This window comes from Setaria viridis, chromosome 2 (genome assembly GCF_005286985.2).
Source record: "Setaria viridis chromosome 2, Setaria_viridis_v4.0, whole genome shotgun sequence".
NCBI classification, from domain to species: Eukaryota; Viridiplantae; Streptophyta; class Magnoliopsida; order Poales; family Poaceae; genus Setaria; species Setaria viridis.
The window spans coordinates 15,231,608-15,373,528 of NC_048264.2; the positions used below are offsets into that span (position 1 = coordinate 15,231,608).

Below are 141,921 nucleotides of genomic sequence, written 5' to 3' on the forward strand. Positions count from 1 at the left end.
TTCACATATTTTTCAATGTTGCAACCATAGATTTTCGATGTTCCAGATGCTTTATTTTAATATTGCAACGCAGCGTCCAGGCGCTAGCAGTGCCGTAAATGTTTTTCTTGTCACCACTACAGTTTGATCCACTCCAGTGTCATACATGCAACTTGCTAAATATTTACTATTACACTTTCCAAATTCGATGGGTCCCTTCTGATTAAGAAAAGATGAGGATCAGTTCTTTTCCTCAATTTTTGTAGTTCAAGCACATCACGCACATTTTTTTTGTTTTGTTATGCCTTCATTGGATGATTTTAGCATGTATTTTAGAAATTTATTAGAATGTGTGCAAGTTTTTGTGAGTGATCTCAATTTCCAGAGCTCGATAAATTCAGAACCTAATAGGTGAAAAATTACATCAGTGATTGGCTAGGCATGCTTGATTGTATAACAAATGATTTGTTCCCCTGTGCTGGACCTGTGTAAATTCTCGTGCAGTCATGATGAATTATTGATATATAGTGACTAGGCTCTCAAGTTATGGTTTAGTTGAGTGGATGACTCTGGTGTTACTTTTATGTGCAGGTGCCATGCTAGCACAATAATGCAGTGAAGTTGTGCCATGAGTAAAATGTGCCATGCATGTGTATCAAAAGAGACAACCATGGATGAGGTCAATACTGACCTAACCTGCAGTACATCTTGCTGCAAGATGTGTGACCATGGTGAGGGATCATCAATTGTTACTGGTGAGGTCAACTGGTTGCACATGGACTCAAGCCCTTGCAACACTCCTTATGGCACCCCTATGTTTAGCCGAGAAAATTCTTTCTCAAGCTTTGCTAGTTGCTTTTCAAGTCTTGGTGAGTGTTGGAGCACTGTTCTCTTAAATACATGATATGATTGTTTGTATCATTTGACATTATTTTCTTACATAACCACAATTTTTCTATGGCTTGTATTTTCCTCAGATGACTCCCTAGCAGACTCTGATGAGGAGATTGAGCTCCAAGATACTGGTCAACTTTATCCTGATACCCTATTAAGTGATGGTCTTATGGAGCAAGGAGAAGGGAGTTTAATACAAGTGGAAGAATGTCAACTCAGTGATATTTCTGTTGTTGATGACGGGGCTACTTTTCCCATTCTAGCATATCAAAATATTTCATCTGGTCATCCACAGTCGGAGACCCTTGAAGACTCCACCAAGGAAAATTTTGGTGCCACCAATATTACTTCATATTCGAATCTATCTTCTGAGCAGCATCAAGATGTCCTATCCAATAATCAATCTATAGAAACAAAATTTGGTGTATCAGTGGAAGATATCAATCCTAAACAATCCGGTGTGATAGATGTTGAAGAGGTCACCAGCCTTCCTATGCCAGGTGGTGATATTATTCCATTGAATGAACAAGTTATGGATCAACTTGATAATACCATGGAAAATACAATAGTTTATAACAATATATCAAATACCGAACCTGACATGAAACATGGTGCTGACTTTGATAACGAAAATGAATGCCTATACCCAATGGCATTGCCCAGTTTTGATGCAGATCCTCTCATATGGTCACCACCAGAACCAGAAAATAAGGAAGATGACTTTGATACTGTTTTTAATAACTCTGATGAGAGTGAAAATAACAGCAGTGGGTGGGCTAGGTCAAGTTTCAACTTTAACTTAGCAGAGCGAAGCAAGGAAAGCCATGAAGACCAATTGCAGAAAGTAATGTCAGAAGTTATGAATGGGCAATTCAAGATCCTTGTAAGTCGTTTCTTGGCTGCTGAAGGGTTCTCTCTGTCTTATGGAGGCACCGAGAAGAACTGGTTTGATATTGTTGCTTCATTGTCATGGGATGCTGCACTACTTGTCAAGCCTGATGCCAATTCTGGAAATGCAATGGATCCTGGTTTGTACGTGAAGGTTAAATGCATAGCTTCAGGATCTTACCAGCAGAGGTAACAAACTGATGCTGTACTGTTCTTTCCTTATCCTTACGCTGTCTCAATTAGGTGCCCTTTCTTTGTTCCTTTGATAGTGAAGTGATCAATGGTCTTGTTTTTAAGAAGAGTGCTGCACATAAGCAGATGCGTGCCAATGTAAAGCATCCAAAATTGTTACTTCTTCAGGGTGGTCTTGGCCATTCTTCAACAGGGCTGTCATCAATAAATTCTATGAAACAGGTGAGCGTGGATGCTCTTAACCAAAGCTTATTTACATTGCATAGATAAAATACCAGATAATAGGGGAGATTTACAAAATGTCTCTTCTTCCATGTTGACCAGGAAAATGAACAGCTGGAGAAAACGCTTAGTGAAGTGATAGGCAAATGCCAGCCTGATGTCATATTGGTGGAGAAAGTAGTTTCCTGTAACGTAAATGAATATATTCAGAAACAAAGAGTTACAGTAGTTAGTGACATGAATATGCGTCGGCTGGAAAGAATTGCTCGTTGCACTGGCTCTCCAATAATATCATTGCAGGATGCTCTTACAAAACCCAGCCTTATTAAGCAGTGTGAGACTCTCCATTTTGAAAAGTTTATTGAAGAGCATAATATTACTGGGGAAGATGGAAGGAAGTCATGCAAAACGTTTTTATTTCTGAAGGGTTTTCCGAGACCTCTGGGATGCACAGTATGTTCTCTTTTTCTTCTGTTACATGTAATTATTTCTACTTATGTAGTCTGCGGTTTTCTCAAGCGCATGGATGAAGTTCTTAACTGCTATTTGGAGCTTTATGTACTATTGTGCATTTTATGCATTCTTTTACCATTTTGCTCATCACTTATCATATCTTATATGCTCTTTATGCTTTCGTAGTTCTGATTAGTTTGACATTATTTTGTAGATACTGCTGAAAGGCGCATCAAGAGAAGAACTTAAGAAGATTAAACGTGTCCTTCATTTCACTGTCTTTGCAGCTTACCATTTGATCCTTGAAACTTCATTCTTTGCTGATCAAAAATTATTTACAGCAGACAAACCTACCTCAGGGAAAGAGAAATGCTTTAAAACTAATCCATGCCTGCGTGGTCCCTGTTATGATAGTTTGAAAAACAGTGACACCATGAAACATCCAATTTGTGATGATCAGTATGCTAATCAGGAAAAGTTCATTCATACTGAAAAATCTATAGTGCTGCATCTTCATGATTCCAAAACTATGACATCTGAAGATCCTGCCGGTGAAAAGCATATTGATAGCAAAGGCATTCAGTCATATTCATCATTGCCTGTTTCAGACCACTTGACAAATTTTATGCAGGAAACATCATCATCAGATTATGCTGAGTCAAATACATGTGATGGTTTTGATGGCTCAAAATTCACGGATACTTCCAAAGAGGTGCAGAAGGAACAATCATCTGGTAAAAAAATTGAAGAAACTGCTGATGGCATTTGTGCTGAGAGTGGAGCTGCTTTGAATACTCAAGACATCTTAATTTCAATGTCTAGCCAACATATCAGGAACCAATCTGTTTGCGAGCAGAGTCACCTTTCCCGGATAACATATTATGGGTATTTCGATACATCCCTTGGACGATATTTGCAAGACACTTTACTTAATGAGGTCACACATCTTAACTATTTTTATTTTAAGGATCCACCATTTTCCTTGCTCTTATTTCCAATAAGAAAGTAAACTGTTTGCAGAAACACAGCTGCTTATCATGTGGCGAGTCTCCAGAAGCTCACATGTACTCTTATACCCACCGTAATGGTACCCTCACTGTTCTTGTGAAAAGACTTCCCTTGGAGTCATCACTTTCTGGTGAGGCTCAAGGAAGAATTTGGATGTGGACCAGATGCTTGAGATGCAATGCTAAGCCAACCAATAGGGTTATAATATCTTCCTCTGCATGTAATTTGTCGTTTGGGAAGTTCTTGGAACTCAGCTTCTCAACTCATTCTGCTGCGAAGAAGCTATCAACATGTGGCCATTTGCTGCATAGAGACTGCCTGCGTTTCTTTGGGTAAATATCTGGAAGACTCCTACATAAATATGGATTGTTTTCTTTACGATTGTACATATATTTTTCATCATTTTATGCCTTGCAGATTTGGATCCAGAGTTGCTATGTTCATATACTCATCTGTTGAAATATATTCTGCTTGTAAGCCTCCACTGACTTTGGAGTTCAATAACCCGAACAAAAAGGATTGGCTTGAGGTTGAAGTGAATAATGTATGCTTCTGCAACATATTTTCTGCTGCTGCTGCTTGTTTTCCTTCAGCCAATCACATACTTACATGCTAACATTATTCTATTCTTTAAGGTCCTTGTTAAATGGAAAGAACTCTTCTCAGAAGTTGAAAATGTAATACAAGACTTAAGATCAAGACACTCTACTCAAGCCATGGGGGAAGACACCAACATTTCAGGATGCAAGGATTTACTTTTGGATGTGACTAGGATGCTTACGCGAGAAAAAAATGAAGTTGAGGTAATCATCATGCAACAGTTCTATTATCTTTAATATTTCCTGATTTTCTTATGCAAATGATTTCAAACTTTTTTCTGTGTATTTTAACATATCCAACGTATGCAAGGTTTCTCTGAAGGCGTTTAACCAAATTGTAATACCCAAAAGTTTTCCACATGAGATCCTTGGTTTGAACTGGCTGTACCAGCAACTTCTTCTTGGATTCTATATTTGGGATCTTCGGTTGCTTCATATTCTCGAGTACACTAAAGTTAATACCGTTTCTTTAGACAATTCTATTCACGAAAGCACAGTAAAGAATGAGCAGAAGAATTCTGGAAGTATTGCTATCCAAGACGCATCGTCAGTGAAGGACATTGAAATGGAAAGAAATGAAGCAACTATAAGTTCTTCTGGCAGCTTTGATGATTCATGTACCGATAAACATTTTTTGGATAAGGCTCAGCTTACTGATAAACTAATAATCAAAGAGCAGGAGTTGCCCGTTTATCAATATCATGGTGTAAGATCATCTCTTTCTTCTCCAGGCAAAGCCGCTGAAAATGGTTCACATCAGTTTGAGGCCTCTGTGGAGATAGCTAATGATTTTTGTTCAGATAAATTACCATTTACATATAATGAACAACCTGAAGCATCCAAAGTAAATGAAATATGTCGTGTTGTCATACCAAGTGATGATGCAGGAAAATGGGTCTGGAATCAATTTAGTCACTTGGAATTGGAATACAAGAAAGAACTTCAAGGTTGTTCTTTGGATAAATTTCATCTCATCAACAAATACACCCCAAGTTCTTCATCATTAACACAATTAAAACATCAAATGGACCTGGGGCAATTTATAGTTGGCCGTGGTGGTAATATCTTGTCAGTTGCTGAGGAAGAGGTTTCCAGCATTATTGCTGTCGCATTAACTATATCTGAACAACAAGGGTTCTCTTCTGAAGCTGCATCCAGCAACTTGGATAGAAATGTTTCTATGCTGTCATCCATGCTTGCATCACCAATATCACCTATGGAATCAACATCTGGATTTTATGATTCATTTCTGTCAGCTTTAAAAGATATGCATCCTGCAATTGATCTGAACAATCAAAACATAGCTCTTAGAAGCAAATATACTGTTGTTTGTATATATGCAAAGCAATTCCATGATCTTCGGAAGATATGTTGCCCATCAGAACTTGCATATATTTCATCGATAAGCCGCTGCAAACATTGGAATGCACAGGGCGGAAAGAGTAAGGTTTTCTTTGCGAAATCAATGGATGACAGATTTATCATAAAACAAATTAAGATGACTGAGTTCCACTCATTCTTAAAGTTTGGTCTTGGGTACTTCAAGCATTTGGGTGTATATCAGGTCTCAAGTAACCCTACATGTCTTGCAAAAATTCTGGGAATATATCAGGTGTGTTGAACCTTCCAGGAAACTCTGTGGCTCAACTGCTCCTAGTAATGATATATTTCTTTCTGACACTATTTTAGGTTAAAGAAACTAGGAACGGCAAGGAGGCAAGGACTAATTTCATGGTTATGGAAAATCTTTTGTTTGGACATAATATACTACGTAGATATGATCTGAAGGGTGCTCTTTTCTCACGATATGTTCCTGATTCGGAAAATCCTGAAAAGGTGCTGTTGGATCAAAATTTCATTGAAGATATGCGTACCATGCCGATATACATTCAAGGAAAAACCAAAAACCTCATGGAACGTGCTATTTGGAATGACACGGCTTTTCTAAGTGTATGTGTGCCTGTTCTCAGTAAATAATTTTATCTGAATATATATACTTTCTTCATTTTATAGGACTATCTCTGATTTTGTCTCTGAATTATATTTTGCATTTCTTTATGCTTGCAGAACATGAATGTCATGGATTACTCCTTGTTTGTTGGAGTTGACAAACAGAAGAAAGAGCTTGTGTTTGGAATTATAGATTATTTGAGACAATATACCTGGGACAAACAGCTGGAATCTTGGGTGAAGACATCTCTTGTTGTTCCGAAGAATCTATCCCCAACTGTAATTTCACCTAGGGAGTACAAAATCAGATTCAGAATGTTTATGTCACAATACTTTCCATCAGTTCCCGATGCTTGAGTCTTGAGGCCTGATCATTTCCTGGTATTGGTAGTTGCCTGAACTTGTCATGAGTTAGGATCAGTTCATTACTTCATTTTTGTAGTGTGTGTATGTCTATCTTTGTCCATTTTGCTTCCCCGCAGCTGTACATCATAGCATTTAGGACACCAGGAAAGTGCATTATTTTAAGCAAATGAATGGTGATTGACACGTAAATAACCTAGCTAGTGTTCTTTGTTGGTGATAGTTAGGGTGGAGATTGATAAAGGGGTAGAGAAGCATTTAATGTGCCCGCAGTTGTGTTTATTGGAATATATATTGCTGGAATTCTAAGTCATTCCCATCCTTTGAGGATTCATATTTCTGTATTACTTTAATCAAATGAGTTGTAAGGTTTGTGGGTTGAGCACTTCCCATGCCAAAGGCATAAATACGTTGACACTATTCAGTCAAGATGTGTCTATCATAATATGATCTATCCTGGAATATTTTGAATTATAAATGTATTTGTTTGTGTGTGGGTGGGGTTGGTCTTCCGTCTCAGGCAAGAAAGGTGAAGGAATCATGTTTTTTTTTTTCTTTTTTAGGAAATTAATTGTGATTACAGACCGGTATGCATGTAGTCTGCTATTCATTCATTTTGAATAGAAACATGAGAGAAGATGAACTATGCATAAATTGATTGTGGCTACATGAAAGATTTGAACTAATTGAGTTCTTATAGTTCTGTTTTGCGGTCCTGTTCTGTCTGGTTTATACAAACATGCTATGGTAGATTGGACAAACTTTCTCTTCAGGAACTACTGAAGAGACAAATTTGGTCAAGTTGTTCTTTTCCTGTATGTACCATATGAAGCAGTTGGCATGTATGGCAAAATTTGAAGCCATCAAATTTCTTAGTGGATGTCTTCATTAACATCCAGGTTTTTCCTTGTTTCAATGAACATATGTGTAAGGGCATATAGTGGAGTCTTCCTATGCAATTTTACTGACAGTTTATTATGTACACTCTTGTTTTACTGCAGAAGTACAGGTAACTTCGAACTTCCAAGCATCCTGAATTATGCTTCTTGGTGTGTTGCTCCAGCGAGCTCAATCATTTCTATATCGTGTATGCTTCTGGTATCCCAGGTTATTTGGTCAGCGTGCACAATTGTACTAAAAGATACTTCACTTGTGTGATTGCTTGGAGGTAGGAGGTAGGGCTAGATAATAATATTGCTAAAGAACTAAGATTGCAAGCTACCTTGCAACTTTCCTTTGGATTATGGTATCCAAAGGTTTCTTAATTTTGTGGTTAATTCGACTGTTTCTTGCTTATCAATTTGGGCAAATGGTTGTCATAGTGTACCTGTTATCCTAGTACTAAAGACCCGCTAGAAGATCATGTATGAAAAACTAGATTGTCTTGTGTTGATTGTTTAGATGTAAATCCTAGTGCTAAAGACTGCAGAGCATGGCGTTCCTTTTCTTTACGTTCATAGAACTGTCTATTATGCTACCTTGTAAGATTTGAAAAAAAAATCCTCTGTTTAATGCAGATTACCTTCTTGGTCTTCCACCCTGGCAAAAATTAAATTGCAGGGATGGAATTTATTGCTGTTTTAGGATTCGCATTGCTTCCCTCTGCCCATGTCTCTTGCTAGCTTTTACGTCAGGAATTATTTTAAAATGTTAAAACCACTTAATGCATGATGTCTGATCCACTGGTCAGGTAGGTAGACTTATGTTTGAATAAGAAAATAAATAAGAAAATAACATTTCTGGTTGTACGTGGTGCTGAGTTTGCTCCTGGTATGGCAGCTGCCATGTGAATTCGGGCAAATGTGTTTGGCCAATCATCTACTACTTGAACGATGAAGATGCTTTGAGGCCTGATTTTTTTAAGTTTCTCAATGTGAAAAGTTAGAAATTTAAACAAACAACGGATTTTTTATGCAGCTTCCGGAGCTTTTAGAAAGCTAGAAACTCAGAAAAGCTGAGATTATATGGAAAGTTGAGCTTTTCGTACCTTTTTGAGCTTAGGAAGCTAAACACATCTTCTAAATGTTATTGTTGGCTTTTCAGAACCAAAAAGTCATCAGTAGCTTTTCAGCAGTAGCTTTTCAGAAAGTTCCAAAACCTGCGGCTCAAACAAACAGGTCCTAGATGTTTGAACCACCACACAATATTTTATTAACTTAATAATTTGATTGGGGTTCCAGTATCACACCATGAGGGGAGACTGTGGGGAAAAGACACTCTTGGAAGGAAATCAAATTTGAGCACTGATAGCCATTTATTCCGTAAAGCATACTTCATGCTACTGCAACAATCATCCTTGATGGCTTTGTATATCGAGGAATACAAGAAGATTCTATTTTCCCAACACCTAAGAAAATCTGATGTCTGGATTATACGTCATAGCATGAATACTTTTGCCTTTGTTGCGTCAACACCTTATGGGTAACGACATGATTCACGAACAATTTGCATGGTTAGCTAGGGGACTGTCTAGCATAATAGTGACATTCCAAGGGTATGTGATAAATAGTTATATATTTTACGCGAGAATTCAAAAAGCACGAACCAAAATAGTGGTTTCCATATAAATACCACAAACAACAATGGGAGAAAGGACTCGTATTATGGTTTCATAGAGGAGATTTGGGAATTTAATTACGGATCGCTGAAGATCCCTCTATTGCGGTCCCAATGGGTGAAGCTGACTGGAGGTGGGGTAACGAAAGATCGGTATGGAATGACAATAGTGATCCTCATCAAGATTGGCATGAGGGATGAATCATTCGTCCTAGCCAATGATGTGCATGAGGTTTTCTATACGAAGGACATGTCTAGCAAACACAAGAATTCAAAAGACGAGCCAAAACGTCACATAGTTCTTCCAGGGAAAAGAAAAATCATGGGAGTCGAGTACAAAGCAGACTAATCACAAGATTATGATCAGTTTGACATGCCTCCATTCATTGTCAAGGTTGATCCAAGCATCATGTTAGTCAAAAAAGAGACTCCGTACTTACGCCGCGATCATAACAAGGGAACTTTATCAATAAGGTAGTCAAGAAGATTTTTAATTTTACATTGCAATGCACTATGTTCATCCTTTATGTAATGCACTATGGTCATGCTTTCTGCAATGCACTATGGTCATGTGAACCTTTCTATTATATTTTGTAGTGATGTGAAAAACTCATTTAATGCATTATGATAATCCTTTATGTGAGTTTTGGATCATCATATGATTATTCAATCAATATAAATAATGTTCAAGAAATTCAAAATTATTATATGGTCAAAATGTTAACATAACCACATACATTAATTAATATATTTTTTCATGGTCAAAATATTTAATATTAATTTTTTTGTATTAATAAAGTATTTAAAATAATTATTTTAGAACATAATAAACTAGTATAACTTTAATGCTAGGTTGAAATGTTATTTTAAATATATTTGATAATTTAATATATTTTGCATGTTTAAAATATTAATTTTTTCTTGATTAGTAGAAGTACAAAATAAAATTAAAACATAAAGTAAAAATTTATAACAAGATTAAAATTTTAATTTAAGTATAGTTTAGTACTACATCTTAATAAAATTAAGCTAACAATTTTTTAATATTTTTACTACTTGTACTTAGATTTATTACGCATTTATAAATTGTATAGCATTTTAATTTAACTAATTGATGGAATAAATGGTGGGTATGTTGGGTTGCGCGAAAGGGAAGGAAACCTTTAATCCCGGGTGATAACACCACGGGGGCCATTTTCGTCTCCCGCGTGATTGCCCCTCTTCAGTCCCGAGTGGTGTTACCATCCATAACTAAAGGGGCACCTATAAATATCCAGCCTTTACCTTTCCTACCTCCCCCTCTGGACTTAGCCAATTTCGTGATCTCTCTGTTGTCTCCGCCGCGCCTAGCTAGCTTGGCTTCCGATCGTGATTGCTTGCTCAGCCCGTCTCCTCCGCATCCTCCTTGACGTCGCCGTCACCCGAGCCCGCCTCTCCTCCACGATGTTTCGCAGCACCTCGGCACCCTGGCCCTCGCCGCCATAGCCGGTCTCCTCTAGTACCATAGCATCGCGCGGGCCTTGGTGCCCACCTTCTTCTCCGGCCCCTGCGCCTCCATCTGTTCCTCCCCCGACTCCGCGCTACCACGTGCTGCACAGCTACCCTGTCACCCGCGGCCGTGCCCCCCCACCTTGCACGCCGCCGCCACCAACACTGGACCTCAGTCTCCATCGCCGCCGCACTCTAGGCTCTACCACCTCTGCTGCGCCCGCGCATTGTTGTCACCGCACACTGTCTGCTGCCACACGCCCCTCTACCCCGGCCGGCCCACGAGGTGTGCAACCGCGGCTTGCTGATGCGATCCGGGTATTTTTATCAATTATTTTATTATTAAACTTAAAAATTAGTATAGATGTTTTGGAAATTAGTATAAATAATTAGAAAAATGTGGAACTTACTACGAAATTGGTATAAATGCTTAGAAAATTAGTATAAATCATTAGAATAGAACTTTCTACAAAATTCGTATAAATGCTTAGAAAATTGGAAAAAAATGCTTAGAAAAATATGGAACTTACTACATAGTTGGTATAAATGCTTAGAAAATTAGTATAAATCATTATAATAGAAATTTCTTCAAAATTAGTATAAATGCTTAGAAAAATGTAGAACATACTATAATATTGGTATGGATGCTTAGAAATTTAGTATAAATTATTATAATAGAACTTTCTACAAAATTAGTATATATAAATGCTTAGAAAATTAGTATATGGTTATTGCTTAGGGAATTAGTATAAATACTTAATTTATAATTTCATGTCAATTTTTGTTGATAATATACATATGTGTATATGTATAATTGTGTATAATTAGCATGGATGCTGGAGTTGTTGTATAATTGTGTATATGTTTATCGTACTGTTAGGACAAATTTTGTAGATGATGGTTCAATATTTTAATGTACAATTTCATGTAATAAATTATACAAGTGTTGTTGTATGATTCTATGTATATATAGCTATTGTATTATTTGAGACAAATTTTCTAGGTGGATGGTGGTTGCATAATTTTAATCGATAGTTTCATGTATAATTAATTGTATTATTAGTTAAGATGGGAGCTAAAGAGGATGAAAGGTTCCTAATTGAGCATATTGCTAGTGGTGGCTCAAATGTTGCAAGAACCTACATCGAGGATGAGGGTAACCAGGCGGACATGTACCTAAACATATTCGGTGATGGCAATGATGAGGAGCACGAGCATGACATTGATGACAATGCGGAGTAAGACATTGTCGAAATGGAAGGTTCCGGCGAGGTATATCATTTTCAATTTTTTTACCCCATAATGTAAAACTTCGTATTCATTTGTATGTACTAACGAATCTTGAAGTTTTAGTCTTCTGGATCGATGAAGCCAAGACTGTCGAGGTCCTAAAGAAATGGAGGGAAGGCTTCGGATCACCGATGCGGCCAGAAAATTCATAAATCAATGTGAGGTTCTTGTAAAGGACAACGTGCCCATCAACATTTCGAAAATGGAAGTCCAATAAGAAAGATGAGCCATACGTGCTCCCAAAGACAGAAAATGATATGTTGTGGCAAAATGTTAAAGAATACTTTACACTTCCTAAAAGCATCGATGAAAAAATTGTGAAAGAGTGGACTCTAAAGAAGATGGCAACCCAATTTCAGAACTTCAAGGAGAACATGGACACCAATTATATCAAGAAGGGCCGAACTACATATTTTGATGAGTGGCCAAAGTTAAAAGATCACCGGGACACATTTATGGAATACAAGATGTTTGAAGAGAGTGCGGTGAGGGTTTGTACCAACACAACAAATGCCTCTAAGAAGGAGTACCATCATCGTCTAGGGCAAGGTGGTTACCAGAAGGAAATTCCCAGATGTATTAAGATGGAAGAAGACCTAATCGCTCGAAGTATCATACTGGCCACTATAGAATGGCTTGAATGATCGAAGCATCGATATTATGCTCACGGCAACACCCTTAGCCTTGAGGATGGCACACTAATTTTTGATGAAAAAAATACATGACAAAGTCCTCAAGCTTATCGAAGCCATAGAAGCTTCTGCTGAAGGAAAGTTCAAGCCTAATAGAGAGAACGATGAGCTGACTTTGGCGCTCGGGAATCCCGAACACCCAGGATGTTGCCGACACGTAACTGTTGTGATAGCTAGTGAGGGCAGCACCCATTTGTGTAGTAGATACATATTCATGTGAACCTAGATCCTAGCGAGGTAACACCTATCGATCTCTATTTCCTATCTCACGAATACTATATGAAGAAATCATGAATACTCACTTACTTTACTTCGAAGGAAGCCAGCATCCGTAGAGGTAAAAGCTGGGAGGAGAGTGCCAAAACCTTAGCACTCCTCCCAAACACCCCTCACTCTCTTTCTATTCTAAGCACTAGCTAGGCAGAGCTTCACCTTTGGAATAGAGCACTAATTCTTCTCTTGTGTGGTGTGTTGAGAGTGAGGGTAGGGGGTCCTATTTATAGTGTGGAGGTGCCTTGGGAGAGTGGCATCGTGTGACCGTGCCGGCTGATGGCGAGGGGTGCCAAGAGTGGTTAGGCCGTACTGGTGAACCAAACCCCCAGCTCCTCCCCTCACACCACCTTCCATTCGGGACACTGCCAGGTGGGTCCCCAAGTGGGTACAGGGTGATTGGCGGTAAGTTTAGGCAGTTTTCCCCCTGATGTGGGCCCATGAATCCATGTGTTCTTCCCTAATTGGCTGGAGTTGTGTTTCTTTGCCTCTTCGGTGAGTTTTCTCCTCATTTCTAAGGATAAGTCACCTTCATACAAAATTCACCAACACTTGTGGAAATGATTAATAATAAACCCCTAGCACTAGGTTTGGTTATTGATCTTGATTGCTTTTATGCACGATTTGAGGGTCAAAAGTAGTACTTAAGGATCGTCAACAACACCCCACACTTAGACTTTGCTCGTCCTCGAGTGAAGGGCAAAGTCTAAGGTGGAACATAACGGTAAAGATCAAACATGTAAGATGTTCAAAGCTATACCTGTACTTGTGAACTTTTGAAGTGTCTATCATGTTACCTTGTGCGGTTGATGGCTGGAACGGTCTTGATTCAAATCCCCTCCACTCGTGCTGTCTTAGCAACTTGGGTTTTTTACAATGTTTTTCAAAAGACAACTTTACCTAGCTCCTCAAATGATTCTTTCAAATCACTCAATGTGTATGTTCCTCACCAAGGCATTAACTTGCCTTTTTTCACCATACTTCTAATGAGGCTTATGTGGAGCTCAAGGTAGGGATAAAGATGAGGCATACCTGCATCACATATGTTGCAAAGCCAAAGACCGGATCCGAGTAGAATATAAGTCATACAATCTGATCAAGATGTACAAGTGTGTGGATGGAATATGATGGAAAGGTGTATGGACTCCTTTTGTATGATTCCATCTCTCTCCTTTTTTTCTTTCTTTTGGACATGGGCTATCCTTTTGTCTTTCTCTCTTTGTTATTTTTCTTTTTCTTCTTTTTTCATCATGCTTTGAGCATGGCTTTATTTCTTTTTGCATAGCCCATGACTCTTTTGCAAGGATACATTTGGAGAGAGAGGTCACACCACATGTGGAGCTTTATTTGGTGGATGGATGGATGTGATGTTACTAGCTTCCAGTGTAGAAGTCTAGTATGTGGAAGTGGGGTGTACGTGATCTTGATCATGAAAGTATGAAGAATATTCCATAAGGGTTATAACAATTTGGCAAAGCTCAACATGATAACAAGCAGCATATGTGTATAGGTTTTTCAAAAAGATCAACATGGCCTTAGTAGGATGGAGGCATATGATTGAGTAGCTAGCTAGGCTATTGATTTTCAAGATAAATACCCCAAGTACTTTAGATAGAATAGAGCATCATTTCATCATGCCATATCTCAAACATCAATAACCTAGGTAGCATGCTTTCCTAAGGATATAGGTTCACAAGCAAACAGGTGCAAGCAAGGAATATAGAACATGTATGCCAACCATAAGGAGCATGTTTTCAGCCAAGGTTCATTTTAATTCTGAGTTTAATTTTTAATGATCAGAGATAAGATTCATTTAAACTCATGAACCAGGGAATAAATCGGTAGAGTGCACATACCATCGCTCTTGAAGAAGATGTGGATCGAGGCGGACCGGTGGTGATTCGGCCAAACCACGGGGGCGTCCGAGTCATTATGGTGCCCTCGCCTTATCCTTTGTCATGCTCGCATAGTCAATGTTGTGCGACACCTTTGTGGGAGATCTCGAGTGTGTGTGTGTGTGTGTGTGTGTTTGTTGATGAGCTTGAGAGATCTCCCCCACACTTGTGCTTGGTGCTTTATTCAAACAAAAAGGTGGAAACAAAAAGGGATTCTACTGGTTCAAGAACCAGGGAGCCTAACTATATTTGAACTCAAATAGTTTTGGGATTTTTTATTTTATTTTATTTTCACCCTAAAACCTAACTTTAAGAAGGCTGAATTAAAATTGCATCAACATAAGCAAAGTGGGTATACTTACGGTAGACCCTTGAAGGGTGATATGTACCTCCTTTGGATGTTGTGCAACATGAATCTGATGCCTTGGTTTACCTTCCCATTTGAATCAAGCTCACCAACTTACCCGTTTGGATTTGAAGATTTTCCTGCAGGGATTAGTCCACATATACAACCAAGACCGTTCGGATTTGAAGATTTTCCTGCAGGGATTAGTCCACATATACAACCAAGATCTATGAAAGTATTAACTCTAAGATTCATTAATCAAACTCGACACCATGTCTAGTTTGATTGAAGAAGATATTTTAACCTAAGCACCATGCTTAATTTAAAATACCTATGAATGTACGTAGCTAAACATACATTCAAACCGAAGCATTACGATCATAGATAAAGGAAGCATGAAAGCATGATCAAGTTATATTCAAAGGGAGAGATAAAATGAGTATAAGACTGGTGAACTTCGGGCGACATCCCGGAAGGGCTTTGTTTAAAGTCAAAAGAAGGACATACCTAAAGATACTTACCATGGCGTTTGGGTGATGAAGAATTCTGAATTGCCACCATGGTAACTCCTCCCTTTTTTATTTTATTTTATTTTATTATTTTAGTAGAGCAAGATGCAAGAACTAACATAATCTCTAAACCAAGATAAGGTTTGGCACAAAAGGAACTTACTCTAGATACTCACATACCTCCCCCACACTTGGAGTTTGGATTGCTGGGCAACACAACTCAAGTCTGTTGTGTTGAAAACCTCCTTTGACAATTGTTCCATCACCAAGACTTACCAAGGTGTTGTAGTTGATGTAGCTCCCATGTTCTTAGGCATCATCTGTCCATCTTTTTTTTAATCTCCACCTGGAATGGTTAGCAACCAAAAATACTCGAAGGAAAGTTTATCCTAAAGACATGCTCTTGCTTTTATTCAAAAGGAAAATAAATGATAATCCAGGCTATCTCCCGGCAGTGCTTTGTTTATGGTCAAAAGCTCGACCATGGGAACTTCCTCTTGTAGCTGTCATTGGTGATGTCGTTCCCCTCTCACCACCAATTGTTGATGTGTCATTGAAGCTTTAGCTGCAAGGTTAGTGCCACAGTGCATCCACGAAATTTGCAATGTTTATGATAAATATATGCATCTACAACCAACCTTCTAACTTTTTGCAAGAGAGGACCTTAAAGTGGTTGTAGTCCTCGTACGTGCTCGGGGCACATAGCGTGGCTGACTCTGGAGAGTCATTATGCAAGCATGGTTCTTGCGGTGTTTCAAGAATGAAGCTTCCATGCTCGTCTTTGGAATCCTCACAAAAATTCCATGGCCCATCTCCATCTCAAGAGATTCTTCGTGGACGATCAATGTTGATTCTCAATCATGGTCAAGAACACCATAATCCGGGCTAGCGGGAAGAGGCTCAAACTCGATCGAGGGTGATGGTGATCGTTCGTCTTCACAATTCCGAGTTGTACTCTTTGGGGGCAGAAAATTCTACATCCTCAAATAGAACGAGCTCGGATGATACGAATGGAGATACATGCATCACCTGCTCGAGTGGGTTTTGCTCAGGATGAGGCTTCGCCATTGGGTTTTCGAAGCAAGAGGTAGCACTACAAGAAATATGTTGATCTATAATGAAAATTTTATGACACATCTGTTCTCATCATAGATCTATGACATTTCTGGTTGAAAACGTCATAAAGTTTCACATCCGAGCAAATTCAGTGACAAAGTGACAGAACATCATAAAAGTTGCCACTATAGCTAAAAAGAAATCATCACTCACTGTTACATGGTAGTTTTGTGACAATATAAGGTCCGCAAAAATGTCATAAACCAACCAAGGTGCCACATGTAAGCATTTGTTGAAAAATAAGATGTGCAAAAATGTCATAAACTGAGGGGGATCCCCCATGCAAGCATGAGTTGAGAAATAAAGTGTTCCAATTCATCATAAAATCTAGCAGGACCCCACAAGTTAGTCTATGATAAAAAAGGGAGGAAAATAAAAAGGTAAGAGTGTCCAGAGCAGGGGTCAAACCTGTGACCTCTTGATTCTGACGAGCCAGCACTACCACTGAAACATAATGCAGTTTATGGTTTTTGAACAAGATAGCTTCTTTATATTATAGTTCTAATAAGTGTGGTCCACCTCCTAGTTGCAGGCTAGAGCAATGGGTATGTCTGCAATGGCGTACACTGCAAGGGACTCACTGGCACACTCCTATTAGATGTGGCAAAGACTTGAGCCTGGAGGTGTTGGTGTGCAGATCTGCAACGGGCGGCGGGAATAGCGCATCCTAGCAGCGAAGGGAGGAGTAGGAGTTACGGTCAGGTCAGTCTCCTATTTTGTGCTACTACTTTCCCCTTTTAACAGAAGGAAGGGGATTTTCTGGAATTGGGGATTTGGGTTGAAGGTAGTAGATTCCGATTTCATCCTACACTTAGGTTTGCATCCGATTGGTGTTAGAAGTGGATAGGCTATAGTTTATGAAGTGCAAAACTAAACTTTGGTTTCAAGTTACAATGACTTTTTTGAAGATTCTGAGTATCCCATCATCTTCTTCCGTTGGTAGCTACTGCTCGCAGACATGTTCCTGCGACACTACCAGTTGGCATTCTGAAAGAAAGTGCAATCACAGGTTCAGAGTAGTGGTGAAGTATTCTTGGACCTTTCTCAACCCTGGCCATCAGTTTGCTTGCTGCCCAAAGGTAATGGCTACCTGCTTCATAGAGATATTGGTTCTGTGGTTTCATGTTACTGTTGTCAATGGCAATTTGTAAAGGGCGTTTAATTTGTAGGATGAAAAGAAGCAATGAGGTTACATGACCTGGGTTGATCTAGAATGGGATGATAAGGCCTTTAGTGTTCTGGTGAAGCTCATGAAGAAGAAGGTGCAAGCTGACGAGGATGCAAAGAAGTGGGAGGAAGAATTTGCAAAAGCAAATAGTGAGGTTAGAGAGATTAGGAATGAGCTCAAGACGGGGCGGCAACAACTTTAGAAGGCTACTGCTGAGCTGAAGTTCATTGGAATTATAGGTACAATGTCAAACTCGCACACGTGCTGCTTGCTGTTGGGTATCGCCGAACCTAAACGCCCTCGAGCGCTGTATGCGGGAAAAAACCCCTTTAACCTCACAAGTTTCCAATCAAGAGATAGAACTTAGCTTAACCTGGCAAGTTCCATGGGAACTCCTCTAGTAGTAAGACTCGTACGCTCGCATCTTCCTAGCTACTGGAGGGACTCGGAGCTGGCGACTGATGATTGATGGCTAAACTCCAACTGAGCTAACCCTCGAGCGTTCGGAGTTGGTCCCGAACACCGAGCTTTTACCTTTTCACTCTTTACTCAGGAACAATATTCAGAGGAAGACTTCACGAAGTTATGAGTTCTCGATGAAGCTTAAAGAACCAGGTGCCATGAGGCTAAATGACCATCTCGGATCGAGGATGGAGACATGAGGCTAGAGGAACAACCTGACGTGAAGGTGAAGTCTCGAGGTAAGAAGGATGTAGGCATGAGAAACATGACCACATGGAGGAATCCAATTCGTACATATTACTGCCAATGACCTTTATGTACGACATATCCTAGGGATGTAGTGGTTGAGGAAGGACATTTTCGGGATGTAAAGTGGCTCATGGGTCACTATAAACCTACCCTGTTGTAAAAGGAGACTTATTATTTTTCTATTTTTGAAGTGTTATCCTCTTCAATTCACAAATCTGTTCGGTGTCAAATTCCTTTGAGACTGATAGGGGTGCCCACCATGTTCTCAGCCGCAATACAACCCATGATGCCACAACCAAAGAAGAGGAAGGTCACACTGCAGGAAAGCACCGAGGGCGAAAGAGAGCGAGAGAGAGGACTTATCCCTATTGATCAAGATGACATAGACACCTTAGAGAGGTTAAAGAGAGTTGAGGCTAACTTATGAACAAGAAGTGAAAAAAAAGGCCGAGGCGGAGACAACAAACCAAACACAACCAGAGACAAGCATAAGAAATGATTTACTTGGAGCGACAGAAAAATAATTAGCCTTGGTGCTTAAACAACTTGAAATCCTAAAACAGGAAAAAGAAAGATTTGCTCAAGAATTGGAAGCACAACGACTAGTGGCCAGGAAAATAGCAAAACTAAATCAAGAAAAAAAAACAATTAGCAGAATTGCAAGAAGAATTGGATGAACTACAATACTTGCAAAACACACCACCACAACCACCACCTTCGAGACAGTAGTATGTCATGAACGACACATCTATCCTGCAGGCAAATCATAACCTTGCTGAGCACAACGTCCCAATGATGACAAGTGATTATGTAATAGTTGACCAAAATTCTCCATTATCCTTGGGCTTGCAAACGGCTCCATGGCCTATAACCTACAAGGCGGTTTCACTGCCAAAGTTCAATGGGCAAAATGACCCTTGCTAGTTCCTCATGAGCTACGAAGCTGCAGTAGCATCGGTTGGAGGAGGTGATGTTGTCTTAGCCAAGTTGCTAATCATAGCCTGCGAGGGAGCAGCACTAAACTGATACTCGCTACTCCCACCATAGTCAGTATACAGTTGGATAGATCTCAAGACAAAGCAAATACAAAACTTCCAAGACTTCCATCGTGCAACAACAGACCCGAGTGACTTGTTCCATTGCATCCAAAAAGACAAAGAACCCCTAGCCAATTATGTTAGAAGATTTGTGCAATTGAAGTCACAAACTCCGTATGTGGACGAAAGCGTTACCATAGCAGCCTGCATCAGAGGGCTAACACTAGGCCCAACAGCTTCGCACCTAACAAGAGAAAAGCTAAAAACCATGGAAGCTTTGTTCGCCGACCTAGAAAAGTACTGTAGGTCAAATGAGAACCACAAAAAAAGAGTAATGGAAAGAAACCGCCAAGGGCAAGCTCAAAAAGACCAAAATTGGCAAGCCTCGAAATACAATTTTGCACAACACCAGCAGCCATACCCAGCTCAACATGCGCTACCAATCGAGGGTGCTCAATCCTCACAGCAGCAAAGTTAAGATCATAATAGACAACCCCAACTACAACAGCAAACAAGCTATGGCAATAGGCACAGAGGCAGTAATTCTGGAAGAGGGAGAGGCCGAGGTAGAGAAACTTCGAGGCTGCACAATCAAAACAATCAACCTCAAATGTTTTATTGCACATTTCATGGCAAAGAACTAGATCACGCGACTGACTTCTGCCCAGAAACAAAAAAGACCTTCAAAAGAATAGCTGAAGAAAAAGGAGCACCTGCAGCACCAAAAACCATCCACCATACCTCTTTTTGGCCGCAACAGCCATACTTCCAAGCTTATCCACAAACAAACCCAAATACTTCCTATACACCTAACCTCGCAAACTCATTTGCCAATCTTTGCTCCAACTACCAACCCACCATGATGTGGCAATCTTCGTTACAGTCTCAACTTCAAAGTCAGCAAGCCTCGCAAACTGCAAGCTTTGCACCTTCCCAGCCTCTACACGAGATACCACTACCTCCACCAAATCTACCTAATCAAATACCTAAAGCTAAGCCTAACAATGCCCAAAACAACAACCCCAAAGCCCTACCCACCTACGGCATGATAATGCCAATATCAGGAGGATCCTCGCAAGAACTCGAAAATCCAAAAACCAATTCAAACGCCTTGCCCACCTATTGCATGATCATGCCAATAGCAAGTGGATCCTCTCTAGAGTTTGAGAACAAAAGACAAAGGCAAAATTACTTTAGACAAGTCCATTCCATCATCCCTAACGGGCCACCAGCCAAGCCAGAATGGGAGCCCATCTCCTTCATGGAAGAAGAATTTAAACTCAAAACAGCCTCGCATAATGATGCGATGGTGATCGAGACTATCGTTGCAAGATGGAAAATCAGAAAAGTGCTAATCGATAACGAAAGCTTAGCGGATATCATTTTCGCAAGCACATTTAGAGAAATGAAAATTGATCCTCACCTGCTACAGCCGGCAGAAGTGCCACTGCTTGGCTTTAGTGGAAAGCTAGTACGAGCCTTGGGAAATAACACTACCGGTATCAAGAAGAAAAATGACAAATGGAGAATGTGTATAAATTTTACTGATTTAAACAAGGCCTGCCCAAAAGATGACTTTTCACTAGAAAGGGTTGACAAAGTGGTAGATAATGTTGCAAATAGTGAAATGTTGTCACTACTAGATATGTTCTCAGGTTATCACCAAATGCGAATGGAAAAAGAAGACGAGAAAAAGACAAGTTTCATAACTCCATTCGGGACATACTACTTTGTAAGAATGCCAAAGGGGCTCAAGAATGCGGGGTCAACTTTCTCAAGGATGATAGCAATAGTTTTGAGTAAGCACCTTCAAAGAAACATCCTAGCCTATGTGGATGATATTGTTGTAAAAAGTGATGAACGAAAATATCATATTCATGACCTCATGGAAACCTTTACCAATCTGAGGGCAGCAAACTTAAAGCTGAATCCGAAAAAATGTGTATTTGGAATTCAACGAGGTAAGGTCCTGGGATGCCTGGTCTCAACCAAGGGCATCGAGGCTAATCCAGATAAAATCCAAGCCCTTATCGACATGAAGGAACCAGTTTCGGTGAAAGATGTGCAAAAGTTGACGGGAAGAATAGCAGCTCTTAACAGATTCATCCCAAGAGCTGCTGAAAGAAGCCTCCCTTTTTTCTAAGTGTTGCAAAGCTCCAAGAAATTTGAGGGGGGGAGGGGGACAGCAAGGCAAAGCCTTCACAGAACTCAAAGGCTACCTAACAAACATGACGAAGCTGTGCCCGCTTGAGCAAAGTCCCCCTTGCTACTATACTTGTCAGCCTCGAACTCTGCAGTAAGTGCCACCATGGTACAAGAAAAGGAGATCGAGGGCAAGCCAAGACAAATGCTAGTATATTTCGCATCAGAAGCACTATCAGGGTCAAAGCTATTCTACTTAGAGTTAGAAAAAATTGTATATGCCGTAATCATGGCAGTACGCAAGCTAAGGCATTACTTCGAGGGTCACAGAATAGTAGTGGTCATCGACCAGCCACTTCACGACCTATTCACAAACAGGGAAGCCTCGGGAAGAATAACAAAATGGGCATCAGAACTGTCCGAATATGTGGTGGATTTTGAAAAAAGAAGCACAATCAAATCTCAGGTTTTAGCTGATTTCATAGTAGATTGGACATCTCCATGCATTAGGCAAATTGAGATCGAGGTCCCATGGATCATACACTACGATGGGGCTTGGTGTGACAAGGGGGCTGGAGTGTCCGCCATCATCACTTCACCATCGGGCGTGAAAATCAGATACGCCGCAAGGCTTGATTTCGAAGACAAAGCAAGGTCCACCAATAACACTACTGGATATGAAGCATTGCTTTTGGAGCTAAGGAAAATGAGGGCCCTGGGCCAACAGGTATTCATTGTGAAATCATATTCAAAAGTAATATAGGAGCATATCGAGAAAGACAGCAAGGCTAGAGAGCCAGAGCTCGTGGAGTACTTAGCCATAGTAAGATCAATGGAGAAATATTTCAAGGAATTCACCGTAAAGCACATCCCAAGGGCAGAAAATGATGAAGCAGACAGACTAGCAAATGCAGCAGCACAAAACCAAGCAATGCCTCTTGCGTGTTCTACGAAGTCATTCACTCACTCAACCAAGGAGAAAGCCTTGAAGGTTGTAAACGTCATCACCAGATTTGACTGGAGGGCTCCAATCATGGCCTATCTCATGGGAAATTACGAGCCTCATGACGAGGCTGAACTAAGCATAATGAAACAAAGGGCTAGGGGCTATGCCATAGTCGATGGAGAATTATACAAGTCTGGAATATCGGCTCCCTGGGTAAGATGCATAACCTCGGAAAGTGGAAAAGAATTACTAGCTGAAATCCACTGTGGTTTTTGCAGATCTCACATCAGAACCAAAGCTTTAGTGGGCAAAGCCGTAAGGTAAGGTTTCTTCTAGCAAACCGCAACCCTCGACGCTCGAAGCTTAGTAAGAACTTGGAGGCTTGCCAAATGGGTAGACGAGCTTCCAAGAATCATATGGTCTCACAACACCACAGCCTCAAGAGCAACAGGCTTCACACCTTTCCGGCTTTTGTATGGCTCTAAGGCAATGACACCTAAAGAAATCAAGAATGAAAGCTTAAGAGTGCTAAATGTTGAGGCTTCGTCAGACAATGAAAAGATCGATAAGACATGATAGAGCTCGACATAATCCAAGCAGCAGAAAACCTTGACAAGTACCAGCAAGAAATAAGAAAGTGGAGGGATAAGAAAGTGGTGAGAAAAGAAATCAAGGTGGGAGATCTGGTTATCAAAAAGAGAAAAAACTGGGAGAACCTCGGGAAGTAACAAGAAACTTGGGAAGGATCATATGTTGTCACTCAAAGCAATAGGCCAGGATCCTTTTACCTTGCAGATCAGCTTGGAGCAGAGTTACCACACTCTTGGAATGTGGACAACTTAAGCAAATTTTACCCATAGTAGCTACACCTACAAAAGCTTTCGACTTGTGAATCTATAAACAATGTCAAGGGCACAAAATTTACTTTATCATATTTACTTTTTCGCAAACGGACCATACTCTTTTCCTTGCTAGGGGGCCTCCACTTTGGAGGCAAGGTTTTTAACGTGGTGGATCCATGTAAATCTTTCACATTCTAATGAAGTACAATTCCACCTTATCTTATGTATGTCAAGCCTCGAAGAGGCTATCAACTTGCATTTCTGCGCAAATAGGACTTGCATTTCCGCGCAAGCTCCAGCTGAAAGCAACAACAAGTTGGTGAAACCTCGCATTTTTGTGCGATGAAAAACTTGTGTTTCTGCGCAAGCATTGGGCAAAAGCAACAGGAAGTTGCAGCACCAATTCTAATTTTTAAACACCTCAGAAACTTGCGTTTCTATGCAAATGAGCCTCGCATTCCTTTGTGAGAAAAAAAATTTTATACAACCTCGCAGGTTTACAAGCTTTACATAATCAGTATTTATACAAAACAAAATCCAACCTCGTAGGTTTACAAGATTTACGATCCAAGCAACCAAGAGTTGCGATTTCAACCCAACTTTATGTTAAATTTTTAAGTCCACAAAACTCGAAAACAACTTTTTGTCGACTTATCATTAGAATACTCGAATACAAAAACTTTAGCAAAAATAAAGGTCCTAAGGACAACAAAATTTTTAATCAAAAAAGGCACCAACCAACGCTTTTCACACAAAAGAATGAAGGGGGAGGGTGTCTTTTTTGCAAAAAAGCCTCTTCATCTCTTTGTGTGAATAATACGATAACACAATGGATCAATAACCCACTAAAGGCTAACAAATGCTAAAGAGGCACCATCGATTTTCAATAACCAAAACAAAATCTTTAAAAAAAGGAATTGGGGGGGAGGTGACATTTTTCCTAGGGAAAAAACAATATTTATTCCTATTTTCCACGAGTTTTGTTATAAGCCCGAATGGCATTTCTATCGCATAACTAGGACTCAAACGTCGAAACCTCATGGCTTTAAGGACCAAGGGGCTTAAACCCTCGCCCTCGAAGCCTCAGGCAGCGCACCTGACATAGCAACCAAACATAAAACACCCTCGAAGCAAAAAGGAATCGTGAGAGCTAGTGCATGAACAAAAACACGAGAGAGGCCAAACACGACCTTTAACAACTACGTTTTAACAGATAAGGTCGAAAAGACACCCTGTACATCAAATGTTTACAATCAACAAATATTACAACCACCAAATGTTTCACTTCTTGGCCCTAAGCTCTACAACAAACTAAATCCGGAAGCTGCCTAGAATTGTTTCAAGAAATTCTTCTTCACAATTTTAACATTCTTTGACATCTCTTGTCCTTCAAGCTCCGAGGCTAAGAGAAACTGATAGCTGCGCGCACCAAGTTTTAGAAAATCCGAACAGTTTCACCCTTCAACAACTTTAGCATACCCTTGCAGCAAATAGAGGCCACATAATCACTAGCTCCAGCAATGACTAAGGGCAAGGATTCAAACTCTTGATCCATCCAATCAAACATCTCCTTGGCACCCTTGTCAATAAGAAAAGGAAGGGGCTCTGCACCAAATTCTGCCAAAGCAAGCTTATATCCATCATGAATCTGTGCAAATCTAGTCTTCAGCACCTGCTCCGCTCCATCAATAAAACCTTTCTAGTCCTCGAGGCTCTTGCCAAGCGTATGGATCATTGTATCCTTCTCAGCGTAGGCTTTTTTCAAAGATGAAATAGTTGTTGAATCTTTTTCGATAGTGCTCCGCAACTTCTCCAAAACACCAAGATTGTCTTGTGAATTTTTCTCTAAATTTTCAACCTTCTGAACAAGGTCACTGCACGTCTTCATAAGAAGTTCCTTATTCTTCTTTAAATCTGTGTTTTCCTCAGAAAGTGAGGTCTTGAGATCATTTAAAGCCATGTTGTCCTTCTTCAACCTCGCAATCTCAGCCTCGAGCTCAAGAATCTTAGTGCTGCGGCTAAGTGCGGCTTTCTCTTTTTCCTAAAGCCTATCAACGGCAACCTTGCTAGCAATTATAGCCTAAAAAGAGAAACAACAAAAAGCAAGTAAAATACCGAGAAAAGACCACATTATTAAACCACCAAAACCTCGGTAGTCGCAAAAAGCAATACCTTATACCCGAGGGTAGTTGTTATCCTTGCTAAATGATCAGGGTAGTAGCACCGCAAAGACTTCTCGTACTCTGTCAAAATAGTGAACATCATATAAGCAAGCAAGTAAACAAGAATGGAACAAAACAAGAGACATCACCAAAATACTAACCCTCAGGATCAAAGGAACTGCCTCAAGTATCGTCCTGAGCAAAAGACTTAACCCTCGTAGGAACCTCCGGATTTTTCTTTTTTTCCTTGGTAAATTCGCTCTCCTCAGGAACCTCATAAGAAATATCAGTTTTAGCTAGCCCCAAAGCTGCCTCCGCTGTCTCACCTACAATCCGAAGTGAATCCCTCGATCTCCATAGAAGCGGCAGATTGAAAGGGTTATCATCCTCACCTGACCCGGGCACATGAACAGACAATAATCTTTCCTTAATATATGTGCCAATAGCCTTGTTGTAGTCGAGCATAGATTGAGGCGGAGTGAAACCCTTGGGCATAGGATCCACTCTTAGAAGCATCGAGGGTGTGTTGTATGGCTCTCTAGCTGCGCCAACAGTATTTTGTAATTCTATCAAAAATTTAATAGAGGCACCGCTGAAATCTATGAAGCTTAATTTAGGTGAAAATTTTATGACATTTTTACCTGGCTCAGCAGGCACCGGGTCAGGTTTATCACTCTTGGCAGCTATTGCTGCCTCGGGGATCAACTCTTTTTGAGGAGATTTCTGTCGTACATACATCTATGAGCCCACCAGAAGGTTTGGATAGATCCATATATAGGGCTATACACCAAGACGTGTCAGACATGGGGACTACGGTGTCGGGCGGCGTAGTCTATGTGGAGGACAGAAACTAGTCAAGGACTTGGAGACTACTCGTAGCAGTTAGAGTAGGACTCTTTAGTTGAATCCAACTAGTACTCTTGTAAAATAACCGACCTATAACCCTGCTCCTCCGATATATAAGGACGGGCAGGGACCCCCTCCAACCAAGTTCAATTGAATACAAGCAAAGAACACCAATGATGTAGGGTATTACGCGATCTAGCAGCCCGAACCTATCTAAATCACGTGCCTACGTACACCATCGAGTTCCTAATTTCAGCGGCACCCATCAACCAAAACTCTACCTTGGGTACTCCCCTAGGTAGGTTGCCGAGTTTAAACACTAACAGCTGGCGCGCCAGGTAGGGGAAGTTGCCAAGATTTCCCTTGCGGGCTCAATGGCACAAGTTATCATCAAACTCGCAATCGCGTTCGAAGCAAGCGCAACGTTCATCTTCGGCTCCTGAGTCTACGTCGCAGACGGTGCTGGAGGCTTCCACCACCACATCGCGGAGGTTCCAGAGGAGAAGCTTTACGACATCAACTGAGACATGTCAAACAGTTCTTCTCAACTTTAAGGCGCCGAGATAAAGCCAAGGACAAATCCTCATCCAAAAATCCTTCATCATCATCATCATCATCTAGCACACTCACAATTCTTACTCCGGTCTTCTTACCAGCTTTTTTCAATTTTAGCCCAGCTAAAGCTCCCATGGCTTCAAGCTCTAACTTAGTGGTATCCAGCTTGACCTCAGGCTCACGTGATGTAGACACAGAGCTTTTGACAATCTCGAGCTTTTTGCTAGAAAAGCTCAACTACTGATCAACAGAGGAGCCTTGACCAAGTAAGCTTTTCTTCTTAAGAGCCTTGAGGCTAGAGGTCTTGGATTTCTTGCTAACCTCGATCATGGGAAAAGAAGCTAAGTCCTCAGATTTCTTCTTCTTCTTCTTTCCTTTGCCTCCATTTCCATCAATCTGAACAGAACTAGTCACAGCAGCCTCGCGCATCCGCTTAGAGGGTTTGCAAGGTTTGGCGCGAGGTTCAACCTCTATGCCCATCTTGGGCAGCACATGGTTCACTCGGAGATCGTGAGTAACAATCTTACAAGCAGAGAAAAACTCACTCTCATGATAGGGCCCCAAGATCTGCACAGCCCGCCTCTCAATCTCATCAACAAAAACACCGACATTAGCTCCCTCCGGCAACCTCAATCCAAAAAGAGGAAAAGGAACTGGTCTAGGGTACCACGGCACAGTCTTCATCACAACTTCTTTTGGTGTCCACCCACGTAAAAGAGGCCAAATGTTCGAAGCCAAAAATTCTTCAACCAAGTCCCACCTAGCAACAGATGAACAAGCAAGAACAAAGGCATCCTCACAAACCTGGAAACCCTTTATTCTCAAGAAAGGTGGAGTAGTTGTAATATTCAAAGGAGATATCGAGCTGAAGAACGGGTAGAAACCATAACCAGAAGCCTCGGACATGTCAACCTTGATGTAAAACCAATAGCTAAGCCACTTGTCATCCCATTTGTTCTTCTGTGCCATAGAGAGCTCGACCTAGAATTTTCTTACTTTCATTCTTTCTCTGGGTCGTGAATGTGCAACAGCCAAACTGTGTCTCAAAAGCTTCCTCCTCATCATCAAACTGAACCCTTTTCTTCTGAATATGAAGCTCGAAGAGCCTCGCAAAACTATTAACATCAATAACGCCCCCGAACGTGCGCTCAACCCAGTAAAACTTAGAAAGTGCCACAAAGGCATTAGGCATAAGCTGATGAAGCTTAGCACCATATCTATCCAAAATCTGAGGCAACATCTTATCATAGGGAAAGCGCAGGCCGGCAGTAAAGAAATCCCTAAAGACCACAGCCTCGCTAGGATTGATCGGCACAAGCTCCTCGCCGGGAGGCCTCGCAACACCCTCAGGAAAATAGCCCTTGCTGACATAAAAGTCAATTGTATTCTATGAAACCATAGAGCAGCCAAAGCGGAGAGTTGGAGGGAAAGTATCCTTGCCAGCTATAAGCTCTAAAGGATCTGCCTCGACTTCTTATGTCAAGTAGCTTGAGATTTTTTAGTAGGTTTTCAAAACAAAAATTGCTTAGCTCCTCATTTGATTATCTCAGATCACTCAAAATGTATATGTCCTCACAAAGGCGTTTGGCTTGCCTTTCTTCATCCTACTGCTAATGATGGTTATATGTGGAGCTCAAGGTAGGGTATGAAGGCTAAGGCATACTTGTTTCACATATATTGCAAAGTCAAAAACCAGGTCCAAGGAGAAAAACAAGTCATACAATCAGATCAAGATGTGCACGTGTATGGATATAGTGGATGGTATATTGAAATAAATTGAAAACTCCTTTTTGTATGATCTCTCTCCCTTTGTAAATTCTTTTGAGAACATGGCTATCTTTCTTTTTCTTTTTCATGGAACTTCACGTGTCCAACTCTTTTGTTTTTTGAATACTTGGACCTTCATGTGTCCATATTTTTTTCGATAGCCCATGTCTCTTTTGTAATAATAGCTGGAGAGAGAGACCAACACATATTGTGGAGCATTTATTTTGTGGGGGTGTTGTTGATGGCTCTTAAGTACCAAATCTAGGCCATCAACTCCTGTATAAATAAATAAAGAATTATCATCAACAGTAGTAGTAGGAGTTATAACTTATGAATTCCACAGGTGTTGGTGAATATTTGTATACAGGTCCATTAAAGGAGAAAACACAGCTCAAGAGCAAGGAAACACACTCTCAACCAATCAGGAGCAAGCACATGGATCCATGGGCCCACAACCAGGAGGAAATCGACTACATTCACCACCAAGCACCCTGTACCCACATGAGGACCCACAGGGCAGCATTTAGCAAAGGCGGTGCGAGAGGCGATTGGCCAAATCCCTGGCTTGGCTGAACCATTCTTGGCTCCTTTTGTCCCTAGCTGATGCGTGGTGGTAGTTGACAGTGTCCCAAAGGCAATTGTGGAAGATTCCCCCAATGTTCCTGCCTGGAACCGACCCCAAGTGCCTATAAATATGAGGGGAGGGGTCTCATTTCAAGAGAACAACCACACCACAACACACCTCTACTTGGAGAAGTCCCTCACTCCTATCAAGAGAAGAGCTCCACTCCATGGCGAAGCCTTGCTTAAGCTAGTGCTTAGTAAAGGGAGAGAGAGACAGAGAGTAGCCAGGAGGAGTGCTGAGTCCCTCAGCACTCTACTCCGGCCATGTACCTCTACGGATGCTAGCTTCCTTCTGAGTAAAGTAAGTGAGTATTCTTGATTCCTTATCCAGTTTAGTACTTATATCTAAGTGAGATCAGATCTCTTTGCTTGCGGTTTTGTTGCTTTGTATCTATAAAGAGTGTCATAGTTTGCTACGGGTCGACGAACGTAGTTAGACTGCGGTAGTAATCAATAGCGTAGATGTGGTGTCTAGGCTAGGGGTTATCCTTCGTTTGCCTTATATCCCACGGATTGCTAGAGGTAGGCCGTAGGTGGTGACAGCCCTATTGATCCTTTGTAATCCTCCATGTTCGGATATAGCATAGAGCTGCTAGCCGGAGTCGCCTAGCAGACTAGGGGTAAGCTTGTGCCTAAAGCAAGTATATTTTGACCGAGAGATCGACCTTTAACTTTCCTCAAGTACTAATCTTAGGAATCCTCTCTACCCTTCGCCTACCATGTCATGGTTGTCCTTGGATACTAGAGTCGTAGGTATACACACACGCTCCCTTGGATTCGATACCCTTGGAATACTCTAAGGTGAAAGCTACAATAGTATCCGTGCGCTTGCGAATTCATTCGCGCATCGCTAAAATACCCAACACCCTTGTAGAACAAGGGATGGTTGTGGAAGGTGAGCTAATATGAATTGCTTCGAAAGAGCGCTTTACCTCTTTGACCAATCCATCATGGTTACGTGGAAGGAAACTTCCTCAGGAGCTTCATAAAGACATAACGGTGCTATAGGCTTCTAGTGGCTAAGATGATTTGAGGTGTTTCTAATGTTTTCAGAAGGATCATCCTCGAATCAAAAATAGAACTTCGAAGGTTGAATTTCTTCTTCCTTCAGTGTTCGTGGTTTGGGAGAGGGATCAACAGACAAATCTTGGGGTGTGGAAGGTAAAGGCTTGAATTTGGCTATTAAGGGACTCTCATGGCTCGACTCGAATTCCTCTTGACGGGGTTCGTTACGATCAGTAGGGGGGGAAGAGTTTTCTAGGAGGCAATCTAGGATTTCTCTTCCTTCCGTTGGAGTTTTGTGTGCAAATGAACCTCCAGCGGTGATGTCAAGATCTAGGGCAGATTTCATGTCTAAACCCAAGCAGAAAATGTACAATGATACATTATCAGGTATAGACAAGCCTCGGCTAGATGCCAAAAGGTGTAAGAACCTAGCCCATGTTGCATCTATGGACTCCTCTAATTGCTTGAAGTCGAGGAAGTCACTCGGAAGGAAGGCCATGGATTTTAAAAGGGAGAACGAGTAACAAAAGTCATCTTGATGTTCTTCCCAATCACCATTCACACTCCTTATGGTGCGAGTGTACCATTGCTCCACCCTCTCTGTGAGAGAGAAAAGAAACAACTTCCACCTCAAGGTTTCTTGTGTCATGCCTGGGATAACCAAGCATGAACACAGTTCCTCAAACTCTAGCAAATGATCATGGGGATGTTCATTGATTGATCCAAAGAAGGGTCAATTCCGAACCATGGCTATAAAGTCGGGGCGGAGTTCATAGCTAGATGAAGAATACGATGGTGGCTCATAGAACTCGCCCTTTGGAGAAGAGAGGCTTTGAAAGGAAGGCTTCTCCATGGGTAGTGGGGTTAAAGGTAGAAGGAAAGAAAAGCAAAAGATACGAGGATGACTAGGTATGAAGAAAGATACAACAACCATTCCCTAGCAACGGTGCCAGAATGCTTGTTGGTATATTTAGCGATGTGCGAATAAATCCGCAAGCACACGGATACCGTTGTAGTTTTCACCTCGGAGTATTCCAAGGGTATCAAATCCAAGGGAACGTGTGTGCACTAACTTCTATTCTAGTCGGTCCAAGGACACACCAAGATGTGTTGCAAGGGTAGAGAGGATTCCTAAAGGTAGTACTTGAGATAAGTTAAAGGTCGATCTCTTGATTATGGATACATGCTTCAGGCACCAGCTTACTCCTGGTCTGCCAGGCGAATCCGGCTAGCGGCTCTATGCTATATCCGAACGTGGAGGATTACAAAGGACCAGTAGGGCTGTCATCACCTATGGCCTATCTCTACCAATCCGTGGGATATAAGGAGAACGAAGGATAACCCTTAGCCTAGACACCACGTCTACGCTATTGATTACTACCATAATCTAACTACGTCTGTCGACCCATAGCAAACTACAACACTCTATATAAATATAGAGCGACGAACCCGCAAGCAAAGAGAACTAATCTCACTTAGATATAAGTACTACTAGTGTATACTCTAGCAAGGTCTAAAGACATACATGAGAGCATATAAGCCTAGCATATCAACATAGTAAGGATATAAGACTAACTCATGCATATAAGAACCAAGTATAACACTATATGAAGGAATCACGAATACTCACTTACTTCACTCCGAAGGAAGCTGGCATCCATAGAGGTAAAAGCTGGGAGGAGAGGGCCGACACCTCGGCACTCCTCCCAAACACCCCTCACTCTCCTCCTATTCTAAGCACTAGCTAGGAAGGGCTTTGCTTTTGGAATGGAGCACTAATTCTTCTCTTGTGTGGTGTGTTGAGAGTGAGGGTAGGGGGTCCTATTTATAGTGTGGAGGTGCCTTGGGAGAGTGGAGATGCTCCTAGCATCCCAAGGGAATATTCTCCTTCTCTTCCTTTCCTTGTGCCACCTAGCACTGTCCTGAGGTAGGAACTCGCGGAAAAGCGGTCATAACCACCTTTGGAAGAGCGACATCATGTGACACGTGTCGGCTGATGGCGAGGGGTTCCAGGAGTGGTTCGGATGAATAGATGTGGGCCCATGAATCCATGCGCTCTCCCCAGATTGGCTGGAGTTGTGTTTCTTTGCCCCTTGGGTGTGTTTTCTCCTCCTTTCTAATGATAAGTTACCTGCATACAAATATTCACCAACACTTGTGGAAATGATTAGTAATAAACCCCTACCACTAGGTTTGGTTATTGATCTTGATAGCTTTTATGCAGGATATGACGGTCAAAAGTTGTACTTAAGGACCGTCAAATATCTATTTGTCCAACAAATGGATAACGAAGAAATGTCACTAGGGGAGTTAGGAATGCCATCATCAGAGGACTTTGAGATGCAAAAATCAGATTTGGCACTTGCTACAACCCACTATGAATTGAAGCGTGGAATCATTGAGTTAGTGGCGACAAACCCTTTCAGAGGATTGGAGGATGACAACTCATACAAACATCTTGAGCACTTCTTGATGATATGCAACACGGTGCAAAAAGGAGTTCCGGCCACTTGGTTCAAGTGGAATATTTTCCCATTCTCTCTTTGTAGGTGAAGCACGAAGATGGTACACACTTGCTTCTATTGAAGTGAAAGGAAATTCGGATGAGCTCGTGAAGAAATTCTGCTCAAAATATTTTCCCATGAAGGAGATTCAAGATTTAAGGAAGCAAATGATTTGTTTCAAGCAAGGAGAAGATGAAGGGATTGATGAAGCTTGGAACCGGTTTAATGGACTACTCAAACAAGGCCCACATGGGGTTGTAGCCTTCCAGCCAATCCATGAGGAGGATATTATATTATGGCAGCTCCAACACCCTAGAAAATGTTGTGAATGTGTTTCCTTCTACCCACCAAGTCAGATCACAAACTTGTTGTGTACTTGCAAGTTTTCCTCCACTAGCTACTGTGACTTGCATTGTAAGTGCTTCCTCTATGTGTAACTTTGGTAGGTTTAACTATTCTAGAGCTGACAAATGTGGATAAACTGCCAGAATCAATCAATATGAGCACCTCTTTATTCTGAATTTTTCCATGCATTCTAATGGTCTTGTTGCCCTGAATTCCATTAGTAGCACATAGTGAAAAAGCTAGCAAGTCTTCATCACTACCAGATTCCCCATCAGATTCTACATCATTTACTTCCATATGCATGACTTCCAACAATTCCTCCATAACATGAAGCAGAACATGTGCTAGACACTTGTGATCCTGACGCCATTTGTCAGCACATTTCATGCATTGACCCATCTTCCTTCTCTGAGACATGAGGGCTTGTAGTTTGTCTTTATATTTAAGTTTGCCATTGTTCTTGACTTCCACTATTGGTGATGAACCCAACACACCTGGTGAGGGAGATGATATGGAGGTGGATGATTTATCATTGAATTTGTTGTGGTTTCTTGCATTTCTGGCAAAATATCTCCATTGAGAAACTTCCAACAACTCGGCCTGCATAAAAGCAAGAGGTGCAGCAGCATCAATAGTTCGAGGTTTATGTAAAAGGATTATTGTAGCTCTAATGTCTAGCTTGAGGCCATCAATGAATATGTTTACAAACAAAACATCATATCTATCATTGTGCATCAAAACTTTGTGCATAAGTTGCTCAAATTTTTCCACATATTCCTCAAATGAACATGTTTGTCTTAGGTTGAGTAACTCCCTCATGAACTGATTATGTAGATCTCTCCCAAATCTATGTCTCTATGGCTACACACAACTCTACCTAACTATTGATATTGTCTTGTGCATCATAGGTTTCCAGCTAGTAGGAAGGATTTCTAGTAAAATGGATGGCGGCAAAAGGAAACCATAAGTGTAAAAGGCAACTTATACATAGGAAAATATTTTTCTCTTTGATCTTTCCAAATTCTAGGATGTTAACTATCGAATCTAGGAAAATCAGCTTTAGGCAGCCTTTACTCCTTCTGGCTAGAGTAAGCAGGGACCAACTCATTTTGAAAGCTACTAGCATGCGGATCATCATAAGTTGGAGATCATCATAAGTTGACCAGGGTGTATGGGTGGTCAGAGACCTCTTGCCGACACCCTAGTGATTTGTAGCATTGCAGTGGCCGTCGGCCCGCCCCTCTCCACCACGCTTCGGGGCCTGTGGTGGAGTAGTGGATGTTGCTACTTCTAATGTTGAGATGTGCAATGTAAGATCCTTGAATTCTTTACTCAATTCCAATGATAACTTCTCAGCTCCGATGCTCCAGGTGTTGAGTCCATCAACAGCCGATGCAATCTTCAATTGGCCAGCTTGAAGGGCCTTCACTTCGGTGTCCAGAAGTTCAAGCTTCTCTTCCGCTGTTGCCATACGATTTGTGAGGGTTGATGCCACCATCTTCTTCCCTCATTGTCGAGGTTTGGGAGGTGGTGGTGGTGGGTTGGAGTTTGAATTTAGGGATCTAGGTGGTGGGTTTTGGGGTAGTGGTGGCTCTGTGGGGGTCAAGACCAATTCTTCATGCAAACAAGGTCTCCACGTCTGGGATTTACAGGATTTTCAAGCGATTTGAAAGAAAATTTCCTTTGATTTTCTCTCAAGTCTCACATCACTCCTGTAAGACTTGAGCTAGAAAATGAGAGAATCAAGGCTCTAGTACCAATTGTGACAAACCTGCCTTGAATTGTGGTGCGCCGAACTAGCTAGAGAACAACAACGCGAGATTTAGAGATCAGGATAGTTGGGGGAGAGTGAGGCAAGATGCAAGAGGATTAGGGAACTAGAGTAGTTCTTTGATGCCTCTCTCCGGCGGTGGCTCAGGGTACATATGCCATCACATGCCGATGGCTTAGCACTTGGGATCAGCCCGATACGTCAACAATCAACCTATTAGTTACATGGCCTTTAGGCCCAAAGACGACTCATATGACTCAACATACTTAATACTAATAGCTATAATAACTAGATTAGCAATGTAATGATGATAGGTCTTGACGGAGACACAAGCGGCTAACAAGGAATTGAAGCCATTGCTCCTATGATGCCTGCTTGTTGATCGTCACTATGGCCATCCAAGGTCGCCATTCGGCTAGGGCTGTGCTGTACATAGGCCTCCCTCATGGGGCCATGCTGGATTTTTTTTATTTTTATATTTTTTTACGATTTTGCAGAAATAAATAGTCGAACAAAAAATTTGCAAAAATGGACGTATGGCGCCACACCAAATGGCGGAAGGATCTTATCACCGAATGAAACGGCGGTAACGGTCCTTATCGCCGGGTGAAACGGCGGTAAGACCCTTACTGCCCCCCATCCGGCCGGCCGCCCATGGGTTCGAATTGCATCGGTTTCGAGGAACTATCACCGTTTTATCCGGCGGTAAGGGAGCTCCGCCAATTGAAAGGTGGAAAGCACTCCTTACCGCCGGCTCATTCGGCAGGGCCTCCCCTAATATAAACAGCGTGCAACCGCTCCCACCCACGTGCCAGCAAAAGGAGCGGAGCTAGCAAGGGAGGGAGGGAGACCGAAGGAAGGCAGGGAGAGGAGAGGAGAGGGGAGGGGAGGGGAGGGAGGGAGGGAGGAGGAGGAGGAGGGGAGGGAGGGAGGGGAAGGGATTGAAGTTTCGGTCGTTGTTTTATTTCAGGTATTTTTTTAAATCTCATAGTTTAGTTAGTGTAGATACTGTAGTGGATGAATGTAGTAGTACATAGATCTAGTAGTTAGTTTAGTGGCTCTGAGACTTAGAAAAATCTATCGGATTTTAGACATAGGAAAATGTAGCTTAGTTAGTATAGTGGATTTAGCTTAGGTATTTAATTCACAGTAAATTTATTTGATTACTTATGTACATTAAATCTATATGAATATTATTTGCATTGCTAGGGTCACATGTTGTTTAGGTATTGACAATGTAGTTATTATAGGGGTAGTTGGAATTATTAGATTTAGTGAGAACCTTTGTGCTTGTCGCGTATATTGTCCCAGGTAGATGCCTATGATAAATTTATTTCGTAAGGTTGGTTTAGTCTTAAATAGTTGTTAGTGTGGTTGAAATGAAGGTGCCATTCTAGTTAACTAATTTAAGTTATTGAGAGTAATTTGAACTGCTCGTTCCATGTATGATGACAGGCATGTCGGATAGTTTATATTTCCATGTGTTCTATGGTCCGGGGAAGGTTAGATATGGTCCAGAAGGGGTAGATTTGAGTGGATTTCTATATTTCTGCAAGTACTTACCAAGAGCAAGAGAGAGGACTTGGAGGGGCATATCCAGGTGGCATTGTAAGGATTTCGGTGTTGATAGAGATCAAGTGGATGTTTCTATGAAGGTTGTAATGAAGAGATGGCCCGACATAAACTTTTGGGAGCTGCTCCCGCTTGAAGGAACCCTAAGCTACCGGACTTATGTAAAGGGTTGCACGAGGCAGGGTTTGTCGATCATATGGTATGTTCAACTGTTAACGAAGGCTGGGTCTAGCAGTCAGGTGGAAGAAGAAGTGGGAGGTGCTAAAGTTGAAGCGGAGGAAGATGTGGAGAGTATTAAGGGGGCAAATGAAGAACTTGATAATGATGGGGAAGAAGGGGGAGATGCAGAGGATGATGTTGCAGCCCGTGAGCCAAATGGGGAGGCTGATGAGGGGGAAGAAATTGCTGAGTTAGTTGAGCAAGTGGAGAGAGAAGGAGAGGAGGTCAATGGTTCCGTGGATGATGACTCGTCCGATGAGGAAGATGCTTACCATGTCCCGTAGAAGTGGTCAAATTATTACCATTCCGCCCTACAGGTTAATGTAAGGGAAAATGTACCTTGGGAGTACAGGGAGAATGAGGTATGCGTGGGTGCTTTGTACCCAAGTGGGGATGAGGTGAAGGCAGCTGTGAAGAGATGGTCCACTTTATCTTTGTAGCGTCAGTTCAGGATGGAGAAGAGCAACCCGATAGTGTATGATGTCCATTGTGTGAGAAATGATTGCCTATTCAGGGTGCACACATACAAGGGAAAATGGAAGGATTACTGGGAGGTGACTGGAGTGGTTGAGCATTAATGCTTGCTGGATGAATTAGAAGGAACACACCGCAACCTCACTGTTGATTTTGTTGCTCAATACATGTATCCTCAGATAGTGTAGAATCCTAGCTTCAAGCTCAAGTCCATCATTTGTGCCATAGAGGAGAGGTTCAAGTACAAGATTAGCTACAACAAAGCTTACCCAGCGAAGCAGAAGGCACTGGAGATGAAGTGGGGTACGTTCGAAGCATCTTATGGCAACCTCCTTGTCATGTTGCACACCATATGGTAGAGGAACCCAGGAAGTTTCTACGACATGAAAACCTATCCTTGTGCTCCATTTTCAGGCAAACTGGTCATGCAGCGGTCATTCCTGGCATTGGGTCCTTGCATTGAGGCTTTCCAGCGATGTCGACCAGTCATTTGCATTGATGGCACATTTCTGACTGGAAGGTATAAAGGAACAACATTCACAGCTATTGGGTCCGACAACAACAATCAGGTGTTGCCACTTGCGATCACATTTGTGGAGAAGGAGTCTGGAGATAGCTTGTATTGGTTCCTGGAGAGGGTGAAGAACATGATTGTGAAGGATGTGGAGGGGGTTTGTCTCATTCATGATCAGCACAAAGGCATTCTACAAGCACTCGAAGATCTACAGAATGGAAATCAGGAGAGTTTCAGGGTGGCGATATGGCCAAACTTGAAGAGTAGGTGGTCCATAAGGCATATGGGTGCAGATTTTCATAAGCAATTCAAGAACAAGACACTTATGACATTGTTCAAGCGTCCATGCAGCCAGAATTCAGGAGAGGAAATTCAACCTCCTATGGAAGAAACTTGACGACCTTACAAAGAAACAATGCGAAGACCTAGCCAAGAGGCTAGTCAACAGCGAGGCCAACCACCCTGTGTCTCTAGAGAACGTCAGGCTCGATGCTCCAAGTGTCAGGTGAAGATGGGGAAGATCCATAAAGAGCTTCTCACAGTGGATTGAGCATGAGCCGGAGGAAAAGTAGGCATTACTCTTTGATGAGGGAGGTGCTCGGTGGGGTATAATGACTACAAACCTGGCTGAGGTTTACAAGTGGGTTCTGGGCGGTGTTCGGGACCGCTGCTTGTTGGTATCATGAAATTCTTCCTGTACCGTACCATGAAGTACTTCAAGGAAAGGTATATGGGTACAAGATGATAGAGTACATGGAGGAGGCAATTGAGAAGGCTCATTTGCATCGTGTGAATGAAGTGGGAGCCATGGAACGCCAGTTCAAGGTTGTTTGCAGGGACAAATCTCGAATGGGTAGGAGGTGCGAGAAGCACACATAGGAGTGTATAATCAGCAATGAAGGGTGTGTTTGCTCTTGCCACAAGCCAAGGTTGCTGCACAAGCCTTACACCCATGTCATTGTTGCATGCATCGAGGCGGGGGGACTTCAACCTCGTCGGTTTGTGTCGTACCCAGACTTCGTCGGTCAGTTCGACGCTCTTGTCGACACCGACATGGGGTGGAGACCCTACACCATCGATGAGGTGTGGGCTCGTGCCCTGCATGGCCTTTCTTCGCTATGCCATCGGGACATAGAGTACTGGAGGATGACGAGGCCACTAGTATACAACATCCACATCGAGGACTACGCGGTTCATCATGTGATGAGGCAGTTCGGCGTGTACTAGCAGTCCCCACTTCCTGTTACATTTGCAGTCCCAGCCGCCGTTCACAGGTACAACCCACCCTTTGATTCTCCTTCCAATAAGGATTTTTAGTTTACCTAACTCGCTGCACAATGGTTATGTTAGGGCTAGCCGTCAGGGTGGTGGTAGTGGTGGTGGGCCTGGGGTCCTGTGGGCTTCGAGGATGGTTCAGTGGGTCGATATGTGGACGATCGCTTTAGACGAGGTGGTGCAGGAGGACCGTGCACACGACAATGACGCTTTCGCAACGTACCTTCGGTGGTTCTTGCTGAGGACCAGGACGCGGGTCGCGTATGTTCTGAGTCAGCCACCAACGGAGACCGTGCCTATCACGCAGACATACCCACGCTCGAGGGACATCAACTTCGATGTCGCGGTAAGATTCTACATCATTTCTTACTCAAACTGCATCATGTGGTGTGGCTAAATTCAATCCTATCCTCTTGCCAAAAGTATGACGTTATTGCAGAGGTCGCCACTGAGCTCTGGTACGGCATTGACCACTTCCAGCAGCTATCTATGGAGTAGCACAAGACGCTATACAAGAGGGCCTTGGGTGCCTGCAGTAGGTTCTTGAGGGCCGTCAGCTGCCGTGGCGGTCACGGGGATGTCGTGCTTCCACCATGAGCTGCTTACCCCTATTCATCCTCTCCAGGTCCTACCCACCAGGCCAATACATCCTGTCAACCACCCATTCGTCCGCCGTATCCAGGCCATGTACTGCACCACAGGCACATGCGCTAGTGGCTAGGACGTCCTGGGCCACACCGCCACCACCACCATATTGGCATGCCACCGCCAGCCCGTCCACTCTTCCGCATTACGTGACCTCGATAGGTACATGAACGTTATTTAGTCGTACACCATTGACGAAATGTTATCCAATTCACCTTACTAACTAATAATTTATTAACATAGCCCCACAGATGTACGGAGCTTGTAGTGGAGCGGGGCCATCTTCTGCTGCACCAGGCATAGAGCACTCTGTGCGTGATGAATATATGTTTTCTATTCCATTTTAATTATGCAACGAAACTAAGAATACCATTGCCGTTGCATAACAAGGTTTGCAGACCACGGAGGGGCTTCGGAGGACTCTATTGAGGAGGAGGGATAGAGGTCCAGCGTCCTTGCATGGGTGGATGATCTTTTCAGACCCGAGCCTGACGTGATCGGTGCCTCGCAGTTGCGTGACAGCCCGGAGGCTCCTACATAGGACGCGACCCAGGAGCTCGCAACACCACCTGAGGCCACAGCAAGACGTCCGCCTCGTGATGTTGCCCCACGGGAGCCCTTGACATACGACCAACAGCAGACCAAAGCAGCACAGCGGGCATCAAGGCGTGGTCGTGGTCAGGGTGACCAGCCTCGTTTCAAGCGAGGACACATTTAGTGCATAGGATCTCTTTTATCTTTTGTATGTTGGTGCAGGCTATCATGGTACGATTGTATAACATACACTGTGTGGTCATCCGCAGACTACTCTATCTAGGCTGGGAGTTTAATGATTTTTAATGATTTCGTGCAATCACTCTACCTCTCTCAAAAATGTTAGAAAAAACTAAAGGAACAATATTCAAAATAGAGGTACAGCCTCATATTACGAAGTTACGTATTGCAATGGAACTACATAATTGAAATAATCGATAAATATGAAGGAAAAATAATTGATAAAAGTCAAAAAAAATGAAGGGAATATAATTGAAAGGGTGCTTATAGTCATTTCAACCGGCTATAGTGTCGCCAACCCAATGGGGGCCTTACCGCCGGCTCAAACGGTGGAAGCCTGAAATGGCGGTAAGGCCCCTTCCACCGTTTCAGCTGGCGAGGCCCGCACGTGGCGGCCGGCACCCTTTCGCCGTTTCATACGACGAAACGAGCCTTACTGCCGTTTGGTGTGACGGTATACGTCCATTTTTGCAAATTTTTAGTTCAACTATTTATTTCTGCAAAATTGTAAAAAAAAAATTCGGCCATGCCGACTGAGACCAAGGTCGCCCAACAAGGGCTGCCCATGCTGAGCGAGGGTGTTCCGTCAAGGCTGCTATCTGCTCAGTGCCATGTCACCCATCTCATCGTCTATGGCCTGCCTGTCGCTGCTGCTTCTAGCAGCCATTGCACCAAGCTACGAGTATAGATATACATGCAGCTCGCAGCCTGAGAGCTCGGCATGAAGCCCGTATTTTTAGCTCGGATCTAGCCCGGCCTAGCCCGTAACTCTTTGGACTCGGGCTGGCCCAGCCCGCATACTCGTTCCGGACGTGGGCCAGTGCCTCAGCCCGACGGGCGGCACGGCCTGGTACGAAAACGAACCGCCGGCCCGTTGCCGACCCATCAAGCGAATAGTCGGCCGGCCCAGTAGCCCACCAGTGTCCACCAACGGTCGGGAGGGGGGCATATATAAGCCTCCCGCAACCGGTCACGCCCCTCTTTGCAAACCCTACCCCATTCTCCCCTCCGCCCGCCGCCTCCTCGCCTCCCTCGACCGACTTCGACTCCTCATCTCCTCCGCTCTAGGCTCCTCACCTCCTCCCATCCCGTCCCGCACCCGCAGGCCACAGTCCCACATCCCGGCGACGGCCGACGGCGACCGGCGCGCCGCCTCCTCGCCTTGACTCCTCCACTCCCAGCTCACCTCCTCCGCATCCGCGCCTCCGCCTGACCGCCTCCCTAGCTCCCTGCCTCCCTGGTGCCTTGCCGTCTTGCCACCGGCACCGCCTCCTCGCCTTGACTCCTCCGCTCCCCGCTCCTTGACTCCTCCCGTCCCACCTCCCTGGATCTGGATCTAGATCTAGATCCTCCTGATCCTCTTCTTGTTCTCCTGATCTTGTTCCCGTCGTCCTCTCCGACTCCGGGCTGTGGCGTCCCAGGTATGTAGATCCTCCTGATCCTTTTCTTGTTCTTCTGATGTAGATCCTCCTGATCGTGTTCTTGTTTTTCTGATCCTCTTCTTGCAGGTAACTATCTTCTTCTCCTGCTCCGGGCTCCGGCGTGTAGCGTCGCAGGTAACTGTCTTCTTCCTTGTTGTCCTCCTGATTCCCTTATTGTCTAGCTGGTCCTCTAGTTGTTCCTAATCTTGTTCTCCTATTTTTCTTGCAGGTATCCATCACCCGTTGGGTGCCGCGCGCCGTTGAGTGACGGAGCGATTGAGGCCTGAGGGACGCCCCGGCTGCCGCCTGCCACAGGAGGTTGTCATGATGGACGAGAACTACACCATCAACGACGACCTAAGGGCCTGTGGCCTGCCAGGTAACTTCTTTCTGATCCTCTTCTTGTTTTTCTTCTCCTGATCATCTTCTTCTTCCTGTCTTCTTGATCCTCTTCTTGTTCTATTCTACCAGGCGACGATGAGGACGACGTGGCTGCCGGAGTCGTGGCACTCTTCGGTAGCTCTGCTGCTCCCGTCAATGTGGATGCTACTGGTGCCGGAGGTACTGCACCATCTTCTACCCCAACTACATCAACGGGCACTAGTGTTCGCAAGGGGAAGCAGCGATCTGCTGCCTGGAATGACTTTGAGTTGTTCCAGGAAGGCGCTAATAGGAAGAAGGTAAGGTACGCTGCCAAGTGACGTCATTGTTCTCACATTCTTACTGGCCAGTCTTGTGCTGGTACTGGGCATTTGCTCCGGCACCAGAAGATGTGCTTGGCTAAACAAAACCATTCTTCTCTTGTTCAGTCGCAACTGCAATTCCATTCTGATGGCTCAATTATTAATTGGGAATACAAGCCTGATCTTGCTTGCAAAGAATTGTGCCGGTTGATTGCTAGACTTGATCTACTCCTAGGCTTTGGTGAGACAGAGGCATTTGTGGAGTACATCCAGCGTGCTCATAACCCTTGTTTTGCTAAATTTTCTAGACAGACCACTTCTAAAGATCTTACCAAGTACTTTGCTGAGCGTCGTGTTCTCTTCTTGATACTTTGAAGTCTCATGTTTCTTCTGTCTGTCTTACTTCTGATATTTGGTCAGGGAATGCTAAGGAGGACTACCTTAGTATTGTTGCACATTTTATTTCTGCTGATTGGGAATTAGAGAAGAGAGTCATTGCTCTTAGGTTGATTGATTGCTCCCATTCTGGTGTTAACATTGCTGAGCGTATTGAACAAGTAGTTTCTAAGTTTGGTTTACAGGATAAAATTTTCTCTATCACACTTGACAATGCTTCTGATAATACTTCTACCATGTCCACACTTATTCCCAAATTTGTTGGTTATCTAGGTCCAGATCCTGAACCTCTTGATTCTGGTTCTGATAAAGCACTTGTTGGTCTTTTGCATCAACGCTGTGCATGTCATATTATCAATCTCATAGTCAAGTCTGGTTTGAAGAGGATCAAGTCTTATCTTGAGGCTTTTAGGACCGCAATCTCTTTTTTGAACTCTTCTAATCAACGCATTACAACTTTCCATAACTTATGCATTGTCAAGGGGGTACGCCCTCGTAAGTTTGGTTTAGATATGGATGTGAGATGGAATTCTACATATCTCATGCTCAAACATCTACTACCATATAAGACTATCTTTTCTATCTTTATTTCTACTCATTATGGTTTGCACAATGGCCAGGCACTTCTGACTGAAAGCCATTGGGTAATTGCTGAGAAAATTTTGCTGTTCCTTAAAATGTTTTATGATTCCACTGTTGCTTTTTGATTCCATCCATAAATCGACTTTCCCTCCTATGCTCTGAGTTCCAGTATCGATAAGAATTCGAGTTCTTATTGTTCTTATGTTATGGTATGCCAACTTTATGTATTCCTCTATCCGTAGAGTACATTGAATGCTCGAGAAATAGCTCTCCATACACTGATAAGGGATGTATGGATTCTCGAGAAGAGAGGAGCCGCGGTGCCCCCCCCCAACCGCCCGGATCCCACGAGTGAATAGAAAGTTAGATCTACATGGGATCTCACCTGAATCGCGTCGTATTGATTGGTTGAAAGGCCTGAAAGAAAACGTAGTTCTAGGGGGGATTATACCTGTTGGTACCGGATTCCAAAAATTTGTGCATCGTTCCCCACAAGACAAGAACCTTTATTTCGAAATTCAAAAAAAAATCTATTCGTCAGCATAAGCGGCAGCTAACCACACTCAACCACGATTGGAACTGGGCAAGGTAGGGCTTCAACCAACTTTACTTTCAAGCCCTGAACTTTATGCATTATCTGGTGTTTACTATCCAACAAGTCCTTTGATGTTGCATCATATTATTGAGATTGCTGGCCATTTGCATGGCCATGATTCTGATCCATTGCTCAGAAATATTGTTGTTCCCATGAAGCTTAAGTTTCTCAAGTATTGGCAGAACATACCTCTGTTGTATTCCTTTGCATTCATTTTGGATCCTAGAGGCAAGGTGAGAGGTTTTCATAATGTTCTCCAACTTCTTTCTCAGAAAGTTGGTCTTGATTACTCTTCTTATTTCACTGAGGTAAGAACTGAATTACATAAGTTGTTTAACAAGTATGAAAATAAGTTTGGTGCAGTTAGAACGCAAAGGCCCCCTCAACCTACAGTTGCTACTGGTAAGAAAAGAACAGCATGGGGTAAGATCTCTGGTGGTCCTGGTCCATCTGGTTCATGTGGTTCTCCTATTCTTTCATCTACACCTCCTATATCTCCTGCTTCTGAGCTGTCATCCTACTTGGACAGTGATACTATTACTTGCTATGACGATGACTTCAACATACTTAGTTGGTGGCATGAGCACAAGCTATCCTATCCTATTTTGTCCACTTGCTAAAGATGTTATGTCTGTTCCAGTTTCCACTATTTTTTAGGAATCTTGTTTTAGTCTAACCGGTAGGGTGATTGAGGAGCGGCGCCGATGGTTGTTGCTAGAGATGGTGGAGATGCTGATCTGCCTCAAGGATTGGGAGTTGGGAGATGCAAGGGCACAACATGATGTTGAGAAGGAGGTTAATGAACTGGAGGAAACTTACAAAAGCCCCTACCCAGACCAAGATGAAGGCCAAGCTAGTCAGTAAGTCCATTACTAACTCATCTTTTGTTCAATTGTTAAACAATTTCAATTGCTAACACTAATGCTGTTGTGCACCTCTAGGCCTACCCCAGGAGCAAGCTGAACTGCTGGAGGGCTGGAGGATGAAGCTGAAGCTTGTTGGACTTGGACTGTTGCCTGTTGGTGTTGGCTTGGCCAGTTGGGTGTACTAGTTCTATATTTTTATGTCTGTGTGTGTCTCAATCTCTGTAAACTGTAATGTTGAATTGAACTTGAGTCTTGAGCTGGCTGTACTCTTTTTCCCTTCCTAGGGTTTTCTCACAAGGGTGAGTTTTTACCTAGGAAGGTTTTTAATGAGGCAGCCAACACTTGATCACATAGATCAAGTGTTAACAGCTCTAATAATTCCTTTATTATGAATTTCTGTGTGATTGTGTGCATGTGATGAATGTGTGATTGTTGATTAACCTTATATTTTGATTTTTGAATGTTTGATGAACTTGAAAATCTTAAATTGTGAATCAGTGTTTCACCCTTATGCGGTGAAGTCTTTTTCCTCTTGACTGGCTGTGGGTTGACCCGGCACGTAAAAATGGCCGGGCTCTTCGGGCCGGCCCGGCACAAAAAAAAAGCCTCATGGGACCGTGCATGGGCCACCAGTGAGGCCCGTGGGCTGGCCCGGCACGGCACGACGGGGTTGTCGTGATGGGCTAGGCCCAGCACAAAAATGAACGGGCCATGCTGGGCCCAGGCCGGATCGGGCTGGGCGGTCTGAATGGACATCTATTAGCTACGAGAGAGAAAGCACAAGGAAGAAAGTGAGAGAAGGAAGAAAATGAAAGGAAACAAGCCGTGGAGGATAAGGATACCGATGTGGCATCGGCCCACGTGAATGTGCGTGAATCACTCATTAACTTTTGCAATAGTAGGAGGGCGTGACTGAAATTTTGATGACCGAAATTTCTAACACAAATGTAGGGGGGTCCATCCAACCTGCTACTCTCATGAATCAATTTTTAGGGTTGGCTCATGAGGTGAGCCGCCTCTAGAAACCAACCTGATTTCTAGGAGTGGCTCATGAGGTGTGATTTATAGGGATGGCTCACACCATATATAGTCTATCAGCGTGGATCGGCGTCGGCTGCGACAGTGCGTTGTATAGTTATGTAGGGTAGGGAACTATTCACCTGTTAAAAAAAGCGCGCCTACAAACATTTTTTTTTAGTAGTGGAGGCCTAAGAAAATAATGAAAGAAAATCAGAGGTGAAAATGGGGAAACCGCAGGCACAAGAGAATAAAACTAAAGGCGGTGAGAGAATGAATCCGCCCACTGTCATGGCTAGCAGATATATCTAAAATCTTGTACATATGAACATTGCACGGGATGGAGCGATATTGGAGAACATATATCTTCAGCAAGAATTTATACATATATACCGCCGTGTGTGCGCGTGTTAGCTGTCCCCCATGCAATATAGTTTATATACTACGGCTGCAATGGGCGATAATACGGGGGGACGCCAGCGTGCACGTGTACACTATTAGCCATACGCGCACCGCACGTCCGCACCCAGTCTTTCTACGGTTGCATACACACATGATGCACGCGCAGCCAAAAAGCATCGCAAAGCAAAGCAATAGGCGGCGACAGTACAGATGCAGGCAGCTGGCCGGCATGCCAGATGTATTCTACTGTACTTGCCAAATTAATTAATCGTATATTCATACGTATACCCTCTGTCTAGTGTGTATATATACACAGACAGGCAAGGACACTCTCCACTCCAGTACAAGCAGTATACGTACGTGCACATCACCCTTCAAACTAAACCCTGGTCGGCGACCAGGTACATTCCATGAGGAGTGATTGAGGAAGACATCCCCGGGCGATCCATGCCTCTGCATGCCACAGGCATGGGGAGCCTCGGGTTGGGTGGTGTAGCGGCGACGGCTGGGTCTCCTCCGGCGGCGGCGTCCATCATGCGCGCGGCCTGGCAGGCGGTGCGGTGGCGCGTGGTGGTGCCGGCGCTGCAGCTGGCCGTGTACGTCTGCGCCGCCATGTCGCTGATGCTCTTCCTCGAGCGCCTCTACATGGCGGCCGTGGTCGCCGGGCTCTGGCTGCACCGGCGCCGCTGCAAGCGGCAGGCCTGGCGCCGCCTCGCCGACGCCGACGATCCCCGGCAGCGCGTGCAGGACGACGACGACGACCTGGAGGCCGGCGACGGCCACCGCTGCCCCATGGTCCTGGTCCAGATCCCCATGTTCAATGAGAGACAGGTGAGCGAGATTGCTCTGATTATTGCTCCGGATTCGCGTTCTGGTTCTTCTTTAATTCCAGCTGCTAATCGCCACGCTGAGTTAATGCCTGGCTCACTGGTATGGTATGAGCATGACATTGCTTGTTTGTTTGTACTAACGCAAGCAAGCAAAGCGCGCATGCGAAACAACTGAAAGGTAGCGTCGATCTGTCCAAGCATGGCATGATCGATCACCCCAGCATGCATGATCTGTGCGGCGTTTCTTTCGTACAGTTGGTTGTTGCCGCATATATGCACTTTAATTTGTTTCTCCTCCATGCATGTAAAAGCGAGAAACCAAAGCTACTTTGTTTTCGTTTGCAACAGTTTCTTGTTTTCTTCTCCTTTTCTTTACCTTTCCCCCACGTCAAAGTCAAAACCCACAGACATGAAGTATTCTTCATGGGATGGATAGATTTTTTTTCCTTATGTGTATTTGTTCTTGGAGAAATTGTTTGCATATACATGTATCTGTAGAGGAGTGAATGTTAGAGATGTGGTAACAGAAAGGAAGGCAATGCCATGCAACAATGAGGTCAACTCTAGGTCTCTAGCTTGTCGCTAGCTAGCAATATTCTGAGATGAGCTGGACTCATTTCCGTCTCTCTAATTTGATTTATCTCTGATACAATTTATTGCCATATATCGGAGTGCATGCTTGCTGTCCATCCGTATCTTAAGCTTTGTACTATGTATTTGTTACACAAATTATATATGTATATATGAGAGCACTCGGTCGCCTCTAATAATTAACATGTGTATCTAGAGTAGTATATCTTGTCAGAAACGACAATCAGTCCAGCTTATTAATTTCTGTACGTAGTAGGTTTTTATCTAGATCTTGCTACGTATACTCTCTCTATATATCGTATCGACCAAAGATTATGTTATTAACTAACTGCTACTAATAAACCACGTCCGCACGCGGTCAGGTGTACCGTCTGTCGATCGGGGCGGCGTGCGGGCTGTCGTGGCCATCGGAGCGGCTGGTGATCCAGGTGCTGGACGACTCGACGGACCCGGCGATCCGCGAGCTGGTGGAGGTGGAGTGCGCGCGGTGGGTGCGCAAGGGCGTGCGCATCCGCTACGAGAACCGCAGCAACCGCAACGGGTACAAGGCCGGCGCCATGCGGGAGGGCCTCCGCAAGCCCTACGCCCGCGACTGCGAGTTCGTGGCCATCTTCGACGCCGACTTCCAGCCCGACGCCGACTTCCTCCGCCGCGCCGTGCCGCCGCTGCTCCGGGACCCCGGCGTGGCGCTGGTGCAGGCCCGGTGGTGCTTCATCAACGCCGGCGACTGCATCCTCACCCGCATCCAGGAGATGTCCCTCAACTACCACTTCGCCGTGGAGCAGGAGGTGGGCTCCGCCTGCCACGCCTTCTTCGGCTTCAACGGCACCGCCGGCGTGTGGCGCGTCGCCGCGCTGGCCGACGCGGGGGGCTGGAAGGAGCGCACCACCGTGGAGGACATGGACCTCGCCGTGCGCGCCAGCCTCCGCGGGTGGCGCTTCGTCTACGCCGGCGATCTCGCCGTGCGCAACGAGCTGCCCAGCACTTTCCGGGCGTACCGGTACCAGCAGCACCGGTGGTCGTGCGGGCCGGCCAACCTGTTCCGCAAGGTGCTCCCGGAGGTCCTGCGCTGCGACCGGGTGTCGCCGTGGAAGAAGCTGCACCTCCTCTACGCCTTCTTCTTCGTGCGCAAGGTGGTGGCGCACCTCGTCACCTTCCTCTTCTATTGCGTCGTCATCCCGGCCTGCGTCCTGGTGCAGGGGGACGTGCACCTGCCCAGGTACGTGGCCATGTACGTGCCGGCGGCCATCACGCTGCTCAACGCCGCCTGCACACCCAGGTCGTGCCACCTGCTCGTCTTCTGGATCCTCTTCGAGAACGTCATGTCCATGCACCGCTCCAAGGCCGCCGTCATCGGCCTGCTCGAGGCCAGCCGCGCCAACGAGTGGGTCGTCACCGACAAGCTCGGCAGCAGCAAGGCTGCGGCAGCGCCACCGGCGATCGCGAGGAGGAAGAAGCAACCGGTGCGGAGACGGGAGGTGCATGTGCTGGAGCTCGTGATGGGGGTGTGCCTGCTCTACTGCGCCATCTACGACATCGTCTTCTTTGGCCAGGATCATTTCTACCTGTACCTGCTCCTGCAGTCGGCGGCGGCCTTCATCGTTGGCTTCGGCTACGTCGGCGCCTCAGTGCCGGCAGCACCGTCCTGACCGACCCACCGACGGCCGATCGACGACGACTCAGTGCCTGCGTGTGATCCCCACTCCCAAACATTCATTAATTGTTTGGAGCCTCGTGTCATGGGGAATAATCATGAAAAATCAAGCTCAATTTCGTTACAATTTTTTTTTCAAAACCAAGAGACAGGTTCAACCGCCAAAAAAAGAAAAGAATTTTCCGAACCAGCTGGACTTCCGTGACTGCATGGTACCGTGTGCTGTAATAGCTATTACTCCCTCCGTCCTAAATTAGGATTCGTTTGTCCATTTCTTTTGATATGCACCTGGATATATATGATATGCACCTGGATATATATTATGTCTAGATATGTAGTAAAAGCTATGTATTAAAAGCTATGTATCTATAAAAGTCAAAACTAATAGTAATTTAGGATGGAAGGAGTACGGGCCTCTCATTGTCTGAACGAATATGACAGATTTGCTGTTACAGCACCAACAAGCTACTCATGGCACATATATATCTGATTATGAAAACCCCACTGTTACAGCAGGTTAAACTCCAAGCTACCTAGCTCCTAACTCACCAGCATTATCCGAGCTAGCCTGACCTACAATTTTGCAACCTCTGCCGATGATTGATTCTTTACACTAAAACCAAACAAACGAAGACACAACTCTGACAGCAAAGGTTTATATCACGAGTTTGTATCTATCCCATGTATATATGTATCTACACAACTTCAAGAAAAAATGGCAAAAAAAATGATGCTCAGAAATTAGGCCTTCTAATAAGCAAAAGCTCAGTCTAGTTCATCTGCCTTAACCTCGTATTCTTCCCTGGTTGATAGTATCTTTACACGAACCATACCTCGCTCCCACTCGGAGTTTCCAACCAATATCAGCCTGCTAGCATTGATCCTCTCCGCATGCTTAAATACCCTGGTAGTAGCGTAAAGGGATATTTCAGGCACAGCAATATACAAATGAGGACAAAAATGTATGTATACCATTTGAGACGCTTGTCTTCTACAAGGTCAACAGCTCGGCCTTTCTTCCTCAGAGAAGAAGCAATACTGGATGCTGGTCCTTCGAGCACTTCGTCCAAAGGGAAGACAATGTCATCTATCTGACGTGACATATCAGGCAACAGACCCTTTTCTTTCAGCAGCTGCCATAATGTAAATTACAATAATATTAATGGCACTCTCTTGAAGCAGTAACTCAAAATGATGTAAAACTGCAAATCATTCTTTTTGAGAAAATCATGTCATAGTAGACATCTTATTTACATCCTCCACTTTGCATGAATTAGCACACAGCTAGCACTTGAGATGCTTAGGCCCTATTTGGATGCAAAGTATTTTAGTTGTTTTAGAAAAATACTATGGTTTTGTGGAATACTTTGGTTTTGGAAAGTGGTGGGGTGTTTGGATGCTACAAACTTCGCAGTTTTGAAAACCATGGTTTTGATAAAAACTGCAGTCTTTTTGGAGTTTATAAAACTCCACTCCCTACCTCTTTTTTCTAAATTGTGGCTTTGTACATCTCTGCTTTTAAAAACTACAGTTTCTTGATACTATGGTTTCTCAAAACTACAATACCCAAACAGGCGTCTTGAATTGGTTCTGTTTTTAAGTTCATATTAACAGAGGTAGTCTCTATCTTCAATTCTTCATTAAACATCAATCTGGCTTATTTCTTATACCAAACGGATTGTTTAATTCTATGAAGAAAGGAACCAAAGATGGGATAGAAAATGGCATACTTCCACTATAACAGCATCTCCAAATCCAAAGCCACAAGCTGGAATATCTTCACTTCCAAATGTTGAAAGCAATTTATCATACCTTCCACCGCCACAAATTGCTCTCAGTTTTCCTTCTCTATCAAATGCCTACAAAAATGGACCACGAGTTTCAAATGAAACAGGAGTTGGTGGCATGGAAATGATAATGCAGAATTTATTTAGTCAGGAAAGAAAAAAAAAGTAATGCCAGGTCAACACAACCTTAAAGAAGCAAAATATACTCTATGATATGAAACATGTTGTCTAATCAGGCATCGATATTAAATTGTTGATCAAATTTTAACCAACCATTCTGCATGGACAATAGTGTAATCTAGCTTGTGCGCTAAAATGATGCTACAAATCATGAAAAATAACTTGAGAAAAGGCTAACAGAAATGTTTTTGTAAATAGAATACATTATCTGAGCAGTTTGATGATAGCAGTCCTGCAGTTGAACCAGGAACTTTCATGAGTTTAGACATGAGAAAGAGATGAGCTGAAAACAACCTCAAATACAATTCCCGTGTAGTATGCAAGGCCACGGACCACTGACGCATCAAAACAAATCCAATCAGCATAACCATATTGCTCCGCAAATGAGAAGAGTTTCTTCAAGTCAGCAACAGCTTCAACACCAGAGCCTAGCACCTCTGCATGAATATAACAAGATTAAACAATAACCTTTGCCAAAAGGTCCATCAACAAAGATTGTTCATTAAAATCAAACATTTATATGGATAAACAAAGACAAAATTGCCAGATTAACAACAAATTCAGCACAAAGACCCCAGCGCATAACTCTAACTAATATTCTTTTAGATAATATAACTAACAATTTAGCCACATACCTTAGGGTAATATTCAAGTAAAGGTATATCATATATATAGCATGCATGATAACAAATCAACCACCAAAGGTTAGGAGAAAACCTTCAAGCTTGGACAATGACTTGAGCGAAAGCACTTCAATGATACCCTGGACAGCTTCAGATGACAGCCCAGTTGACATAAGTTCCTTCTCAATTTCTTCCCTAGTCAATTTTCCAAACTGCAAAATGTTTATCTTAGAATGAAGACACAGACATAATACCAACAAAAGTATAGCAATGAACGTATTCATCAAATTGTCACAAATAGTTTATATATAGAAAAACGCAGCAACAATAATCTGTTACTCAGTCCAATAATTGTATAAAAGGAACAGGGCTCTGTGATAAGTGATTACTTGTTACTTCCAAAGTTCCAATTTCACGAAATAGGCAGACATGAGCTTATAAGGACTAACTTTATCAGCTTGTCCAGCTGTTCACTCGCATGAGACAAGCATGGGTAGAATAAAATGGTCCATGTCACCATCTGATGAACCAACAGGTGCTCTTGGTAGTAGCAAGTGCCAAACTCCTAAACGGCAAATGGTTTTGGAGTTGAAAGGTGTTTTCTGGACTCTAGCAAGAGGTTAGTGGGTTTAAAATGACTTGTTCCGTTACAATAAAGAAATGTTTGTCCTGTAATCCATTATTAAAAATGTAAGAAGCTGAAGAAGATATACAAATCATCCTACTTTGATTTGCAGTCTGATGTTACAAGTTACCACAATGTGTCAGCCCCCAAACCTACACACAGAGTACAATAGGCAAGAAGATAACATAGTGCAACAATTAGCAATGAACAGGTGATACCTTATCAACAATAACACAAACTTGAGTGAATAAATGTTCTGGTATGGAGTACATGTTCAACACAGCCAGAAGAACCTGGAGAAAGCAAATAATAGTCAGCTAGAAAGCAGAGAAAACACATGAACTGACATGTACCAAGATGTTATCAAGTGTCAGCAGCTGCATCATTCAGGTAGTCCAATTCCTAGTGGAGTTCCATTTCCTTGTGAAATAGGCAAGGAATAAAATGGACAACCGCTACCACAAAGCAACATAGTCATGTACCACACCAATTTGGCAATATGAGAATGACTATATAAGTTTACGAGTTTTTCTTTTCTTTTTTACCAAACGAGTTTAAGAGTTAACTGTGATGCCAATTTACTTTTGGAGGACATACAGTCAAGACAAGCGAATCAAAAACATGAAACAGAAATATTGAGGAAAAGGTGAATTTAGATGGATAATTGAGTGAGTGAAACGTAACCTTCCTGCTGGACACCCTGATCCCCACATCCGAAGATGTAATTCCAAGACGTTGAAATAAGAGAACAATAGCCTGAAGAAGCTCAGCCTCAGCCTGATTTGAACAATGGTATGGCAATGCCCAATCAATTCAAAGTATACAAGCACAGCATCATCCAGAATCAACAAGGGAGGAGAAGGATGGTACCCGAACTTTAGGGACACCAAAGATATCCATATTCCATTGGTAATGCTCCCGCCTTCTCCCTCTGGTCATGCGCTCATATCGCCAGCATTGTCCTATAGTAAACCATTTCAGTGGAAGGGAGACTGATTTTCTAGACAGAAGAAGAGTAGGCGAAAATCACATTCTGATGGAAAGAAGAACCATAAGTAAATATTGTAGGCATGACAATTGGTGAGAATAGAATAGCAAAGCTGCTACAGCATACGTACCCTTGCTTTATGACTAGGCGCGCTAGGGAAGGGGTGATTTCGGGCCTGAGAACAACACGTCGACCCCCTTTATCCTCGAAGTTGTAGAGCTGCGTTGCAGAATCAAGAGCAGAATTAAATTACTTCAGTTCAGAAATCAGAGTGGACTTCAATTAATGAAGAGCTCAGAGAGACACCTGCTGCGTGATCTCCTCCCCTGCCTTTCGGATGAAGAGCGCCTCCGACTCGAGGACGGGGAAGTCCACCTCCTCGAAGGCCATCAGGCGGGAGACCTCCCTGAATTGATCGAACAGCCAGGTGCGGAGGCGCATGTCCTCTGGCGGGAAGTCCCTGGTGCCGCGCGGCGGGTTGACGTCGACGACGCCATTGGCATCAACATGGGTCGAGGCCTCGTCGCCGTGGGTCAGCATCGAGGAGGATGCGGAGGAGAGGAACCGGCGGCGGCTGTGACTGTGGATGTGGCGGCGGGAGAAGGAGCCCGCGAGGCAGGTGGGGCTGAGGGGTAAGCGCGGGCGGAGGAGGAGGAGGTGGCGAAGCGACGGCGAGGACGACCACGCCGCCATCGATTCGGCTCCACTGCTAGATTGGAGAAGCAACAACAGCAACAGGTGGGGGATGAAGCTGCTGATGGTGGGAGATAATGCGATGCGGTTAGCGTTTGGGCTGGGCCGATACCGAACAGGTTGAGGCCCATTAACGATGCAATTTGCTGGGCTTCGTTCTTTTTCCGTGCCTCCTTCCTTCCTGTCTCCTCCTCTCGGCGGTGGAGAAGTCAAATGTCGTGGGCGGCGGCGGCGGCGAGAAAGCTCGCCGGAATCTCTCAGTCGAGCGATCCACCAGCCTTGACTGGTGGTCTTCTCTACCGGTAGGCACTCATCTTCAACTATTCCCTTCCAAATCCCAAGCCCAAACTAACCCGAGATCTCCCCTTCTTCTCTTCTGTGCCATGCCAACCTTTGTTTCAGCTCCTATCGAAGCGGCTCCAGCGGAAGCCGAAAGAGATCGCTGCCTTGGAGGGTCGTGTCGATCGGTGCCATCAGCCTTGCTGGGGGGCTCGTGCTCAGCGCCGTTAACGACCTCGCCATCTTCCATGGATGTACAACGTCAGATTCCTGTCTCCTTTTTTCTTTTTTTTTTCCTTTTTTCTTTTTGGCTTCCTCTGTTCAAAATCAATTCAGTTCAATATACTCGTGCTCTCCCAATATTTTACTCAAGAGCAAAAGATTGATTTTCTTTCCACATCAATGGGATGGGATGGGCATGGCAAAGTTCGGGCAATTTCCCCAAATGTCAACATTTCTCCTTTGTGTGCATTTATACATCAGTAACATATCTATTGTAGAAAATCCATTTGGAGGATTGCATTGAAGACTGAACTCTTGTAGGGTTTAAAATCAGATGCTCGCCATTGAATGCTAATGTGTTTACAATTGATTCACAAGACTCAATGTGAGTTGTAACTTCATCTGGGATAACCACAATGGCGCTCCTATTATCGTTGCATGAAATTTGTTGGTTTAGTGAATGGTACTTCATTTCATCAATGCAAACTGGAATAGTTGGGTTATTTCCTCGGACACATATGATGTTCTTGGTTTATTTGGTGTATATGGTTGTACAAATAGATAACATAACTGTGAGACTCGTTTCATATTCAAATGAGTTCCAGTCATCTCTATTTTTTCTCTTCTACTCCCTCCGTCCCAAATTGTAGTTCGTTTTGGCTTTTCTAGGTGCATAGTTTTTGCTATGCATTTAGATGTAGTATATGTCTAGATGCATAATAATATCTATGAATCTAGAAAAGCCAAAACAACCTACAATTTGTGAAACGGAGGGAGTATATTGTTTTTACAGATGTCTTGTTTTGTTCATCAGCCATCATATTTTGAGTTACTGTAACAAGGTTCTAGGTGCTTATGAACAACATTTTCCATATTCTATCTGGCCTCATGCAGTTGTACAAATATACATCGATGTGACATTGCATTTTTGCTTGCTTTCCTCAATGATAACCCTAATAAAGGAGAACTTACAAGTTTGAATGCTTTCAGTAAGGCAATTGAGAAGGCGGCTGACAACCCAAAGGTTGTCGAAGCAATTGGAGTGCCTATAGTCAGAGGACCGTGGTATGAAGCTTCGCTTGAAGTGGGCCATCGACGGAGATCTGTTTCATGCACATTCCCTGTATCTGGGCCACACGGGTCAGGATCTTTCCAAATTGAGGCGACCCGAAATGGAGGTCAGTGTTCAGTCTTTTCCTTTGCTGTGCCTGATTAGTTGCGTACATGATACAAGACAATGAATCAATGATAAAATCTGTTGTGTCGTGTAGAGGATGGAATGCTTTCCTTTCTGCGGCATCATGACTGGGAGATTCTTACCATGGAGGCTCATCTGCATGTACCTTCAGATGATGAGCAGCAGAAAACGTTGGTGAAGGTTGCAAGCAATGGCAGTGCTCAATCTGGGGAGCCTGAGTGAGAGTTAAGCTGCCATATTCTCATATCATCAGATCCTTTGTACGAAGGTGAATCTTGCAATCAATGGCAGTGCGCAATCTGGGGAGCCTGATAGTTAACTGCCATATTCTCATATCATTAGACCCTTGATATGCTAGTGTAGCTTTTCAAAGGTCTGGTCATTGGTCAATCTATGTGCTTGGTATGTAGTAGTACTGAATCTGATAGATGGCTGATAATGTTTTTGCTGAAGGTGGATTCATCCAAGCTAGTATATATGTTACTGACATGACCTAAAGAGAAGAGAAGCCGTTGCCTTTGTTCCAAAATTAGCAGCAGCAGAACAACCTGCAAGCACACAGCCATGCAGGCGGCCATATGCTATTTGTGGCCAGCCATTAGTTATATTGGCCCAGTTTTGGCGGCCAGGGTGCTGGCAACAAGACAACTGGATGATTCACTTTCTAGGTAGCCTGTTATTGATTCGTCCGTTGCTGCTGCTGCTTCTCGGGCCAAGCCTCGATCCAATTACACTGCCTGACGGTCGCCTCCACTCGCCGGCCGGCGGAGCGCACGGCTTGCCACCGCATCGCCATTGCGTCCGGCATCGGGTGTCGTTCTAGACAATTCCCCATAGGATTGGATCGGGCTGAATGCTTGGGCAAATTCGATTCGAATTTGCTCAAGCATTCGTGTCGATTCCCGGTAGCTGATCGATTACTCAATCAAGGAGGCCAAGTAGAAAATCGTGCAAGGCGACGAAGATGGGCATCTTGTGTTGCTTCCAGTCCCACCACGCCGGCGGCGAGAGCAGTGATCACGCTGTTCCTTCCTCGTCCACGGCGGCTTCATCCTCTGTTACCTCAAACAAGGATCGTCCCCTTCCCGAGCGGCGGCCCGGCGACTACAAGAACATCAGGAGCAATAACAGCGTCGACTACAGCAACCTCGTCACCCTCGTCAACGAGATCGTCGCCGACTCAGGTACCCAACTTTATCGATTGATCACCCTCTGAGAGATCGTCTCGTTACCTATGATGGCCATCCATACGAATGCTAACGATGTTATGCGATGCAGTGAGCTACCGTCACAAGCGCGTGGCCGAGGAGATCCTCAAGATGGGCAAGGCCGGCAAGGTGACGGCGCGCGCCTTCACGTACGCCGAGCTCTCCGAGGCCACCGGCGGCTTCCAGCCGGAGTCGGTGCTGGGCGAAGGCGGCTTCGGCCCCGTCTACCGCGGCCGCCTGCCCCCCAGGTCGTCGGGCCCGGAGGTGGCCGTCAAGCAGCTGGACCGCAACGGCGTGCAGGGCACGCGCGAGTTCCTGGTGGAGGCGCTGATGCTGAGCCTGCTCAAGCACCCTCACCTGGTGACGCTGCTTGGCTTCTGCACCGACTCCGACCACCGCATGCTCGTCTACGAGTACATGCCGCTGGGCTCCCTGGAGGACCACCTGCTGGACCTGCCCCCGGGGCGCCCGCCGCTGGACTGGGCCACCCGCATGCGCGTCGCCCAGGGCGCCGCCCGGGGCCTGGAGTACCTGCACGACACCGCGCGGCCGCCCGTTATCTACCGCGACTTCAAGGCCTCCAACATCCTCCTCGACACGGGATTCCGCGCGCGCCTCTCCGACTTCGGGCTCGCCAAGGTCGGCCCCTCCGGCGACAAGACCCACGTGTCCACACGCGTCATGGGCACCTACGGCTACTGCGCGCCCGAGTACGCGCTCACGGGCAAGCTCACCACCATGTCCGACGTCTACAGCTTCGGTGTCGTCTTCCTCGAGATTGTCACGGGGCGCCGCGCCATCGACACCGCCAGGGAGCCGGACCAGCACAACCTCGTGCTCTGGGCGGGGCCGCGGTTCAAGGACAAGCGACGGTTCGCCGAGATGGCCGATCCGCTGCTCCAGGGGGAGTACCCGACCAAGGGCCTCCACCAGGCGCTCGCCATCGCGGCCATGTGCCTCCAGGAGGATGCCACCATGCGCCCCGCCATCAGCGACGTCGTCAGCGCGCTCGAGTATCTCGTGGTCGCGGGTGGAGGCGCGGGCGATGACGAGGAGGCTCCGGATCCCAATGAGCAGCAGCAAACCGACGACGACGACGCGCAAGCGTAACATGTCTGATCAAGGGAAATTTGAATTGACCATACGTGTTCATTAATTATATGCATGCATAGGTATGTAAATTCGTATATATATATACACACTATGTTGGTGCATGTATATATCTCTCGTCGATCGAAGAATAGAGGACTTTCATGACAAATTGTAACGCATATTGTTACATGATGAGAATTGAAATGTATATTCTTTTCGGACAAATACATGATAAGTTGGCGACGACGGAGGCCATATGGTGGTGGCAGGAGGCAGCGGCAAGAGAGGCTACGATGACGCTACCGCAAGCGGGGTAGGGTCTTGCATTGCCGGCGGCTGCCGGCGCAGCTCTTCGGCGAGATCTTACCCTGTTGTGGCAGGGAAAGGGCACGAAAGGCGGGTGCAGGGGCGATGCAGCAAGAGTAGAGAAGAGAAATCAATCTAGTATGAGCTTGAAGGAGCAGAATGGACGGAGGAAGAAGAAACACCATGGCCTTTGGTTGCAAGACCAACTACTAAGAAAAATCGAGTCATCTACCAAACAAAACACCATGGCCCGCATAGACAGCCTCGAAGAAAAAGGTTACTGAGTGCTATTGGTAACGTGGCTATTCATGGTGTAATATCCATTTCGGTCCATCTTCTTTTGCCTTCCATCTCCCACACTATGAAAAAGCTCCCCCACCCACGACTACCGCCGCCTCTAATCTCAGTATCAATCTCCGGTTCTCCACACTCCGAGCAGAACTCCCCTGCCTCCACCGTCGCCTGCTCAGCTCTAGCATCGTTCTGCCGCCTCCGTCGCTATCCTCCAACGCCATCGCCACTAATCTCGTCGGAGCTTAACGCCTCACTACGATTCCTACCCAAACATCATCCTCCGCCTCCCTGCCCGTCCGGCGAACTATCGACGACCTTATTTGGAGCGGGCAGCTATGGAAACCAACCTTCAACCACTAACCCCTAAATGGCGGCACGACGACGAGCAGCAATAGCTGGTGCGGCGCGGAGGAAGCCAAGGAAAAACAAGCGTTGTGGGGTCCACCTAAAAGTGGTGGCTGAGATCGGTGTGGCTGTGGCATGAGTCATCCAAACGGGCCAACGCGCTGTAGTGATGATTTGATATGGCTTAGATTAAGGTGGTGTTTGGTTCACAAGTTCTAACGCAAACGTAAACGTAATTAAAAAGCACCGGTATAACGCAAATAGAAAACAGCCATAGCAGCAGCTGCTGCTGCCACGACACAGCAGCAAGCTCTGGAGCGCAGCAGTTCCTGCACAGGAGCAGCCAGCAGGCATTGCAGCACAGCAGCAGGCTATGCAGGATCAGCTCGGCCGCTCGGGGATTTGATTCATCCCACCATCGGGTGTAATCAAAGTTGTATAATGATGGGATCTGATTACATGGTAATCGATTACAGAGACCCGTAACCAAACAAAAACAAACGAAATCGCTTTGCACTGGGAGCTGATTACGTTACAAAACAACCAACCAAACAGCACCTAATCTTTTGTGATGATTTGATTTTTTTTTTATAAAACAACAGTTTACACACATGATACCGTGCCTTCTGTTTAATTTTTTCTCCTTCCCCTCACGGCCTCACCTCAGCAGTAGGTCAGAGATTATTTCTTTTTTTTTCTGAGATCAGTCAGAGATTATTTCTTGAGGCCTTCGCCTGACTCACGAGGTGCTCCTTTGGCGGTTGGGTGAGCAGCGACGTTACCACGCAGCGTCGAGAATGCAGTCAGGTGAAGAAAAATCACTCAAAAAATAAAAAAGGAAGAAACGAGAGGAGAACGGGAAAAAAAAGTGAAACCGCGCGCGTTTCTGGAAGACGTTGACCGCATGAAATGTTTGCTGCATTCAGACGTACATAGCTCCGTGCAAACAGTTACATGTGAGCATTTGTCAAAGTTCTCAGGCTTCAATATTGGGAAAAAAAATACAGCACATCACAGACTTTTCGTCCATCGAGCTTGCCTACACGGTGACGACAAAAAGAATGGTCGACGGCCTCAAAAGTCCCTGGTCCTCGATAGTGATACACACTCACGGGCGTGCCACCAGGTCACCAGGTCGGTATACCGATTACCGAACACGCGAATTATTAAGCTGCAGATATGTGCACTCTTCGTGCATGAGAAAAAAGTTGATGATTACATACAAAATCAAAAGAGATAACGAACCTACAATTATATTATTATTATTGTTATTGTTATTACGATAGCTAGATCCGATACACACTGATTGATCTACCTTTATGACGCATTCAACAGGATTAATTAGTTAGCACTTAACTGAGCCGCATGCTTGGAATGCTTATTCAGGTTCGCTTGCACAACGCAACAACCCTGGTGGCCCTGTTGACTTGTGCTGTGTGGTACGGTGGTCAGGCCATGCATGGAAAGGTCAGCACGCAGCTGACTGGGTGCAGGTACGCGTACGCGTACGCCGTTGAACAGGTCATAGCTTTTACTAGTAGTATTTCGTAGCCCATCCATCTTATGTTTAGTTCCTCCAAACTCCCAACTTTGACACTATGCAAAAAGAAGATTCCCCGTCACATCAAACTTGCGGTAGATGCATGAAGTACTAAATGTAGACGAAATAAAAAACTAATTGCATAGTTTTGTTGTACTTTGTGAGATGAATGTTTTGAGCCTAATTAGTCAATATTTGGACAATAATTCACAAGTACAAACGAAACGCTACAGTTGCGCATTTATGGCAAAATGCCAATTTTGCCACTCCCAAATTGGGAACTAAACAAGACCTAAGCTGCTCTGACGACGTCTGACGGCGCACATCTATTTGCCACCTACCGCGGGCGCGCACCTATCACATATATGCTATATATACGCACCCAATTTCTCGGACCAATCCATCCATTCATCACAAGCTCTAGCTCCTTCGATTGACCGCCTGCAAGAAGCTCGCCGGCGATCTCCTCTGCTTCTTATCACCCCTTACATCAGCTAGCTACCTGACTACCTGTCCCATGGTAGCCAAGCTTATTGCCTTTGCGGCCGTGTTGGCGGCGGCCGTGATCAGCACGGCGTTGGCGGCGACCTACAACATCGGCGAGCCGGGCTGGTCCTGGGACCTTCAGACCAACTACAGCGACTGGGCCGCCTCCAAGCGGTTCCACCCAGGCGACCAGATCGTATTCAAGTACTCCCCGCAGGCGCACGACGTGGTGGAGGTGAGCAAGGCAGACTACGACTCCTGCTCCTGTTGGGATACGAGGTAGGCTACACTAGCGCAAAAACAAAATTTTCTACCGCGCCAGGAAAACTGCCGTATAAGGATCACGGGATTACCACTCGACGTACTACTGGTGCGGAAGATGTAGATTCGCGTCGATGCAGCGAAGTGGATCAGCGTAGTCATACGTAGTCGATCACGTCGACGTCCAGCAGCTCCTCAGCAGCTCGTCCACGTGCAGCAAGATCTCCCTCGTGCCGCGGCTCCTCGGCGGCTCGTCGTGGCTCGTCGGCGGCTCGTCCAAGTGCTGCAGGCGCAACACCTCCAAGGTATCCACACGTACAGGGAGGAAGTGTCGCAAGCCGGACTGCTAGATCCGCGAGTTGCAACAGGCGAGGGCGTAGGAGGCGCGGCAGATGTGTTTCGCCAAAAAGGTGTAAACCCTAGGGCGCCCCCACCCCTCTATTCATAGAGGTTCCTAACGGGCCTCTAGGTCCGAGGCCCATTAGTACTTCTAAACCTAATCCAACTCGGATCACATCCGAATTGGGCTTCCAGCCCCTTAAGTGTGTGACCCTATGGGTTCGGATACGTATAGACATGGCCCGAGTACTCCTACTCGGCCCAATAGTCGGTAGCGGCCTCTAGCAAGACGTGCCAACTCCTATACGCACGCGAAGATCATATCAGACGAACCATCACAACATTATATACATGCTATTCCCTTTGCCTCACGATATTTGGTCTAGCTCCAAGCCGACCGCTCTTTCTTGATCCTGTGATTTGAAATCCCTTTGTAGGTTAACTCTTAACCGTATGTAGCATGGCCATGCATTTTCGGATCCGATCACTCGAGGGGCCTAGAGATATCACTCTCAATCAGAGAGGGGCAAATCCCATCTTGATTGACCATGTTTCACAGCATGCTTCTTGACAAACCCGAAAGCTACCTTTATAACTACCCTGTTACGGCGTAGCGTTTGATAGCCCCTAAGTAGGTCGATCCACATCTTGAATACATGCGACAATCTCAGGTCTAAGGACAAAGCGTATATGTTGTTTAAAGAGAGAACTACTTCTCGTGTTGGGTCAGTCCTAGCACATGTCTCCACATGTGCCCACATTATTAGTTCAACATCTCCATATCCATGACTTGTGAAACATAGTCATCGACTAATACATGTGCTAGTCTAATATTCATGTGTGTCCTCACATGAACTCCAACTAGGGACAACTTTAGAATAACCATACAAGTAAAGAGTTTCACACACAATGCGCATAATTGCAAATCAATTCAAGTAGCCTTTAATGGATATTCAATGAACACAATATAAATTATGGATACAAATGGAATATCATCGTCTCTATGATTGCCTCTAGGGCATACCTCCAACAGCTCCAACGCCAGGCCCATCGTCACCCACACCTCCGGCAACGACGCCATCGCCCTGACCTCCGCGGGGATGCGCTACTTCATCTGTGGTATCCCCGGCCACTGCGCCGGGGGCATGAAGCTCCAGGTCGACGTCGTGCCCAGCGCCACCTCCCTCGCCCCGGCCAGCGCTCCCGGCACCAATGCCCCGACCTCTCCGTCCACGTCCGGTTCCGCCGCTACCAAGGCCACCGCCACCGGCTTCGCTCTCGCCGGCGTCTTGATCGCCGCCGGTCTCATGGCTTAATTCGCTACTATCGCTTTGCTGCAAGCCTGACCAGACGTGTTTATATATTTAGTTATCATTGATTGCTGTATTCTTTTGGTGAGATGTCGCACGAGATACATGTATGTACGTATACAGAGATGAGAACGAGAATTTTGTCAACATACATATATACATAACACATACCTATAGTATATACTGAGACGGACCTTCTTCTTCTTGTATATCTGTGTATATCTGTTGACTTTTGAGAATGAGGTGATGATGCATACATGTACTCTCTCTATTCCAAAATATATCGTTTTAATTTTTATAGATGCATAGATATATGGTTATATCTAGATACATAGTACAATATATGTATCTAGAAAAATTAAAACGACCTACATTTTGAAACGGAGGAAGTACGTATATAATAATGAAATGGATGATAGGATGGTCACTATATTGATCTAAATAATAACATGTAACGAGGGACGGACGACCTCTGTTTTAGGGAGGTGCATGGCTACAATTGCCCTCTATCAATCCTCTCTTTCTAAGGGAAATGATATTGTACGGATATTTCTATTTGGATATTTCTATTTGATATTCGAATTTGAATCCGTTTGGAGGGATTAATCCATCCATATCTGAAATCGGATATTCATTATGTATCCTTATCCGAATGCTCAAAGTAAGATATATATGATGACGATATTCATTCATATCTTATCCGACGCAGCTGGCATTATCCGTATCCGAATCCGAGTCCAAGAAAAAGAATAACTTCATTTATTCGTATCCGTAGGTATATCCGTCCGTATTTGAGCTAGAGACTAGTAACGAACTTACCATTAATGATGGCGCGGTGGTCATCGGCGGTGTTGTTCGCGGGGTGGTGGTGTGACTCCGGTGCGGCAGGATGACTTCTTCGTAGAGGGCTTGGTGCAGTGTAGCGGCACGTGCCGTGCCGGGTTCAAGATGAACGCGACGGGCATCTGTTTTTGATGTTGGGTAAAGACAGTTGAAAATATTAAATTTCAAATTAAATAAATATGACACGAACAAATCTAACATTTAGTAATCATGATCTTAAAAATATAATTAAAAATTGGATCAGGACACGACGTATGTACTAAGCGTTTGCAGACAAGAAAGTTGTGACGGATGCTGGTGTAGATGCACTATAAAAAAAGCTAGTAGGGTCGGTTGAAAATCGTATTCCCGCTGGTTCAACTACTCATGTTTTTCGCAACTTAAAATTGTGATTTTTAAGAATGGTTCATGACCCGCCCATACAAATTAAAAAGGAAAAAAATGGGGCGCCATCCCTGACCATGCCCATGCACCACCGTCGCGCCCCCGCAGGGCTGCCGACAACACCGAGCAAGCACCGCCCCCCCGTCTATTAGCGCTTGTTAATGACAACTTTTTTTTACCATTTAATTAGTATTATTGGACTAATTCTTATACTAATACGCTAGTTGGCATCTAAAATAAACCCATATTTGCATATTTGAATTATATTGCAATATAGGAAATATGACATAAGTAACTGATTTTTGTACAAGTTGGATTTAGACTCAGACTTCGGATATTGGAAGGAAAACATGAACATTGAACTGCAGGCCCGCATGTAGGGATGAAAGCGATACTAATGTTATCCGTCCGTTCGTGTGACCGAAGGGGTTCAAACACTCAAATGGATAGTTTGTATCCGAATATGGACGCTCAATATTCGTACCGTATCCGAATCCGGATACTCAAATTTGGATATTTAATATTTGAATAGGACAAATATCATTATTCGACACATCTTGAAACTATTCATATCTATATTTGATTCGAGAAAAAAAATAACTATCTATATTTATTTCTGTATATATCAGTTTTCACCCCTACTTGCACGAACTATATCTTCCTCATCCGAACTTTGATTGGGGCAAATTTGGTTTCAAACTCGCATAGTTTTAAAAGATCTACATCTTTGTATGAAGCGCCGGACATTTGAGGCCTGTAGGGGTTAAGCCGATCGGCTTAAGGGAGTTCAAGCATATCAACCTGAGCCTGCTTCAACCTCAAATGTCGCCCCCTTGACAAGATGGAAGTTCTCGATAATCCTAGGGTTTGTCTGCACATACTTTGTCAAGAAGGCACCTCAACTGATGCAGATTGGTAGTATATATAGCCCCTTGCATGGGTACATCAAGGGGTCATCCATTCATTGCCTTTTCACCTAGCCAAGGCCTCCACAAGATGAGAAATAGATATTAGATCATATCATCACGATGGCGAATGCCAGCGGACGTTCAGAAGGTGGAAGAAGTCTGTTAACAGCTGTTAGCATGCCAAGTTGTGAACCGCAAGCGTACTGATCAGTTGTAGCTCTTCCCTCAGAGTATTCCCCCAAGGTTTATCAATCCGTGGCACTTATAGCACAAGATATATTTCAACTAGCATTGTTAGTATTAACTTGGTGTTTATGAGAGATTCAGATCCAATCTGCTAAGCATGTACAGATAGGTAACAAATAGAGCAGAGATAACCAATCTAGAGCAATCTAGACTATGCATATGTTGTACTTTCGAGCATAGATAGCAAAGTAACACATATATGATCCTAGTAAAAAGATCTTTAAATCTACACCTCCAGTTCGGATCCTAAAACCCCCCACCTTACACAAGAAAGATCCTATCACGATCACCTCTATCAACACAAGCAGGTTAAGGGCACGATCAAGAGAACGTGTCATACTCATCAGTAGATTAGGCATGCAAATCTAGTCACCATGATCAAAAGAACACCCTAAGCAATTTCTCATTGATTCATAGATTGAAAAGCAAGCAAACCTGATAAAACATAAAACCATCAAAGGAGATACTTATATCGTCAAGAACATGAACATATCTTTTACTTCACCATGAATGATTGTACATCACAATATCACCACCGGGATCCTTCCTTGATCTTGATAACTTCTAGCTCCAAAACTCCAGCGTGATCTTCCTCGTAGGGTGATCACGCTGGCAAAGGTTCGCCTGCGCGAACCCCTAACAACTACACGGCCCTCGGCTCTCCGGAGAGGTGTCCCTCAAGCTCCTTCTGCTTCTCTGCTACATCACATCGAGTACATCATCTTCAATGTTGGGGCTCGGTAGATTTTTAGGGTATTTATAGTCCAGAGGGCACGTGGCAAAAATTGGAAGGTGAGGGGGCGAAGGAAACCCCCAGGCCAATTGGCCGGCCTGGGAGGGTCCAGGCCGATCGGCCTGGGCTTTCCATTTAGCCCCTCGCATTCGACTTCATCTCTAAGTCTTCTTAGATGCTCATGAGTCTTATTTTCACTTGCATGTGGGCCTGGCACGTCGGTAGCTTTGGGATGAGATTGATCTTCAATAACTCTCCAAATCTCCGCTTGATCTTCTTTGATTCCTTTTTGCTCCCGAAGTCATCCTTGCCATATCTTCAAAAACATAGCCCTTAAGTCATTTAGGAGGATTGTTTGCCAAAGATGGGCGTCAGGGGGCGCTAGAAGACCCTAGGCGGATCGACCTGGGCTCCTCTAGGTCGATCGGCCTAAGTCCTTTCTAGGCTTGTTGGCCTTCGTCTTCGTCTGATTTGATGCTCATTCAATGCTTTATTCAAAAATATGCTTTCAGGTCCAATCCTCTGCAAAAGCAGAACATCCTCCAAAATATGTTGCAATGTGAAAATGACCAGTTTATTAGATGTGATCATTAGTTTAGGTATTAAATTCATGTCATTATTGAAGAAAAACAGGGATAAAAGTGTGTCAATAACGAGCGTCAACAATCCCCCCATGCTTAAACCTTGCTCATCCTCGAGCAAGTCCATGATATTTGCTTAATCAAGAAATCAGCATTGCCCTTCGATGTCATCCCTGCACTCAGTTATACATAACAAGACACATTGCTCTGTTAAGTATTTCGCATTTAAAGTTCAAGTTGTGATCGGCTACTTTTTCATCATGGAAGATAGACTAGAAATAAAGAACATGCCACAATAAAAATAAATACAATGCTCTTGAACTTAAGTGAACTTCATATCTTTGCATTTTTCCGTCATGAAGAGCTTTTCAAAAAGATGCAAATCCAACATAAGTGAAATTCTCTTGCAAAAGTTCATGGAAACACTCATCTCATCAAGTCACTCAAACCTATACTAGATTATTTTCAATCTATTCTACTCATATATGAAAGTGGAAGGCTTATGTGGAGCTTGGTAGGTAGAAACAATCCTAACAAAATATTATATATGAAATATTTTCAAACTAAGAGAGAGATCTATTGTGATTACTAAGACTTGTCAAAAAGGCTATGGAAAATAAATGTTGGAGAGGAGAGGGATGAAACACACACATTTAGATAGTGGACGTGTGTAAGGGCAAAGGGTGATCACGAGACACAAGTGAAGTCCACGTAATCAGACTGCACATGGTTGGAAATTGAGTATGGATCAATCCTTAATCTTGAGAGCACTGGCAACTTTAATGAGGCTCAAAGAACTGAGGAACATTTTATTCTTTTTCTCCTTTATATATTTTTTCTTTTTCATTCCTTTTTCTCTCCTTTCTTCTTTCTTTCTTTTTCCTCATTTTTTTCTTTTTTTCTCCTCGGAACTTCTTGTAACATAGTACTTTACTCAGCAGTAGTCAATGCGATGACTCCTCCCCTCATACTTAGACGATACTCGCCCTCGAGCATGAAAAGGAAGAAAGATAAACTGCTGATGTAAGTACCAAAATCTTCGATCTTCTACAAAAAATTATTTTATTCCTCTGGGGGGACTTCCACGCCAATTTCAGAGGGAACAGAGGGGGAAACACCTCAGGGTTGTCCAGGCCGATCAAGCTAGCCCCTTTTGGCCTCTGTTTTCTTCGCTTTTTATTCTCCGTACTGATGGATGCCTCCAGGTCTTGATTTTCTTGAAAAGACGCTAATTAATCTTCTAAATCTTTGTCGAAATATTTTTCCATACTCAAGAATAGATTGTGGTCAAGGAGGTAGTAAAAAAAATGATAATTTGGGTTTAGGTTGGATGCGCAGCGAGGTTTGTGAAATTTCCAGTGTAGAAACTCACAATTAATGGACAGAAAGGCTAGCAAGGAAAAGGTTTATACAAAGGAAATAGCCAGCTTCTTAATCCAACTCATCAAAATATAAGTTTGCAATCTAAGGATTTCATCATGAAAGATCATGCATGTATATAGGCTCTGGAAGGTAGAACTTTGCAAGACATTCGCAAATGTAGATAGCATATAAATTAATTTTAAATAAAAACAAATCAAGTTATCAGGTCATCAGAAAACTTAAATCAAAGAGCAATATAGATTTTGTGGGTGTAGAATTTAGTCATTTAATCTCCACAATTAAAAGAGCTGGTATTTAGTCAATTTAAGTTCTTTAAACAGAGAGCAATTAGTCAAGTCATATACAATATTGTGTAGGTAAAACAAAGCAGCAACCTTCATCATTTTTCCATAAGCATAAGTATACCAAAATTATTAACATAGTGGTAAGCACAAAGTGATGGTGATCATGATTTATTGAAAACAAAAACTAGGTTGTACTCCTAGAAGCCATGTTATTATAGGGAGAGATATACAAAGGTTGCATCGAGTTGATGGTTGAAGGCTTATACACACAGGAATTTAGAAAGAGATGGATAAAGAGAAGGTTGAGGAAGAATTTACCATCCTTTCAGTGCTTGTAATGAAGTGTAGCGCAGCCTCCCCATGCTTAAGCATTGTGGTTATGGAAGAAGAAAAATGAGCATATTCTGACGACCGTGATCCTTGTGTTCCATATAGCATTTTTATCTTCATCTTCCAAGTCCTCCCCCATGCTTAGCATTGTGCTAGGCATGGAAGAAGAAGATGAAGCAGTTTATGATCATTGAAATCCTTGTGCTCCGCGTTCGGAGCTTGTCTTTATGTTTCTTCAGTTTTTTTGCTTTTATTGTCCTTCAATTTCTTCTCTTTTCCTTTCATGAAAGCGCTTCGCATGCCTGTAAAGTAATCCAAGTGCACATGCTACCCCTAGAGTGATGGCCGCGAGTAGAAGCAATCGTCAACAAACCAATAACTTCCCTAAGACTTTAACTTGTGGCATAGCTAATCCATTAAAATAAAAACAAAAATCTAATTAGTATACACGAGTGCAAGTGTGAATGCAAATGATAGGTAGGAACATCAACAAAGGTCATGTTTGCACCAAGTTCTAAGCACCATGTTTACAACTAGGTTGCTGAAATTCTCCATAGCTATAAAAAAATTGTTAACCAAGGTCAAACACCATGCTTATCCCAAGATCAATAACTTTTTACAGCATAAGAAAAATAAAGCGCATTGCAAAGCTTATAAACCAACCAATGCAATATGAATAGCTAGCAAGTTTTTGTAAACTGAATGATGATGTCTACAATCAAGTCTAAACACCACGTTTACACAAGATTGCAAAAGGAAAATACCGTCTAAGCATTAACATAGATATGAAAGCATTCATCAAAAAGTTTTAGGAGAAAGCCAAGCTAACACATGAATGATGGAACAAATGCAAATGCATATGCAAAAGGGTTAGTAAAAACAAGGGTTAGCAAAGTCGAAAAGACTATCGATGTTGTTCTACTATTAGTTGAGTCAAAAAGAATTGCTTAGAATGACAAAGTAAGGCTGGTCACTTCATAACAAGTCAAGCAATGTTAACAAGAAAATCATTCATCGAAAAACCCTAACAACCAAACTAATGAGGCTTAGGGTGGTTCATAGGTATCCTATATTTTTTCGGATGAAAACAAGAATTTTGAAGAGATAAATCAGGTACAAAAATTCCATCTAAGGTGATTTCAAAAAAAGAGAAAAGCAAGGGCTATTTATTTATGAAAAACAAAACCTAAGGTTTTAAGATGGCTAAGGGTATTAGGTAGGCTTGTCAAAATTTTTAGTTAGAACGAAGGATAGAAATAGACTTGGCCGATCTGAATGGTGCAGCAAGCTGATCAACACAAGTTAACCCTACCTCTGTTGGCTCTGGTTTTTGGCGGGGTTGATAGGAAGGCTTAGGTGAAAAAGGATTTTAACAAATGGTTATAAAACAAAATAAATCATGAAATGCAATGCAAGGTGGAAAACAATATGATATGAGGATCGTCTAAAAGATAAAAATTAGCCTAAATTAACTAGCCACAAGTTTAGAATCAAAGGGGTGGTGCCATGCTTCATATTTCTCTCTAAAAAGGCACAACGAAAAAGACTCTAAACACTAATAGCATACAAAAAGGGGTCTATAAGTTTTCCAAAATCAAATAACAAAGTACTCCCTTAATATTATTTAAGCATACAACATGTGGTTGCAGAATTTGTTAGAGTAATGGTACAATGTTACTGGAGGGTTTCAATTAAAAAGCATAATATAGACCGTCATCTTAGTAAAGAAAATAAATAAAAAGACAGGTTGCCTCCCGAAAGCGCTTTAGTTAAAGTCATATAGCTAGACTTCTCACCTCGATAATGTTCATGGGAAGCCATGGTCCTTTGCGCAAGAATCCAAAGTATCCATGCAGCTTGATGTTATCTTTTCTAATCCTTCGTGGTTCCCTTCTAGCATCTCTTTGTATTGGATGTAGCCTGCTTGTGTCTTCATGTGCCAATGCTCTAGAGGTTTTTATTTTATTCTAAGTTTATGAATTTGATCATGTACACTTGATGAAATCATTGCCCAAGCTTCTCTTCATTATTATCATCCTCATCTCCTCTGTCTTGTTCTCATCGCCTTGCTGCGGCCTATTGTTCATAGATTTTCCCCTGCTTTCAGAACAAAACATATACCAAAATATAGATCTATTGAAAAGTTTATAAAATTACCTTTCCAAAGAGTGATCATTCATCTAAAATGGAGTTCAAATGAGAGAGTTATGCCTGTTTTATTTTAGCTCTGCATGCTGTCTAGAACTAATTTCAGGATGCGTGATGTTCGATAATTTGGCCATAACCGCTTGTAGAAACCTCCGATTGCCTTGATTCTTGATTTGTTGGAATGTAGACTTCATGAGACTTTTGAATATCCAAAAATATTCTATTGTTTCCTTCTGAGGTCGTGCAAAATCTTGATGATAGCAATATCTTCTCATGAATTGATCCGGAGATGTTGATGGTCTTGATCTTGTGGTCTTAAAGGCATTATGTCACACATCCTTTAGCTTCAAAGTCATCACCATTGCTGCACCAGCAAGTAGCATGGTGGCAATGATGCTTCTTCTCCATAATTCTTTAACCAAGGTGCCGTGATCAGAGGAGGCTCCTGTGCTTTGTGTCGACGATCTGAGCAGTTTTCTTCCTTGATTACACCACTCAATTAGAAGCTCCTTAGCATCCCACTGGAGAATATTAGTAATGTCATGGTGCTTCTAATCTTGTTGCCTACAGTCTTGATCAATCTCCAAATTGTCACCTTCTGTGCAGAGAGGTCCTCCAATTTTCCCTTTGCTTGACATGGTTGCTACCAACACCTGTTACTTGAACAAACAAATCTCTAAGAAACATTAGTCTTGAAAATTAGGCCCTGTTTGGCATGGCTCCAGCTCTGGATGGAGCTGCTCCACTCCAGAACTCCAGGTGGAGTCAACTCCACTCCAGAATTCCAGAATAAAATGGGGTGTTTGGCTAGATGGGTGCTCTCAGCTCCAAAAAAATCAATTTTCAGTGTGGATTGCCATTGTTACCCCCCAATTTAGGTCCCACTTGTCCTTCTCTCCATCCCCATCTCCTTCTTCCTCAGAAAGGCTGCCCGGCAACCGCGACACACCATTCCCTCCTCTTTTTTTCCTTGCCCCGGCGCTCCCGTCGCCTCGCAGGAGCAATCAAGCAGCTCACCGGCGGAGGGGCTTCGGCGGACGGGCGAACTGGCGGCCGGCGGAGGGGCTTCGGCGGACGGGCGCGAAGGCCAGCGGGGGATCTTCGGCGGCGGGGCGAACTGGCGGCCGCCGGAGGGGCTTCGGCGGACGGGCGCGAATGCCGGCGGTGGGCCTTCGGCGGAGCGGCGCGAAGGCCGGCGGCCAGGCCTTCGGCGGAGCGGCGCGAAGGGCGGCGGCGGGGCTTGGCAGGGGGGCCCGAAGGGCGGCGGCGGAGCTCGGCAGGGGGGCGCGAAGGGCGGCGGTAGGGCTCGGCAGGGGGGCACGAAGGCCGGCGACGGGGCTCGGCAGGGGGGCGCGAAGGCTGGCGGCGGGGCGCTCCGGCCGCCGACGGGCCTAGGGGCGTCTGGCGGCGGGGCTAGGCGGGCAAGCGGACCGGCATCGGGCCAAGGGCGCCTGGCGGCGGGCTCGACCGACCTGCGGCGGCGGTGGGGCGCTGGCTCCGGCCGCCGGCAGGGGCTACGGCAGCGGCAAGGCTAGCTGCCGGCGCAACCCTATGCGCCGACGCAGGTACACGCGGGGGCGGGTGAAGTCATGGGAGAATGGAAAGAAACAGAGGAGCACGGGAGAATGGAAAGGAGGCAAACAGATGAAACGTTTTTTTTGTGTAATCAGTGGCAGTGGTGGGTAATTACCCACAACTCCACGAGGAGGTTCAAAAGAGGGGGTTTTGGAGCAGCAAAAGAGGTGCTCCAAAACTCCACCCCTATTTGTACTACAGCTCCATGGAGTTGGCAGTTCCATGGAGTTTTGGAGTTGGGGTGTTTGGCTATTTTTTTTCCTGGAGTCGCTGGAGTTGTGGAGTGGAGCTGTGCCAAACAGGGCCTTAATTGAAACAATGGCATACCTTGCTTATTAGCATTTCTATTGTCTTAGTTGGTGTAGACTCAATAGCAGATGCTGGGCCACTAACAAAGTTAGCACCTACTGCTAAAGAGTTGAGCTTGATGTTGTTATTATCTTATCAGAGTGAGTCGAGATTTGATGAAGTCCATGTTCGATCATTTGGCGTCTAGTATTTACCTACTTTCAAGGGCGCAAACAAGAAAAATAGAGTATATGCAATAAAAAGAATTAGGGTTAGTCCGAAGAATTAGATAGATCGCCCTAGGGTTTGAGTTGCTGATCCCCAGCAACGGCGCTAGAAAAGCTTGTTGACAGTAGTTAGCGCGCCAGTTTGTGAACCACAAGCTCACGGATCATCGTAGTTTTTCCCTTAGAGTATTCCATCCAAGGTTTATAAATCCATGATCGGCAACAAACTAACTAAGGTTTTCTATCTAGCTCAACAGATCTAATCCTAACATGAAGCATAGATTGCATATGAAGGGTAACGTTGATGTAAAGATGAATCATGAGAACAAAAGTTGATCGCATCCACAGGCAAGCACAACATGCATCTCATCCAAAGAAATTTTTAAACTACTACCTCCAATCAACCTCCCGAACCCCTCCCACCTTACATGGAAGTAGACCCTATCACGGTCTCTCTTATCAGTGTAGGCAGATTAAGGGCACGAACAAAGGTGAACATGTCTACCTATCAAGAAGGATCAACATACTAGATCTAATCATACTAGATCTAATCACCATGATTATATAAAGCATGCTATATAGTCTAAACATGTATTATACTAAGGAATAAGCATATTCATGATAGATAGAAGAGCATAAAAGGAGGTGTCAAGTCGCTAATAGATCGGATGACATGAAGAACATTGCTCATATAATAAATGTATTTAGATCATCACCTTCGAGTACATACCATTGATGATCACAACTAGCTCCTGAACTCCACCATAGCACAACCGCGCAGGGAGGCCATGGCGGCTAGGGTCAGCCTAAATCATTTCCTAGACAACTTCAAAGACTTGCAGTGGCCCTCAGCTCCCTTTGGTGTATGCCTTTGGTTTCATCGAGTTCTGGTGGATGGATACCATGTGCCGATTAATTTTGGGCATACTTATAGTTTGGAGAGTGCGTGAAAAAAATTGGAAGGCAATCGAGCGAAGGAACACCCCAGGCCGATCGGCCTAGGGGGGTCTAGGCCGATCGGCCTGGGCCTTCCTTTCGTTGTCTCGTGCCCTCCGTCATCGCCAAGTCTCCTCTGATATTTGGGAACCTTATTTTTGTGTGCATGCAGGCCTAGCATGTTGGTAGCTTGGAGATGAGATTGGTCTTCAATAACTTTCCAAATCTTCGCTTGATCCTCTTTGATTCCAATTTGATCCCAAAGTGATCCTTGCCATATCTTCACAAACTAAGCCCTTAAGTAATCTTGGAGGAGTGCTTGCCAAAAATGAGTGTTGGAGGAGGCTAGAAGACCCCTGGCTGATCGGCTTGGGCTCCACCAGGCCGATCGGCCTGAGCTCTTTCTGAGCCTGCTGGCCTTCGTCTTTAATAGGTTCATTGCTCGTTCGAGGCTTTATCCAAAAATATACTTTTAGATCCAATTTCCTACAAAAACAAAATGTCCTCCAAAATACAATGCATATGCGAAAATGGTTTATTTCAGGTGCCAAGTGGCAGGTTACAATAAGAATATGTATGAAAACTCCACTTAAATGGCACTAAAAGTGTGTCAATAACGAGCATCAACAATGGATCTTACTGAGACTTGTCAAAAAGGTGATGGAAAATAATTACTTATGGAGAGAGAGAGAATGAACACACAAATTTAGATAGTGGACATGTGCAAGGGTAAAGAGTGATCGCGAGACACAGATGAAGTTCTCGTAATCGGATTGTACAAGGTTGGAAAAATAAGTATAGAATAATCCTTAATCTTGAAAGCACTTGGGATCTTTATGAAGCTTAAAGAACTAAGGAGTATTTTATTTCTCTTTTTCGTTTTCTCATTTCTTTCAGTATAGAATAATCCTTAATCTTGAGATCACTTGGGATCTTTATGAAGCTTAAAGAACTAAGGATATTTTATTTCTCTTTTTCTTTTTCTCATTTCTTTCTTTCTTTTTCCACATTTTTTTCTTTTTGCTCCTCAAATTCTTTGCAACATATTATTTACTCAGCAGTAGTCAGAGATAATACAATGACTCTCCCCTCATCTTAGATGTTGCTCGTCCTCGAGCATGAAAAGGGAAGAAGCACAAACTGCTGATGTAAGTATCAAAATCTTCGATCTTCTGGAAAGAAATATTTAATTCCTCTGAAGGGATTTCCACACCAAATTTCGCAGGCAACAGAGCGGGGAACATCCCAGGCGATCGGCTTGGACACCCTCAGGCCGATTGGCCTAGCCCCTTCTAGCCTCTGTTTCCTTTGCTTTTTATTTCACGCACTGGTGGTTGCCTCCAGATCTTTCTTTTTTCTTAAAAAGGCACTGAATAATCTTCTAAATCTTCATCGAAATATTTTCCATACTCAATAATAGGTTGTGGTCATGATGGTAGCCACAAAAATGATATATTTGAGTTTAGGTTTGGATGCCCAATGAGGTTTGCGAGGTTTCTAGTGTAGAAATTCATAATGCATGGACAGAAAGAATAGCAATAAGAGGTTACATAAAAAGAAATGACCAGCTTCTAAGTATCATACCACAGAAGTAGATCCTGAATCGATTCACCTAAAAATAAATTTTGCAATCTATAGCTCATTATGATATAAATATTTGGCTTTGCATGGGTAGAGAAATTGAAAAAAATATTATTGACAAAGTCAGCATGAGTTGTAACCAAAAATAAAAGAGCCTTTGATCCATTTAAAAGATGGAGCAAAAAAACAAATATATGGGTCCAAATTATCTTAACCTCCACAAAAGAATAAGTTGGTGTTTATGTCAATTTCAGTTTGTGTTAGAGAGAGCATTAGTTCAATGGTGCAATAACCAAGTACAAAAATTAAACAAAGCGGCAATGATCATCATCTTTCAACATGACAAGAACTTAAACCATCACAATTAATCACATATCATTAGGTTTAGGTGATACATATTTTATTTAAGAATGACATGGTGAAATAGACACACAAACTAAAAATAAAAAGAAAATAAAACAGAAAAGTAAAATGGAAAATACTATGCACACCCAACACACATGCTGAAATAAATAAAGAAAAGAACAAAAAACTCAAACCACACGTGTGCGTATTTATTTGGTCCCTTTGGTCTTTAATCCAGGTCGTATTCCGGTGGGTCGTAATGTGGCTCTCCTTTGCTGCTGGTGCTCGTGATATCCCTACTCGTAATGCTGTTGTGTGCCACCTTGGTACTGGTCCGGAGGAAGGATTCCCATTGTCCCAAAATGATAAGCGATGCTCATGCTTCCATCTTCGATCCTCTCAGCAGCTTGCCTCATAGTATCTGCATCTTCTAAGTTCCTTTGTATGTACGCGCCTATGGTGCGCGCACTTCTCTGAGGCTGTGGCAAGTGGATGAACTGAGCAGACAATGGAGCATATGATGGGGGTCCCTGAAAAGATGGTGGATTGGAACCATGAAAAACATAGGGAGGTGGTGGTGGTGGCTGTGCCGACTCCTGAAAGTGTGGTGCAAATGGGCCTTGCACCCATGCTTCTGCCAGCGCCTCCGACCATTTCTTCTGCTGCCATCGTTCAGAAACTCCCTCGTAGCTTGGTGCATTTTGAAACTCCGTCTGCTAGTAGCTTGAGCTAGGTGGTGGCATGCTGCTTCTGGAGCTGCTTGTGAGGATGAGCTTTGTTTGATTTTTCGCCCTCTTTTGTCTTTCTTTGCTGGGAATAATACTCCCTCTTCTAGCCAGTCGATTTTGCCCACATGATAAATTCCAAGTCATCTGTCGGGCAGTTTAAAATTGGTGACCCCAACTGTGTAGCTATTTTCTTCATCGTCGTCGATTAAATGTGTATTCTTCATGGTCTTGGCGTTGGCGCTTCCAGCTTTTATAACCCATTCAGGGAGCCTTTCAATATCTAGCTTTGAGCATGCTGCTATCATAATGAGATAGCAACTCGACCCAACTACTCCAGTTCCAGACGTAGCTTCAGTGAGCCATCTTCTAGTCATCATGTAGAAGGGGTCAATGACTTGCTGTTGATGATCATTAAGTACCAAATATGACCGTCAATATACTCAAGAATAAAGGAGGATTTGCATTTCTTAAACGCATATTTGGTTTTGAATAATGTAGTTCCACTTGTCCTTGGAGAATATTTGGTTGCAGGTGAATAAGCACAAAAGGATGGAGAAAACACCCTCTATGGATACAAGAAACATGCTTCTGGCCAATGGGAGGTCGCCACGTGTGCATCCCATGGATTTAAGGGCCCATAAACTACCATAACTACCTCAATTCATGGATAACGCACACAACCACCATTGGGACCCACATGTCAGACTACCATGCGAAGGCAGTTGTAAGAGGGATCACTAGGGGTTTGGCCGAACCCTTGGATCGGCCGAACCGCCTTTGGCTCCACTCATGATCTGCTTCCACGTGGTGACTTGTGATGATTCCCCTACATCGGTTATGGGATATTTCCCGAAGATCCCATGCCAGAACCACCTCTTGGAGCTTATAAATATCAGGGGAGGGGCTCTATTCTAGGACACACACACAACTACTGATTCACTCTCTCCCTCTTAGTTTCCAAGTTAATGGGGTTAGGTTAGAGTAGGTCTACTTCAAGTTCCAAGTCTCCTTGAAGTCTAGTGTATGGCTCTTATATCTTTATTCCAAGGTTGACTTTATTCTATTCAAAATATACATCTTCTTTATATAGTGTTGTGTTTGGTTCTCATATGCATGAGTTAGATATATACCCTTGCTATGTTAATATGCTAGGCTTATACGCTCGTATTCTAGTCGTATACCCTTGCTATTGTAGTATATGCTTATATACGTCCATGTATGCCTTGAGACCATGCTATATTTTATACTCTATGTGCATATTAATTATATATATATATATATATATATATATATATATATATATATATTGTATAGCTTAGTTGATCTATGCTACTGATGAGGACGTCATCTGCTCAGATACAACCACATTGGCAACTTTTGATTCAAAGGTGAGATAATTCTTTATCATGATTGTATTTGATACATTTGATAAATTGACCTCCACCATGATGTATGTTCATTGTCATTTTCAGAAATACATACATTGATCAAAAAGAGTGTTAAACACATATGGAAGGCATGGAGGACCAAAAAAGTTGATTGGGGGCTAAGTCCAAGTATTCCAAACATCCTGCACCAGGCCACCACATCACTTTTGGTCCAAGGAAATAAAGAGATAAAATCCAACACGTTTTGGGGATCAAGTCCAACACATCATCTCAATCCCCAAATCGAGTTATCCCCCTTCTCCCATTGAAAGATCGAGATTCAACCCAACGGGTTCATATGAGCTACAGCATCAGTTCAATGGCTATTTCTATGGCAGCTTCAGCCCTTGTCACAATAGCTTGGGTCGGCTGGAGTGTTGTTAACAATGCAAGCATGGTGCTTGTATTGCTTAGCCTCATTGGATATGAGTTTGCCCCATGGATTGCTAGGGGTAGGCCGCAGGTGGCGATAGCCCTATTGGTCCTTCGTGATCCCCCACGTTCAGGTACGATGTAGGAGTTCAGAAATTAGCAGTAACTGTGTTGGGCGGAACCAGCACGGGTACTATCTCCCTGTGTGTGCCTGGGTGTATAGGGCTGAGTTCTATACAATGTGTATGTATGTTATGCTTGTATGATCTGTGCAGTATATAGGAAGTATATATGAACCTATAGTTAACTCTTATTCCTTCTCACTAGCTTAGTTAACTTGAGATGATTCCTGTGTGTGTCACACTATCTATCTATCTATCTATCTTACCCCTGCCTTGAGTATTGTCTCTAACCATCTAGGATATACTCATATGCATAGTAAACTCTTTTGACCTACCCGCCTTCCTTTGGGAAATAAGATACCATTGAGAATACTCTTGGGTGAAATTCTACAATGGTATATCCGTGCGCTTGCGGATTTATTCGTGATCGTTAAATATACCAACAAGCATTTCTGGCGCCGTTGCCGGGGAAGGCACTGGTTAAAAGCTTTTACTTTGTATATGTTTATATTCATAGTTGGTAGATCTTTACTCAAATAGGCTAACCTTGGTATGTCTTCTCTATCTTTGACATGAAGATAGGTAACGTTTGACTAGTTTTGACTTGCCGACTAATTTCACTGAGAATCTGGAGTCACTTATGAGAAGGGTACGATCTCTTGTCGTTCCTCCTCATATTACTCTCTCGGCAGTCGACCCAGCTTACTTTGCACCATCTACGTCCAACACAATGGTCCAGAAGACTCTTCATGAGTACTCCGCTCCTTTAACCTCTCAGGTGCTGAAAGGCCCTGAGGTGGACACAGGGAATGCAAGCTTTGAGATCAAGACGGGTCTCATTACCATGGTGCAGGGTAGCCCATTCTATGGGAAAGCCAATGAGGACGCAAGCGCCCATTTACAATAGTTCCTTGAGCTCTGTAGCACCTTCACCATCAGAGGGGTGAGTGAAAATGCTATTCGTCTATGATTGTTCCCGTTTTCTCTTCTTGGGAGAGCGAAGCAATGGTTTTATGCAAGCCGTTCGGAGATTAATACATGGGACAAATGCTCGACGACATTCCTCATGAAGTTCTTTCCGTGGGGCAAAACTAATGCCCTTCGTGGAAGGATTTTGAGTTTCCAGCAAGCAGCTACAGAGTCAATTCCCAAGGTGTGGGAAAGGCTTCAAGAGTACACCCTGGCCTGTCCTCACCACGGGATGGATAATTGACTCATTCTTCAGAATTTCTACAATGGGTTGACTCTGATAGCCTAAGGCCATGTTGATGCTACCGCTGGAGGAGCCTTCTTCTCGCTTACCATTGATGCTACCAGAACATTCATCGAGAAGATGGTCTCTAACCAAGGGTGGAGCTATGAATGACTGCAACCCTGTTAGAGAGGTACGCATACCGTCAAGGAAGCGGACAAGCTTACCGCTAAGATGGACCGCCTCATGAAGAGATTGGATGACTACACCAAAGAGAAAGCTGCCATGTCCAACACCATCCAAGCTATGGATTCTCACATGACATGTGAGGTTTGTGGAAATACTTGACACTCAGGGAATAATTGCCCTAAGACTCAAGAAGACGTGTTGTACATGAATGACAACAACAATGGATATCGTCCACAAGGAGGCCAAGGGTGGAATCAGCAATGCCCTTACCAAGGAGGTAATAACGATAATTCTTTCAATCCAAACCAACCCTTCTTCAGAGATCTCATTTTTGGGCAAGCTAAGGTCAATGAAAGCTTCACTAAAAAGTTAGCTGCCAATGAGAAAACCATGGAGAGCCTCAACATTAAACTTGATGGTCTTTCTTCTCCTTTCAAGAACCAGCTGAGTTTTAACAAAATGCTAGAAACCCAGTTAGCCCAGTTGGTCGCTGCTGTTCCTTCTGCTGAGATCGGGAAGATCCCAGCGCAACCCGAGTCTTCTCGTGAAAATGTTAGTGCGGTGACCGCTAGATGGGGTAAGCCATCTCGAAGGCCATGTGTTACTAACCATGCATGAAAAGCCCAAACACCAAGGAAAGAATCGTGGGATGAACTAGTAGCAACAAGCAAGGAAGATCCAGGATACCCGACGATCAGCTGTTTGATATGTGGCTGTTACATTGAGCAGGCCCTTTGCGACCTTGGAGCAAGTCTCAACATCATGCCCAAGGTAATGTTTGAAAGGTTGAACTATCCTACTCTTTCCCTCACCTTGATAAGGTTGTAGCTAGCCGAATCGATGATCCGATACCCTGAGGGAATAGTAGAGAATCTTCCAGTGAAAATCCGAGGTTCCTACGTCTCCACAGATTTCTTGATCCTCGATATGGAAGGCGATTTGGGGATGCCACTCATTCTTGGGCGACCATTCCTAAATGACGCTAAGGCAAGGATCAATGTTGGAGCTGGAGAAATCCGCTTCCGCACTGGGAGGAAGAATATGATTTTCAAGTTTCAACCAAGGGAGGAGCAATGCTACCTGATCCATCAATATGATGACTGGCACGGGGAGTGGGAGGAGCTACAGCCCCAATCCAAGAAACCACCGACCGCACCGACAAAACCTAAGAAGACCAAGAAGGTGTGGCGAAACGTGGAACTAGCATCTTCATCCACTTCTCCAAGATGGGATGCTGACGGGTAAACATGACAGAGAAGAGTCCCGCTCATAAGACTCAAAATAGTGAGCCCTTCGCTGAAAGGTAAAATTGGTAGTTATCTCATATTTCCCTTTCAAAATTTTAATTTTCCCCATCATTTGATTTTTTCATATGCATATTTGATTTTTCCAACCCACATTTGCATGCTAGAATTTTTTTTTTGCCATTTTTCCCTTTTCATAAAATTTTTTTTCACAAAACGCGCCTAAAATTTTTTTTATAGTAATTGTTCCTTGTGGTAGGTCGTAAAAGCCAGCGCTGAAGATAATGGTACTTCGCGATAGTCGATGGTGTAGGAAGAGAGTTGTGGTGACGAACTTGAGGAGTCGAGCAAATCGCTTCGTATAATATTCTTTTCTCCGTGCAGGGATCACAAAGGCGAAGTGTTGCGGACCTGCGACCGCCATCAGTGCCAAAAAAAAAGTGAGGCATCATGCATCAGCACAAATTGATATTGTAAGTAGTATAGTCTGGTGCGACGACACACGGTAAAGAAAAAAAATAAGGGAAAATCGCCTTTTCCATCACCCTTATAAGCAAACTTATGGGTATGTAACCACAATGGTATGGTATGTAGGGGAGTAAAATTAGAACTAATTTTTTATAGCAACATAAGAGATGAGTATAGATTTTGGATGGTTTAAAAAACCTTCTCATAAAAGAATAGGCGACAGCCATAAAATAACCAAACGCGCAGCCATTGCGTGTGTATCGCCGTGAGGACCAGGTCGCGAGGTCGGTATACCGAACACGCTAATTAAGATGCAGACATGGGCATTCCTGGTGCAGACATACGCAGCTGACTGGCTGCAGCCTGCAGGTACGCGGACGGCGTTGAAATGACACCGGGATCGATCAGGCGAACAGGTCACAGCTTTTACTAGTATAAGCTCTGAAATCGTCTGAAGGTGTCACCTACCTCGCGCGGCGCATCGATCTCAGAAGTGCTATATATATGCCCCCAATTTCTCGGGTCAATCCATCCATTCATCACAAACTCAGTTTTCTAACTCTGCGGCACGCTAGCTCTAGCTCCTCCGACCTCCAAGACGCTCGGCGATCTCCTCTGCTTGTCACCCCTTCCAGCAGCTAGCTACCTGACTATCGGTGCCATGGCAACAAGATTTGTCGCCATCGCGGCCGTGATGGCAGCGGCCATCTTCGGCGTGGCGTCGGCGGCGACCTACAACGTCGGCGAGCCGGGCGGGTCTTGGAACCTGCAGACTAACTACACCAACTGGGCTGCCTCCAAGCGGTTCCACCCGGGCGACCAGATCGTGTTCAAGTACTCGCCGCAGGCGCACGACGTGGTGGAGGTGAGCAAGGCGGACTACGACGCCTGCTCCAACGCTAGGCCCATCAACACCCACACCTCCGGCAACGACGCCATCGCTCTGACCTCCGCCGGCACGCGCTACTTCATCTGCGGCTTCCCCGACCACTGCGCCGGGGGCATGAAGCTCCAGGTCGACGTCGTGCCCAGCGCCACCTCCCTCGCCCCGGCCGGCGCTCCCGGCGCCAATGCCCCGGCCTCTCCGTCCACGCCCGGTTCCGCCGCTACCAAGGCCACCGCCACCGGCTTCGCTCTCGCCGGTGTCTTGATCGCCGCCGGCCTCATGGCTTAATTAATCAGTTGCCTTTGCTTTGCTAAAGCCATACGTATATACGCACATGAATGTTTGTATTTAGTTATGAATTGTCATTGATTGTTGTATTCTTTTTTGAGAGAGGTCGTACGAGAACTATACATGTATATGTACGTATAGGGAGATGAGATTATGTATAATAATAATAAAATGGATGATTGGATGGTCAGTATTGGTCTAAGTCACGACATGTAACAAGGGACGGACGGCCTCTGCAATATGCCAATATGCATGGCCATTCCTAGTAGCTACAATTGCTCTCCATCGATCGTTCGGGCCTTGCTACTATATATCGATAGGGATGAAAGACAGATCGCATCTCGCTGGAGACCAGCATAACGGACTTACAGTATATATACTTACCACCATTAATGATGGCGCGGTGGTCGTCGGCGGTGTTGTTCGCGGTGGCGGTGGTGTCGGCGGCGGCTGCTGGCGTCGCGGCGGTGCGGCAGGACGACTTCTTCGTGGAGGGCTCGGTGTACTGCGACACCTGCCGCGCCGGGTTCGAGACGAACGCGACGACGCCGATCGCGGGCGCCCGGGTGCGCCTGGAGTGCCGGCACTACATGAGCAGGAGCGGTGCGGTGCAGCGGTCGGCGGAGGGCGCGACGGACGCGGCGGGGCGGTACCGCGTGGAGCTGGTGGACAACCGCGGCGCGGAGGAGGTGTGCGTGGTGGCGCTGGTGAGCAGCCCGCTGCCCGGGTGCGCCGAGAAGGAGGCCGGCCGCGACCGCGCCCCCGTCGAGCCGCTGGCGGACGACGGGCTCGCCACCACCGTGCGCCGCGCCAACCCGCTGGGGTTCCTCAAGGACCAGCCGCTCCCAAACTGCGGCCAGATACTCAGCAGCTACGCTCTCCGATCCGCGCCCAGCTACTGATTTCTGATTTGATCTGATCCTGGTGGCAAGGCATCCTACTTAATTAGCTTCTTGATCAATCATGCATTTGATTCCCAGTTGATGTTTAGATTACGAATAATATAATCTCTGAATCATATATACTGTATGTGTTAATTCCTCATGTAATGTAATTAAGCATGTCCTGTCTGTGTGGCCCCGGTATGGTACCTATATACAACAACCATGTATACTACCATATACTATATCGGCAGACAGCAGTGCTAGCAGCTAGATCGTGCCTATTATTCCAATCCTCCTCGTCAGCTATCTGCTGCTGCTCCACGCCACGGAATCGATCTCGTCCCTCGCAGATTTGTACAGCTCCAGCCTCTTCCAGCACTGCTGCCGGCGCTCCATCATCGCCGGGTCCTCATCCAGCAGGTGCCCGAACTCCCCGGCCTGCTCCCGATCACCATCAAACAGCGACATTAATTTGAGTGAATTCAGCTACCAATTTATTATCATGTACAGGGACAAGACAAACACACTACCTCTTTCTTCCCGATCTGCACGTAGAAATGGTTAAGCAGAGACCTCTTGGCCTCGCGCACTTGGCAGTGGACAGCTGCCTTGGGGATCGTCTTCAAGAGCTCGTCCCCGACCATCCGTATGTACTGGGACACGTTGGAGGCAATGTTCCTGTAGTGCCCATCGCCGTAGCGGTCAAGAGGCACCGACGAGTCCGCTGAATGATTTTTAGCTCCCCCCTTAGTACTAGCATCAGCAGCAGGATCTTGAGGTCGGTTCCGGAAGAAATCCACCGTCGGGTATGTAGCCTCCATTTCCACTAGACGAAGTGCTGTGCTGCGCCCGTCCTCCCGAAAACCTTCCAGGGCTTCATTAGCAGCGGTCGCAATCGAAGCTTGTAGAGTGGGGAATCTTCTCAGTTGCTGCAATCCGCAAAACGCGCATACCATGTCAATCTTTTCTTCTTATTTCAAGAATTAAATGTTTATCGTACATAATGCTAAGATGCGAAAGCACAGGGAATATTGGAAAACGGAAGCCACCTCTGTCTCTCCTATGGATTTCCTGACCAAGTCTTTCAGAACAACATGGACCTGGAAGTGGAACATAGATTTGTCAGACATACCTTACAGAGAATCAGAAGCTAAGATATTTCACCAAACATTGAATGCAAGCATTTGGACCATATCAATGCGGAATGCAACTAGTAGAGCGGAAAGGAAAGTGCATACGACTAGATCACTAATTGAAGGCCCCGAGTAAGTGTACATCATCAATTGATCATTTAATTGAAGATTAACTCAATGAATAGCAGGATTACATATGAAAGCTGTAACACCTCTAGTGTTTAGGATGATCATCAAATTGGTAAACCAGTTTAAGAAATTCAAAGTTCAATCAAAATTCGGTCAAATTGGTTTGACCTTAACCTGTTCCTCGTCCTAGCTCCCGCATGATGCGCGGCGGCAATCGGCCGGCCGGCGAACTGGGCCAGCGCCACGCGCCGGTTTCCGCGGTGAGCTGGACACGGCCCTGCGCGCGCCAATATGACACCCGGCATCCTTGCTCCGCCTGGCACCTGCCCATCCCTTCGACGTCCGCGCCAGCGTCGCCCTCGCTAGCCTGCCTCATTGTTGCAGTGTCCTTGCACCGTACTTGGGCCCTGCTCCTAGTCCGCGCCCTCTGGCCGGTAGGGCATGGGCGACGTCCTCCGCAAGCTTATCCTTTCCACGTCGCCGGCCTCATCTCTTCCTCTTCCTCATTCTCCCCCTTTCTTCTTCCTCCAGCAGGGCCAATCCAAAAGCAGAGCCGAGTCGAGCACCTTTGATTCGCGGCCCAAATTCACCCCTCTCCCTCCACCAAAATCAAATCGCAGCCAACCGGACCTCCCTCACCTCCCAGCTCCATCCTCAACCACTCCTCACCGCCGGCCATGGCTCCTACGGCCGGGGGTTGAAGTTTCCCCGTCCGCCGGGTGCCGCGAGCTGCCGTCGGCCACCCTCACGTCGACGGCCTAGCTCCGACCACCTCTCCCCGAGCCGACCGTCTTGGTGAGCTACGCACGATGCACTGATGCTCATATCACCCTCGTCTTCGCTTTTCCGGCTACTTTCCGCGGCAGTTCACTGCGTCGCCGCCCCCATCGCGCCGCCACTCGCCGCAGGCCATGCTTCGACCGGCGTACGTGCGCGAAAAGCACATGGGTAGATGCGCCTCGTGTCGTTGATCACCTTGGGCGTGTCGTCGTCGCCTGACGGCTCACCGCCGAAGAGATATCGCCGGTCAAAGTTGGTGAACTCCGGTTTTGACTCGGTCTTGACCGGCCTGGATCTGTTGACCCTTGGCCCACGCGTCAGCGACCGTAGAGGAGGGTGGCTGGGCAAAGCTGACTAGGAAAAGTTTGGGTAGGGTGTTGGTTTTTCGGGAAAATGATTAAATAGCCTGTGAACTTGTAAAATGCATAGTAAATCAAATAAAAATGTAAAAAATGTGAAAAAACTTTTGTTGAACTTTTTTTGGACTTCTTCATAAATGAAAAATGATATATATGGTTAAATGACTCTTTTTCCATTGGTAAAAATTAGTGTGTGCTTAAAAAAGCTTTATGTGTATAAATATTTCTGTTAATCCAAAAATCATGATAAATTAATAGTAAAGTATTCTGGTAGAATATTAGTTTCTGTCAAGTTTTCATGTCCAGAAACTATAGGATGATGCTTAAATAAATTTATCACCATGTTGACATGATCTTATATTTATAAATAGTTTCTATTTATATAAAATCTTGGTAAATTAATGTAAGATACTTTTTCAGTAGTTTAACCATGCTATATCTTGTTCATGACCATAATGTGTTCACAAGTTAGTGTAATGCATTTTCTTTGCTCCTATCTACATTTACCATAGTGCAAATCAAATGATTATATGTAAATTCTATTAATTTAAATTCTGGAAAATTTTAACTGATTTTTTTATAGTGTTAATAACTCAGTTTAGGTTCTGAGATTTGATAATACTGATCATCTCTAGTTGTCTCATGTTTAAAACATAAGAATTTACTAGTTAGCCATTTTCTTCCTTTATGCAAATGTGGATATGTTTTTGTGTTGGATTAAATAACTTGTTTAAGAAAGTACTTCGGACCATGGTAAAATTTATATCTGAGCCTCATCTTTGTAGCATTCCATCTGTTCTTGCATAGTTTGTTATATTTTATGTGCGATAAATGGCTGCTCTTTGTTGTATGCTTTATGAACATCATTTAATCTTGCATCGCATGTGCATTCATGTAGAAAACGCAATTGTTGACATGGTATACGAGTTGGTGGCTGAACCACGGGAGGAGCAGGAAGCACTAGAGCCGCAGGGAACACTAGAGGAGCAGCAAGACCTGGTTGATCCTAGCGTTGAGCAGCAGTAGGAAGGCAAGCCCCGGAGTATAACCCTTATTTTCCAAAATATACAGTGTTCTTATTTATGTACTTATACATTTATGTTTCTAGGAGTTAAATGAAACCATAGATGCATGATCCATAGGTTCCCCTGGTTATACTAGTATGTGTAGGTCATTAGCTCCGTCATGCTTAATTAAGTTTGGTAGAAGATAAGTAATTTCCTGTCACTCGCGAGAAATAGGTCTATTTATTATTTATGGCATAAATATTGAGACTAGATCACATGTTGAAACTGGAAATCAGGTGGGGATGGGAACATTGATATTAGTATGTGGTTATATGATAGTATGACCCCGCTTGTGTCAATCACATACTGGGAGTAGGAGGTAGTACCTGACTGGCAGCGGGGTGTGAACTCCTACCTACCACCCGGGTAGTTTAAGTGGCCGCGGAGCATAGGTACGCCTAGGGTCTCACGTAGGGCTCAATCAACGAGGTTTGGTGGGGCAGTTCAGACGTTCGATAGTGAAGACTGGGAAAGGCTGCCAACATGTGGCCTGCGTGGTGCACGCGAGATGTGTGGTTAGATTTTCCGTGCAAGGATTAAATCGAATCGATTTGCCGTATCTCTCGGATAAGAGAACCTCGATCACTTCGTCACTTCGTAGTAAAGAAGTGGAATTATGATGATGATAATATTGTTGTTTGATTAATTATCTATCCACATTGATTGTTGTATTCCTGCAAATCTAGAAAATAGCTACTCTCATTTTAATTTGGCTACAATATTGAAAGTAAGGATTTACTTTTAGTTGCTTTTTGGCAAAACAAACCTCAGAGCCAAAAGCCTTGCATGCTAGCTAGGAGTCATCTGGTCGGGTAAGTCTTGCTGAGTACTAGTTACTCAGGATTTGTTACTTAATTTATTTCAGGTCCGGATGACATAGATTTCTATCCTTGTTGCACTAAGTTTATTTGCCGTGATGCCGATGAAATCACTGGACCGGATGCTTAGTCACTTGTTGGCCCCAGATGGCACACTTGTGGGCTGAAGTGTGCGATCTACCATTCGCTTTGTGTATCGTAGTTTCGACTTCAATAATGTTAGACTTGATTTTAATTCTAGTTGAACTGTTCAACTATTTTTTACTTGATTTTAATTCTAGTTGAACTCTTCAACTATTTTTATTTGAACTCGGTTTGTAAAACTCAATGTACCGCACTAATCGTACATGTACGAACTTTGTCATGTATGTACTATCTGTGCTCACCTGCGCGTGAGACTTCTGGTGTTTGTTTCGATCCGCATATTGGTAAATGCAGGCTGTCAGATTAAACCATTAAGTTAATGCGCCTGATGTGTTCAAATGATGGCCATTACGTTTAATTAGATTTTTAATTTAGCGGTTCTGCCACAAAAGCCATGGAGAGTAGTCAATTTACCGCATCAACCGTGGCTTCAGCTGGTCCCCTGAAATAGGTGAGGCCAGTTCCAATAAGACGACGGTATCCTTGTTCAGGGGCGATAAGATGGGGCTGATAGCCATCTGCTTCTGAGACCACCTTCTTGACGTTTTCCACAGATAGATAGCGATCAAAGGGAAGCTTCTTAAAAGCAGCAGGGAGCTTATGATCAAACACACGGTATATTCTATCGCCGCCTGACCTCCTGCAGTTAGGCAGCAAAGAGTTTACGGAACAGAATAAACCTAAGAACATAATGTAATTGCATAAGAGTCCACAAAACAATACAAGGTGAATTGTTAACACAAACAAGAAATATTTCATATCCCACACATTGTAACAACACTTAAAAATAAACTGAATGATTAAGGACTTATTTTTCAAAATGTTCTCCATACAAGATCGTGGAATCCTAAAGCACCACAACAAAAATGGAAAATACATAAAGGAGTGAAAAAATTGGTCGAATAACTGAACATGCAGGTGAAATAAAGGTAACGGATGGTTTATCATGTGCTACTTGACATTTAATTAACAAGTGAATAGCAGGGTTCATTAAGTAAATCCTTCATGCTATGTACTAAAAGAAACAAAATGAGATACGAAAGAAGGATGACACCAACCCTCCATCAAGATGTTCCTTGAAAACACGGTCAAAAGCACGGCAGAGGTCCAATATGGTGTAAAGTTGAGCCTGGGATTTATGGAGAGTTATCATAAGATCGATAAGGGAAAATACACCCATGATTACATTGATTATAGAATATGATACAAAGGACTGACCCCTGGATCAGAAGCCACAGCTCTCCCAATGGTATCCAGCTCTGATTCAAGTTCATCTATAGTTTTATTGATTACCGCTGTGATACTGGGAATGCGTGCTTTGATAACAGATTCAAGATGCTGAAATGTTGTAATAAATTACTTTGTAGGCAGCTTTGTTTGGATAAGTCCAAGAAATAAGCTTTAAAAAGCTCCAGGTACCTCAGAAAGAAGCTTAGCAAGGTATTCAGAACCCATGCGGCTTGCTAAATGTGCATAATCAGGACTGCTTTCAAAATATTCCCTTTCTTTTTCCCTTGCAGCAATCATGTCAACCTTTCTATTGATATCTGCTTGCGAGCGATTGACAATTCCAACCCAAGGATTCTGCAGCCGATAGGCCCTTCCCTCGAGAACCTTAAAGGGGAAAAACATGAATATTCAAGGTAGGGTGGGCAACGAATCGTTAACCTTACAGATGTCAGAAAGGTGTGATATAAACAAACAAGACAAATAAGCAAATTGATCTTTTGAAGTTGACAACGTTCAAGTTAGAGAGGATAGACAAGATTAATCTTACATCAAGAGCATTTGTTCCTTTGTCCATCAGGTCCAGCTTTGTCAACACACCAAAAGTCCTTTCACCTTATTATGTACAAACTTTATATTCATTGTATGGATAAAATATGAAAGTTCACAGTAGTAGTATAGATGTCAAAATTGTCCCTATGTCCACTAAATTTTAGCACCTGTTGGATCAACTTCTTTTGCGAGCTTAATTGCATCGGAAGTCGCAATATCCTGGTTTGCTGGAGATATAGCCAGAATGATACAGTTGGGCTGCAAAACGTGTATGAATATCTTATTATCACCTACATAAATGGCCACCAAGGTGAAAACTAAAAAGAATACTCCACATAGCCAGGAATCTTGTTGTATCAACAGGAGGTTGGCCATGCATGTGGAATCAGTGATAGAGAATTAGAGATAGACAAAGGCAAAAATGTGTTTACTAGTAAACAGTTTCTTTAATAGTATCTATATGTTACTTATCAAATATGATGAAACGCAGATGCCCATGTCGGATATGGAAAAGCTACATGTACTGAATAAATTATTACAATGTGAATGGTTAAAGGACCAAAAAAACAGATTACAGATTCATTTTGAAAACAAAAACTAGATTAAGTAATACAAGAACAAAGGGCTCGTTGTGAAGACTCTATAGTTAAAATGGAATATTATTTCGTTAATTAGTTACCTTATCAACATATGAGAGAACCATATTCTCTATATCTTGAACAATACTTTCAGGCTGTCCTTCTGTGTATTAGCAAATCAACAAGTTGACAGAGATGAATGGTAACACCGCACACACAAAACAAAAATTCCTTTTTAATAGAAGAATAGTATTACCTACAGCAACCTTTGTCAACCCCGGAAGATCAATCAACGTTAAGTTCACAACTGCAAAGAAAAGGCGTAAAACTATTATTAACCCAAAATGTGATGAAAAGACCTGTACAAAACGATACAATAGGGATGAGTTATGACAAGCTATAGCAGGCTACAAAATTCAGAAAATGATAATTCTTTCAAGTGATTGATATGCGGTTTGAAGCATCCTAATATGGAAACATGTTCATACAATCATTCAATTGGACTTGCAAGGTTGAAAAATATTCGCCATTTGACATACATCATGATATAAATTGAAGATTGAAGGAAGAGGTCAAAAGCAAATAGATTTACCCTTCTTGCTCGAAAAAAAAATATAGATTTACCCTTGGGCGAGTAGATGCTGAGCTGAATAGGGACAGGAGATATTTCTTTAGTTTTCCCAGTCAGTCTGTCCGTCTCATCTGCAATTTCTTGGCGAACAAGGGCTGCACCACAGTACAGAGATATTAGTTGACCATGTCATATTTGTTAGTAGAGTGTCAACTTGCACACAGAAAATGAGGAATGGAGAGGCCTCAACTTAACAAACTGCGGGCTACATTATATGCATGCTGTTGCTATGTCAGTTTTATCAAGTTACCGTGCATTAGAAACTGGGAAGGTTCCTAGAGATGTCTGATGCTATAGTTTTGATCCATAGTCGCGCGGGGGGGGGGGGGGGGGGGGGGGGGGGGGGGGGGTATTATGCTGAGGTTCGCACCAAAGTCTGAAAACCTTTTCTTTGGCAAATGTAAGAACTCTGCATATTCCTGGGATCCATTGTCTGTCTGGTGCAGCTGCAGTACTAGTGGTCTCCGCGTGACAATTCCTGTATATATAATACGCAGAGAAAGTTTATCCCCTAAATTCTTCTGAAGAAATCAAATGATGTACTATCAAAAAAAGGTTGGATTGAATAGAAATAGCTAAACTGACCAGATCCACGGGGAAGGAAATCGGTGCCAACAATGCTCTCAAGTACAGAGGACTTGCCAGAACTCTGTTACCCAGATAAAACAATTATTACTGATGAATCAGTAAGTAATTGGGTAGTATCACAATAAAAATAAACGGAAACATGCAAATAATGGTTAGTAATGAGACGAAATAAATACTATAGCAAGCATGCTGCGCTCAAAAGGAAGCGATCGGGGAAATGAGGGGAAGAGGATCGGAGAGAAATTAAGAAGAGCTGCACCTGGCCTCCGACGACGGCGATCGTTGGGAGCGACTCCCAGAGGGTGGGCAGGTCGCCTCCTCCCCCGTGGTCTCCGAGGGCCGTGCAGGCTCGCTGGATGCGGTTCATCAGCCCGATCAGGCCCTCCATGGACGCCATGATCTTCTTCTTCTCGAGTTGCTTCTGAAATTCACCTGCTTTCCAGTATGGATGGTACTGCTCCGCTGCTTTTTCGTGGGCAAGAGGAGCAAGGACGACTGACTGGAAGAAGAAGGTTCGAAGAAGAGTCGGCCGGGAAGAAAGAAAACCTCCCAGCGAAGGAAGCGAAGGAGAGGCCGACGACGACCCTCCAGAGGGATGATAACACGGCGGCGCTTTGAATTCCACGGGCGAGCTGGGCAACTTTTTGTCTGCTAGGCCAGCCCAGCCCAGCCCGGACTGGCCCATATTGTTCCTTTTCTTCTCCACAACGTTCACCTTCACAGCAGCAGCAGCATCCCTTTTGGTTTTAGTTCCCCGACCAGCGTTACAGTTACACCATTTAATTGAGGGAATTGCTAACAAATACCGCCTGAAACTGTTTTGCTTGTCGAGGAAAGAAAACAATTTTCTTATAAATTCATTTCCCATTCATCATTTAGGATTTATCAAATTATACAGTTCATTCAGATACATATCCTTGTCATCTGTACCACCACCTCATCACCAAATTTAATTTACGGGTGTTAAACACATCACAAGGACGGACGGGCAAACAGGCACATCACGCCATGGGCGATTTCAATTTTGCTTCCAGAAGCACTTCCCGCGCACTGAGAACCACACAAATCAGCAAAGCTGGGCGCGCTGGTGCTAATACAAGGAGCCCAGATGGCTTAAGGCGGCACTAGATATCGTTTCGCAGCCAGCACCATCAAGTCAAGCGCATCTTGGGAAATAGTGTTGGCCCACGTAGCCTCCAGCCATCGCTCTTTTAACATTTGCCTCAAACATCTTTGGGTTGTCACGAAGGACAACCGCAGCTTCGTGGTTCAACGGATCCTCATCGTTTGGTTGCTACACATAACAATGTAAACATTAGATAACCTGCAAAAAATGAAGCGTAAATATTGATAAAGTTTTTTTTCCCTTGGGATGTTTTTCCAATGTAACCATGGTATCTCCAAGATGACATCCTCAAAAAATGGTTAAGAACCAAAACTTATGATTTTAACTGTCACGAATACAAGCTCCGTCTACTTTTGCTAGTATGTTGACAATACAACAGACTGGTCAATGACAATAAAACATGGGATGCAAACGAGTAAATAGCAAAATATATCCATTATAATAGCTACAAGCAACTGTCCCTTTAACTCCCTTAGAATAGTTAGGGGTTAAATTCAGTTTTACTAGTACTGTAGTATACATACTGGAGAATTTATGGATTACTTAGGTCTTGCTCAGGATCAATATTCGAATGGTGACTGTGCATGCACAATAGGAAAAGAAACAGTGCATGCACGATTGCAAACAGTACTTTTCATCTTCCTGTTTTCCAAATATATTATTTGAATTAATGATGAATCAAGATAGCTGAAATACCGTAAAAAGAAGATTCAGGCCATAAATAACAGTGTTGATGTTAAGAACAGGCTTCCAATCTTCACGCAGAATGTTCAGACATACATTGCCTTCCAAATCAATATTTGGATGGTACACCTGAACGCATGTTATATAACAACAAAGAGATTAATAGATTAATCGGAAATGGAATTCACTAATTCAGTGGATAAAGAGAAAGGAACCATGGATGTACAGGATACTGTCTTATACCTTGGTCTTGCACTTGACCTTCGGAGGTTCATGAGGATAAGATGGGGACACTTGAAAGGTGAAAACGAAAGTGCCTCCCCTAAAAAAAGGCAGTAAAAAGACAATCAAATTGGGAAAGGTTCAGCAAATTGACAAAGCTGGCAGCAAAGATACTACCCAACAAACATAATGAGGAAAAGATGCTCAGAAAATGATAAAAAAAGTGAACTCATTAACTTAGGTAGTGGTCAGCATAGCAGTGACTTTTAAACTATTTTCAGGTACACTGAATTGAGAACCTCTCCTCTAGAGCCATAAAATAACTACAGTTACAATTGGAACAGATTCTCTTAACTTGATTATGCAGCAGAGCAACTACCCTAAAGATAGTCACTTACATGTAATATCCTTCATCAGGTCGGATGATGATCTCAAAATTCATTAGATCATCCTTGCCATTGGGAAAAGAAATCGATGTCGTCTTTGGTAGGTTGAGCTCACTAATATCTGCAAGGCTCAGATAGAACTAACCACATAAATAAATCATCAAGGGACATCCAATTGGGACCCACAGGAAACCCTGAAATTAGTCAGTAACATCAATAAGCTGATTACTGGCACCTCGTTTAAGAATTCATGCATCACATGCTATTTTACATTAGGATCCAAAGGTGAGGCGTGCCGGGAGCCATCAATAGCTGACAGTTGCTCTAAAGAAAGCGTGCTCCATCGTTATTTTTTTTTTAAACAAAAAGATCACTGGGACTAAGGGTATGCTTGCAGCAGCCAGCAGCTACTCGAGGTGACACTTTAGTGGAGGATGTGGAACTTTTGGCGGCAGTGTGAGATGGGGACCGAGGAGAGTTGGTGGTGGCAGGGGGACAGGCAGCAGTGCAGGTCTCACCAGATTGTTTAGCGTCATCTCACAGGCAGCGTCAAGGAGAGAGTGTGGCAATGGAGTTGGAATGGCAGTGAAGTATGGGACCAAGTTTAAGTATGGAAGAGAAGAGAGCATGGGAGGTGGAAAGAACCGAAGGAGTTGATAGGAGAGGATCTAAGAAAAATTTGTAAGCGTCTAAAAGGCATATGCACTACATTCAAACTATAGTAGGGAAGAGGATACGGAAATTGTAAATGTCTACCCTTACTAGTAAGAAGTAACTCCTTAAATGCTACCTTGTTTTATGTGGGCCTTAAATATTGGAACAAGCAGCGGCAAACAGTTCACTTATGAAACAGATAGAGTATCTTTTCAGTTAGTTCGGGTTATATAAATAAATGATGTGCTCAAAAAAAAAGAGAACAGATTGGTAGAAGAAAGATTTGCCTATAATTTAACAAACCTTTATGGAGGCGGAGCTCCCCAGCAGACTGCTTCTTAACAGGGGCCTTTCCAGCAGCACTTGCCGCCTCTTCTTTCTTTTGACCCTTTATTTTGAAAAGATTAATCATCTTTCTGTACAGAAAAAGGAAAGAACCACAGTTAGAGATCAGAGACCGGTATGTGGAACTTCCAGATTTTCCAGTCAGTGGAGAAAATGTGCCCTGAGGACAAACCAATTCCACATCTGCATCTCTATGATGTAGTTTATTTTGTGCTATATCGACTAAATCTGCTCCACACCATCCTCTTAGACAAAAATTCTTCTTGGAGCATGTAAACCATGATCAAAACGTGGGGGACAAAAACAAAGATTAAACGCTGAGTAGCAAAACAAATTCACTGCTCAGGTTGACATGATATGATGAGAAAGGAAGGTCCAAAACTTGGATTTATTTATTTGCATAAGCAGCACACTGTAATTATTCACAGATTAGCGAAATTCAGCTAGCAACTATTACCCAAAGTGATCAAGGTGGCCTGACAAACTGTGGCACCTGCAGAGAACCTGGGCACCTAGTTGTCTATACATTTTCCAAGGTGTTTTTTCCTTTTAAGCGCAGCGAGCAATTATGGTTGATTTGGTAGTGAATTGCAACAGGCAATTAAGACAGGAGATCAAATGCACAACAAAGAATAGGAGGAAACATGAACTGGAACAAAAGCCTCTACTAAGCAAGCGTAGCAGTATAACTGTAAAGGTATTATGCAGCAGACATATAGAGGAACATTAGTTACATACCAAACAGGAAAGCTAGCATGTTAAGTCAACGCGAGGATGATAAAGTGTTGAGATAAGTTGACAACTTGTGCTTTTGTGAACTTTCTACATTGATCTAAATTTTCATCCATGATGCCATTGCCAAAATCATGTTCTTGTTTGCAATCACATGTAAATGGCTGAAATGTAGCTCTGCGACGTTTTTTTCCATAAGGGGAGTAGGTTAACCGTGAGATTTTTTTAGCTAAGGTACTGTTCTGGGATCCCTCGAATGTGTAGCAAATTTGCTTAGAGGCAATAAGTTAGAACCATCCATATATATCTAAAGCTGTCCTAAAATGCAAAATCTGAAGGGAACTGGAATATAACTACATTAACTGAGACTGCCACGTGTAACGCATAAAAGTTTGCTGAAGAAATTAGTTGCAGTAGCATATTACAAACCACCAATAAATGCATTTTGTTTAGCTGAACTTACTATAGTACAACATTATTCAGCAGAGACGACAAACTCTTACGGCTCACCTAACAGAACAACATGCCAAAACTCACAAGCATGCAAAGAAAAAGGAGCGCTGGTCTTGGTTTGCAAACACTTGTTGATCTTAAGGCCTAAAAACAAACATGAAACTTGAACCCAAAAGAAAGAACCTAAGCATCCGGCCAATTTCGCGAGGTGAGGTCACGTAAGGGGTCAAAATTATTGGCACCGATGGGTAAACTAAGCATCCACGGAGGGGTAAATCAACACATGGCAAGCACCCGGGGCGGATCCAGTACAGGACATGGGTGTACACATGCACACCTGATAATTTTTGCAAAAAAATCGAAGTTTAGCAGGTAAATACATGGTCAGATCCGAATACAGATAGCATAAATCACGGTTTTGGGTGTTTGATTTCGCACAGGAGGAGGGGAAGGGATGGGAATATGCAGGCATACCAGTCGGATGCTCGTCGCCGACGAATCGCGCCTTACGAAGACCCTGCCAGAGTGGCCGCTATTACTGTCGTCGCCGCTAGGAAAGAAAGGCCGGGGTGGAGCGGAGGAAGGAAAGCAGAGGAGGGAAAGAAAGAGGAGCACGCACTCGGGGCCATCCGGCCGAGGGCCGTAAGCAGTGGGGTTTTTTTCCTTTTTTAAAAAAAAATTGTGTTTTTCGTCCCTCGAACATGACGAGAGTGTGACCACATATTTCATCGGATGCAAATTAACCCTAGCTAATTATTTAACGATTGCTTAGTGTCTGTAACATCAGTTTATGCCATCTAATATTGAGCCCGTCGCTAATCGGTTCCGTTAATTTTTCCAATAAAATTTTTATTGGGTTAGCTAATTTAGAGGATTTAATAATTCATATGTGGTTTAAATCTTCGACATAGCATATGTAATAAGCACTACTTATATTCTCCTCCTACTCCACCCGCTCTGCCTCTTTCTCTCTGTCCGCCTGCCCCTGCCTCCTCTTCTGCTGCCACCCGCCCCAACCTTCCCCACCATCCATCCCCTGCCTCCACTTCTGCCGCCACCCGCCCCAACCTTCCCCACCATCCATCCTTGCCTCCTCTACTATTGCTGCAGGACAACATCCCCATATCATCCGTAGCCTAGCGTCCCTGCCTCCAACGCCACCGCGAGCCGGAGTCCCCACGTGTTGCCGTCGTGGCATGATGTCCCAGTTCACCTAGAGCGCCACCTCCCCGGGCAAGGTGGTACCTTCCCCCTAGCACCTAGGTGAGCGTGAAATAGCGCCTTGTTGAACACGGTATAAACTACCATTATATGGCACTAAAGCATTGTTAATCCTAGGTGGTATGATAAATACACCGATTTAATTAGTTAAGAGTTTGATTTGTATCAGATGAAATACGAAGGATGAATGTCATGATTTGTATAAAAAAATACATTCTTTCCTTTATTTTTCCATAGGAAAAAAGTCCATTTTGACCATCGAACTATAGCCTCGGTTTGGTTTCAGCCATCGAACTTGAAAACTAGAAATCTTTAACCACCTAACTGTATAAACCATGTATAAATAGCCATCACACCCTGTTTTGACTCGTTTGAAGTGGTTTTGATTGCCACGATGGATTGACCGGCCATGTCACCATGCTGACTCAGCAAGCCCAAACGTCATGTCAGGCTCTTCCCTCCCCTTGACGCTCTATCATCGAGAAGGAGCGATGCGACGAGGCCGACGGCGTGCAGCTTGCCCTACTCGGCGCAACAGTGGCAGGTCCACACGAGGACTGTAGCTGCCAACGTTGCCCCCACCAACACCAAGCCCTCACCAAACCTCTCGTCCTCGTTTCGGCTCCTCCACCCAAATTCCCAAATTGCTGCCTCCGATCCGCCGCAGCTGTTGACCCATCCAAAATGGTCTCCGCTCCTTCCTACCATCACCTTCTCGCTGCCCTTCACGCCAGTGAAAGTGCATCTAGGCCCCTAAGTGGGTTTTAGTGAATTGAATGACAAAATGATTAAAAGACTAACTTGTTTGCTTAAGATTGTGAGCAGAGTTTTATTCTCATATTTATGACGTGATATTGTCTCATAAGTTAAATATGTATTATATGGCTCACAATAAAGAAAAGCAAGCAAGTATGTGATCCCGTGATGAAATGTATGATCAATGACAAATAAGGGGGAAGTAAAACTTGGGGATATGCTTTATGGTTGTTCTATAAGTCTCTAAATCATGTGATAGCTTGATTGACAAGTAAAGGGATCATTAAGAAAATAATAGTAATATTCACAAATAGTAATTGCAAGACTTCATGTACATATGATAAAAAGACATGAGCTTATGTATTACATATTGATCTTGTTATTGGAAGCTTGCAATTCATGAGAGATTCTTTATCAATCAAGAATAAGAATTTGAAGAGAATTTCAAATGGGATTTTATTGTTGATGTCAAAGCGAAGCTAAACTCAAAGTGGGAAGAATAGGTGAAGAAATAAAGCGAGATATAGAGCGAGGGACTAAGCAAGTTTTGGACAAGTGACGGCTAGGACTATGTGCGTTTTGCTAAGGTGAAGTGGTTAGTATCCGGGAGGTTTCGAAGTATCATATCTAGGCCTTACCGAGGGAAGCAATGCAATGCATCTAATCTAGTATGATTGGTAAAATAGAGTGACTTAAGGATTCAAGTATATCTTATCATGAATAAGGGAAAATCTTAAGTCACTAGCTCAATGGATGTGCTCAAGATGATAGCTATGTTGAGAGCTCTCAAATGACTATTGTTCAACAAGTGGATGATATAGTGTTTATATTTATTTTTGAGTATAGGTATGACATACTATCAAGAGAAATGCAACATTAGCTAATTGACAATACCAAAAGTGCTCCTAGTTGACCTTTGTGAGATTGGTCTTGAGAAAATCCTTAAGTGAGCTTATTGTCCCAGCTCAACTAACAATAGTTATTTCAACCAGTAGGTGAATTGAAGGTGAGTGTTTGAGAGTTTGGGGGCTAACTCAGCCAAACCGGTTTAACTGGTTTGGCATACCGGTCTAGGGTTTAATGAGCTAACGGCTAACTCAGCCAAATCGGTTCTGGTCTGATCGGTCCAAGGGCAACGGCTCGTTTTTCAAACTAGACCGGTCTGATCGGTCTAGCAACCGGTCTGACTGGTTTGATCTGCCACAACGGTTAGTTTCTGGTTTGTGGGGTTATATATACTCCTTGACCCCTCTTTGGTGGTCTAGTTACACACGACTTGGACACCATCCAGTGACCAGAAAAGCTCTCCCGAACCTCTCTTTGTGAGTCTTGAGTGATTCTTGAGAAATCTTTAAGTTGGGTTGAGAGAGTGATCTTGTGTGAACATTAGTGAGTTGAAAAGAGCAATCCATAACTTGAGCACTTGTGGTTCACGTCGAGAAAGCCTTTGAAGCATTTGTTACTCTTAGAGGTGTGCCTCCTAAATGGCTAGGCGTCGCCGGCTAGCTCCCAAGGTGTGGTGAGCAGCGGCAAGTTTGTGAGGGCTCCGATCTTGCCTTCACAAGGAAAAAGATCAACTAGTGGGGACAAGGAAAGTGGTTGAAATAAACCCGACTTGTTGGAAGGGAGTTGAAATAGACTCGTATTCCAATAGGCTTCTCAACAGAGATGTAGGATTCATTGCGGTGAATCTAAACGTCGGATAAACAAATCCTTGTATCTTCATTTTGGTTTGCTTCACTTGTTGATTTTTAGCAATTTACTTGTGCTTTCTCTTCGATCTACTTGGGTGTGCTTGTCTTGTGTGCAGGAACTGTTTTTCTCTATTGGAAATCATCTACAGAAGCCACTCTCCAAGTTTGGTTGGTGCTACAAGTCTAGGAGGGACTCAAGCAGCATTTGTGTGTCACCTTGCCTAGACCGATCTGGTGAACCGGTCTGACCGATTTGGCCTAGGCAGTGTTGCTGAGTGGGTTGAAGTTTTATAAATTGATCATCTCACCTATTCAACCCCCCTTTAGGCGACATCTCGGTCCTTTCAGCCGGCCACTCGTCAAGATCTCGTTGCCACCTCTCCATCGAGCTTGCCCAGGTGCACACCGTCTCCAAGCGCCTCAGCTCCCTCCCAGCTCCCGCGGCGGCGGCGGCGGCCAGAGTTGATCTCGCATCAGGGTAATTGACCGTTCGCAGGTGGCCGCTTAGCTAGCTAGACCCGCCACAAGCCTGCAAGTAGCAACGCATTTGCAACGACGAGTAACAATGGCACAACGTCGCTTCAGATTGTTGGGCAAGTCGATCTCCGGGATGGCTTGGTGCATCGATTCCACCTTTTAAAGTTTTTTCACGGGGTGCTCTAGTCTTGTGGCAAAGACTACTTGACGGGACTCCCTGCATTCTTCGCCTCTGATGCATCTCTGCTGACTGAAGAATGAACTCTGATCCTGCAAGTGCACGGCTGGAATAACAGAGAGTTGGGTCGCAACACAAGAACAGGAGTGTCATATGCCTTCCTCGCCACTTGCAGCCCGCACTCAACACTCCACCGTCGCCTTCTCGCCACCCATCAGGAGCTCCGCCGCCGCCTCTCCACGGAGCTCGCCCAAGTGCGCCCAACCTTCAAGCGCCTCAGCTTCCTCCCGGCTCCCGCCTCCTCCTTATTTTAGCAAATCATTTTACATCGCGGATCCAACAGGTGTAAAGAGCGGTGCCGACGACGCATCGACGGTGGGGTGGCACTACAATGCCGCGGCCGGAAGCAAGCCGGCTATGATGGTGGTGGTAGAAAGCAGCAGCAGTGCAACAACCTAGGGCTGTAGAACCAGGTGAAGGTGCTGCAGGACGAGCTGGAAGACCTAGCGGACGACAGCCCCCGACGTGCTCCTGGACTACCCGCCACCGACGAGTCTGGTAAGGTTGGAGAACGACAATTCGCCGGTGAGCAAGAGGGTCTAGGCAGCGGTGGCGGCGTGAGGCCATGGCGTGGCGGCCTGGAGCAAGCGCCAGTGGTGGCGGTGCCAAGAAGAAGAAATGGCTAGAGGGAGAGAGAAAGGGGTAAGGGAAGAAGGTAACACTGACATATGGGTTCCACTGCCATGTGTCGTCCACGTTAGCGAAACCACCAACCAAAACTGCTAGATGATTAAATGTTCATGGTTTTAATAGTTGGATAGTTAAAGATTCATGATTTTCGAGTTCGATGGTTGAAACTAAGGGCCAGTTTGGCAGGGCTCCGGCTCCTCTGAAAACGGCTCCGGCTCTGGCTCCTCTGGTGGAGTGGCTTCTCTGGTGGAGTTGAAGCCGTTTTGGAAAACGTTTGGCAAAACAGCTCCACCCTATTTTTCATGAATGGATTGGAGGTGTCAAATGTCGAATATGCCCCTTGATATATGACTTGATTGTTTAGCTGAATTGTATGTTTCCCTTCCATTTATAATTTTAGTTCATGTAAATTAAAAAATAAATAGAAATATTTTCTAGATCTCATCTTTTAGATGGTTTGTGTCTTTCTGATGGTCACGTCTTTGCTCATTTGCAATTACTAGCTACTGGATTTTACAAAAGATGAGGCATAGTCCTCAGCATTAATAGTAGTGGTTTTTACAAAAGATGAGACATAATCGTCGCATCAACCATAGAAGCCAACATAATGCTCATGATAATCTAGACAGAAATATCGCCCTTGCAAGGTCATCACGGAATCTATCCATTGCTCGATCATTTGATTCAGAAGTTGATGTATCACTTGCATTTTGGGAAGGAAGATGTCGTGCATATCTTGATGGTATGGTAGGCACATAATCAAGATTCCGATCACATTTGCGAAAATGTTTATCTTGTGCATTGTTCTCACGAATGAAGTTATGAAGGCACATGGTTGCGGCAATGATCATCATTTGCTTCTCCAATGGAAAAGTCGGCATCTTGAGAAGTATTCTCCATTTTATTTTCAACACTCCAAAAGCACATTCTACCACATTACGAAGACTTGAATGCAAATGATTAAAGAGCTCATGCTCACCGCTTGGAGCAGGACCCCTCCTCCATTCTGGCACATGGTACCTTGCGCCCTTGTATGGAGCCAAGTAGCCAGGTCTATTCGGGTACCCAGCATCAACATTGTAATATTTTCCTAAGCACATATGTAAAATTATATGAGCTACATTCTAAATATGTCCATGTGCACACTTATGACAACTATAACAGAATATGAACATACCTGCAGGAGGGTGAGGGAATTTGTCATAATCATGTTTTAGTGCATGGAACAACACATTGGTGTCATGCATAGATCCAGGCTGTCCAATAGATGCATATGTAAATCACAAGTCAAAATCAACAACAGCAAGAACATTTAGTGTCGTTTTGCCACTTCGGCCAATATATCTTATGAGGTCATGAGGAGGTGGTGTTGCCAAAATGTGAGTACCATCTAGTGCACCAATGCAATCTTTGAAATGTGGCATCATCCTCCGATCATTACTGATCCTCGAGTGTGTAGTACTGAAGTTAGGATCAATAGGTCTTATGTAGTCCTTACACATGCCCACCACACAATTTAAAACCTCCTCAAATTTTCTACTGATAGTCTCTGAAGAATGGTTGAATATACCATCGATAGCACTGTTCGACATACCTTAGCCACACACAAGGAGGAACATAGCAAGTGATTCCATATAATTTATGTGCACAGATGACTCAAGACCATATGAACTCGCTAGCAAATCATGTAGCTGGTAGAATAGTTGTGGGTCCATCCTGAACATCTTAAGGCTCTGTCCTGGAGTCTGAAGTTTTTCCATAGTCCAACCAAAGCTACTCAGTGATGGAGTTCTATTCTCATTTTTGTCATGATATGTTAAGAAATATTTGGAAGCAAGCATAGTGTGACGGCCTCGGACAAAAATCTCTCGAGTTAATCTGAATCCGAGCCCCTGATCACCTGTCTTAGTTTTCCAAGCCTAAGTGTTCAACCTCCAGTCCGGTCCCGACCCCTGTGACCCGACCCCTCTCCGCTGGCCTCTAGTTCCGACCCCGCTGACCCCAACTCACCCGCCGGATCTTTCTGAGTCATTCCCCAACACCTCCCTTCAATCTGACCGGTGGGCCCACGAGATCTTTTCTCCCAGATCCCCCGCGACAGGCGCACTCGAGTTGCATGCTCGCTTTAGAGTTCCCCCGTCGCGTGGCTCAATTCCTTCGACGTTCGCCGCTCTGCCTCATCTTCGGCCCGCGACCAAATGGATTCTCGCGCCCTCCTCCCCAATTGCAGCGGAAGCCCCTCTGCAACCTTTCTGCAGCACCTCGCCGCCCGCGCCCATCATCACCTCGCCAGATCCCGGCCGCAGAGCCCGATGTCGCCCGTCTTTTCCGTCACCTCGCCACAGTCGCGCCGCCCGGTCTTCGCTACACGACGATCCCTCCTCCGCCAACCCCGACCACGGCAGCGACAGCTCCTTTTCCCGCCCTGTCAGAAGCCGCCCGACAATCTGTTGCTCCGCGCTCGCCCGCGCGCCCGCAGCCGCCTGTCTTCTCACCTGTGCGCCCTCATTCCTAGCGCCGTTTTCCCAGTCACTTCCATCAGATCCACTGCACGACGACGCCCGCCTCCACCAAATCTCAACCACCGGCAAACCCGTGCCTGCGCCGCCCCGACGCCAATGCCCAATGACCGCCGGCGTCATCCCCGGAGTCCTGCTCCACCGCCCTCGTCGCTCAATCGCCGCCCGGGCAGAGCACTCCATTGCGTCTTCCCCGGCAATCGCGCCGCTCCCCTTCTCACTCCCGCGCCGCTATAAAAGGGAATGCGCGAGCCCCGCCGGAGTTTCCCTTGCCCTAGCTGCCATCTCTCTTGCTCTTTGTTCGAGCTCACGGCGTCACCCCACTAAGTCCCTAAGGAACCCTCCTCTCCGCTCCACACCGCTTTCCCCCAATCCACCCAACCGCTTGCCCCTCCGTGCTGCGTAAGAGCCCACAAGAAGCGCCGCTGCCGCCGGAGCACCGCCGGACATCTTCGCTGCAAGTCTTAGTGTTCCAGTTCCTCCGCCAGAACCTGCTCTTTCCCGACCCCAAGCTTTCCTTGTAAGACGAAGGTAAGCTGCCGACCCCTTTTCCGTCTCGCCCGACCCCGCCTGTTCTACCGACCCTTGTCCGCTTTGCCCGACCCCTCCTATCCGCCCGACCCCGGTTCCGTCTCGCCCGACCCTGCCTGTTCCGTCGACCCTTCTCCGCCTCACCCGAGGGCTCGGCTGTATCTTTTTCTTCGAACCGAGGGTGTATGTGTAAAACTTGGAGACCTTTCAGCGTTGAGTCTGAGGACCCCTAGCACACCAAATTCTCTAGATTAAGGGTCAGATCCTAAGTTCCTTCCTCCGACCCCTACCTCTTGCTGTTGAAATAACCATCTATGCTAACTCTTGCATTGCATTCGTGTAGAGCTGCGTCTCGCCGACGGCTACTACGAGCTGCACCCGGCGCCAGAAGACGACGGTGTAGCTGAGCTCCTGCCCCCAAAAGCCGAAGTTGCCCAAGCAGAAGAGCAGCTTCCTTCCTTCTCGCTTGAAGGCAAGCCCCGGATGCATGAATCCCCTATGTTTTGCCAAACTTGCGCATGCCTTCCTTAAACATGCTTGTGCATTTACGTATAGGAGTTGGTTGGAACCCTAGATGCATGACTTAGCTCCCATGATCTGAACACTAGCTGTTGGACCGAGTAGATGCTTTGCTTAAATAGGAGACGATAAAAGCCGAGTGATTTCCTGTCACTCGCGAGTTGTAGGAGTTGGATGTCTACCCTTCTGTTACAACTATAAGGACGATGGACGGGGCAGGGTTGAGGTAACTCTTTGGTGGTCGGTTGATCGCCCCGTCTGTTTATGAAACTTGCTAAGGCCCGACAGTGGTGGTGTTCGTGATCAAGTGTTTGAAGGTACTAATCTCATACCTAGTATGGGATGGGGAAGCCTAGTACCTGATTGAACTAGGGCGTGGCTTATACCCCTGCTGTCCCTGGAACGAGGTTCCCATGGTGCATCATGTGGGTGCAAGTGCGGTCACAGTACGGTAGAGGCCGGGACTGTAGAGCATTGCATGCCAAGGGAAGTTTGGACTTGACACGCGCCTGGTAATTGATGGGTACGGCCGACACAGGAAGCGGCCCTTGTGGTGCGCGGATGTCGTGAGATTAGGTTCGCCATGCATGGTTAAGAAACTCGAATCGATTCGTCTGCCTCTCACAGTTTGAGACTGCTTGATCGCTATGTCACCCTGAGTAAATAAGGCATCTGATGACATGGTTTTGTTGATGATATATATACCTTTGGTTGGTTCTATGATTGCTTAGAATAGGTTGCAAAACTTAGACCAGATAATGAACTTAGAACCGGAGCTAAAACTTGAAAATAGGGTTTTACTTAGTGCTTCTTGGCAACAAACCACCCCCCCTCAGCCAAAGAGCCTTGCATGTCTAGAAGTGGTGGAGTAGTTACTCCCTGTCGGTTAAGTCTTGTTGAGCTTAGTAGCTCAGCCTTGTTGTGGCTCCTGTTTTACAGGTGAAGTTGCTACTCCCGAGCCTTCTTCCGTGGGCACTTGGCCGCCCCAGCTCCCTCCGGGTTGGACGGTCGAGTGGGATCCCTCCTCGGACGGCGAGGAGAGGGATCACTGATGTCTTGGCTGGCCTCACCAAGGACGTCCGACCCCTGCGTTTAGCTTCCGCTTGCTGTTTTACCTTCTGTTGTTTTCTTTTGAACCTTGTAAAACTCTGATGTTGCTTTATAACCAAACTAAATGGTCAAGTTGTTTAACTCGGTGGACTTGTTGTATTCTCTGGAACCATCACCTTCGTGTGAGTTTGCTAACTCGGTCCTGTTCAAGTGGTTAAATCGGAGGAAATCCGACGGCACTTCGTGTTAACTTGGCGAAGGCATCGGTGTCGCATGTTAGGCGACTTAACCATGTTTAACCAAGTAGATCCGAAGGGAGCCCGCCACAGCTGGTACTAGAGCCAGGTTTAGCAATACAGAGAACACAACAAGCCCTAACACACTTCTTTGAAAAGATTAAAGTTGCAAGAAACTTTTTGAAAATCGTCTCGTACGATCGTTAAGGATGACTTTAGTACGAGAGGCCCTAGGGGATTTTGGGGTTGTTTTAGGTGGCTAATATTTAATTGGTTATCTTGCTAACCCTTCCAGTACTTCGCCACGTTTATCATACGTGTGCCGAGTTCCGCATCACGAGTATGCGAGGGTTGATAGGGAGTTCTATTCAAAGGACCCTATCATCGCGGTTGTTTCGCCCACGTCTATCATACGTGCACAGGTTCCGTATGTAATCCATACGAAGGTTGGTACGGTTCGATTCCAACGAGCCTACCAGCACAGTTGTTCGCCACGTCTATTATACGTGCGCTGATTCCGCATCGCGAGTATGCGAAGGGTTATACGGTTCCATTCAAAGGGAACCTATTTCCACGGTTGAGTGCTGTCCATGCAGCCTTGAACGCATGGGTGCCGTTCCTATAGTGAGCGGTAATGTTTGAGAACGCTTTCGTGGGTGCTGGCACGAAAGGTTCGTGTGGCGGTGTTTTCTGCAGGTACACTAACCGCGTTCGCTTAGGAGACGTGCTAGAACCGACTAGCTATTATAGGGAGAGACGTACTGGTTGCCTTGCCACCGGCACTAATCGCGTAAGACCAAGTTTTGGCAGTTGTTTTGGTTGAGAACGAGGTAGGCCGTGCATGCGACATAAGCTAAAATCTGTAAAGTCACCCTCCTCAAAAGCAACCTTACTCGGAGAAGCTCTTCTCCGGTTCTAAGGATTTCTAGCTTCTTCCCGCTTGTTCTCGGTTAAAACCGAATGCTTTCTCTGTCCGACCCCTGACCTTTGGAGTCCATCTCATGCGGTTTTGGTTTCTTGGTTCCAGATGGCCGTCCCCGGACACGTTCTGTTTGGAGCGGATGGCACCTTCCAATCAACGTGTCTACACTTCGAGGGTTTCCCCGCGATCTTGTGGGATACCTTGAAATGGTTCGGGTACTAGTCCCCACCGTTGTATGCAGGACGACTGTACCTGGAGCGAGGCGTCCAGACATGCAACGTACAGGCGGTAGTACCTCCTCCTCCTGTGCGGCCCGACTGGCCCCCGTTCGGGATATCAGCATACGGTCTTGCTCCGGAGGACACCTGGGAGTCCGCCGCTCTTCAGCTCCTTACCAGTTTCTGTCAGCTGCACCCACTGGAGGTCACCCTATACCCCATCGGCTTGTTCCCTGCCAGGAACCGGTTGGACCCGGCGTGGCTCGACCGTGTTGGCAATATCGAGGTGCTGGCCACCACCTACTCTATGGTCACCATCTCCACCAACATCCGCTGTATGTCAGTCCTCTATCGGATGATTGAGCTCCAAGGAAGAGCCATGACCATTCTTGCTCGGACCACCATGGATGCCCAAGGACACCTCCAGGCCGCCAAAAGAGACCTGGTAGGCCAAACATATCAGCTTATTCAACAAGGCGTTCAGATCCATGACATGCAAAACAGAATCTCTAAGCTCGAAGGAGAAGTAGCCGACCTGGTGGACGGCATGATCGAGCTATCAGAGGAGAAGATGGAAGTGGAAATGGAGCTGGCGGTTGCCAATGCTCATCTGGACGAGCACCAAGCCGAGCTCGACGATATGCACGCCCTCCATATGCAACTAGAAGCTCAAGAGGACCCCAAGGAGATTGAGGAAGCGTCCAGTATGGACATTGAAGAGGACGGCGCCCCTTCTCCTACTCATAGTGTTCATTTATAGATGGAAAGTTGCGAGGAACCCACTCTTTTGTTGTACTCCTCGGCGGCCTAAATTTTGGAAAGATCTGTAATAGGTTAGCCTTGAGTCGAGTACTCCCTGTGTGGGGAACACCTCTGTAAAAAAGGATCCCAATGAAATCAAATCCTGAGTCTGACCTTTGGCTCTTTACAAATGTTGGAATGTTAAACTAAGTGAGTTGTGCTGCGACCACCCACGCTGTTTTCTGTGGGTCTGTTCAAGTTTGGCCGACCCCGGTTCGCGAGATCGGATGCGCCCGACCCTTCGAGGCAGTCTCCGCCTCGCCCGACCCCTTCTTAGTGTGGATCGTTGCCGACCCTTTTTCTCGGGAAGATCGCCTAGCCCGACCCCGTGGCTTAAGTTCGGCTGTAAGGAAATTCCAGGAGTCTGGGTATGGTATGGTTCGCCCGAAGTCGAGTACACAGCTAAGATAGATGCTAACTAACATGACAATGAGAAGAGTGTATCTCCCTTATGAGGACGTGTGTTGCATTATCAGCAAGAGTTGCATCGGAGAATTTAACTTATGCGTTCCATCTGTTGGAGTACTTTTAAGATTATGAATTTAATGGAACGTTAACTCTTGCAGATGGCGCATCGCACTAGATCTGGTTCTGTGCCCGGCAGCAGCGAGCAGAGACAGGATCTTCCCCCACCCCCACCCTCGTCTCCACTAGAGGCAATTTTAGCGGCTCAGACCGAGCTGCTGAGACACCTGGTACAGGGACAACAACAACAGCAGCCGCCCCATGGCAGAAGAGCTCAGCAGCAACCTCATGTTGCTCGATATGAAGACTTTCTGGGGACGCAGCCCCCTTTGTTCCAGAAGACGCAAGACCCGCTCGACGCAGACGCCTGGGTTCGCACAATCAAATCCAAGTTCGAGCTCCTCACCGCTCCGTGCGCTGACCACAACAAAGCCCGGTTTGCGGCTCAGCAGCTACGTGGTTCCGCTCGGCTCTGGTGGGATCACTACCACGCCATGTTGCCGGCCGACCATGTTGTTAGCTGGATCGAGTTCAAGACAGCGTTCAGAGCGCATCACATCCCGGAAGGTCTCCTAGAGCGCAAGCTCAACAAGTTCCTGGCTCTTACCCAGGGAAACCGAGATGTCCTGCACTACGCCCAAGCTTTCAATGATCTGTGCCGTTATGCCGGCTATCATGCGGACACAGACGAGAAGAAGCGGGGCAGATTCCGCCGAGGACTGAGTTTGGAGCTCAGGGAGAGGTTGAACCCCATCAAGGTGGATACCTACAACGAGTTGGTCAACCTGGCCATCTCGCAAGAGGATTGCATGCAGGCTCTCAAAGCCGACCAGAAGAGGAAGGCCTCCGTGGCATTTCCGAGCCAGCCAACTCGAAGGTTCAGGATGGTTCCTCCACAAGGGCCCAGCCGACCCCAACAGTCGGGAAGGTGGATTGCCCGACCCCCACCAGCAACAGCGCCCCATTTTCCTGGTTTCCAATCACAGGCGCCCCGGCCGACCCCACCAGCACCACCCCGCCCTGCAACTGGTAACCGCTGCTTCACCTGCGGCAATGAAGGACATTTCGCAAAGGACTGCCCCAGAAATCAGAGCCCGCGCCCAGGGCAGAGCAATGCAGCGCCCAACCAAGGGAAGAGGCCCAAGGTGCAAGTTCGCCAAGGACGACTGAACTTTACCCCCGCAGCAGAGCTTCCCGAAGGTGCGCCGATAATGACGGGTACCTTTCTGATTCACAGCTTTTCAGCTTTGGTTTTGTTTGACTCGGGAGCTTCACATAGTTTTATCGGGAAAAAGACCCGTGACAAGTGTGGGTTACAAGAATGCCAAACCAGAGGATCCTTTAGAATATCCACCCCGGGTGGAGTGATCACATCTGATAGGATAAGTGTCAATGTGCCTATTCAGCTAGGCCAAAACCTTTTTAAGGAGAATCTGATCATCCTTGACCTGGACGGAATAGATATCATTCTTGGAATGGATTGGATGACCCGACACCAAGTGGTTCTAGACCCAGCCTCCCGAACCCTCCGCCTCAACTCGCCCTTTTATGGCAGTTCTACCCTGTTCTTGAACCCTCCTAAATCCGCACTTCCTTGTGCGTACCCTCTATCGGAAGCCCGGCTAGAAAGCCTCCCTATTGTCAGTGAGTACCCGGATGTGTTCCCAGAAGACTTGCCCGGCATGCCGCCCAATAGAGATGTGGAGTTTTCCATAGAGTTGATCCCCGGCACCGCTCGATATCCAAGAGACCCTATCGGATGCTGCCTGCTGAGTTGGCCGAGTTGAAGACCCAGTTGCATGATCTGTTAGAAAAAGGCTTCATCCGACCCAGCACATCACCTTGGGGTTGCCCCGCCCTGTTCGTGAAGAAGAAGGATGGGAGTCTCCGCATGTGTGTAGACTAACGACCCCTCAATGCGGTGATTGTCAGAAACAAGTACCCACTTCCACGCATCGATGTCTTGTTTGACCAGTTAGCTGGAGCTAGAGTGTTCTCCAAGATCGATCTTCGTTCAGGTTATCACCAAATCAAGATCCGACCCTGCGACATCCCCAAGACTGCCTTCTCCACCAGATATGGACTCTACGAGTACCTGGTCATGTCTTTTGGACTCACCAATGCACCCGCCTATTTCATGTACCTCATGAACTCGGTGTTCATGCCCGAGTTGGACAAGTTTGTGGTGGTGTTCATTGATGATATCCTAGTGTACTCGAAGGATGAAGAAGAACATGCCAACCATCTTCGCATAGTTCTCCAACGGCTGAGAGACCATCGGCTCTATGCCAAGTTCTCCAAGTGTGAGTTCTGGTTAGATAGTGTCAAGTTTTTAGGACACACTATCTCCAAGGATGGCATAGCCGTCGACCCCAGCAAGGTACAGGAAGTTATGGACTGGAAGCCTCCCGCCTCAGTGCACCAGATCTGAAGTTTCCTTGGACTGGCAGGCTACTACCGGCGTTTCATACCGGATTTCTCCAAGATAGCTAGGCCGATGACAGAGTTGTTGAAGAAAGAGGTCAGATTCGTGTGGAACGACAAGTGTGAAAAGCCTTCAAGACCCTGAAGCACTTGCTGACCACAGCCCCAGTTTTGGCCCAACCCGACCCCTCTAGGCCGTTTGACGTGTACTGTGACGCCTCTGGCACTGGACTTGGGTGTGTTCTTATGCAAGACAACCGAGTCATTGCCTATGCCTCACGGGCGTTACGACCTCATGAGCGGAACTACCCGACCCATGATCTTGAGTTGGCAGCAGTGATTCATGCCTTGAAGATATGGAGACACTATCTGATGGGCGCCCACTGCAACATCTACACCGACCACAAGAGTCTCAAGTACATCTTCACTCAAACCGACCTCAACATGCGCCAAAGGAGATGGTTAGAGTTGATAAAAGACTATGAATTGGAAGTTCACTATCATCCCGGCAAGGCCAATGTGGTGGCCGACGCTCTTAGCCGCAAGCCCTGTTGCAACTGCTTGTTGGCAACAACCTTCACCGACACTTTGTGTCACGAGATGAGAAAACTTAGTCTAGACATTGTTCCCCCTGGAACCCTCGGCCACATAGCTCTGGAGTCCGTTTTGAAGGACCAGATAAGGTCAGCACAGCTAGAGGATGCGGAAGTAAGACGAATCAAACAAAAGATTTCATTGAAGGATGAAGGATATAAGCAATTCCGACAGGATGAGACTGGGAAGGTATATTATGGAAACCGACTGGTTGTACCAGCCGACCCCAACCTTAAAAAGCAGATCCTAGATGAAGCTCATCTCTCCAAGTTCTCAATCCATCCTGGCAGCAATAAGATGTACCATGATCTCCGTCAAGCCTTTTGGTGGAGTGGAATGAAGCCGAAAATCGCCCGGTATGTTTCAGAATGTGACACCTGTCAACGTGTCAAAGCCAGCCATCTAAAGGTAGCAGGTACCCTGCAACCCCTACCTATTCCCTCTTGGAAATGGGAAGACATCAGCATGGACTTCATAGTTGGACTGCCCCTTACATCACAGCGACATGACTCCATCTGGGTTATAGTGGACCGCCTGACCAAGTCTGCCCACTTCCTTCCTGTCCGCACCACCCACACAGTCAAGCAGTATGCAGAGTTGTACCTCGACCGCATAGTTTTCCTACACGGTGTACCCAAGACCATCATCTCTGATCGAGGAATTCAGTTTGTAGCACGCTTTTGGGAACAGCTACAAGCATCCATGGGCACCAAACTCATCCGTAGTTCAACCTATCATCCTCAAACCGATGGTCAAACTGAAAGAGTCAATCAAATCCTTGAAGACATGTTAAGAGCTTGTGTCATCCACTATGACAAGAATTGGGACAAGTGCTTGCCATTGGCGGAGTTCTCCTACAACAACAGCTACCAGGCCAGTTTGAAGATGGCACCATTTGAAGCATTGTACGGACGGAGATGCCGGACACCATTGAACTGGTCCCAAGCAGGAGAGAGACAAGTTTATGGCCCTAACTTAGTGGTAGAAGCCGAAGAACAAGTAAAGGTGATTCAAGCAAATCTCAGGGCTGCTCAATCTCGATAGAAGAGTTATTCCGACAGGCGAAGGAGGCCCCTATAGTTTGACATTGGTGATCATGTGTATCTTCGAGTCTCCCCGACCAAAGGAGTGCAACGGTTTGGAGTGAAAGGAAAATTGGCTCCCCGCTACATCGGCCCTTATGAGATTGTGGAGATCTGTGGACCCGTTGCTTACCGGATCCAACTCCCAGAACAGCTATCGGCCATACATGATGTCTTCCATGTGTCTCAACTGAAGAAATGTGTCCAAGCTCCAACCGAGATCTTAGAGCAAGAGCAGCTTCAGATAGAGCCTGACCTAACCTACGCCGAGTACCCAGACAGAGTTCTTGACCAGAAAGAGAGGTATACCCAGCGCCAAATGGTAAGAATGTACAAGATCCTCTGGAGGAACCACACGGAGGATGAAGCAACGTGGGAAACAGAAGAGTATTTGAACAAGCACTTCCCAGGTTTTCTGTCTCATCAAGGAGGTAAGGACTGTGCACCTTACTCTTACACCTGAATCTCGGGACGAGATTCTTTTTAAGGGGGGTAGGCTGTGACGGCCTCGGATAAAAATCTCTCGAGTTAATCTTAATCTGAGCCCCTGATCACCTGTCTTAGTTTTCCAAGCCTAAGTGTTCAACCTCCAGTCCGATCCCGACCCCTGTGACCCGACCCCTCTCCGCTGGCCTCCAGTTCCGACCCCGCCGACCCCAACTCACCCGCCGGATCTTTCTGAGTCATTCCCCAACACCTCCCTTCAATCTGACCGGTGGGCCCACGGGATCTTTTCTCCCAGATCCCCCACGACAGGCGCACTCGAGTTGCATGCTCGCTTCAGAGTTCCCCCGTCGCGTGGCTCAATTCCTCCGACATTCGCCGCTCTGCCTCGTCTTCGGCCCGCGACCAAATGGATTCTCGCGCCCTCCTCCCCAATTGCAGCGGAAGCCCCTCTGTAACCTTTCTGCAGCACCTCGCCGCCCGCGCCCATCATCACCTCGCCAGATCCCGGCCGCAGAGCCCAATGTCGCCCGTCTTTTCCGTCACCTCGCCACAGTCGCGCCGCCCGGTCTTCGCTACACGACGATCCCTCCTCCGCCAACCCCGACCACGGCAGCGACAGCTCCTTTTCCCGCCCTGTCAGAAGCCGCCCGACAATCTGTTGCTCCGCGCTTGCCCGCGCGCCCGCAGCCGCCTGTCTTCTCACCTGTGCGCCCTCGTTCCTAGCGCCGTTTTCCCGGTCACTTCCATCAGATCCACCACACGACGACGCCCGCCTCTGCCAAATCTCAACCACTGGCAAACCCGTGCCTGCGCCGCCCCGACGCCAGTGCCCAATGACCGCCGGCGTCATCCCCGGAGTCCTGCTCCACCGCCCTCGTCGCTCAATCGCCGCCCGGGCAGAGCACTCCATTGCGTCTTCCCCGGCAATCGCGCCGCTCCCCTTCTCACTCCCGCGCCGCTATAAAAGGGAATGCGCGAGCCCCGCCGGAGTTTCCCTTGCCCTAGCTGCCATCTCTCTTGCTCTCTGTTCGAGCTCACGGCGTCACCCCACTAAGTCCCTAAGGAACCCTCCTCTCCGCTCCACACCGCTTTCCCCCAATCCACCCAGCTGCTTGCCCCTCCGTGCTGCGTAAGAGCTTACTTGTGATCCACAAGAAGCGCCGCCGCCGCCGGAGCACCGCCGGACATCTTCGCTGCAAGTCTTAGTGTTCCAGTTCCTCCGCCAGAACCTGCTCTTTCCCGACCCCAAGCTTTCCTTGTAAGACGAAGGTAAGCTGCTGACCCCTTTTCCGTCTCGCCCGACCCCGCCTGTTCTGCCGACCCTTGTCCGCTTCGCCCGACCCCTCTTATCCGCTCGACCCCGGTTCCGTCTCGCCCGACCCTGCCTGTTCCGCCGACCCTTCTCCGCCTCGCCCGAGGGCTCAGCTGTATCTTTTTCTTCGAACCGAGGGTGTATGTGTAAAACTTGGAGACCTTTCAGCGTTGAGTCTGAGGACCCCTAGCACACCAAATCCTCGAGATTAAGGGTCAGATCCTAAGTTCCTTCCTCCGACCCCTACCTCTTGATCTCCATCAAACTCCTTTGAACCTCCCCACCCTCCTGTTACTTGTTGCAAGTTTCTGGGCTCATACTTGCAAGTGTTGCTGTTGAAATAACCGTCTATGCTAACTCTTGCATTGCATTCGTGTAGAGCTACGTCTCGCCGACGGCTACTACGAGCTGCACCCGGCGCCAGAAGACGACGGTGTAGCTGAGCTCCTGCCCCCAAAAGCCGAAGCCGCCCAAGCAGAAGAGCAGCTTCCTTCCTTCTCGCTTGAAGGCAAGCCCCGGATGCATGAATCCCCTATGTTTTGCCAAACTTGCGCATGCCTTCCTTAAACATGCTTGTGCATTTACGTATAGGAGTTGGTTGGAACCCTAGATGCATGACTTAGCTCCCATGATCTGAACACTAGCTGTTGGACCGAGTAGATGCTTTGCTTAAATAGGAGACGGTAAAAGCCGAGTGATTTCCTGTCACTCGCGAGTTGTAGGAGTTGGATGTCTACCCTTCTGTTACAACTATAAGGACGATGGACGGGGCAGGGTTGAGGTAACTCTTTGGTGGTCGGTTGATCGCCCCGTCTGTTTATGAAACTTGCTAAGGCCCGACAGTGGTGGTGTTCGTGATCAAGTGTTTGAAGGTACTAATCTCATACCTAGTATGGGATGGGGAAGCCTAGTACCTGATTGAACTAGGGCGTGGCTTATACCCCTGTTGTCCCTGGAACGAGATTCCCATGGTGCATCATGTGGGTGCAAGTGCAGTCACAGTACGATAGAGGCCGGGACTGTAGAGCATTGCATGCCAAGGGAAGTTTGGACCTGACACGCGCCTGGGAATTGATGGGGACGGCCGACACAGAAGCGGCCCTTGTGGTGCGCGGATGTCGTGAGATTAGGTTCGCCATGCATGGTTAAGAAACTCGAATCGATTCGTCTGCCTCTCACAGTTTGAGACTGCTTGATCGCTATGTCACCCTGAGTAAATAAGGCATCTGATGACATGGTTTTGTTGATGATATATATACCTTTGGTTGGTTCTATGATTGCTTAGAATAGGTTGCAAAACTTAGACCGGATAATGAACTTAGAACCGGAGCTAAAACTTGAAAATAGGGTTTCACTTAGTGCTTCTTGGCAACAAACCCCCCCCTCAGCCAAAGAGCCTTGCATGTCTAGAAGTGGTGGAGTAGTTACTCCCTGTCGGTTAAGTCTTGTTGAGCTTAGTAGCTCAGCCTTGTTGTGGCTCCTGTTTTACAGGTGAAGTTGCTGCTCCCGAGCCTTCTTCCGTGGGCACTTGGCCGCCCCAGCTCCCTCCGGGTTGGACGGTCGAGTGGGATCCCTCCTCGGACGGCGAGGAGAGGGATCACTGATGTCTTGGCTGGCCTCACCAAGGACGTCCGACCCCTGCGTTTAGCTTCCGCTTGCTGTTTTACCTTCTGTTGTTTTCTTTTGAACCTTGTAAAACTCTGATGTTGCTTTATAACCAAACTAAATGGTCAAGTTGTTTAACTCGGTGGACTTGTTGTATTCTCTGGAACCACTCACCTTCGTGTGAGTTTGCTAACTCGGTCCTGTTCAAGTGGTTAAATCGGAGGAAATCCGACGGCACTTCGTGTTAACTTGGCGAAGGCATCGGTGTCGCATGTTAGGCGACTTAACCATGTTTAACCAAGTAGATCCGAAGGGAGCCCGCCACACATAGCAGTCATAAATTGAATATTTTGAGCACCCCTCAACAATGCAAGAGTTTTCACAGTCCATTCATCATCATCAGAATCACTTTCATCAGTCTCATGAGAAGAATAATCAGATCTGTTCATTACACAAAGAATAATCATTAAAACAATATCATTATTACAACTCCAAATAGTAGCAATGGAAAGTCATACAAAGCCTACATATTACAAACCATTAAACTAGAACAACAAATAAATAGCACTAATTGCAAGGATACAGTGGTTGCTCTACTTAGGCACATCATTTCTAGTCATCCAATCATGCTTTCTAGTCAACCAATCAAATCTCTCTTCAGGTGTGTCCAATGTCATGAACATCTCTCTTTCAGCTTTTTTGGTAAAAACAAGTGATGCAATGAAATGTTCATTTGTTCCTAGAACAGTACCACATTCCTTCACCAATGCCATGACATCCTGGATTGAACAACCAGATTTGTCCTCCCTCTTCGCAATGGACTCACAGGATGCAGTTGTTCGCTCATTCATCTCCACAATCTTGCCCATTTGTTCTTGAAACCAAAGACCTCCACTTGTCTTAGGTTTCTTTCCCTTCTTGTTATCAGCCACTCTACCTCTCTTCCCTCTCACACTAGTAGGTGTCACCTCCTCTGGTTCACTGTCATCGTCATTGTCAGCTTCATCCTCATCATCAAGGTTAATGGGAGAAGCATCACAATCCAAATTTGTTTGAGAAGGTCTTGCACCACTAGAAGCACACCAATGATCATCCCCGGTGTTACGAAGATCTTCGAACATAATTCCCAAGCTTTCCTCATTTTGGAGCCCTCTGTGCTTAAATCTAGTACATCCCTTTACTTTCTGTAATGCAAGGAATAATTATCAGTATGGAAATAAATCATTCACCAAAACAATGGAACATTGTTAAGCATGAAAAATAACTTGCACTTACTCTTGCTATTTCCTTCCACCAACTGTCTGGCATAACTATATTTTTTTCTGATTCATCCCATCCTATGCTAGTCTCCTTGGTCAGTTGCTTCCAAATTCCATAATCAATTTTCAATTTATCCCATTTATTCTTGAATTGTTTTCTAGTATACAGAGTACCGGTCCTCTCATGAAACCTTTGGATGACATTCTTATAGCCTGTCTTATTCAAATGAGTACTTGATCGATTTCCTTTTTGAACTTCGTCTGCAAAAATCTCACAGACTATTCTAGTGTTCTCATCACACCAAGTGGCGTCTCTGTTGCAAATCAGTACCGTAAGCACCAAATAACAAGTAAGACATACAATTTCTGAGACATCTCTCATGGGAACTTTTTCTGGTTGAGAACATTATCGATAGCTTCTTTGCAATAGATATCATTCTCACTTTTTTTTATAGCATATCTGGATCAGAAGTCGTATCTTCTAGTGGATAATCCAAAAAAGGATTGCAGCTAGGTCAGCATCTCCATCTTAACTATGTCATACCTACTAGAAGCATGCACTAAAAATAACAATTGCCATGAAACTGAGAATAGCCTGTATGCAGATATATCTCCTCCTGGTTCATATTTGATGTTTGTTCAACAATTCCGTATCAATCATTTGGGCTACTATTTAAAAAGGACGCAAATGGTCTTGCCTATAGGATGCTTAACATGCTTCGGTTATGGCGCCTCCGACGCCTCAGTGCTTTATTTGCCAGGTATGAATTTTTATTTCAAAACTCAAAAATAAGATGGCTAAAAATTAATAGGGTAAAGCATCTCTTCAAGGCTTAAGAAGGATATCAGATTGGACTACTACTGGACAAGATGCATCAAACTAATTTCTGTAAGTGTGTATGTTCCCTTCAGAGATGAAACAAATCAACTTATGATGCCTTCATAGAAGTATTTTTGAGTAAATTCTGCAGGTTACCCTTTTTGCAGTACATTGTTCAGGATGCTTCAATTACTCAATTACAAATCTCACAGACTTTTGATTGTAATTCCTTAAAATTTCTAAACCCAGCTCGATGAGACTTCCCTTTGTGGGTTGTCTGGGATAAAAAAATAGCTCAATAACTTTTACCTTCCATCATCGACGGTTATAGGGGCAGCAGGAATCGGCGCTGGTGTTCTAGGTGCTCGGCCACCGCGTCCTCCTCCACGGCGAGCAGAGGCTCCTCAAACTGGCACCGACATTGCCTCTTCGAACTCGTTCGCCGCCGATGCTGCCGCCGGCGCCGCCGCCAATATGTTAGACATCCACTTCGGCCCGAGAGCTGCGGTCGCCGCTGTGCTGCTCCACCAAGCTGGCCCCATTCCGCCGCCCGCCATCGAACCAGCAAGCAGCCCACCGCCGACAGCAAGGGGGGCGCCGCCGACAGCACAGGGGGCCCCGCCGCCGGGCCACACTCCTCCGCCCGCCGTCGATGCTTGGTGAGCCGTCTCACCCCCGGACTGGCCGGCCGCCTACTGCGCTCGCCGTTGGCCGGCCACTGCCAGTCCGGGAAGGGCCGCATCCGGCTGAGATGCGGCGCCTCTGCCGCCCCCAACCCCCGGATCGAGGTCAGCAAGGCTCGATCCGCCGGTTTCACTGCCCGGAGGACCTTCCCTGCGCGCCGCCATTGGGCGCCGGCCCTGGGACATGGCGCGGCCGGCGCTGCTGTTGCGCGAGGTGAGAAAGCGGCACGGGGCGAGAGAAAGCGCGTGCGGAGGCCTGAAGGCCTAGCGCCTCTGTTATTTGCGGTGGCAATTGGTGTAATTTTGAGAAACTTGTGGGCCATCTCCCTGGCGCAAGTGGGAAGGAGCCGTTGGAGCCCAATTTTCCGGCTCCGTGCGTGCAGCGCAAAAAGTGCTCCGGCTTCGGAGTGCTTCTCGGTCGAAGCCGTTTCCTTTTTCTTTTTTGGTGTTTGGCTTGGCTCCGGCAAAAACAGCTCCAAGAGCCGTTTTTGGAGCTGTACCAAAGGCGCCCTAAACCGGACATTAAAAACGCACCTTTTCCTTTCTTTTGGTCCATCCGGTTTGCGTCTGGTCGGGACGTCGGGTGCATCCAAATCCGATTCCCCAGTTTCCCCAGTCTCTCCACAGGGGAGGAAGCAAACGGCGGCGGAGATGGTGGGCCCAGGAGGAGCGCTCGCCGCGGCCCCGCGCCACCACCACCTCCTCCTGCTCCTCTGCTTCCTCGCCGGGGGCGCACGCGCCTCCCTCGCCACCGACGCGCTGCGACGCGTCCCCCCACGCGCGGCCGCCGGCGGCCTCTGCCAGCAGCTGCTCCTGCCGCAGGGTTACCCGTGCACCGAGCACACCGTACGTACGTCATTCCCTCTGCTTGTTCTTGATTTCTTCGTTTTCTTCCTGTCTCTTGCAGCCGAGGATTGGTTCTTTCTTAGTTTGTGCTTGATTGTTCGGGACCGAATCGTTAGCATCCCAACCAGGTTCGGTTGATTGCCCATGACTAGGTGACGATTGATTTCAGAGAGGCAAGACATCGAGTGTTTCTTGTCCCTGCCATTGACTACCCAACCAAAGCCCAAAGCGGGGACTCGAATTGGAGTTGCCTACGACCACCGAACTCTGCGTCTCAGGTCCCTTTCCGAGAAACGGAACGCAACGGCAACATGTGAAGGCATGTCTCAATAAGATAAGCTAATGGCTTCCATTACTAACTCATCTACACTAATCAGAGCAAAGTAGCTTCTATCCTTGTTTTCCACTCCAAGCAAACAACAATATTTCTGACAGACTTTGCGTACACTTTTCTAATTTGAGTGTTGTGGCCCAGTTTCAAGGGACAAGAAACTTGTGGTCGCAATCACAACATCTGGGAACCACTGCGTGCACGTGCAAACTGTGAAACGTGAACCAAATGCTGCTCACATTCATCTCCTACACCTATGGGCTTGCTTGTGCGCTCTTTTATATTCTATGTTGCGTCACATGCCTTCCATGGTTTTATGTTGCCTGTTCACTCTTTAAGCTTCATCACAACCAGTTTACTCGTGCCAACTATTCAAGTCATATTACAGGATAATGGCATCCCCATTGTAATTACTAAATATATTGGACCATTTTCTGATGTTTAGCTGCAAGCCAATTTTCTTCAAGCAATTATTTTTTTCTTTTAAGGGAAAAAGGAGCTGAATCTTTATCTTGTTTCTCATGTAAGCTTGTAACTGATCAGAACTTATTAAGACTTGATTTTTCTTGGAGGAAATTTGCCAAGAACCTTAACATCATGACCACCTTCTTGCGTTCTGTGTTTTTCCACCATTCCATCTTCTTGCGTTCTGTGTTTTTCCACCATTCCTGCTGTTTAAGTTCATTTAGTAAGAAGTCTAATCTCTGACAGAAAACTCTTCTGTTACTAATTTAGCTAAGTCTGTCTGCTGCTCTTTTTTATTCTCAAGGATGTTAACTTAGCTTTTTTGCAGGTTGAAACGGGTGATGGCTTCCTTTTGTCTCTCCAGCATATTCCGCATGGCAAAAATCGAGTAGCAGATAATGCTGGACCTCCAGTTTTTCTTCAGCATGGTCTTTTTCAGGTTTCTTCTTGTTCAGCCATATGCATTTTTTTTGGATATAGACCTTATCATATCAAGATTGTGGTCACCCTGACATATCTGAATATTTCTTTGGATAATGTAGTTTTTAGCTTCAGTTACATCATGACATTACCTTTGCTTTCCTGCCATCATTCTTTTCTCAAATTGTTTTACTTTCTCCAAATCCTGGACAGGGTGGAGACACGTGGTTCATAAACTCCAATGAACAGTCGCTTGGATATATCCTTGCTGATAATGGTTTTGATGTTTGGATTGGAAATGTCCGTGGTACACGTTGGAGTAAAGGCCATTCTACTCTCTCTGTTCATGACAAGGTGAATGTACTCCAATAGGAAGTCACACTGTAAACTCTCCATAAACAAAGAACATAAATTATAAACCTCCCGACATTCCAATCACTGAACTGCATGCTAGCAAAACATGATGGGAGTGAGACTATGTTGGAAGGTGGAAGCCACTAAAGAAAAATAGATCTGTGCAATTATTTTGATAAGATTATATGGAACGCCAGTCTAGTGCCTATGGTGCTTTAAGCAACAACCATGAAGCATGAAGTGCTTTCTAACTGTGATCAAATATATGGTTTGTTGTATGATCTTACTGAATTATCTGGCAATTTTTGCAGCTTTTCTGGGATTGGAGTTGGCAAGACCTCGCTGAATATGACCTTGTGGCAATGTTAAGCTATGTTTATACAGTTACACAGTCTAAAATTTTTTATGTGGGACATTCACAGGTACACCTGCTACTGGGTTTGATGAGTCAACTATTGCCAGTATATAACTAACAAGCATTGGTTTCTGTAGGGAACTATTATGGGTCTGGCTGCATTTACAAAGCCTGAAATAGTAAAAATGATTAGCTCTGCTGCACTTCTTTGCCCCATTTCTTACCTTGATCACGTCAGTGCTAGTTTTGTTCTTAGAGCAGTTGCCATGCATCTTGACCAGGTGATATACTATGCTCTAAAAAAATCGACCAAGTATATGCCATCAACTTTCTGAACTGACTTAAGGTGCCCTTTTTCCACAGATGCTTATTACTATGGGTATCCATCAGTTGAACTTCCGCAGGTACGGCGCCTCTTTACCTGACTTCTCCTTTTCCCTTGTGTGTGATTATAATCTTATTTAACTGACTCCATGAGCAGCGAAATGGGTGTACAAATATTAGATTCTTTGTGCGATGCTGAAAGTTTGGACTGCAACAGTATGTTATCTTCAATAACAGGTTTGCATTGCCACATAAATTTCTTATTTACTACTTGAGATCTTAATTTGCATTGATTGAGATTTTGAGAATCCTAATGTATATGGTCCGAAGATAAGTTATGCTTGGTAGAGTAGTAGAATGTTGGCATTCCCAATATATCAGGAACATAACATTATGTGTCAACCATTAGCAATATAAGTGGCTAATTACTTTGCACAAACCACTGTTACTCAAAGGGAAAATACAAAAGCCCTGGCCATAACCATCTTCCACCCCTGGCCTCTGTAATATATATAAGCACTACAATGCTGAATGACTGCCACTTTGCTTCATTTTATGATCCATGCTGCCATGCTTAAAGGATATGTGGATTATTGGGGAGGGAGGAGAGGGTGGCCGGCGGCCATGGAGGGTCAGCGGTGTGGAGGTGTTACTGTTCACGACGTGAACAGTAACCTAGGGGGAGGCGCAGGAGGCTAGGAGGCTGTTTTAGATGACCTTAGCAAAAGGTAGGATGGGACTAAGCCCTTTTCCTACTTTATTGAATCTATTGCCCCTCCCCTCATATTTATGGGGAGGAGACGACTTGAATTACAAGCAAATCTAACTCGACTTGAATTACAAGCAATCCTATTTTCTAGACTCTTCCTCAACCCTAACCTAGACGGGCTCGCGGCGGCAGCTGTGCTTCAGTACCCGCGGTTACTGTAGCACGCCCCTTTTGTGGGTGGGTTGGGCTTGTTGGACCATGTGCTGACCCTGTTGGGCTGGCTCCAAGGCCCAAGCGCCCTAGATACATGGCAACTATATATATATCAGAAGATGGGCTGCATTTCTGAAGTGTTTCTGAGCTTATACATTTTCAACTGCACTAGTATATGGGTGCATGCATGCATGTGTGATTCTGACCTCTGAGTTTGCCCCTGTCTGTGTTTTTGCTCCAGGAAGATGCACAAACATCCTTTCACATTAGCTTCACCCTTTGATAAAAATTTCTACATATGTAGTAGGCCTATAGATTGTTTCCTGGACAGTGAGGCAGTTCAAAGACATAATAGCCTATGCCTCTCGACTTGCTTGACTCAAGGATTAGTTAAGCACCATGTTCCCATTCTTCCCTAAAAATTTCACTTAGTGTCCTCTCTCACACATTCACCTCTAGTCACTTTTCATGGAGCCATGCAGCTTTATGTTGCATAAGAAGCAAAGAATCAACTTCACATACTGATGGCTCGTTTCACCAAAAAAAAAATGAAGAGGAGAATTAGCCCAGTACTTGGTAAATTCATAGGATGGGATACATCATGCAACTTGTACAGTTGCATAGGGAGTAGGCTGTAAGGTAAAGTTGAAGTATTTCAGCATGGTGTCAGGCGCACATCTTTGTTTTTTCCTCGAACACACAGGAGAGCTGTGTATCTTTGTATTAAGAAGAAGAAAAGGGTAGAGAACCCTTACAAACACACCCACAGAAACACATGCCCGAAGGCATGCACCCAACACTCGTACTAGTCAGGTTACAAGATTGCCCGTGATCCAAGAACTAGCTGACCCCAGACCTAAAACCAGGCCTGTCTCAGGCGCTAGGGCCACTCGGTAGGAAATACCATGCACCCCTGCTAAGCCCCACATTTTCAACTCATCTCTTGTCAGGACCAAAACTGAAGCCAAATTCGGTGAGGCTCCATAAAAAACACAGCCATACTTGAGGAGAGTTGTTGGAGCAAAGGAGTTTCTGCGCTTAGAATGGGACTGTGCTTTAAGCAGTTGGTGGCATTTTTTGCTGAATGAATAACTCTTACATGTAGACAGTGCTGAAAGCTATCTATATAGTGACATTTCGTCAGCAAGTAGCTAGTTTACTGAGCAAAGGATGGAAATAATTTCCAGTAAGCTTCTCTTCAGTGTGATGAAAGGAAGGACTGATTTTGGAGCATGCACTAGGTCGCAACATAGCACACTTCGATTTGAAAAATCATCATGATTTTCAAATAGATATTTCTAAGAATAATAAACTCTTAATCTTCAATAGTGGTGGTATTTGTATGGTACAGCAAACGAACAATTACTTCTTTTAGCATTTCTTATACGGTGGCACACAAATTAGGGTCTTCAAAGAAAATCAACTGTCTAATATTTTAATTTATCTTTATTGGAAGGCTACATCAATGTTATCCCCATACAGAGACCCGGATTGATCACACTGGAATGAATGTTAATGGAAAATTAAACATTTTAGTGTGTTTGCTTATGTGCTGTGGCATATTTGGTCTGATGTATGATTTGTTGAATTTTTAAACACCCTTTATTTGGAAAATTAAACACCCTTTATTTTAGGTGAAAACTGTTGCTTCAATTCATCCCGGATTGACTATTATTTGGAGTATGAACCCCATCCATCGTCAACAAAAAATCTGCGTCATCTTTTCCAGAGTATGTTTTCTTGTCTGATTCTTAAATTGTCTATACAGTTTGCAGTTTCTGCAAATCATACACCACAATAGTGCAAGCCTGCAAGGTATTGTCGATTTGTTATTTGTCAGTGCTACTGAAGTGTATTATTGTTTATAATTTCATTCTAACACAAATCATTTTGTTGTTTCGCCATGCAGTGATTAGGAAAGGCACATTTGCACAATACGACTACGGATGGGTGGGGAACCTAGGGCGCTATGGCCAGCTGCACCCTCCTCCATTCGATCTAAGCAGCATACCGGAATCACTGCCAATATGGATGGGATATGGAGGTCTTGATGCACTGGCTGACATCACAGATGTTGAGCACACCATCAGAGAGTTGAGGTCCACGCCAGAACTGCTGTACATTGGTGACTATGGCCACATTGATTTCATCATGAGCATGAAGGCAAAAGACGACGTTTATGTTGACTTAATGAGGTTTCTCAGGGCCCAGCAGGGAATGCACAGTAGCTCTTAGGACGCACGCCTTTACATCTTTACTCGATGACAGTAAGACTATGTAAATATGTATATAGGGTAGCCTGTATCAGCAGCATGCCCAAACGTTCAATTAAATTGCTCGTGTATGCTGTGGATTGTACTGGTTGCTGTACTGTGTTCTGGCTGGGTACAGTAGGTGTACTAGTGTATGAAGAAAATGGAGCACCATCAATTTGGCATATTTTGCGCCAAATGTGTGCTTGCATTCGCAAGCAAATCGATTTGTAAATATGTAACGACGTTGCAAAATCTGTATTATTTGGTTGCTCTTGTTTTCTTGACCCGGAGGTCATGTTATTGCACAAAAATATCTTAATATTTGATCAATATAATACTTACTTTGTTCCAAATTCTTCCAAATTCTAGATCGTTTTGATTTTTTTAGATTCATAAATATTATGATGCATCTAGATATACATTATATTTAGGTGTATAGTAAAAATTATGCATAAAAAATTAAAACAACCTACAATTTGGAACGGAGGGAGTAGATGGCAACAAGGTACTGGATACATGGAGTCATCTGATATGGTACCTATAACACGAACACTTGCACCCAATGACCCAATTGCTGCTAGTGCATGCGCTGATCTGCTACGGACTCTTATTGGAACATAGCCTCTGATTTGTGCAATATCCATAATTTAAATAGAAGTTTGAAACCAGCATATCAACTGGGCACTCTCTGCTGACACTTGCCAGAAATCAACAATTTTGATCCGTTCAGAAATCTGCAAGCGAAATGAAGTCAAAGTATTTCAGCAGCTCTACATGTTCTATTTAGGTACTCTTTAAAACTGTAACACCCTAATTTACTAATTTTGCAAGAATCTAAAATTTTGATAGAAACATACTAGCTGTAGTTATAATTCTGGTAGAAATCATGAGCAAGAGTAGATAATATTTTACAAATGAATTGTTAAGCAATTATAGGTTATAAATCTTGCTTGATGCATCGTTGCATCGTGTTTATTGTATGGAAAATGAATTTGGAAAAACCATTTGCAGAATTCGAGTAAGTTCGTCAGTGCGTAATTAGTTTTAGATTAAGGTTTAATCTCTGGATATATTATCTATTTAAGTGGGCAACAAAGATTATTAAAGGGGCTTTGCCCATTTCTCTTCTTCTCTTTTCTTTTCCCCTCTCATATTCGTTTCTTTCCCAGGCCGAAAGCTACCTCTGGCCCGACCCAAACTTCCTCGCTCGTCGGCCCAGGAGCAGTCAGCCCATACGGGCATACGGCCCACTCTTCCTCCCGCACAGCTGACACCGAAGGCGCCTTGCGCCAGGGCGCCATCACCTGTGCCGCTGACAGATCTGGCCCACACGCCCTGGACGGAACTAATTCAAAAAATGGACCCATAGCTTGGCGCCAAGCTAACACGTCTTGGCGCCAACCTCCATGGTGCCAAGGTCTAGCCGTTGCGGCTGACGAGGCATCTAACGTGGCGGAGGCTTGGCGCCAGGCTGGCTTGGCGCCAAGCTTCCAACATAAGGGCCACGCCCCTTCTTCCTGCCCAAACCTTCTTCCTCCTCTTTCTCCTCCCTCTCGGATTTTTTCTCTCCCCACTTCGCCCTATACTACGAATTGGCATATTTGATCTAAGAAACTTTAATTTGGTCCGTGGATCTTGAAGAGCAAGGTATCATCTCTCTTCCTCGTAGCTTTTTTCACATCGATTCGCTATACATTAGTAGGATTTTTGAACTTAGGGTTTCATGCAACCGTAGGATGCCGAGTCGTGGAAAAGCTAGGAAACCAAGTTAACCTCAGCGCACGTAGTTATGTTACGTATTCATTGTTTTGGATCAAATGGGAAACCCTAATTGTAGGTTTATTGTTAATTGCTTTCGGTTCTTACAACGAAGTAAACTAAATTGTAGTTATGGTGCCAAGCTGACCGGAAATGCCTTCGACCCATTGCCTCTGCCTAGTGGTGTTCTAGTGCCTATGTGCTTTTGCGGCGATCCTTGCAAGGTAGCTAAGTCTGATGAACATGACACGTATAGGCAGAGGTATTGGATGTGTTCCAACTTTGAGTTTGAGCCTACACTTCGTCAGCGCCGGATTAACAAGTTGGTAAGGAATTGTTGTTGTGTTATAATTATTTTCCATGGTTTTTTTCTAACAATTGCATTTGTTGCAGACCCCTCCACCGCTCTGTGATTTTGAGCAGTGGATCGACACTAAGATCAATCCTGAAAACAAGAAGGAGATGGAGGATATGTTATGCTGGGATGCAGAGAGAAAGGAGATGATGGAGAAGAGCCTCAGAGAGTAGACTACAGGAAAGGAGCACAAGGAAGAGGAGGAAAGGATGCGTGTTGCTGCGGAAAGGGAAGTCAGGGAGAGGAAGTTTGAGCATGCGCGCCGAGCGAAAGCAGCGATTAAGGAGAATCCCGATACCTTGAGGAAGGGAAAGTGGTCTCGTTGCACTCAGTAGTCTTCATTAGTTTCTAGTTTTATGATTTATTTATGAACAATATTGTCTACAATGGGACTTTTCATTATGTTGTCATGTAATGCACTTTAAGTATGGGCATGCAAGTGATCGACGACGTATATTTATTTTACGACGTAATGCACTTTAAAGTTGTACTCTTTAGTGAAATTTTTGCAGAAAATGAAAAGGATACTTCTTAGTGAAATTTCGGCAGAATTTTCCCTATTTTTTTATGCAATCCATACACAATTATGAGATGAATACTTAACCTAAATACAAACATACAATCATATGGCACATTCATAATAAAAATCCACAATAGTTCACAACGAAAGTCCATATACACAATAGTTCACAACGAAAGTCCATATATACAATAGTTCACAATGAAAGTCCAGAATAGTTAACAATAAACATCCGTTCATAATGAACATCCACAAAGTTCATAATGAAAGTCCCCCAATAGTTCATACACACAATAGTTAAATAATGAAAGTCCAATACACAATAGTCCATAATAAAAGTCCATAAAGTCCATGAAAGTCCCAAACAGTCGATAATGAAAGTCCATAATAGTACAGTAGCATCTACCATAAAGTCCATAATAGTACACTAGCATCTACCATAAAGTCCACAATAGTACCCTCACTGCCTCCTAGTCTTACCCTTACCCTTTGACCAATAGCGTCGGTGCCTGGAGTGTAAGGAGAACGTGGACGACGTAGTCTAGTGCCTACAACCTGTGTAGGCTGAGTCAAGGGAGCGTCCTGCAGTTGAGACGGGTCAAGCTCCTCGGGCCTCTGGTCCCCGTTGTCGTCGTCATCGTCATCATCCTCGGACGCAATTGCTCTGAACCCTGACGGGCCTTGCCTAGACGAACCAACGCCTCCTCCGCGTGGGGATGTAATGTGCACGTCTAGCGTCGTGGCTGTCCTACAACCACAATGAGCAGCCGCACAGTGAAGCCGACTTGACAGTCGCTGTTGTGCAAAAACTAGTTAAATGAAAGAATGTAACGTATTAACAAAGTATTTGAAAGAATATTTTGAATCTTACGTCTAGAAAACTTCGTGTCTCGTAATCCGTAACTCTAGGACGGAAATGCTCAATGTCTCTAACTGAGCTTTGGAGGGTACGACCCTGCAACAAATTTTGGCAAAATGATTAAGTCACTAAGTCACTATGTCACTAAATAACTAAATGATCAAGTCACTAACTTACTAAGTAACTAAACCACTAAATGATTAAGTCACTAACTCATTAAGTCACTAAACAACTAAATGATTAAGTCACTAACTTACTAACTCACTAAGTCACTAACTCACTAAGTCACTAAACCACTAAATGATGAAGTCACTAAGTCACTAAACCACTAACTCACTAACTTACTAACTCACTAAGTCACTAAACCACTAAATGATTAAGTCACTAAGTCACTAAGCTACTAAACTACTAAATCAATAAATGATGAATGGCACTAAGTCACTAACTAACTAACTCACTAAATCACTAATCACTAAGTAACTTAACATAGAAAAGTAAGGCAATTGACTTACCATCCTATCCAGGATTGGTCCTGTCTCCACCTGCCTTCCTGCACGAGTATTTTGGTCGTACACCGTGTCTTCATCGTCGGACGACTGGATGTCGGTGTAGTCATCTTGTGTCCATTGTACCCTCAACCTGCTACGCGTCGCACCTTAGTACCAAGTCTGGTATCGCCTGTACTCACTGTTTGTGTGCGGGTCGTCGTTCTCGTCCACATTGTCGTGGAACTGATCCCATTGCTCAATGTAAGCCTGGTGGAACTCGTGCCACTCAGAGACCTTCCTCTTCTTCTTACGATCCACCCTGCACGTCACGTTAGATGTTATGAGTTGCCAAACTTTACTTAATGGTAATGGACCATCACGAGATAATTGAAATACCAAAACACCTACTTGTGTAAATCCACTCTAGTCGAGATTGCAGAAGTTGGCCAAATCTGCCTTATCCCAAACTGACGTGCTACTCAATTAGGCATGTGGAACTCGATAGCATAGAAACATACCAGAGGGCACTTCATCCCGTATAAATTGTCGTCGCTCGCACACATGACGCTCACAGCAAAAGCAAGTGCCCCCTGTCCTTCGTACGGCTGCCAATCTACCTGCAACATGTCGAAACAAGATGTTAGCTGTTATACTAAAGCAATAGAAAGAATCATTAGAAATAAAATTTACTTACACTATAAGCTATGAGCGCGTCTAGCTCATTGATGTAATCTAGGTACGCCCGCTCCAACCTCATGTGGCCAACCTTAACCTGGTCCCAAAGGTACGCCCACGTCGGCTGCCGTCTTTGTGGCTGACCTGGGAACCATGGTCGACGACCCATAACCTCAGGTCGACCAACTGGTAGACGGGCCCACATCTACAACTGCAATAGGTACACGCACCCACCAACTGATACTGAGGCCGAACTCCGACGGCACGCCTCGCACAGCTGCCGGTAAAGGAAACACAGCACAACTGAGCCCCAACTGTACTGACCCGCCTACTGCTAGTCAGTGAGGCAGTGGATCCACATCCAAGATGCAGTGTCACCCGTGGCATCTGGGAAAAGAATGCAGGCAAACAGGTGCAGGATCCACGCCCTGCAGTAGTGCCCAACCGTCTCCGCATCCGTGTCCTGGGGGCAATTTCCGAAGTGTTCCCACAGCTAGGAGATTAGTACTCCAGATGTGCGAGCCCCTTGATCCTCAACCTCACGACCAAGGAAGGCCGCTACTCGTGCTCTCCAACCCTCTGACACACACGGCCCAGTCACTACGTTGCTGCGAATCGACAGACCTAGCATCTTCTGACAGTCCTGTAGCATCACTGTCATCTCTTCGGAAGGTAGGTGAAAGCTGTGAGTCTCGGGCCGCCACCTACATTTTAGACAAATATTACTTGTCAAATAGGTAAGGACACAAAAAATTGAACATGAACGGAGGAATTAGATGCAAGATAATACCTGTCAACCAATGCAGTTATGGCCGCTGAGTTGAACTTGGGCAACCCATGACGAACCTGAAACGAGATGACATCTAGGCCCACCATGTTCAGTAAAGGAGTGTAGCGGTCATCGTACTGCAACGCCAAGAACCCATCGTGGGCTCTAGAGCGAAGGAGCGGAAGGACCTGCATGCAAACAAACAAAGTCTTCCGTTATTTGAGGAACAACACGTGTACACTTACAAAAATTAGATCAACATGTGTAGATTATTACCTCCCCCCCCCCCGCTATGTGACGTCCTCGGTGGGTCTGGTCGTAGACGTGGTCGAGTAGGTGGAATTGCGCCATCCTACAAAAAGTCAATGACATGTAAAATCAGTAAACAATGAAACATAAAGTTAGAAATGTACATGTAAATGACACTATTACAATCATAAATTAAGACACACATAATTAATTGAGTGAAGAAGACAAATATGAAGTAATGAAAAGAACCATTAGTCGCACCTCACTAATCTATCAATGGCAAGTGCGTGAATTATGGCCTAGTCTACCGCACTTTTCGCACTCGTTCTGCTCGGGGTCAGTAAGAAATGTTGTTGCTCTACCATACCTCATTCTTCTGGATATTGAAAGGGTCTTGTGATGCCTAGAGGGGGGGGGTGAATAGGCACACTTCAATTTTTTTCCTAAAAACTCGCAGCGGTATTAGAACTGTCGGAACTTCTGACGCAGTTCCGGAACTTCCAACGCATCGGAACTTCCGGTACTGGGTCGGAACTTCCGACAGGATACAAGGAGCAGAGCGAAATTCAAAATGAATGCTGATTCTGCCAATTCTATTTGAATCAAAGTATTGTAAATAACGTGTAGAGGCTACTCCAAGTGATGAGCAAGCTAGGAACTACACAAATAAGGAGATCGGATACAAACAAGCGTCTAGGGAACAAGATAGTTAAGAATACAACAACAAGCGAGACAAAGATTTGTTACTGGAGTTCACTCTCACTAAGAGAGCTACGTCTCCGTTGAGGATCTCACAAAGAGCCGGGTCCTCACTAACCCTTTACCTCCCTTAATCAACCACGAAGGAAGATCGAGTCACTTACTATTGAATCCACAAAGGATTGGGTAATATAAACACTCCCGGGCGCACCACACAAAGAGGGCGCTCTACAGGCGACGCCTAGCCGTCTAGAAGCAAGCTTCAAGAGTAAAGAACACGGATCAGAGCCGGAGATGCTTCTTGAGATGAACTTCTCGGACTTCAACTCAACCCTCAAGTCACACACCTTCTCAATCTCACTCTCACTCAAACCCTAGCTCAAGGACTCAAGGATTTGGCTCAAAGGGGAGTGAGGAAGTGAGTAATCAATGCTTGAGGGTGTTTGTCTCGAGTTAGGGCAGCAGCAAATGAATGAGGGGGTATAGGGGTATTTATACCCAGTCCCCAAAAACTAGCCGTTACTGTGCTGGTAATGTACCTGTCGGAACTTCCGACACAGTGTTGGAACTTCCGATAGGGACACCTCAGCAGGACAGAGGACTCCCGTCGGGAGTTTCCAGAAACTCCCGACCCCTTGTCGGAACTTCCGACACACTGTCAGAACTTCTAACAGGGATCAACTAGGCAGACAGAGAGTCCCTGTCGGGACTTTCTGCAAACTTCCGACGCCTCTCAGAACTTCCGTCACAGTGTCAGAACTTCCGACAGGGATCGGAAATTTGAGGTAAGGGCTGTGTCCGTGAGTGCTTTGCGTCTCTCAAGATTTTGGTTAGCATCTTTATAGCATCTCCGTGAAATTTGGTTAGCATCTCATTGGAACACCTTTGCATCCCAAGACAATCCATCCGCATCCCTCTTTATAGTACGACGTTTCTAAACTCAAATTCAAAATAGAAAAGATGAATTGAAACTTCTTTTGAGATCAACGCCGTCTTGCCTTGTATGTTGTGCTTCTTTTAGATTTGTTTTGTATGCCTTTGCCTTCTCTTGACCTTGAAATCTTTTAAACACTCAATAAGCATGTTAGTCCCCTAATTGTGCGCGTCATCAACACCAAAACCCACTTAGGGGGCCAAAAGCATTTTTAGATACCTGATCCATAGTCATCTTGTGCCTCGTCCTCTTCCTTGATCCACGCTTGTTCCAACGGTAAGCTGGATCCGCAATGTATTTTGGCCCATCATATGAAGGCCACTCTATAGGATCCCGAAAAGGCACGAAGCGGGGGCTCCATGTGCACACAAGCATGTCTACACTGAACTCATGAGGTATCATGCTCTCGATATCAAAGTTGTGATGCCTAGCTGCTGCCACGAAATGAGAACATACGAAGTGGTACTGCCTTGGCTTACCACAAGTGCACTTGAAATCTCGGAGGACTACCACATGTATCCTCGACTCTCGGATCTCACCGTCAGATGTTGTCCCGCCCATATGCTCCACCTGATAATTCCCTGTGGTGAGGTCAAAACCTTGAACCTCATGTGTGGCAGCCCTTTCATTTGCAATGCTTAGGTGTCTCTTTGGTTTTTCAGCCCATCTCTCCCCAGCACTCTACAACGCTTCTGCTTTGACGTGTCTTTCATTGAACCACACAACAAGCCTGTAGAAGGTGAATTGAATGATTGCATTCACGGGCATACCACATATCCCCAATAGCAACTTATTGAATGACTCCGTCATGTTGCTACATTGAAACTCGTACCTCCATCCACCGGCGTCGTGAGATCTAGTCCACTTATCCAAATCTCCCATCAAACCTGCGAGCCATTGTCTACCTTCTGCATTTGTTGCGGACTTGACCTGCTCCAACTTGCGCTGAAAGTAATAGTCCTCAAGCTGACGAGCAACAACCTGAAATAGCTCAAAATTATCCTTCACACCATCCTTCCGAAGTAGGTTCTTGGTAAGGTGCCGAGTACACCAACTATGATGCAAAGGTGGATACCCCTCTATTTGCTCTTGCACAGCATTTAGTATGCTCTAGTGCCTATCAGATATGACACCAACCTCCCTGCCGGGCCCAACCACATGTATCCAGACTAGTCTCAAGAACCATCCCCAACTGTCATTGTTCTCCCTCTCAACCAATGCAAATGCCAAAGGAACTAACATGTTGTTCGCGTCACAAGATATGGCTATAAGAAGTGTGCCCTTATATTTGCCAATAAAAAATGTACCATCAATAGAGAAGATGGGATGACAGTGCCTAAAGGCCTCGGCACACTGAGGGAAGCACCAGAACGCACGCCCGAATATCCTCGACACACTGAGGGAAGCACCAGAACACACGCCCAAATATCTGCCTCCCATCCTTCCAAGCATTTGGTTTTGGGATGTTCTCATAAGGCATGCCTAGATTCACCGCTTTGATTGAATTGAAAAGCACTAGCTGTCGGGCACGCACCCCAGGCCCACGAGTAGACCTTGGACGGCCCACTAAGGGGCGTACTCGGACATGATCAGGACAAGGGATAGGCGTATCCCACTAGAACTAGTCAAGTGTGTGTATGAAAACCTACTCGGGCCATATCGAGTAGAACTCTGTAATAGTACTCGACTAGGACTCGGACTTGTAACCCTGCCCTCCCGTGTATATAAGGACGGGCAGGGACCCCCCTCAAGAACAACCCCAATTCATCCAAGATCAATACAAACCAACACACAGGACGTAGGGTATTACGCGATCTAGCGGCCCGAACCTGTCTAAATCGTGTTCCTTGCGTCACCATTGATTCCTTGATTCTCGACGATCCTTACCGCACAAAAGACCACCAAGGGTACCCCCTAGGCGGGTTGCCGGTCTAAAACACCGACAGCTAGCACGCCAGGTAGGGGAGCTCGTCGAGTTTCTCAACACGAACTCAATGGCAACGGTCATCATCACGCCCGTCTTCTTCATCGAAGCGGGCGCCACCTTCATTTTCGGATCCTGGCTCTGCATCGCCGATGGCTCGGGTTCGTTCCGGCGCCAAATCATCAATGCTCAGGAGAAGAAAGCAGAAGATCGGGCTAGAAAAAACCAAGATTTCAAAATTGAAAATTTCGAGTTCGACTATACGTCGGACTCGACTTCGCTTTGAACTAGCCGGTCCCAGTCAATTCCCAACTCGGCTTCAACTCCGAAACGGTTTCCACATGGACTCCGCAATACAGCCAAAGTCTACCAGGATTTTCTTACTCGAATTCAACTCGAACTCGGGCACGCCGAAGACGACGACTCCGACTCGGCTCATCCAGAAATACCGTTATCTGGTGCAGCCCAAGGATTGGTAATAACTTCAACGTCACAAGGCAGATTCGTACATTGGCCAGGTTTGAGACCACCTCTTCTTAACCGCGACTACGACTCACGCCTTGTCGCCCATATAGACAACCTACCATATCAAGTGGGTGTCCCACTTGTCGGGGATACATCCCTAGTACCCGCAAGGAAGGAAGAAAGACTCCTACTAGGATTCCCCTGTAATCTGACTAGGATTAGTCCCGAGTACTCCTACTAGGACTCCTCCTTGTAATCCGACTAGTACTCTGCCCCCTGGAGTATATAAAGGAGGGCAGGGGTACCTAGCTCGGCAGGTTCGACCTCAAGGTCATAACTCAATACCCAAGTCCAGGACACCCAAGGACAACTCTAGATCCCTCAGGACCAGAACATACATCAATACAAACCAACACACAGGACGTAGGGTATTACGCAATCTAGCAGCCCGAACCTATCTAAATCGTGTTCCTTGCGTCACCATTGATTCCTTGATTCTCGACGACCCTTACCGCATAAAAGACCACCTAGGGTACCCCTAGACGGGTTGCCGGTCTAAAACACCGACAGCTGGCGCGCCAGGTAGGGGGTCTCGTCGAGTTTCTCAGCGAGAACTCAATGGCAAAAGTCATCATCAGGCCCGTTTTCTTCATCGAAGCTGGCGCCACCTTCATTTTCGGATCCTGGCTCTGCGTCGCCGAAGGCTCGGGACCGTTCCGACGCCAGATCGTCGACTCTCAGAAGAAACCAGAAGAAGTAAGCAGGAAAAATCAAGATTTCAAAGTCAAGCCCTAGTTCGATTACGCGTCGGACTCGACTTCGCCTCGGACTACTCCAACGTCTCGCTCAAGCGTTGGGCTCCGCCGACCCCAGGCCCTGGAGTCGGGCGAGGCGGAGCCTACTTCGGGGTCGGACAAGGCGGAGCTACCCTCTCACAGGGTCAGGCCTCGCCGACTCCAGGCCTCGGGGTCGGGCGAGGCGGAGCTACCCTCCCACAGGGTCAGGCTCTCCCGACCCCAGAACTCGGTGTCGGGCGAGGCGGAGCTACTCCTCCAAGGGGTCCGGCGCTCCCGACCCCAGGACTCGGGGTTGGGCGAGGCGGATTTCCACTCAGGGTCGGGCGAGGCGGAGCAACTCCCTCACAGGGTCGGGCTCAGCCGACGTCCAGGATTTAGGGTCGGACTCGCCTCGGATTCGATGGCCCCAGTCAGCATCCAAATCGGTTTCGACTTCAACGCGGTTCCCGCACGGACTCCGCAACGGGCAGCTCGTCAACGACTACGGGCAGCTCGTCAACGACTTCAACTACGTTGCGAGCTCGCCGACTACTACGGGCGGCTCGGCAATGACTTCGACTACTCTCCTCGACTACTTCGCTCGGCAAGACGCTGACGAGTACTTCGTCCTTACGCTCGCCGACGACTTCTCCGAGTACATCGCGGCGCTCGCCGACTATTACGGGCGGCTCGCCGACGACTACTCTGACCACATCGTGACGCTCACCAACGACTACTTCCACTACTCGTCTTGACTACAAGGCTAGTTGAGGGCGGACTACTTCAACTCGTCTCGACTAAAAATTAGTCGGGGCAAACTTTGCATCACCGACAACTAGTTAGAATCGCCTCTGACTAGTCGTCAACAACCGTTACGGCTTCATCAACAACTGTCACGGCTTCGTCAACAATCATCCACAAATCAAGCTAAGTCACTTTTCTAAATTATTTTCCGGCTTATTCTCCGTTTGCGCGCAACACGCGCTCTACTCGCCGGAAACTCTTGCGCGCAACGCGCGCTCTATTCACCGGAGGGCAGGAAACTCTTTCGCGCTACCGCGCTCCCTTTTTATCGCAACAACGAATTTTCCTTATCTTCTGTTGAGGTCACTACTCTTCTCGAGTAGTACATGCCTTAACTCGTGAAAGCCTCAGGCGCATCTGTCACGCCAAAGCCCATACGCGTATACGAGGCTGATCTCACACACGCAGCGGCAACGGCTACCTAGAGACTGAGAGCCTAAGCGTAACAGGCTAACTACTCGGGAAGAGTATGACTGAAACAAGAGCTTGACTCGCAATCATGCAGTCTCTTTCTCGTTGCAGCAGCGACTACTCTCACTTTTGTCTTCTCTTAAGGTCACTACTCTTCTCGAGTAGTACACGCCTTAACTCGTGAAAGCCTCAGGCGCATCTGTCACGCCAAAGCCCATACGCGTATACGAGGCCGATCTCACACACGCAGCGGCAACGGCTACCTAGAGACTGAGAGCCTAAGCGTAATAGTCTAACTACTCGGGAAGAGTATGACCGGAATAAGAGCTTGACACAACTTTCATACTGATCACTGGATAAATTTCAGCAGTTTCAAAATCCTACAAATATGCTACATAATGTACGCATTTTTTCTTTCAGGTCAAGCTTTGGCGACGACGCTCGTCGCAACGCCCACTAAGCATGCCTCCAACGGCACAGGCTAGTTCCCGAACTCGGGGGCTAAGCACCAATCAGTACTCGGAATATCTCTAGTGGCTCAGCTAGCTCCCAGGCTCGGGGGCTGGACGCCACAAAACCACTCGACGTGGCTCCAACGACTTACCAGGCGTATAAGCTCGGGGGCTGGACGCCGCAAGATTACTCGAATGATGACCTGAGTGAAGATTCAAGACCCTCGGGATGATTATTCAATCAATCCAAGGCTCGGGGGCTGATAAGCTACACCCAACAATCGATTTTTTCAAGTCGAAAGAGGAAGATTCAAGATTTTGACCCTCAGCCTGATTCTACGATTCAATCTAAGGCTCGGGGGCTACTCCATATGGAGTGCGACTTTCGCCGCCCTCCATACACGAAGACTACAAAATCATGTTGATCAAGACTTTGAGCACACCATAGCCTCATGGCAGCTTTGAGAAGCATTGAAAGATTCAGCCTGACAAAGTACTCGAAGAGCACCAAGACTACTCGGCGTTCTCAAGACTACTCGAAGACTGCTGCATTCGACTATGAAGCGCCCGGGGGCTTGTTGGGGATACATCCCCAGTACCCGCAAGGAAGGAAGAAAGACTCCTACTAGGATTCCCTTGTAATCCGACTAGGATTAGTCCCGAGTACTCCTACGAGGACTCCTCCTTGTAATCCGACTAGTACTCTGCCCCCTGGAGTATATAAAGGAAGGCAGGGGTACCTAGCTCGGCAGGTCAGACCTCAAGGTCATACCTCAACACCCAAGTCCAGGACACCCAAGGACAATTCTAGATCCCTCAGGACCAGAACATACATCAATACAAACCAACACACAGGACGTAGGGTATTACGCGATCTAGCAGCCCGAACCTGTCTAAATCGTGTTCCTTGCGTCACCATTGATTCCTTGATTCTCGACGACCCTTACCACATAAAAGACCACCTAGGGTACCCTAGAGATTGCAACATCAAGCTCCGGAAGCTACTACCTGGACAGGGAAGTCCTTGTTATTACTCAAAATAACAACCCGGGTACTAGCCAGAACAGAACCCCCAGGCGATTAGCATAACTCGACAACATTTCCGAAGATGATTCTACAGCTGACGCTCCTCACAATGAAACCTCCGAGCAAAGAAACCAAAGAAGGATGCGCAACGCTACTCGAGCCGAGCGACGGCAATCCATGGCCACAAATATTCCCATCACAAACCTTGAAAGGGCTTTCGACGCAGTTCAGGCTCAAGAGCACAATACTCCACTTGCGGCAATCGCCTCAATTAATCTTTTAACAACGTTGATGCCTCAAGACAGGGACAACGAAGCCATAGCTCAACTCGTGCAGCGCGGCAATGGACTAATCGCACAACTCGCGGAGCAAGCCTACAAGTTACTTGACAAAGAATCACCAATTCCGTCCATTCCTCGCATCACAGCTCACCAAGAAGGCAGCAGGGGAGCTGCAGACAACAACAATGCCCCAAGAAACGACAATGAAGTTGTCAACTAGCCTCGGCAACACATCCAAGGCCCAAGCAAGCACAAGACCCTAGCACGCTATAAGGATGTTGGAGAGGTCAGTTGCACCAACTCGGTAAAAAGTATTCGCCCTACTCGGAAGAACCACGAAGTATCAAGCTTTAGTGATCTGCGAGAAATCCTCAACAGTTGGCGCGAACGAGAAGTCGACAACTACAACAATTTTCCTACTTTCACAAATCAGGTAATGAGGACAAAATTACCCAAGAAGTTTAAGCTGACTGGAATCACCAAGTATGATGGCAAACAAGACCCAATTCAATGGCTATGATGCTACTCACTAGCCGTCCAAGCAGCCGGGGGTAATAATGACACCAAAGTCATCCACTTCCCCATATGCATGGAACCCGCACCATTGACCTGGCTTGAGTCACTCAAACCCAAGTCCATTGACTCTTGGGCAGACTTGACAAAGGCTTTCACCAATAACTTCGCCGGCTCCATGGCTAGACCAGGCAACAAGATTGACTTAAGTCAAATTAAGCAAAAAGAAGGTGAGACCTTACGTGACTACTTGAGTCGTTTCTTCGAAAAGAAGGCAACCATAGTTGACATCACAGAAACAGACGTAATCGAATGCTTCCAGAATGGACTCTACGATCGATGGACATATCAAGACTTTGGTCGCCGACGGCCAGCTAATGTCAAAGATCTCAAAGTCATGGTGCAGTAGTGGGCGGATGAAGAAGACAAAGAGCAAGAACGGTTCGGCTCCCACCGTAATCGTGGACATGACAACAACAACAACAATGACCAAAATAGAACTCGACACAATGATACTCGAAACAACTTCTCGGGTAATCACAACCGCAAAAGGAATCCCGACAACACTGTTGCTGCCATGACCACCTCTGGGAAAAAGGGATCTCGCAAAAATGATGAAGGGCCAACCTTCACCGAACTACTCAAAAAACAGTGCCCATGGCACCCGACTAGTAAGCACTCAGCAATAGACTGCTATAGCATGCGCCGAGTAATGCAAGACTTACCCGCACCACCCCCCCTGAAGAGTACACCAAGAAAAAAGATAAGGGCAAGAACAAAGTCCACAACGACGAAGACGAAGAAGGCGACTTCCAGACCGCCTCAAAAACTGTCAACGTCATCTTTGGCGGTATTCCAGGCACCGCGTCCAAGCGAGCCAACAAACTCGTACTCAGGGAGATCATGGCCATTGAACCAACGGATCCAACACCGTTAAAATGGTCAGAAGTGCCCATTTCCTTCAGCAGAAAGGACCGATGGACCAAGTTCTCAGAATCAGGCCGTTTCCCCCTAGTACTCGATCTGGTTGTGGTAGGCTCAAAGTTAACCAAAGTACTCATCGATGGTGGAAGTGGACTCAACGTTATTTTCGCCAAGACATTGAGGAAGATGTGCCTCGACGTCACTGAAATGTTTACTCCAACAGATTCACCTTTCTACGGTATCGTACCCAGAAATGCAGCTATACCACTACGACAAGTCGTCCTTCCAGTCACCTTTGGAACTAAAGAACACTACTGTGCCGAGTACATCAGATTTGAAGTCGCCGACTTCGAGACATCTTACCACGCCATACTCGGAAGGCCATCACTTGCCAAGTTCATGGCCATACCACATTATGTTTACTTGGTACTCAAAATGCCGGGCCCCAAGGGAGAACTAACGCTACGAGGAGATCTACGGCGATCCTATGAATGCGACACTGAAGCCATGGAAATTGCTGCGACTTCTTAAGCACCTAGTCCCATGCAACAAGTCTTCATAGCTTCAAAGAAGCTCCACCCAACTGAACTAGTGATCCCAGAAAACAAGTCGGGGTCTACAAAGGTGAAACCTGCCAGCGAGCAAGACTTCAAACTAGTCGACCTCCAGACGGGCGACCTTTCCAAGACAGCCCTGATCGAAACAGGGCTAGATCCTAAATAGGAACTCGCGCTCATCAGCTTCCTTCGGCATAACCACAATATCTTTGCTTGGAAACTAGCTGACATGCCAGGTGTGCCCAAGGAGCTGATCGAGCATTCCCTGAATGTTGATCCCAAAGTTACCCCAAAATGGCAGCGACTTCGCAGATTCGCTCAAGACAGACGAGAAGCAATCAAGAAAGAGTTGGCCAAGCTACTCGCGGCAGGGTTCATCAAAGAAGTCTTTCACCCTGACTGGCTCGCCAACCCCATGCTCGTGCGTAAGAAAAACAATGAGTGGAGAATGTGCGTCGACTACACTGACCTCAACAAGCACTGTCCAAAAGACCCTTTCGGACTCCCCAGGATCGATCTGGTGGTCGACTCCACCTCTGGATGCGCTTTACTATGTTTTCTCGACTGCTACTCCGGCTATCATCAGATAAGCCTCAAGGGAGAAGATCAAGCCAAAACAGCTTTCATCACACCTTTCGGAGCTTTCTGCTACAAAACAATGTCCTTCGGACTAAAAAATCCAGGGACAACTTATCAACGGGCCATACAGATGTGCTTCGAAAAGCAACTTCACCGCAATGTTGAAGCTTATATCGATGACGTAGTCGTCAAAACAAGAAACCAGGAGGAACTCATTGCGGATTTGGAGGAAACTTTCTCCAGTCTCCGCGCTTTTCTGATGGAAACTCAATCCTACTAAGTGCGTCTTTGGAGTACCTTCCGGCAAACTACTCGGGTTCATCATTAGCCATCACGGCATTGAAGCCAACCTGGAAAAAATATCTGCCATCACAGACATGCAAGCACCAGCTAGCATCAAGGATGTGCAAAAACTCACAGGCTGCATGGCCGCTCTCAACCGGTTCATCTCGAGACTTGGAGAACGGGGACTACCCTTCTTTAAGATTCTCAAACGCTAGGACAAGT

At 45.2% G+C, this 141,921-nt stretch overlaps 11 protein-coding genes across 13 annotated transcripts in view; 8 read left to right on the plus strand and 3 right to left on the minus strand.

Annotated features, from left to right (window-relative positions):
- LOC117843673 (putative 1-phosphatidylinositol-3-phosphate 5-kinase FAB1D) overlaps positions 1 to 7,969 on the plus strand; it is a 9,001-nt gene extending 1,032 nt beyond the window's left edge. The window contains exons 2-13 of one of the 3 annotated variants that reach the window (XR_004637800.2): positions 571 to 848; positions 957 to 1,950; positions 2,031 to 2,175; positions 2,278 to 2,628; positions 2,843 to 3,565; positions 3,649 to 3,968; positions 4,054 to 4,180; positions 4,272 to 4,439; positions 4,546 to 5,847; positions 5,925 to 6,185; positions 6,303 to 7,447; positions 7,550 to 7,969. Coding sequence is in view for 2 of the 3 variants with exons in the window: in XM_034724338.2 (XP_034580229.1) it covers positions 608 to 848; positions 957 to 1,950; positions 2,031 to 2,175; positions 2,278 to 2,628; positions 2,843 to 3,565; positions 3,649 to 3,968; positions 4,054 to 4,180; positions 4,272 to 4,439; positions 4,546 to 5,847; positions 5,925 to 6,185; positions 6,303 to 6,542 (4,872 nt within the window). In the remaining variant the exon portion in view is untranslated. Of the gene's footprint in view, positions 1 to 570; positions 849 to 956; positions 1,951 to 2,030; positions 2,176 to 2,277; positions 2,629 to 2,842; positions 3,566 to 3,648; positions 3,969 to 4,053; positions 4,181 to 4,271; positions 4,440 to 4,545; positions 5,848 to 5,924; positions 6,186 to 6,302; positions 7,448 to 7,549 lie in introns of those variants that run through there. The other 2 variants (XM_034724338.2, XM_034724339.2) reach the window with 2 other exon arrangements.
- A 39,069-nt stretch (positions 7,970 to 47,038) lies between these two features.
- On the plus strand, positions 47,039 to 49,738 carry LOC117844142 (glucomannan 4-beta-mannosyltransferase 1). The gene is made up of 2 exons (XM_034724905.2): positions 47,039 to 47,401; positions 48,354 to 49,738. Exons 1-2 carry the CDS (start codon positions 47,039 to 47,041, stop codon positions 49,638 to 49,640), a joined length of 1,650 nt encoding a protein of 549 aa, XP_034580796.1. The 3' UTR covers positions 49,641 to 49,738.
- A 298-nt stretch (positions 49,739 to 50,036) lies between these two features.
- On the minus strand, positions 50,037 to 54,603 carry LOC117844673 (histidine--tRNA ligase, chloroplastic/mitochondrial). The gene is made up of 10 exons (XM_034725426.2): positions 54,155 to 54,603; positions 53,979 to 54,067; positions 53,731 to 53,860; positions 53,545 to 53,637; positions 53,079 to 53,153; positions 52,330 to 52,447; positions 51,907 to 52,049; positions 51,376 to 51,504; positions 50,618 to 50,778; positions 50,037 to 50,549 (listed from the first exon to the last, which is right to left on the minus strand). Exons 1-10 carry the CDS (start codon positions 54,539 to 54,541, stop codon positions 50,411 to 50,413), a joined length of 1,464 nt encoding a protein of 487 aa, XP_034581317.1. The 5' UTR covers positions 54,542 to 54,603; the 3' UTR covers positions 50,037 to 50,410.
- An 84-nt stretch (positions 54,604 to 54,687) lies between these two features.
- Positions 54,688 to 56,702, plus strand: LOC117844675 (uncharacterized). The gene is made up of 4 exons (XM_034725428.2): positions 54,688 to 54,843; positions 54,944 to 55,081; positions 56,033 to 56,220; positions 56,314 to 56,702. The coding sequence occupies exons 1-4, from the start codon at positions 54,755 to 54,757 to the stop codon at positions 56,460 to 56,462; spliced, it is 564 nt and encodes a 187-aa protein (XP_034581319.1). The 5' UTR covers positions 54,688 to 54,754; the 3' UTR covers positions 56,463 to 56,702.
- A 153-nt stretch (positions 56,703 to 56,855) lies between these two features.
- LOC117844674 (probable serine/threonine-protein kinase PBL23) lies at positions 56,856 to 58,765 on the plus strand. Its single transcript, XM_034725427.2, has 2 exons — positions 56,856 to 57,424; positions 57,519 to 58,765. The coding sequence occupies exons 1-2, from the start codon at positions 57,205 to 57,207 to the stop codon at positions 58,556 to 58,558; spliced, it is 1,260 nt and encodes a 419-aa protein (XP_034581318.1). The 5' UTR covers positions 56,856 to 57,204; the 3' UTR covers positions 58,559 to 58,765.
- Positions 58,766 to 61,345: 2,580 nt separating this feature from the next.
- LOC117846099 (mavicyanin-like) lies at positions 61,346 to 63,630 on the plus strand. Its single transcript, XM_034727200.2, has 2 exons — positions 61,346 to 61,777; positions 63,129 to 63,630. Exons 1-2 carry the CDS (start codon positions 61,543 to 61,545, stop codon positions 63,425 to 63,427), a joined length of 534 nt encoding a protein of 177 aa, XP_034583091.1. The 5' UTR covers positions 61,346 to 61,542; the 3' UTR covers positions 63,428 to 63,630.
- An 18,785-nt stretch (positions 63,631 to 82,415) lies between these two features.
- LOC117844635 (mavicyanin) lies at positions 82,416 to 83,319 on the plus strand. Its single transcript, XM_034725368.2, has one exon. The coding sequence runs from the start codon at positions 82,617 to 82,619 to the stop codon at positions 83,127 to 83,129; it is 513 nt and encodes a 170-aa protein (XP_034581259.1). The 5' UTR covers positions 82,416 to 82,616; the 3' UTR covers positions 83,130 to 83,319.
- A 143-nt stretch (positions 83,320 to 83,462) lies between these two features.
- On the plus strand, positions 83,463 to 84,151 carry LOC117844636 (pollen-specific protein C13). Its single transcript, XM_034725369.2, has one exon. The coding sequence runs from the start codon at positions 83,522 to 83,524 to the stop codon at positions 84,029 to 84,031; it is 510 nt and encodes a 169-aa protein (XP_034581260.1). The 5' UTR covers positions 83,463 to 83,521; the 3' UTR covers positions 84,032 to 84,151.
- Positions 84,110 to 92,620, minus strand: LOC117844633 (phragmoplastin DRP1E). The gene is made up of 15 exons (XM_034725366.2): positions 92,279 to 92,620; positions 92,017 to 92,080; positions 91,802 to 91,909; positions 91,425 to 91,526; positions 91,057 to 91,107; positions 90,902 to 90,963; positions 90,390 to 90,480; positions 90,221 to 90,285; positions 89,863 to 90,057; positions 89,662 to 89,781; positions 89,502 to 89,572; positions 88,858 to 89,083; positions 85,063 to 85,113; positions 84,544 to 84,942; positions 84,110 to 84,451 (listed from the first exon to the last, which is right to left on the minus strand). The coding sequence occupies exons 1-15, from the start codon at positions 92,414 to 92,416 to the stop codon at positions 84,317 to 84,319; spliced, it is 1,878 nt and encodes a 625-aa protein (XP_034581257.1). The 5' UTR covers positions 92,417 to 92,620; the 3' UTR covers positions 84,110 to 84,316.
- A 243-nt stretch (positions 92,621 to 92,863) lies between these two features.
- Positions 92,864 to 97,257, minus strand: LOC117844634 (NEDD8-conjugating enzyme Ubc12). Its single transcript, XM_034725367.2, has 6 exons — positions 97,096 to 97,257; positions 95,395 to 95,507; positions 94,450 to 94,558; positions 94,073 to 94,151; positions 93,842 to 93,958; positions 92,864 to 93,313 (listed from the first exon to the last, which is right to left on the minus strand). Exons 2-6 carry the CDS (start codon positions 95,501 to 95,503, stop codon positions 93,176 to 93,178), a joined length of 552 nt encoding a protein of 183 aa, XP_034581258.1. The 5' UTR covers positions 95,504 to 95,507; positions 97,096 to 97,257; the 3' UTR covers positions 92,864 to 93,175.
- Positions 97,258 to 119,679: 22,422 nt separating this feature from the next.
- On the plus strand, positions 119,680 to 125,680 carry LOC117845667 (triacylglycerol lipase 1). Its single transcript, XM_034726731.2, has 9 exons — positions 119,680 to 119,970; positions 121,095 to 121,205; positions 121,400 to 121,540; positions 121,852 to 121,962; positions 122,033 to 122,176; positions 122,259 to 122,299; positions 122,377 to 122,456; positions 124,776 to 124,871; positions 125,051 to 125,680. The coding sequence occupies exons 1-9, from the start codon at positions 119,776 to 119,778 to the stop codon at positions 125,374 to 125,376; spliced, it is 1,245 nt and encodes a 414-aa protein (XP_034582622.1). The 5' UTR covers positions 119,680 to 119,775; the 3' UTR covers positions 125,377 to 125,680.
- Positions 125,681 to 141,921: the final 16,241 nt, after the last annotated feature.

Coding starts and splice junctions, on each gene's coding strand:
- LOC117844673 (XM_034725426.2), bottom strand. CDS start 54,541: ATGGCGGCGTGGTCGTCCTCGCCGTCGCTTCGCCACCTCCTCCTCCTC. Junction 53,861..53,978: donor CGCCTAGTCATAAAGCAAGG/GTACGTATGCTG, acceptor TCTTCTGTCTAG/AAAATCAGTCTCCCTTCCAC. Junction 51,505..51,906: donor ACACGGGAATTGTATTTGAG/GTTGTTTTCAGC, acceptor CCATTTTTGTAG/GCATTTGATAGAGAAGGAAA.
- LOC117844675 (XM_034725428.2), top strand. CDS start 54,755: ATGTCGTGGGCGGCGGCGGCGGCGAGAAAGCTCGCCGGAATCTCTCAG. Junction 54,844..54,943: donor ACTGGTGGTCTTCTCTACCG/GTAGGCACTCAT, acceptor CCTTTGTTTCAG/CTCCTATCGAAGCGGCTCCA. Junction 55,082..56,032: donor ATCTTCCATGGATGTACAAC/GTCAGATTCCTG, acceptor GAATGCTTTCAG/TAAGGCAATTGAGAAGGCGG.
- LOC117844142 (XM_034724905.2), top strand. CDS start 47,039: ATGGGGAGCCTCGGGTTGGGTGGTGTAGCGGCGACGGCTGGGTCTCCT. Junction 47,402..48,353: donor CCATGTTCAATGAGAGACAG/GTGAGCGAGATT, acceptor GCACGCGGTCAG/GTGTACCGTCTGTCGATCGG.
- LOC117844634 (XM_034725367.2), bottom strand. CDS start 95,503: ATGATTAATCTTTTCAAAATAAAGGGTCAAAAGAAAGAAGAGGCGGCA. Junction 94,559..95,394: donor GGAGCTCCGCCTCCATAAAG/GTTTGTTAAATT, acceptor TGAGCCTTGCAG/ATATTAGTGAGCTCAACCTA. Junction 94,152..94,449: donor CCTGATGAAGGATATTACAT/GTAAGTGACTAT, acceptor GCCTTTTTTTAG/GGGAGGCACTTTCGTTTTCA.
- LOC117844674 (XM_034725427.2), top strand. CDS start 57,205: ATGGGCATCTTGTGTTGCTTCCAGTCCCACCACGCCGGCGGCGAGAGC. Junction 57,425..57,518: donor CGAGATCGTCGCCGACTCAG/GTACCCAACTTT, acceptor TATGCGATGCAG/TGAGCTACCGTCACAAGCGC.
- LOC117846099 (XM_034727200.2), top strand. CDS start 61,543: ATGGTAGCCAAGCTTATTGCCTTTGCGGCCGTGTTGGCGGCGGCCGTG. Junction 61,778..63,128: donor AGACTACGACTCCTGCTCCT/GTTGGGATACGA, acceptor GATTGCCTCTAG/GGCATACCTCCAACAGCTCC.
- LOC117844636 (XM_034725369.2), top strand. CDS start 83,522: ATGATGGCGCGGTGGTCGTCGGCGGTGTTGTTCGCGGTGGCGGTGGTG.
- LOC117844633 (XM_034725366.2), bottom strand. CDS start 92,416: ATGGCGTCCATGGAGGGCCTGATCGGGCTGATGAACCGCATCCAGCGA. Junction 90,058..90,220: donor AAGGAACAAATGCTCTTGAT/GTAAGATTAATC, acceptor TTCCCCTTTAAG/GTTCTCGAGGGAAGGGCCTA. Junction 85,114..88,857: donor CTGAAGCCACGGTTGATGCG/GTAAATTGACTA, acceptor TTCCACTTCCAG/GTCCATGTTGTTCTGAAAGA.
- LOC117845667 (XM_034726731.2), top strand. CDS start 119,776: ATGGTGGGCCCAGGAGGAGCGCTCGCCGCGGCCCCGCGCCACCACCAC. Junction 121,963..122,032: donor TTTATGTGGGACATTCACAG/GTACACCTGCTA, acceptor TGGTTTCTGTAG/GGAACTATTATGGGTCTGGC. Junction 122,457..124,775: donor TATGTTATCTTCAATAACAG/GTTTGCATTGCC, acceptor CCTTTATTTTAG/GTGAAAACTGTTGCTTCAAT.
- LOC117844635 (XM_034725368.2), top strand. CDS start 82,617: ATGGCAACAAGATTTGTCGCCATCGCGGCCGTGATGGCAGCGGCCATC.